Genomic DNA, 110850 nt, shown 5'->3' with positions numbered 1-110850 from the left:
GATTCAGCTGCTCCTTGGCTCTTGTCCAAACCACAAGGTCGGTCTCAGCTGGTTTTTGAGACAGGTTCCCCATTTTTGTCAGGAAACATCTTCTGTGAGGTGCCCCGAGACTCCTTGTTTCGGTTAATTTGCACAGTAGTAAGCAAAGACACTCAGCAATATCTATTTTAAAGCGATTAAGCAAGCCCCCATTCTGACTTGCGGAAAACGGACTCCACAATCAGTAAGATTGTGAAGTAGGTATGTTTATTCAGTGCTGAGCAGTACGGGGGGTAGTCCCGCCAAAGTCGTGCACACCTGATGCGGCAATTTGCCTTGGTTATATGCAGTAAAGAGTTACATATGCATCAAGTTTCACAATACACCTATACATATTCATAACATGTCCCCGCTTTGTATTAAAATTAGTTCCAAGGAGTCATTTCCATAAACTCCTCCCATCTGCGCTTGCGCAGTGTGTTCTGGTGGTGGTCGTTGGGGGTCGTGGGGATGAAGGTTGATGACTCTTCCTCGTCACCGCTAGTTGACCTCTTGTCTTTGCGCAGATTCAGTTGCTCCTTGGCTCTTGTCCATCCACAGGACCAGTTTCTGCCAGTTTCTAAAGATAGGCTCACACTCTTATTAGGAGACTGACCTCGGTAAGGGGCCCAAGGCTTCTTGCTTTAGTTAATTTGCACAATGCACCATAGCTAGCAAAGACACTAAGTAGCATCCTAGTTTAATGCCATCAGCGCTCTCTCTCTACTTGATAAGATTCTCCTAACTCCCTCTCTCAATTCTTTCATTGCTGGCTTTAATAATAACAATTGCTTTATTTAGAAATCATTAATAGGATTATGCAAGCCCCCATTCTTCTATCCCTTGTGAGAAACATCTCAAATAATTTTCTTCAGACAGGATCTTCTGTGAAGGTATTTTATTTGTAATTGCAATGGCGGGCGTCCTGTCAATCAGGAGCGCATTTTAGTAAACAAATCATAACCTTTTATTCCCTATTACCCGACACCTGATCACCTCCCCTGTTTCCTCATTGGCTGAGTACTACAGGTTCACAAGCTACTCGACACTCCTCTATACCATATATGTACAATTTTTCTTTTTTTCAACCCTTTAATTTCTCCTTTCTTATGTTTTGAGAACTTGTGATCTTTGTTTTACTGTTCTCACACTGCTCATCCTGTTTTTCTCAAGCTTCCACCTTATTTTGGAGCAGTGAGGCCTTCTACTGTCCACTTATTTACTTAGCATTTCTCCTTATTATGACTACACAACTACCTTGGAATACAGAAAATTAGTTCTCTACTGCAAAAACACAACTTAGTTTCTCACAATTCCCCCCTCTTCTTTTCTTACTCCTGTTGTTGTTTTTGCACCTCTTCACATACCGCACTCTTGAGTTTTTCCAACATTAAGGTGCAATATTCTTCTTCGGATGTCACGGGATGATAGATATGCCATTATTATTACAATACCAACAAATAGTTGTTTGAGCCAATTCTATTCCGGTAACCACGAAGTTAGTTTCTCCCAAGTGTTTCTAAATCCCCAGGAAGTGTCATCTTGAGCTACTCTATGTAGGATATTGTTTGTTGTTTTTTTTCTCAAATATTTTTGAGATCAGTCAAATTCGTCCCATTTGATCTACATATATACAGCAACTAGTATTAATTACAGTGCACGCTCCTCCTTATGAGGTTATTAATAAATCTAATATTATTTGATTCTAGAGTACTATTTTTGCAAACTTATCTAACTTATTTTCTAGTTCTTCAATTATAGCTGAGATATTTACAATAGCGTTTTCTAATTCACTCACCCTTAACCAAGGTAAAAACCACCTTGCAAAACTGTGAAATGCTAGAGAATTTTACTAGAGGATTATCTGGAGTCCGCTTAATTCTGCGTGTGGTCTCAAGGGGGCTTCAATAATAGTCTTCAATAATAGTTACATTTGGAATTATTGCCTCCAGGGTGCAAGCTCCCTTCCATCCTAGGGGCAACACCTTCCTGGCTTTATTGCCACATAGCCAGTACCACCCCTCGCCATTCTGGACAGGCCATCCGGTTACAGGATTCTCATGTTGTATCTGGTGTGCATTATGTATATTAGCATTCCCTTGGCTACCATATTCAGTACAGTATGGATTATTCCCTACTTCATGGATATTTCCACACCCAGGGTCAGTACTATTGCCCCCTGAGTTTTCTATCAATGTTGTTTAAAAGGCACCTTTGGTAACACAGTATGTTGTAGCCAGGACTATGTGTAGGGAGCTCAACTTCAAAATCTATTCCTTCCCGGGACTGTGTATGATCTGTCATTTTTAGAAATCTAGAGAATCCAGACACAGTTGCTGCTGGAAATAGTAATCAGGGACAAGGCCTTTTCAATCTTTCTAGGCATCTGGGTGCAAATCCAACAATTATTGAGATAGAACTCCAGGGATGTTCTGGATTAATTGGAAATGCTGTTTTTTCCCTCCATCCTATCGCTAATCCATTGAGAATAGGTATTACTAAGATAAACCTAACATACATCATTTATATATATATATATATATATATATATATATATATATACACCCCTATAATAATTAAGAAATAAATAAGAAAAACAATAAAAATCACAAACTAATAAGGATTCTTCTGGTGGGGATTAAATACCCCCCTTTCTCCCACTTCCAGGGAGCGTTCCCTGGAAACACTCCAATTCTGTGTAATTCAATCCCTTTTACTCATTAATTCATTAAGAATTCTTCTAAGGAGAAGTTAAAGGTTTACAATAGATAGTTTTAACAGTTTTAACCTTAAAAGTCTTTGTTAATGCAGTCTCTCAGGTATCAAGGTTAACTGATGCTTCTACCCAGGTATGAGTCCACCCTTTCTCAGCAGTTCTTCCTGTCATCTCGGTAGTCAGGAGCACTTGGAACAGTCCGTCCCACTCAGGTTGCAGTTTCAATTCTCTCCATGTTCGCATCAGATCCCAATCTCCTGCTCAGAATGGATGGATCAGGGCTTCCAAGGGTGGGGTTTGAGCTAACAGTCCACGGGTCCTGAGAGATGACAAAGAGGACGACAGCCCGAGTATATAGTTCTTAAGAAAAGCATCTTTTGTCTTATTTTGAGGTAATTCATTCCCTTTGTCCATGTACAGCAATCTAAATAATATTTCATATGGTGAAACTCCCACATCTTTTCTTGGTGCAGCTTGAATTCGGAGAAGTGCCAAAGGTAAGCACTTTGTTTGGGGAAGCCGAGTTTCCAGAACGTAGTCAATTGCTTCTTTACTGTCTGATCCTCTCCACCCTTCCAGAAGAGGAAGGGTGCCAAGGAGCGTGAAATTTCCACTTAATTCCTAGAGTCGACATTAGCCCTTGCAATATTTCTGACATAAAGTGATTTCCTTGATCAGAGTCAATATTTTCAACAATTCCATACCTGGGAGTTACTTGTTCTAGAATTACTTTTGCTACTATGTTCGCATTAGCAGATACTGAAGGGAAAGCTTCCACCCACCCTGACAAATGACCGACCAAGACTAATAAGTATTTAAATCTACCTACTCCTGTGTACTTGTTCAGCCAGAGTATATATTTTCCTACACATACATATTTCCATAGCACAGCGTCACACGTTGCTTGAATTCCCCAATGACCCTCTTGATGTAAAACAGTTAATATTTGCCTCATTAGTACTTTATTGAGCAGTTCTCTCCCTTCAGGGAGTACCTATTTTCCTTTGGACTTTGTGACTCCTAATTCCTTAAAAACCTCTTTCTCTTAAAACTTTTTAGTTCTTTTTAGCTTTGGGTAGGGGTAGCTCAAAAATTCCCTGAATCCTCTCTGGATTTATTCTTCATTCCCCCTCAGACACTAGATGCCCTAAATATTTGACTTCTCTTTCTACGAATTTTAATTTATTTTCCAATACTTTCAATCCCTGTTTTCCCAGAAAGTTGAATAGCTTGTTAGTGGCTTCCTTCACAACTGTTTTCTCAGCCCTGTAAACCCCTTAGGTAAAATTGTCTATCTGTATTGCTGCTTCTGCCCCATTTCAGAGTCTTTCCACTCAAAGGCAAATATATCTTTGCTCTCAGGGTCTGAGAGCACCCCATTAATAACACCATTGTTCTAGCCTAAAAATTTACTATTTGAATACCCAATTTCATTATCAAATCCTTTCCCAACAAGTTAGTCTCTGCCTCGGGTGCATACAATAATTGCCCAGTGATCATTCTATCCCTAGTCTCAGCTTGGTGTCCCCAAAAAGCAGCACTGTTATCCCAGTCCCTTCTACCCCCATCACATTTAGGGTTTCATTAGTTAATTTAAGCCTTGATACTTTACAGGCCAGCAATGACTGAGCTCCCTCAGTGTATTGGGTTCACATGGCAAGGTTCTGGTAGCAGGGGGGGGCTGCAGTGGTAGCCCCTGTGAGAAGAATCCAGCAGCTGCCCCATGTTAGATAAGGGCCAGTTTCAGCTGGCTCCAAAGGGGCCCACCACTGCCCAGAGCCAAGCCATGAGCAATGCAGTTTAAATCTCTATGAGAGCACATCCAAGAAAAGGAAAAAAAACTGCTGCACAACAGCAGCTGGGAGAGTGAGGAGCGAGAAACCTCCTTGCAGACACCAAGGTCAGTGCAGAGGAGGGGGAGTGCAGTGCAGAGGTGCTCCAGGTGCTGGAGCCGAAGCCCCCCTGCGGCCCATAGAGAGGCCCCTGTTGGGGAAGGCAGACCCCCGCAGCCCATGGTGTACCACAGCGGAGCAGATCTCCGTGCTGCAGCCCATTCAGGAGCAGCCCAGGGAGGTTGGCACCCCACACCAGAGCAGGAGGGAGAGTGACCGTGAAGGAGCAGTGGAAACGAAGCACCATGGACTGACTGCAGCCCCCACTCCCGGCCCTCCCCCGTGCCACTCAGGGCAGGGAAGAGGTGGAAGAGAGTGGATGGGGGAAGGTGCCCCCAGCTTCTTTCTCTGTTTCTCACTGCTCCAGCCCGTCACCAATAGGTAATAAATTTCATTAATCTTCCTATGCTAAGTCTGTTTTGCCCCTAACGATAATCGTAGAGTGATCCCCATTGAGGTACACTTTTTCCTTTATCAGGGAACTAGCTTTCTGAGAAGCCCTGACTCCCCTATTCTGAGTCAATACTGAAGGGAAAGCTTCCACCCACCCTGACAAATGACCGACCAAGACTAATAAGTATTTAAATCTACCTACTCCTGTGTACTTGTTCAGCCAGAGTATATATATTCCTACACATACATATTTCCATAGCACAGCGTCACACGTTGCTTGAATTCCCCAATGACCCTCTTGATGTAAAACAGTTAATATTTGCCTCATTAGTACTTTATTGAGCAGTTCTCTCTTATAAGGGAGTACCTATTTTCCTTTGGACTTTGTGACTCCTAATTCCTTAAAACCTCTTTCTCTTAAAACTTTTTAGTTCTTTTTAGCTTTGGGTAGGGGTAGCTCAAAAATTCCCTGAACCCTCTCTGGATTTATTCTTCATTCCCCCTCGGACACTAGATGCCCTAAATATTTGACTTCTCTTTCTATGAAATTTATTTTCCAATACTTTCAATCCCTGCTTTCCCAGAAAGTCAAATAGCTCGTTAGTGGCTTCCTTCACAACTGTTTTCTCCTGTCCTGACAATAAACGATCATCCACATATTTGTAACAGTAACACCTCCTCGGGAGGTTGGAATTGCTCCAAAATCTGCTCTAGAACTTGCCCAAATAAATTGGTGGCCCTGTAAACCCCTGAGGTAAAACTGTCCATCTGTATTGTTGCTTCTGCTCCCATTTCAGGGTCTTTCCAGTCAGAGGTGAATATATCTTTGCTCTCAGGGCCTGAGAGCACCCCATTAATAATACTGTTATTCCAGCCTAACAATTTATTATTTGAATGCCCAATTTCATCATCAAATCCTTTCCCAACAAGTTAGTCTCTGCCTCGGGTGCATACAATAATTGCCCAGTGATCATTCTATCCCTAGTCTCAGCTTGGTGTCCCTGTTATAAATGACTGAGTCCCAAATAGGATTATAATCAAAGTTTACAATTTGTTAAACGAATAGAGGCAAGCAAACAGCGCTGGGAGTCTCTGCTCCACTGGGACACACACCCGTTACATAAGGCGGCTAATTTTTTATACTCCTGGGCTAATACATATTCATTACTACTTCTAAAAGAGGCAAGGTTATTATAATTGGTTTCCCGAATCCGAAGCCCTCCCAGGTGCACCTGCTTATCAGTCTCTGTTAGTCTCTCGGAGGCCGCTCGGATAGGGAGGCTCATATTCTTCCTCCTTATCTGGTGGTCTCTTGGCCAGGTGTCAGAAGTTACTGCACGTCTGTGCAGAGTCAGCAGTTTTTCTCTGAAGAAATCCCTTTGTTCTCTTATCACCTAAACCCAGGCCTCAATGTTAACCCTTCAAATCCCTTAGTGACACAAATTGCTGGACCATTCCTTACATCCCCAAAAAGTGGCACTGTTATCCCAGTCCCTTCTACCCCCATCACATTTAGGGTTTCATTAGTTAATTTAAGCCTTGATACTTTACAGGCCAGCAATGACTGAGCTCCCTCAGTGTATTGGGTTCACATGGCAAGGTTCTGGTAGCAGGGGGGGGCTGCAGTGGTAGCCCCTGTGAGAAGAATCCAGCAGCTGCCCCATGTTAGATAAGGGCCAGTTTCAGCTGGCTCCAAAGGGGCCCACCACTGCCCAGAGCCAAGCCATGAGCAATGCAGTTTAAATCTCTATGAGAGCACATCCAAGAAAAGGAAAAAAAACTGCTGCACAACAGCAGCTGGGAGAGTGAGGAGCGAGAAACCTCCTTGCAGACACCAAGGTCAGTGCAGAGGAGGGGGAGTGCAGTGCAGAGGTGCTCCAGGTGCTGGAGCCGAAGCCCCCCTGCGGCCCATAGAGAGGCCCCTGTTGGGGAAGGCAGACCCCCGCAGCCCATGGTGTACCACAGCGGAGCAGATCTCCATGCTGCAGCCCATTCAGGAGCAGCCCAGGAAGGTCGACACCCCACGAGAGGGACCCCACACCAGAGCAGGAGGGAGAGTGACTGTGAAGGAGCAGTGGAAATGAAGCACCACGGACTGACTGCAGCCCCCACTCCTGCCCCCCTCCCCCGTGCCACTCATTTTGGAACAGTGAGGCCTTCTACTGTCCACTTATCTACTTAGCATTTCTCCTTATTATGACTACACAACTACCTTGGAATACAGAAAATTAGTTCTCTACTGAAAAAATACAACTTTGTTTCTCACACCCTGGCTTCACAGTGACATTTTTGCTTCATTTTTTAGTAATAAAACGTGTCACATTATCACTGTAACACAAATGATGTGTTTTCGATTAGATGGGCAAAACTAGGAAAGCTATAAAATTACTGCTGGAGTCTGATGTTTTCATTTAATGCACTTGAACCACGAGTCTATGTGAGCTTTTGGTGAATAATTCTGCTTAAGTCGTGTGTGAGGCCTTGTAGAATGCGTGTATATTTGCCTGTAGGATGGTGATGATTGAAATGCGGGACCTAGATGTTACCTAAAAGGCATATTTGCGTGCTTAAACTTAATTTTGGAAGAAGCGGCGCCCTTAATTGGAGGAGAAAAAGCAGTGCCCGGGGTTGCGGAATGGCGCTGGGCGCCCTCATAACGACGCCCCCCAGAGGCCCTAGCCCTGAGATGGGGCAGGCCCGCAGCTGCTCGGCGGGCCGCCTACTCCCTGCCTCCCCGAGGTCGGGGGGCGGCCGGAGGCCTTTAATTTTTATTTGCCTGTTTTCCCCCCTCCTCCCCTCCCCCGCCGGAGCCGCCCTCTCTAGTTACGTGGCGGGTGCGCGCACTGGGTTCACGATGGTGGTGGCGGCGACGGGGCCCGGCGGCGGCGCGAGAAGGCGCGGGTAGAAAATGGCGGATTTCGAGGAGTTGCGGGTGAGGAGGGAGAGGCGTGGCGGGGTCGATATGCTGCCTGGCCGTGTGGGGGGTGCGTGGGCTTTACCTCGGCCTTTTCCCCCGGGAGGAGAGGTCCCGGACTGGGGCTGCCTTCGCCCTCCCCGTGAAGAAGCGGGGCCGCTTTTTTTCCTTTATTTTTTTTTTTTCCTTCTTTCTTCTTTCCCCTCTCGGCATCTTAGAAAGTTGGGGTGGCTGCCCGTGGCTCGAACCGGGGTGGAAGCCGGCACGGGGCTCGTCTCTGTCGTGAAGCACAAATTGCTGTATTTCCTCGCAACCATGTTGGCTTTAACCTTTTACTTTCCAGCTCTTGTGTGGCAGGCTTTGGTGGGGGGTGTCCTTTCGGGGTTTAGGTGTGTCCACAAAGAGCTGGCTGTGGTGCTTATTTCATTTTTTCCTGCTTTCCCTCACGTTTCTTGGCTGATACATTGGCACCTTTGATGAGAAGGGAAGCATTGCCCTTGCCCGGCATTCCCACCTGCAGAAGCGCTGCCGACTGAGTATCTCAGGGACGCCGAAGCCCTCCCTGCCCCAGCCTAACTCTGCTGTGGGAAGAATAAAAGCCAGTGAAATGTGGGCTGCGGAGTTAGGCTTCTGTGTAGAGAAAGGTCTGATGGCTGTGCTGCCTCATAATCTGACCAATGGTGGGAAATGTGCTGCAATCACTAGAGAATTTCCTGTGCTAGGGCTTCTTCAGCACTAACACTGCTCTGATGTAGGTGAGGAGCTCAGTCGTGAACACCTCAGGGAAAGAATTATGTTTCCCTACTGGAGAAAGCAGTGCTCTATCTCAGTCTTAGGTTTAAGAAGCATTGCCTTATTTTTTCCTCAGTTGTTCAAAGGTTATTTTTAACTTGTGCTTGTATGTTTTCTTGCTTAGTGTTCTGACTCACTTGCAGCCTACTTTTTAAGAGCTCTCAGAGGGTGTAGCTCTGGAGGTGGCTAAACCCCTGCTGTTAACTAGCAGAGATTGCTCTCCTTTTTGTAGCTCCTCTTGAGGTTTGAGCCAGGGCCATGATTTGCATTTTCTGAAGCACCGTGCTCCTTTATCTAGATATGTGTAAGCATTGATAGTTTGGGAATTGGGTACCTACATGCCTTTGAGATTGTGTGCATCTGAGGTGCTTTCCAAAAGTAACACAGGAAATATGGAGGGGGGAAAAGGGAACGGGATTTCAGGCCAACTGCAGAACTCTCCTTTCTTCACTGGAAATAAAGTATCAGTGCTTTTTTTTTTTTTTTTAAAGTGCTAGTCTGGACAGATGCCTCCTGACGTTTCCATTCATCTTAGTTTGTAACCTGGAGTACCTTGGAAATGAGTGTGCTAGCCTCTAAATGTCTGATCAACGTGCAGATGATGGTCCATTTTGGGAAAGCTCTAATATTTTCTGGAAGAGAATATGGTAGATTGCTCCATGTCTTTAAGGCCTTTACTGAGGTTAAGTCCGTCCACCCCCCCCCCTTTTTTTTTTTCTTTGGAAAGAGGATATGTTTGGTTGTGTTTTCTTGAACACCATGCACTTGGTTTGTAGGTTTGTTTCACTTCAGACAACCACTTCTTCCTGCTTCTGATCAAAGAGGAAATATTACCAGACATTAAGATCACTGCCAAAGATCAAGTAAACTACTGCTTCATAGAATAACATATGGGATATTTTTATGGCAGTATTGTTTGCTGTCATGTTCACTGCAGTTTTCTGTAGTATGTGATCTCTGCATGCCTTATAAAAGGTTACTGGGACAATTTGAAGAGTTAATTTTATTAAGTTGTTCAGGACTTAATAAAGGAAGGAGGTCAGAGTTCTCTTAATTTTTTTTTTTTTTTTACACTGAGGGGAGCATATGGGGTAGCTTTTCTCTATTGTCAAGGTGGAGGATTGTTTTGATATTTGTTAGTATCATTCCTGCCATCCTCTGGATCTTTGAAATAAAAATTCTGGGGGCTGTGATCCAAAGGGACATGGCTGTAGTGGAAGAAAACAGATTCAGAGGAACCTGCTGTTACATTGAGCCTTCTGAAAATCTTTAGATTTGTTTAAGGATTCAGGAATAGCTAACCATGGTCCCATTTTTACCAAGATATTGGTAAAATCTTCCACAAGATATTGGCGAATCTTGCACTTCAAAGCCTTAGATCTAGAAATTGCTTCATATAACCCCCAATTAATTAGTAGTGTTTATTGCATTCTGTAGGTTCCAGTTTCAGAAATATTAAGAAGTTGCAGAGAAGACATAGTGAGCACAACTTTTCTCGTGTTTAGAGATGCAACTTCTAGACCTGCTGGTCACAGATTTATTTTTTTTTAAACATGGCTCATGTCTTTATTCATAATCTTCACTCATGGGCAGCATAACAAATGTCAAAGGGGTTACGTGGACAAAGGTGGATGTGGCACAGACATCTGCAGCCTGTAGTGTGGAGGCCCAAGGTGGCATGTGGATGCTTTTTGTTTTCTTGAACAGAATATGCCCAGGAGCGGGATCTACAGCTCCTTCTGAGAGCCATCTGTGAGAACACGATTCCAGCTTCCACCAAATTCTGAATTCACTGAGATTTGGCTTGAAGATATGGTTTGTGTCCCAGAAAATACCGTGGATAAGAGGATTGGTCTCATGTTATTCCTTGGAGGGAGAGCATCTCTTGGGTCCCAAGTTCCTACTGACATCCTGACTAATTTGGTAACCAATACAGTGTGCTTGTTCTCCTTGAACTGTTGTTGATTCTGGGTTTAGAAGATAACAGCTTCAGTCTGATACTTGATATTTAATCAGATTTTCAAGTAATGATAGTTTCATATTTATGGAAAATAAAACCTCTTTAGGCAAATGCCTCTGCCAGAACTATTTTGTGTGACACTAGTGATTGGTTTCGTGGCTGTTTAGAAGAGACGCTTTAGCAAGAAGAGATGAAAGCGTGCTCATACAACCTGTGGAGAGGAAAGTCCACAAAATTTACAAACTTACTAGTTCAGGGTTTATAAATGCTGAAAGTCACACTTATAATTGTTGCTCTTACACTTCCAGTATTTAAGTGATTCCATATGTGGAGAACTATATGGCTCAATATTTGAGTACAGAAATTGAACTCTTGCTCTTATACCTCTTGTTCACAGCATGCTTGGTGTCTTGTCACTCCTCTGACTTCTCCGCTGGTCTGAGGGGACAGCGTTTTGCCTGTTTGCCAGGAGAAGTCGTGCTTAGCACTGTCCTTCGTGCCAGGAACGCAGCGAAGTGCTGTGTTGCTCCCGAGGAATGGGAGAGATGGGGAGCATGCAGCAATGAGGGCCCTTGTAGGTGCGCAGCCTATTTAAGTCTTGTCAACAGTAGCGTTCAAACTGGTGACTATACTATGTTGCAGATGTAAGCCTATATTTTCAAACTTAGATCCTGTATTGTTAGCCAGGAACAAAATACTTATTTTCATGTGCCCTTTAGAAGTTCATTGCCAAGCCCACTTTGTACTAGTTTGTTTTGGCTGAGTCCATACCATTGTGTTATATGCCTACCAGTCTGGGATTTTGATGTGGAAATCAAGCTCTACGTGTTAATCTGGGGGGTAAACATCAAATGATGGAAAAATAGACAGAATAGATACTGAGAAGTTTCTGTTGGTGATGCAGTGGTCCTTAGGCTACAATTAGCATTCAGCGTGTTAAGTAACAGTATATTGTGATAAGCTATTAATGGTATTTTATCAGAGGTTATCTTGCACTTGTATTTCACTTTTTCTGTGCTTTCTAGATGTGTAGTTACTTATACTAGTGAGGATTATTGTGGTAATTTGAAAGGCTTTCGTGTGCAGGTTAATTACTTATAATGGTTGTGTTGAGATACAGATGGGGAAAGAAAGAGGCAATGTAGTTTATGGGGCTTTAAAAATGGGATTGTAATGAAATGAGTCAAGCTTTGTTTTGAGGGACTTGTGTGGATTGAAAATCTTAAGTCAAATACTGATGTTCATTGTGGTATTGGGTACATGCAGCTTCTCTGGACTTTTAATGTCTAATTTAAGAATCAAACTAGAGTTGGTTCAAAGTAAAAAGTTCTTTTAGTTCTGAGGACCTGATGGTCATGTTGCTTGAACCAACTGTTAGCACAGACCAGATCTGAGGACTATGCTGCTTGCTGATACAAATTTAACTGGGGATGTCTTCATCCTTTCTCTGGACTTCCAGTTTTTTCATCTATAGCTACATCAGCTTCCTGAATACATTTATATCTTTATCTAGAGTCATCACAGAGATCTTTATCTGAAGAAATGAGTTGCTTTTCTTACCGGTGTTACTAATTTCTAGCCCACTCTAAATCAGTATGCATGCAAACTTATTGCAAAAGATGTAACAGATGTGCTGCTTTGCTGTAATGAGTAGTCAAAAAGGGCTCAAAGTCAGGAGTGAGGCCTTGTGAGGATTGATCCTTGATGCCTTCCTTCCCTTTGTAGCCTCCAGACATGTCCAGAAGGCAGTGGGGCTGAAGCAGACTTCAGCAGGAACTGACGAGAACTTCTGAGTAAGCTTGTGTTGCTTTTCTGGGTTCAAATGTAGGGTTTGCTACGTGAGCAGCTACAGTTGCCCTAGAAACTAGTTATCAGTGGTTATTGTAGACATCTGTCAGGAATGTTATGTTTGTTCATATAAGTACGCTGTCTGTTAAATCGTAGGTAGCTTTGGCAAGGGGAACATGGAGACCACAGGCTTCATTCTAGAGATGCTTTTCATCCTCATCCCTTACTTTGCTGTGAAACTTGCCTGCCATTAATTTCAGTGGTGTCAGCATTTCCTGGGGTCCTTAAAATCATGATCCCTCTGAAATCCCAACTTTAAACTGGAGTTGAAGGGGGAAGGGGATAAAACCAGGCACGCCGGTGATGAGCTAAGGGATGGCGCGCTAGAATCAGAGGGATTGTGTGCCAGTGAGGTCCTTCGGTCGGCTCCACAAGGTGCTGTGTGTAGGGAGGCGCATTTGAAGTGCTTCTACACAAATGCACGCAGTATGAGGAATAAAATGGATGAACTAGAAGTCTTGGCCCAGTCCCACAGCTACGACATCATCGGCATAAGCGAAACCTGGTGGGATGAGTCCTGTGGCTGGTGTGCTGCAATAGATGGTTACAGGCTCTTCAGGAGGGACAGGCAGGGTGGCCGTGTATGTGAAGCATGGGCTGGACTGTGTGGAACTTCAAGTTGGCCATGGCAAGGTTGAGAGCCTCTGGGTAAGGATTAAGGGACAAACAAATAAAGGAGATGTCATTGTGGGAGTCTATTACAGACCACCTGGCCAGGACGACAATGAGATTGACTCCCCTTGTCCTAATGGGGGACTTCAACTTGCCAGACGTCAACTGGGATCACCACACGGCTGACACAAGCAAGTCCAGGAGGTTCATAAAGCACCCAGATGATAACTTCTTGGTGTAGGTGCTAAGGGAGCCAACTAGGAAAGGTGCCCTCCTAGATCTGTTGCTGGAGAACAGAGAGGGTCTTGTGGGAGACGTGGCAATTGGCGGCCGTCTCGGTCATAGTGACCATGAAGTGGTTGAGTTTAGAATTTATGGTGACAGAAGGAAAACTGCCACCGAAACTTCAGCCCTGGATATGGGGAAAGCAGACTTCAGGCTGCTCAGGGAATTAGTCAGCAAGGTCCCCTGGGAAACTGCTTTTGAAGGCATTGGTGTCCATCTTTAAGCACTGCCTCCTAAAAGCTCAAGATCAGGCGATTCCAAAATATCGGAAGTCAGGCAAGCGGGGCAGAAGGCCGGCCTGGCTGACCAGGGATCTTCTTCTGGAGCTTAGGCAAAAAAAAAGAAAGTGTACAGCTGCTGGAAGGAGGGTCAGGCGACGAGGAAGGAATATAGGGATGCTGTTCGTGTTTGTAGGGAGAAAATTTGTGTGGCCAAAGCCCAACTAGAGTTGAAGCTGGCCATGTCTGTGGGAGACAATAAAAAAGGTTTTTTTAGATATGTGAACAGAAAAAGGAGAACCAAAGAAAACATAGGTCCGCTACTAGATGGGGAAGGTCTCCTCACAGACGATGACATAGGCAAAGCAGAGACGTTTAATGCCTTCTTCACCTCTGTCTTCAACACTGATGATGGGCTTTGGGACCCAGGGTGCCCTGAGCTGGAGGACTATGATGGTGGGAATGACAAACTCCCAACCGACCCTGAACGTGTGCGGGATTTGCTGCTCCACCTGGATCCATACAAGTCCATGGGTCCGGATGGGCTTCATCCCAGGGTGCTTAAAGAGCTGGCTGACGTCATTGTGGGACCTCTCTCAGTTATTTTTCAACGATCTTGGGAATCTGGAGAGGTCCCATTGGACTGGAAGCTGGCAAATGTTGTGCCAATTTTCAAGAAGGGTAAGAAAGAAGACCCTAGCAATTACAGGCCTGTCAGTCTCACGTCAGTGCCTGGTAAAATCATGGAGAACATAATCCTTGAAGTTATTGAAGCGCACCTGGGGGACAATGCAGTCATTGGTCCCAGCCAACATGGGTTCACGAGGGGTAGGTCCTGCCTAACAAATTGGATTTCCTTTTATGATAAGATCACCCATCTAGTCAATCAAGGGATACCAGCTGATGTGATCTTTTTGGACTTCAGCAAAGCTTTTGACACGGTTTCCCATAGGATCCTACTGGACAAAATGTCCAGCATACAGCTAAACAAAACCATCATATGATGGGTGAGCAATTGGCTGACGGGCAGGGCTCAAAGGGTTGTGGTAAATGGGGGCCACATCTGGCTGGCAGATGGTCACCAGTGGGGTCCCTCAAGGCTCCATTTTAGGGCCAGTCCTCTTCAATGTTTTTATAAATGATTTGGATGTAGGATTAGAAGGTCTTTTGAGAAAATTTGCTGACGACACTAAACTTGGAGGAGTTGTGGACTCGGATGAGGGTGGAAAGGCCTTGCAGAGAGATCTGGACAGATTGGAGAGCTGGGCGAACACCAACCGCATGAAGTTTAACAAAAGCAAGTGCCAGGTCCTGCACCTGGGACGGGGCAACCCTGGCTATACATACAGACTGGGTGACGAGACGCTGGAGAGCAGCCCCGCAGAGAGGGATCTGGGGGTTGTGGTTGACAGCAAGTTGAATATGAGCCAGCAGTGTGTCCTGGCAGCCAGGAGGGCCAACCGTATCCCGGGATGCATCAAGCACGGCATTGCTAGTCGGTCGAGGGAGGTGATTGTCCCGCTCTACTCTGCGCTGGTGCGGCCTCACCTCGAGTACTGTGTGCAGTTCTGGGCACCACAGTACAAGAAGGACATTAAACTGTTGGAGAGTGTCCAGAGGAGGGCGACGAAGATGGTGAAGGGCCTAGAGGGGAAGACATATGAGGAGCGGCTGAGGTCACTGGGCCTGTTCAGCCTGGAGAAGAGGAGGCTGAGGGGGGACCTCATCGCAGTCTACAACTTCCTCGCGAGAGGGAGTGGAGAGGCAGATTACCTATTCTCTGTTATCACCAGTGACAGGACCCGTGGGAATGGTGTCAAGCTGAGGCAGGGGAAGTTTAGGCTAGACATCAGGAAGAGGTTCTTCACCGAGAGGGTGGTCGCACACTGGAACAGGCTCCCCAGTGAAGTAGTCACTGCACCAAGCCTGTCTGAATTTAAGAAGCGATTGGACTGTGCACTTAGTCACATGGTCTAAACTTTTGGGCAGACCTGTGCGGTGCCAGGAGTTGGACTAGATGATCCTTATGGGTCCCTTCCAACTCAGGATATTCTATGATTCTATGAAATGAATGCCATTCCACATACACCTACAGCCTAATGCTTCAGAACAATATTTCTGCCCATGAATCGTGGTTGCTGAACCTTGAAAATAAGAAACAGAATCCCATGAAACATATGACCTTCACGTATGAATCTTGGGGGGTGGGAGGGAGGGAATGTTTCCAAAGCATAAAAGTAAAGTGCTAGAATTATCCGGTCTTATTTCTTAAAGTTCTGTCAAACTACTTTGTGCTCATGGAGAGACAGTAAAAATAAAATGGCTTTGGTCTTCTGTGTTGAAGAAGCTTTTTATTGGGCTGTGCAGCTGTAAAGAATTTCTCTTCAGAGAAAAGTGATGGCATTTACATGACACAACTTGAATGTCTCATCTTAATTCAGTGATGTGAAAAGCATGTTAATAGCTAGGCTGCAGTCTTTTGCGATATTGCTGGAACCCCAAAAGTAAATAACTTGGTAAGCTTTGTTGGAAATAGTCTGTCTTGCACCATGATTATAAATGCATATATAAAAGCATATGTTATGCCTCCATAAATCCTTGTTGATTATAACAAGCGCTCACTTTGATATGTCTGTAAATGGAATAATAAGCTAAACTACGTGGGTGAGACTACCTTTATGCTCATGGTTGCTGTTGCCTTAGAGGGATTATAGCATCAGTTTTACAGGGAAAAATGTTGCAGAAGACATTGTTAAATTATTTCCAGTAAAACTCACTTCTGTAAGACTCTTCTTTCAAAAAGACTCTTCTTTCAAAAGCACGTGTAAGATTTTTGTGTTGATGGACAAAAACAAGTATTTTTATGGTCCCAAGCACTTTAATGTAGGAGGTGTCAATATAAAATCTTGCTGACTATGGTACTAAAGCCAGGCTGTGTCTTCTACTAAAATGAAATGCATCTTGTAACAAGATGCTAGTTTGTGGAATTCCCGCATAAAATGCTGGCTGTTTCAAGGCATGGTTGACTGCACATTTCACCTTGATTAACTTGCAGGAATGCATAGAAGGCAGCAGTCAGGGTAATAGAAAGTCTCTTGCAAGAAAGACGTGCTGTTTCCTTAATCTCAATTCAATGTAAGGGGTTATTTCATTCATTTGCATTCTGATTATGGAATCCAGAATCATGCTTACTGTTTCCATCTGAATTAAGGGCGTTGATGTGGCTGTGAAGCTTGTACCACTATTTATGGAAGCACGCAATATGAAGCTCTCAGTAAATTCTTCAATATCAGTGTTATCTTTGACAATTACCACACTTTCTCTTATGTGGCATTACTATAAAGCTGTTCTAGTCCTTCAAGTTATTTCTAAAAATACCAAGAAACATTTTTCACCCTGCTTGCCTGTGAGACTAAGGACAAGTAGCAAGGGAAGGGCAGGCAGAAACATCCTTGCAAGCTTCACATTTTTTTTTGTCTCCCTCTCCTTTTCCTATATTGTTTCTCTATTTAGAGAAGTTGCTGGGATGAAATTAAGGTATCTGCTGTTGGCTTCTTCAAAAGTTTGGGTGAGCCACTCAACACCTCATGTGATGCTGCTTTTGCCAGCAGCTTTATCTGTGGTGCATTTATAGATGGGGCATTGTGGGGAATACCAGCCTGAAGATTGCTCAGCTCACCTTCTGATAGCAGCATCACTGTACCCAAATTGGCTGCCTGGAAACATTGAAATTTTGCTATCTGAAATGCATCCCCCTCAAAAATGAGGAAATAGTGTACCTGGTGGGAATAATACCATGGTATTTTAGATGTTGTTTTAGAATGTGTGAATTGATGTGACCTTTGAAAAGGCAGGTCCTGGTTGCTTGCACCTGCTTGCCTGTAGTGGCCCAAGCTGGCTTGGTTCCCTGATCTGTCTCCCTGGAGAAGTGATCCCCTTGATGCTCAGGAGAGAGCAGGGAGCAAGCAGCTGGGCCTGTGGGGGAGTTTCTGCATCCTTTGGGGGCTGACAGTGGCTCTAACACAGCTGTGTTGAATGTGCAGTTTAAGGTGGAAGCTGTGTTAGAATATATCCATGTAAACTCTGCATTGGAGAGATGAGGGAAGATAAACCCAAAGTGCTCTATTTTGAGAGTTGTATCCCTCCTGAAATCAGTACCCAAAGCTTTAAGTATTGTATGCTGGTTACCAGTCAACAACACAACTTTTAAAAATCCATGTTATGCTTGCAGACTCTACTACTTCATGCCTTCTGGTTGAGTCCTTCGTCTGTTACTCCTTGAGTCTGGAGTTGGTGCAGTGCAGATTAAAGTCAGATCTTCATTCTTCTTTAAAACTTAACCTTCTCCTTACAAGGGGGAGTGTCACACAAATAGGAAGGAAATTGCCTAGGAGAATCTGGATGATTTTATGTCTCTCTGAATAGAGAGCTCCTTCAGAAGTGCCAGGGATGCACCTATGCCAGTGCACTTGGTTGTTCTGATCAGGGGAGAGGACCACTTCCTCTTGGGTAGTCTCTCTTGTTTTAATGAGGATCTTTCTGTGTATAAACTTCATGGTTCAATCCTCTCTTCCACAATGAACTTTGATAACCAAGTAAATAGCATTATTTCCTTTGAAGTGATATTTTGGATGGTACCAGAACGTGATATGAAAGGACAGGAAGCTTTCTGTCACGGTCTGGTAGAATCAGTTAAATTGGTTAAACAGTGAGTTACTTTGAAATGGTGTACCTTTAAAGCAGTTTCTGTCTTGCTGTGCAATTCTTTCAAGAGTGAAACCTGATGTGCCTGACTCTGATCAGTCATGCATTTAACATGCTGCCTGAAATCAAGGATGTCTGTAGTGAGTTTACGTGACAAGGTTTTGGTAGCAGGGGGCCATAGGGGTGGCTTCTGTGAGAAGCTAGAAGCTGCCCCATGTTTGGTAAGGGCCCCGCTGCTGACCAGAGCTGAGCCAATAAGCGATGTTGTTTGAACCTATATGAGAGCATATTTAAGACAGGGGAAAAAAAAAAAAGCTGTGCCACACAGCAGCTGGGAGAGTGAGAGGAGTGAGGAACAGCCTTGCAGGTGCCAAGGTCAGTGAAGAAGGAGGGGGAGAGGTGCTCCAGGCACCGGAGCAGAAGTCCCCTGCGGCCTGTGGTGAGGACCATGGTGAAGCAGGCTGTCCCCCTGCACCCCATGGAGTACCACGGTGGAGCAGGGTGCCACGCTGCAGCCCGTGGAGGAGACCATGGTGGAGCAGGTGGACCTGCACCGATGGAGGCTGCGGCCTGTGGAGGGCACCCGCTGGAGCAGATTCCGGGACGGACCTGTAGCCTGTGGAGAGGAGACCACGCAGGAGCAGGTGACCTGGCAGGAGCTGCTGCCCGTGGGGGACCCAGGTTGGAGCAGTGTGCTCCTGAGGGATGGACCCTGTGGTACAGACCCATATCTGGAGCAGTTCTCGAAGAGCTGCTGCCTGTGGGAAGCCCATGCAGGATCAGTTCAGCAAGGACTGCATCCCGTGGGAGGGACCCCACAGCACAGGGGACGAGAGTGACTGAGAAGGAGCGGTGGAGATGAAGCGCTGTAGACTGACCATAACCCCTGTTCCCCTGCGCTGCTCGGGGGGAGGAGGTGGAAGAGGGTGGATGGGGGGAAGGCGTTTTTGGTTTCTTTCCTTTGTTTCTCACTTCTCTAGCTTGTTAGTAATAGGCAATAAATCTTACTGTCTCCCTACTCTGAGTCTGTTTTGCCCGTCACGATAATTGTTGAGCAATCTCCCCATCCTTATCTCAACCCTTGAGCTTGTTGCATCGTATTTTCTCTCCCTTTCCCTTTGAGGAGGGGGAGTAAGAGAGTGGTCATGGTGGAGCTTGGCCACCCGCCTGAGTAAAACTGCCATAGTGTCTCAGAATAAACTATGCAGAACTTAGAACACTTATTTCTTAAAATGTGCTGGAGAACAGATAACACTGATTCATTTTTTTTTTCATGAAGTGAGATATTTTGTATCAGGTGATGCTTCTAGTTTCCTGTGGAGTTAGGATAGCATTGCATTGTTTTTTTGGTGTTGAGAGTGGAAACAACTACAAGTCCTTATAACCAATAACACAACCAAGCTCAACCTTCCTGGACATGTTACTACTTTGCTTTAAGTTAACTGTACTCTTGTTCTGGGTAAGGGTATGGGTAGTATCTAAGATGACTGGGGAGGAACTGGAATGATGGAAGTTCATATCTTCACCATGCCCTTCAGAACAGATGACTTACTGTACTGTTGGTTCACTTATGCTTCTCTTGATTTATCTTTCCAGAGTATGGTATCAAGTTTTCGTGTGTCTGAACTGCAAGTGTTGTTGGGTTTTGCTGGACGTAATAAAAGTGGACGGAAACATGACCTCCTGATGAGGGCACTGCATTTACTGAAGAGTGGCTGCAGCCCAGCAGTTCAGATAAAAATCCGAGAACTCTATAGGCATCGGTACCCAAGGACAATTGAAGGACTCTCAGACTTATCAGCTATAAAACCCATCATTTTCAATTTGGACAGTAGTTCCTCTCCTGTGGAGCCTGACCTGGCTGTTGCTGGGATTCACACGCTCTCTTCTACTTCAGTCTCGCCTCAGTCTCATTCCTCCCCTGTCAGCTCTGTGCTTCTCCAAGACACTAAGGCTCGCTTTGAGATGCAGCAGCCGTCCTCTCCGATTCCACCTGTTCATCCTGACGTTCAGCTGAAAAGTCTGCCTTTTTATGATGTGCTAGATGTGCTCATAAAACCTACAAGTCTAGGTAAGTGTTTGATAGTATTGCAGGTTGTTTAATTTGGAGGATAGGTATTGCTTATGACAGTACAAAGTCCAGACTTAATTTTTTTTTTTTCCAGCTGGGGAAAAGTGGAAATTCCCTTCCCTTCTTAGTGCTGGCCCTGCCCTTTCTCTACCTCTTGCCCCCCAAAGTGCCAAGCCCCACTTTAGTAATAATAAAAAGTATTCTGTTCTGCCGATACTCTAGATTTAAAGATAAACATGACTCTCTTTTCAATATTAAGTTACTTCTGTCTGAATGATTTGGACCTAAAGTATCTGTTTGATACAAGGGAGGAACACCTCTGTCAGGGCCAGCAGGAGAAAGATTTCAGGGTCAGTAGTTAAGTCCTTGCAGTGTAAGGAGAACAAGTTCACTGTTCTGTTCGCTTGTATTTATCTCATTGCAACAGAGGCAACAGTTCTGCAGGTTCTGGCATCTTGCACTGAGATGCTTTCTTTGGGCATCAAATGGTGAATTTTGTGCTTGGTTTAGTGGTGGCTTCTCAGTCTGCTGGTTGTTGCCATACTGGATGTTAAAATGCAGAGATCTTTGTCTTCCAAACAACCCAAAGTCTGAGTTAGCTTACTCAAATGCCTTATTCTTGAGCCTATTTATTTGGAAATAGGCTTGAAATTCAACCTGTTTTACCTTATAGGGTAGAAAATGTTCTGTAATGATTTAGTAATACCGTTTAGAAACGCTGTTAGCATTTTGCAAGCTGTTTGCATCCTGCTAAACTCTTTAGTTTCTTAAGTGATAAGCGTCTTAGGTTGTGACTTGTACCCAAGTGAGGCATATGCTAGTCATCCTCCAGTATCTAAAGCAGCAAGCATTACTAGCAAGTGTTCCTTATGCTACTTGTAGTCACTTGTGCTTGTGTCATGACACCCTGTTAGGGAGAGGGTCCCTCTCCCTATTATTGTCCTAATGCATGGATGGGCTTGATATTAATGTGTGCTTTGGTATCGGCTGACTCTACAGCTCATCCTGGCTTCTTCCTCCTCCTTACGTTCGCTCTATACAGTAGCAGAATATATTAATTATATTCCTTAATTATCTTGTATTACAGGACAATTGTTGGCTCATAGTTAACCAGGCTTGTTGCCAGCCGTGTGGTCACCTTCTCCCATCTAATGTGGTGTGTCCTCTGCATTGTATTTCTGTTATGCAGTTACTGGTTCTGGTCAATAATATCTGGAGGTGGCAGTAATATGCTGGAAAACTATCTGTAACAGCTGTCTTCAGTTTTGGAAATGCTTGCTTCTTAAAATGAATGCTTCATCAGGGTGTCACTGTGTTATAGTTAAAGTTGCATGAAAATCCTCTTTTCCTTGAAAACCGTAGGCTCTCTTGGTGTTGCACAGCTGTCATAGAAGTAGGGTTATCTGATTGTGCAATGTCTGTATGTGGGTGTGTTGTGGTTTAACCCGGGTGGCAGCTAAACACCACACAGCTGTTTGCTCACCCTCCCTCTCTGGGATGGGGGAGAGAAGTGGGAAGTGAAGCCTGTGAGTTGAGATAAAGACGGTTTATTAAGACAGGGAAAAGAATAACAACAACAATAATAATAATAATAGTATTAATAGTAATAATGTGTACGAAATAAGTGATGCACAATGCAATTGCTCACCACCTGCTGACCGATGCCCAGCCTATCCCTGATATCCCTTGGTGTAAGCACTGCTCTGCAACAATTAAAACATCAGCATGTTATCAGCGCTCTTCTCATCCTAATCCAAAACATAGCACCCTACCAGCTACTAGGAGGAAAATTAACTCTGTCCTAACTGAAACCAGGACAGATATCCACCCCTTATTCCATACCATTTATGTCATGCTCAGGTTACACTCTTTCCAATACCTTCTAATTAATCACCATTTTTATCTATGGTATATAGCAACCATGGTAGTGATGACATACAGTATTATATGATAATTAACATACTACAATTCAACTCATGGGCTATTCTCACCCAGTATTAAATCCCCTTGAGGTACACACCGGACCTCCCCATTCTTTTGCATTACCCACCAAGTGCATCCAGGTCCCTGAGCAAAAGCAATCCCACGAATGGGTTTGCCTTTTCCTGAGGCAGGAGTAGCCCAGACTGTCTTACCCAGCATGTTTCTTACGTGCACTACAGGAACTTTATCCCCTTCTACAGTGCGTAACAGGTTTGATTGGGCAGGTCCAGCTCGGTTGGCAGATCCCCTAGTATTGACTAACCAGGTGGCCTTTGCCAAATGTGTTTCCCAATTTTTGAATGTCCCAGCACCCATTGCTTTCAGTGTAGTCTTTAACAGTCCATTGTATCGTTCAACTTTCCCGGAGGCTGGTGCATGATAGGGGATGTGATACACCCACTCAATACCATGTTCTTTGGCCCAAGTGTCTATAAGGTTGTTTCGGAAATGAGTCCCATTGTCTGACTCAATTCTTTCTGGGGTGCCGTGTCGCCATAGGACTTGCTTTTCAAGGCCCAGGATAGTGTTCCGGGCGGTGGCATGGGGCACAGGATATGTTTCCAGCCATCCGGTGGTCGCTTCCACCATTGTAAGTACGTGGCGCTTGCCGTTGCGGGTTTGAGGGAGTGTGATGTAATCAATCTGCCAGGCCTCTCCATATTTGTATTTCAGCCATCGTCCTCCATACCAAAGAGGCTTTGACCGTTTGGCTTGCTTGATTGCAGCACATGTTTCACAATCATGAATAACCTGTGCTATAGTGTCCATGGTCAGGTCCACCCCTCGGTCACGAGCCCATCTGTATGTTGCATCTCTACCTTGATGGCCTGAGGTGTCATGGGCCCATCGGGCTATAAATAATTCACCTTTATGTTGCCAGTCCAGGTCCACCTGAGCCACTTCAATCTTAGCAGCCTGATCCACCTGCTGGTTGTTTTGATGTTCTTCAGTAGCCCGATTCTTGGGCACATGAGCATGTACATGGCGTACCTTTACAACCAGGTTCTCTACCCGGGCAGCAATATCTTGCCACAATGCAGCAGCCCAGATGGGTTTGCCCCTGCGTTCCCAGTTGTTCTGCTTCCATTGCTGTAACCACCCCCACAGGGCATTTGCTACCCTCCATGAATCAGTATAGAGATAGAGAACTGGCCACTTTTCTCGTTCAGCAATATCTAAGGCCAGCTGAATGGCTTTCACTTCTGCAAACTGACTCGATTCACCTTCTCCCTCAGCAGCTTCTGCAACTCGTCGTGTAGGACTCCATACAGCAGCTTTCCATCTCCGATGCTTTCCCACAATACGACAGGACCCATCAGTGAACAGGGCATATTTCTTCTCATTTTCTGGTAGCTTGTTGTACAGTGGGGCTTCTTCAGCACGGACCACCTCCTCCTCTGATGATATCCCAAAGTACTTGCCTTCTGGCCAATACCTGAGGATGGCAGCAGCTGGAGCTGCAGCTCTGTGTGAGGAGTGGGTAAATGAGAAGTGAGGAATGGCTTGCTGCGTAAATAATGAATTAGTGACTTTAGCATGGGTTCATGAGCAAATTTGAAAGAAACCCTTATTAAATATTTTCAGATTGATATGGGTAGGTCATAGTCCAAGTTAATAGATATGAGTGGCTGAGGCATGGAATAAATGTGTGTTTAAGAATTCAGAAATCAAATGGGCACATAGGTCAGTGCTAGGAGTATAGTCTGCTTCACTGCAGCTCTTTGAAAGGCATCTGTGTATGTATTCTTTTATGAGGCCATAAGAGCAGGTGTGGATGTGGGGTTTAGCTTTAATCCACCACTTGGTACAGTAACAGTTTCAATTTTAAATGTGTCCCAATATTTTGAAATATAAAATGCTGTCTAACATGTGCATGATACCATGTATTTGAATTGCTTGAGGAACGTGCATGTGTTTTTATTCCACCTGGATTTGTCCTTTGTGTTTTCCAGGCAGATTTTTCTTCTCTTAATGTTATAGTGTATGTGACAGCCTAGCTCTTCCGTTTGGCTGGTTTAATGGTGTTGTTTTTAGGCTTGTTCTCCTTGCTGGATACTTTAAACTGTTGGACAAGTCCAGTCTACCTTTATTTCAGGTCAAGTTTTCTAACTATTCAAGTGAAAAGAACTATGTACATACTATAAATCCTTAATACAAAAATACTATTGCCTGCCATCACTGACAGACAAGTAGGATTCTGATATGCAAGTTATCTTTATTTCTGGCACCATCCCTCCCCAAAGTTTAGTGCTGAGTATTCCCAGATGTAGAGTGCAGCTGGCTTCTTTAGCATTAGGAGTTGTTCCCTACCTTCCTCCCCAACAACCTAGCTACATTTAGCTGTTTCTGCACCGAGTAATTTTCCAGCTGTCCATTAATAGCTTCTGGTGTGCACTTTCCTATTATAGTACCTTAAAATAGTTGTAAACATCTCTCTGGTGGTACTTTCTCCAGGTATCCAGTGTTATATTTTGTTGTTTGTACCTTTCTTCCCCTGAGTATTACAGTGCAGGTTGCCAAGCTTCTTTAGTACTGAAACGTAATGTGCTATTAGCCATCTGAATATAGCTGAATGAATGATTTGTTCCATTGCTTTCCTGTTGACAGTGGCTTGCAGTTCAACAACAATTTGTTTGTGTTTTTAAATGACTTGTGCCTTGTTTCAGGAAAAAACTCACTTGCAGGTTCTGTTCTAATCAATGATTTTAATCATCATGGCTAAACCTCCTCTTGTCTCTCTTTTTCTAGTACAGAGCAGTATTCAGAGGTTCCAAGAGAAGTTTTTTATCTTTGCTTTAACACCTCAGCAGGTCAGAGAAATCTGTATTTCCAGGTAAGAAGTGTTTGGCATAGTGTGGTAACCACTTTTACAAAAGTTCAGGACAAGGGGATTCTTTTCTCTTTATTTTTTTGATGCGTCCCATAAGCTTGCAGGTGGGGAATGATAATCCTCACGATAGTTATGCTGAATTAATCTGTTCTGGCTTCTTCTGGAATTAGCACAGAATTTTTATGTAGTTGGGGTAAATCTGATGCCATTGAGGAGTTGACAATTATTTGAAATGGTAATTGTTACTATTTAGAGAGGTGGTAGGCTTTTATTCCCTGCATGTTTCCTGGCTGCAGGAATGGAAGGCTGCTTTTATCTCTTGTCCCGGGATTCATGTTCTTACAGGACCTGTGATGTGAACAGTGTCTTTTTGGATAGCAAAAAAACTGTCGTCGTCCCCCCCCCGCAGCATCATACTTTTGTTACTATAAGCTGTTGACGGAACTTGGTGATCCTAAAGTCCTGCTTAACTTGCAGTACTTAATCGGGGCGTCACTCATAAGACTTGTTCATAACTTAATAAAATAAGAGCAAAACTTAGTGATGGGATAGGTGTACTAGTTCTTTCTGCATATGACTGGATTATGAGACCTGCTGTCTAAATAGGTGCTTCTCTTTTCCTTTCTCTCTGTCATAGGGACTTCTTGCCAGGGGGCAGGAGAGATTACACAGTCCAAGTTCAGCTAAGGTACCTTTTTCATGATATTCCCTTTATGTTATATTAGCTAATCAAGAAGTTATGTCTTGATGTTTGTGGAGACACATGAATGTAGTGACACTCGAAAATTATGCTTTCTCTTTTTTGGGATATAGGTTATGCCTGGCAGAGACAAGCTGTCCTCAAGAAGATAATTACCCTAATAGTTTGTGCATTAAAGTAAATGGGAAGCTGTTTCCATTGCCGGTAAGCTTGTGCTTGCACGTATTTGTGGTTTCTTTGACTTGGGGTGTTTGTCTTTCTGTAATGCTAGCTTGCTAAAACAATCCAGCACTTTATTATCACTCAAATTTCTCCAGTTATTAATGTTAACAAATGCACAGATTGTGTGCCTCTGTGAGGTAGCCATTACTGCTATCAGCCGTGATACAGCCATCGCATGGCTTAATTACATTTTAGCCAATTGTAGTAAGCCTCATCTGTGCAGGTAATACAACAAGAACACGAGAAATCTTCTTTATGGGTCTTAAAATTGAGTTTGACTTGATTGGCAGTAGCCCTCACTGGTTAGTATATCTACTTGTGTACTGGTGTGAGTTCCTACTCGTTGTGAGGAAACATCTTGTGGCTGTTTGTATACTGTTCTGCACCTCTCTGGTTAGAGCAGTGTTCATTGCAGAGATGAAGAGCAGGCATGTTGTAGGGCTCCTAGCAGTTGCTGGAACAGAACAATGTTAGCAGTCAGGCACTTTGGTTTCTACTGTAAAAATTACTGGGTGGGCAGGGCCACCTTGAGTCTTGAATATATACGAAAAGGGAGAAGCATTCTTATTTTTTGAACAAATCTCTGAAACAGGTATTTCTGTACAACAGAAGGGGGGAAACTCTTACCCAATTCATTCTGAAATGCTTCTGGAAGATGGAAAAAGAGTTTTTTTCAGCAGTATATGTAAAATGCTTGATGGAGCATGAAATGGAGGTGTGAAATGTTATCCACCTTCTTGGCATGTCAGATATGTTTATCATGTCCTGTTCTTCCCTTGTGCTGCCTCCCCTTCACGTGCAACCATGACTTTCTTGCATCTCAACCTAAATGACTCCACCTAGCTTCTGTTCTACCTGCTTCTATAACGATTGCACCACTCTTCTGTCTTCAGCATCTAAAAGTGTTTCTTTGAGACATTTCCTGGTCAGTACTTCCTGCAGACACAAGCTGTTCTGTGATAAACTTGGAGGTTTCCCTTTCTTCAAGCAACCCAAAAGAATTGGGTCTGATGTTATCCTGTGGATATCAATGACTGATTCTTCTCAGTCCTGTTAATATATCTTATACCCGTTACACTGTGTTATGCTATCCATTTTATGTGTAACATGCTACAGTTGTAGCAAAAATTGTCTGTGATTTTTGGATTTAAATCTGAAGCAAAGTGAAAGTCCTGTAGGTTCTTTCTGCACGCTGTAAGGGCTTGTTGTTCTGTTCAATAGAAACTTTAAGTGAGGAAGTAAATAAATGACTCTTGTCTTGGCAACTTTTCTGCCTCAGAGACAGCAATTGTCCAATTCAGTAATGTTAAGTAACTAATCGGTGATACCAGGCTCTGTTGTCAACTCGTACAATTCTTAAATGAGTACTGTTCTGCCTTTTCCTTGTTCATGCCTCTGCAGATGTCTGAATTATTCTAGGTTATCTCCTTGGCTGCGATTCTTATCAGAAACTTGAGAGAAGTGCTGCCAGTGTGCCAATACTGCTTTAGGTTGTGCCAGCTCGTGCTACCACAGTGTTTTCTTGTGTTCCTGCAATTGTCTGTGTCCACCTCTTACAGTGTGTCTTCTGACTTGAAAAGAATAAACATGGAGCATTGCATGCTGGTGTCTTGGCAAGTAACAAGGGTTTTATACATAATGTCTACAGCAGGTGATTCTCCTGTTGCCTTTTCATGTGAGTGTAGGCAAGACAAAACCAAAAAGTCCAAAGAAGTAACTTGCTTTTCTTCCAAGGAAACCTCTCTAGACCACTACAGGTCTCTTTCAAAGGACAAAAATGAAATCTGTCGAGGCAGGCCGGAAATGACCACATGGAAGAGCAATCAGACTTTCTTTTGATACTTTTTTTGGTTACAGCAGAGTCCACATGTTTTGACTGTTATGGTTCTTGGAAGAAGTATGGAAGACTTAAACCCAAATAACTCTGGCACATGCTAGCTGCTAGAATTGGCAGCCTAACTGAGCAGTATTAGGCCGTGCTGGTTGTGATAGGCAAGCAGAGCATTCTCTCTTTAAGTCCCAGAAGGCTAGAAACAGAGACCTTAATGTGTTTTAGGAGCACAAGATTGAGTCTGACCCCTGAGGGTCTTTGCTTTGTGGGAGAAAACATCAAAAGCTTGACTGAAATAAAGCATGTGAGCAGCGGTCAGCCTTCAAAAAGGGAAAAATGGGAGATGTCAAGAAAAACCCAAACAGTTGCATTCTTTGCTTTTTTACGCATCTGCTGCTTCCATATTGTGTGATAAAGCACACATGGGAAGATTCGTAGCTACTGTTGTTTATCTGGGATGAGAACCAGTTTTGGAAGACTTCTTTCAGCTATTGCTGTCCTCTGCTCTGTCCTGGCAGACCTGGGTCCCTGTTCTGTTGCTGCAGGCAGTAGTCCTGTGCAAATAATTAATAGAGGGCAGTACTGAAGTACAGTCATGGGTGGGCTTTCCAGGGAAGAGTATAGACTAGTGGTAGAACTGCTCTGGAAACCTGGTAAATGACATGACAACTACTGAGTCCTCCCTGGATTAAGGGCAGTAGTTATCCAGTGGTTATCCTATGGTATGCTCTTCCAGTAAGCAGAAGAGGCCTCCAGTTCTAAGTTGCATGAGATGACTTATGTGGCAAGACAAAAGATACAGCAGAATTTCTGCTGGTCTTGCTTACGTGCTAGCTATGAAGGCAAATACTTGAAAAAAAGGAAAGTGTCTGGAAACTTCAGAAATACTGCCTAAATGCTATGTGAAGATATTCCTAAAATTCCTCCTTGGAGCTAAGAATTAAATGAAACATCAAGGCTATCATTTCTGATCCTTGAAACAAATTAAAAATGGCAAGACAGTGTTTTATACTGGGTTGCCTTATCCACTGTTTGAAGAGGTGGCCTGGGAATGTTGGCTGTGCTGCGCTTCTGGTGCAATAAAACTCTGTAGAGACACTCCTGCTCAGGTTTCCATCAAAGGCTGGAAGTTGTGTTGACTATACTAGTACAGGAGCTTTTCAGATTGCTTTCCCGTATCGTTAGGTGAACACAGAACATGCGCTGTGTGCTCTGTGGGAGAGTTTCTGATGAAGTAGCATACATCAGCAATTGTTGCTTATTTCTAGTTTTTGTTTTCCGAACTCTTCTTTCACAGTAAATCTGTTTTTAAGCATTACACCATGAATATGTGTGTTGTGAGAAACATCTCAAATAATTTTCTTCAGACAGGATCTTCTGTGAAGGTATTTTATTCGCGATTGCAATGGCGGACGTCCTGTCAATCAGGAGCGCATTTTAGTAAACAAATCATAACCTTTTATTCCCTATTACCTGACACCTGATCACCTCCCCTGTTTCCTCATTGGCTGAGTACTACAGGTTCACAAGCTACTCGATGCTCCTCTATACCATATATGTACAATTTTTCTTTTTTATTCAACCCTTTAATTTCTCCCTTTTCCCTTTTTTTTCCCCTTTCTTATGTTTTGAGAACTTGTGATCTTTGTTTTACTGTTCTCACACTGCTCATCCTGTTTTTCTCAAGCTTCCACCTTATTTTGGGAGCAGTGAGGCCTTCTACTGTCCACTTATCTACTTAGCATTTCTCCTTATTATGACTACACAACTACCTTGGAATACAGAAAATTAGTTCTCTACTGCAAAAACACAACTTAGTTTCTCACAATTCCCCCCTCTTCTTTTCTTACTCCTGTTGTTGTTTTTGCACCTCTTCACATACCGCACTCTTGAGTTTTTCCAACATTAAGGTGCAATATTCTTCTTCGGATGTCACGGGATGATAGATATGCCATTATTATTACAATACCAACAAATAGTTGTTTGAGCCAATTCTATTCCGGTAACCACGAAGTTAGTTTCTCCCAAGTGTTTCTAAATCCCCAGGAAGTGTCATCTTGAGCTACTCTATGTAGGATATTGTTTGTTGTTTTTTTTCTCAAATATTTTTGAGATCAGTCAAATTCGTCCCATTTGATCTACATATATACAGCAACTAGTATTAATTACAGTGCACGCTCCTCCTTATGAGGTTATTAATAAATCTAATATTATTTGATTCTAGAGTACTATTTTTGCAAACTTATCTAACTTATTTTCTAGTTCTTCAATTATAGCTGAGATATTTACAATAGCGTTTTCTAATTCACTCACCCTTAACCAAGGTAAAAACCACCTTGCAAAACTGTGAAATGCTAGAGAATTTTACTAGAGGATTATCTGGAGTCCGCTTAATTCTGCGTGTGGTCTCAAGGGGGCTTCAATAATAGTCTTCAATAATAGTTACATTTGGAATTATTGCCTCCAGGGTGCGAGCTCCCTTCCATCCTAGGGGCATCACCTTCCTGGCTTTATTGCCACATAGCCAGTACCACCCCTCGCCATTCTGGACAGGCCATCCGGTTACAGGATTCTCATGTTGTATCTGGTGTGCATTATGTATATTAGCATTCCCTTGGCTACCATATTCAGTACAGTATGGATTATTCCCTACTTCATGGATATTTCCACACCCAGGGTCAGTACTATTGCCCCCTGAGTTTTCTATCAATGTTGTTTAAAAGGCACCTTTGGTAACACAGTATATTGTAGCCAGGACTATGTGTAGGGAGCTCAACTTCAAAATCTATTCCTTCCCGGGACTGTGTATGATCTGTCATTTTTAGAAATCTAGAGAATCCAGACACAGTTGCTGCTGGAAATAGTAATCAGGGACAAGGCCTTTTCAATCTTTCTAGGCATCTGGGTGCAAATCCAACAATTATTGAGATAGAACTCCAGGGATGTTCTGGATTAATTGGAAATGCTGTTTTTTTCCCTCCATCCTATCGCTAATCCATTGAGAATAGGTATTACTAAGATAAACCTAACATACATCATTTATATATATATATATATATATATATATATACACCCCTATAATAATTAAGAAATAAATAAGAAAAACAATAAAAATCACAAACTAATAAGGATTCTTCTGGTGGGGATTAAATACCCCCCTTTCTCCCACTTCCAGGGAGCGTTCCCTGGAAACACTCCAATTCTGTGTAATTCAATCCCTTTTACTCATTAATTCATTAAGAATTCTTCTAAGGAGAAGTTAAAGGTTTACAATAGATAGTTTTAACAGTTTTAACCTTAAAAGTCTTTGTTAATGCAGTCTCTCAGGTATCAAGGTTAACTGATGCTTCTACCCAGGTATGAGTCCACCCTTTCTCAGCAGTTCTTCCTGTCATCTCGGTAGTCAGGAGCACTTGGAACAGTCCGTCCCACTCAGGTTGCAGTTTCAATTCTCTCCATGTTCGCATCAGATCCCAATCTCCTGCTCAGAATGGATGGATCAGGGCTTCCAAGGGTGGGGTTTGAGCTAACAGTCCACGGGTCCTGAGAGATGACAAAGAGGACGACAGCCCGAGTATATAGTTCTTAAGAAAAGCATCTTTTGTCTTATTTTGAGGTAATTCATTCCCTTTGTCCATGTACAGCAATCTAAATAATATTTCATATGGTGAAACTCCCACATCTTTTCTTGGTGCAGCTTGAATTCGGAGAAGTGCCAAAGGTAAGCACTTTGTTTGGGGAAGCCGAGTTTCCAGAACGTAGTCAATTGCTTCTTTACTGTCTGATCCTCTCCACCCTTCCAGAAGAGGAAGGGTGCCAAGGAGCGTGAAATTTCCACTTAATTCCTAGAGTCGACATTAGCCCTTGCAATATTTCTGACATAAAGTGATTTCCTTGATCAGAGTCAATATTTTCAACAATTCCATACCTGGGAGTTACTTGTTCTAGAATTACTTTTGCTACTATGTTCGCATTAGCAGATACTGAAGGGAAAGCTTCCACCCACCCTGACAAATGACCGACCAAGACTAATAAGTATTTAAATCTACCTACTCCTGTGTACTTGTTCAGCCAGAGTATATATTTTCCTACACATACATATTTCCATAGCACAGCGTCACACGTTGCTTGAATTCCCCAATGACCCTCTTGATGTAAAACAGTTAATATTTGCCTCATTAGTACTTTATTGAGCAGTTCTCTCCCTTCAGGGAGTACCTATTTTCCTTTGGACTTTGTGACTCCTAATTCCTTAAAAACCTCTTTCTCTTAAAACTTTTTAGTTCTTTTTAGCTTTGGGTAGGGGTAGCTCAAAAATTCCCTGAATCCTCTCTGGATTTATTCTTCATTCCCCCTCAGACACTAGATGCCCTAAATATTTGACTTCTCTTTCTACGAATTTTAATTTATTTTCCAATACTTTCAATCCCTGTTTTCCCAGAAAGTTGAATAGCTTGTTAGTGGCTTCCTTCACAACTGTTTTCTCAGCCCTGTAAACCCCTTAGGTAAAATTGTCTATCTGTATTGCTGCTTCTGCCCCATTTCAGAGTCTTTCCACTCAAAGGCAAATATATCTTTGCTCTCAGGGTCTGAGAGCACCCCATTAATAACACCATTGTTCTAGCCTAAAAATTTACTATTTGAATACCCAATTTCATTATCAAATCCTTTCCCAACAAGTTAGTCTCTGCCTCGGGTGCATACAATAATTGCCCAGTGATCATTCTATCCCTAGTCTCAGCTTGGTGTCCCCAAAAAGCAGCACTGTTATCCCAGTCCCTTCTACCCCCATCACATTTAGGGTTTCATTAGTTAATTTAAGCCTTGATACTTTACAGGCCAGCAATGACTGAGCTCCCTCAGTGTATTGGGTTCACATGGCAAGGTTCTGGTAGCAGGGGGGGGGCTGCAGTGGTAGCCCCTGTGAGAAGAATCCAGCAGCTGCCCCATGTTAGATAAGGGCCAGTTTCAGCTGGCTCCAAAGGGGCCCACCACTGCCCAGAGCCAAGCCATGAGCAATGCAGTTTAAATCTCTATGAGAGCACATCCAAGAAAAGGAAAAAAACTGCTGCACAACAGCAGCTGGGAGAGTGAGGAGTGAGAAACCTCCTTGCAGACACCAAGGTCAGTGCAGAGGAGGGGGAGTGCAGTGCAGAGGTGCTCCAGGTGCTGGAGCCGAAGCCCCCCTGCGGCCCATAGAGAGGCCCCTGTTGGGGAAGGCAGACCCCCGCAGCCCATGGTGTACCACAGCGGAGCAGATCTCCGTGCTGCAGCCCATTCAGGAGCAGCCCAGGGAGGTTGGCACCCCACACCAGAGCAGGAGGGAGAGTGACCGTGAAGGAGCAGTGGAAACGAAGCACCATGGACTGACTGCAGCCCCCACTCCCGGCCCTCCCCCGTGCCACTCAGGGCAGGGAAGAGGTGGAAGAGAGTGGATGGGGGAAGGTGCCCCCAGCTTCTTTCTCTGTTTCTCACTGCTCCAGCCCGTCACCAATAGGTAATAAATTTCATTAATCTTCCTATGCTAAGTCTGTTTTGCCCCTAACGATAATCGTAGAGTGATCCCCATTGAGGTACACTTTTTCCTTTATCAGGGAACTAGCTTTCTGAGAAGCCCTGACTCCCCTATTCTGAGTTTGTAACAGCAATCTCTCCTTCTCCTCCCACTCTGGATATTCCTATTTGAAGTGGCCGGCCTGGCCACACTTAAAACATCTTCTCAAAGCCTGTCCCTGCTAGGCTTTAGGCTGCAACACAGGTAGCTTTCCTTGTCTGTTCTTCCATTATCTCTCTTCCTCTCCTTTCCATCCTGGACCCTCTGTCTCCCCCTCTGCCTCACTACCCAGTATGCTGTCAATGCCATTAGTTTCACTCTCTGCTTTTCCTTCTCATCTCCCCTCCTGGCGTACACCTTCATACTACCTACACTGTTCACTCCATCCTCCCACCTTCTGGAGCTTTTTCTGTATATCTGGCCAGGCTTTAATCACAAAATGAATTTAAAGAGCCCTTGGGCTACTGGGTCCTCAGGATTCATCCCCGAGTACTTTCTAATTCTGGCCCTGAGTCTCTCATAGGATTTCTGTGTTGTGGGTTGTTATTATCTCAGTTAGATAAGCAGAAATATCCGCTTATCAGAATTACTCTCGGTCTGGGGGGGGGGGGGGATGTGTGTTAGTTCTTTCCCATTCTTGCATAGCTGCCTGCCGAATCATTCCCCTCCTAAACATTCTTCTCCAGTGAATAACATACTCAAGATTGACATTTCCCCCCCAGGAATACAAATTAGGCCTTGGAAACGGGTTTGACTGTTCTGCTAGGCCCTCAATTAAAGACTTCATTTCCTTCTTAAAACTCCTAACCTTTCTTCTGCTGGTAAGGGGGAAGTGGCATTGGCCCTGCATGGCCCAGCTGTCCCCCCCCCGCTCCTGCCACTCCATGCTCCCAGGTGCAGCTTCTCCAGGGACAGCATCAATTGCAGTCCTTGTCCCCCCTCCTGGAGCAGCTGCTGCTGCCTCCGGTGCAATATTAGGATTATAGGGAGCATAACTTGATTTCTCCTCTGAAAAAGGAGTCTTAATGTTTACATGTAAACTTAAAGCCTGAATTTTCATCAGACCCATATTTTAGCCAAAATACTGAAGTTCCTTTTATTGGCTTTTTAGGCCAGACAATTACACAATATCTAACCATTTTTTTAATATATTTTTTTAAATTGTTTTCCCTAGTTTTAGGGTTGTTTTTCCAAATCCCTGTCATTGTCCCAAAAGGACTATCTTTAGGCACAGTCCCGGGGTCTCCAACCCCACACTGCTGACTCTTGGAACCCTTAATCCCCAGCTCTTCCTGACGTGCTGCTGTGGACTTTACCACCCACAGGGTACCACACGCCTTCGCCTAGGATTAGGACAGAGGTGGGGTGTACTGCCGAGCACCTCACTTCACCGTGCTCGGGGTACCGTACACCTAAGGGCCCAAATCCCCGAGACTCTCTTTCGCTTGTCTCTCTTTCGCTCCGTCCCTCTCCAGCCGAGGGGACTTCGTTCATCCCCTCGCGGGACTACAGAACCTCGTGGATCGGGACTCCAGACTTGCTTCACACTATAAGTGCGTCTCATTCACACTCCACACAAGAGTCTCCCCAAACCCAACCCGAGGCAAGATACGGTAAAGTTTCCCTTACCTCGGTCCGGGTTATCAGCAGTAATCCCCGTGCCTGTTCCCGATCCGGGCTGGACTATGCCTGGGCTGTGTCTGTGTATGTCTGTGCTGGCCTCCCTTCTCCCCAGAGCTTCGCAGAGCCTGTCTTCAGATTAACAGTCTCGGTCCTTTGCCGGCCGTACCGAGACAACCTACCACCCCTGACGGGACCGCTGAACTCAGCGGGATGCACCTTCCTGTCTGTGGTGGCAAGAAATCTTCGGCAGGCGACGAGATCCTGGACGAGCCCCCAAATTGTGAGAAACATCTCAAATAATTTTCTTCAGACAGGATCTTCTGTGAAGGTATTTTATTTGTAATTGCAATGGCAGGCGTCCTGTCAATCAGGAGCGCATTTTAGTAAACAAATCATAACCTTTTATTCCCTATTACCTGACACCTGATCACCTCCCCTGTTTCCTCTTTGGCTGAGTACTACAGGTTCACAAGCTACTCGATGCTCCTCTATACCATATATGTACAATTTTTCTTTTTTATTCAACCCTTTAATTTCTCCCTTTTCCCTTTTTTTTCCCCTTTCTTATGTTTTGAGAACTTGTGATCTTTGTTTTACTGTTCTCACACTGCTCATCCTGTTTTTCTCAAGCTTCCACCTTATTTTGGGAGCAGTGAGGCCTTCTACTGTCCACTTATCTACTTAGCATTTCTCCTTATTATGACTACACAACTACCTTGGAATACAGAAAATTAGTTCTCTACTGCAAAAACACAACTTAGTTTCTCACAGTGTTAACTCTGCTTTTAAAAATGTATTTTTTCAGTGTATTGTTTCTGGAGAGTTTCTAGTGTAGAACAACAGTGTCTTGAACAGGATGAAATCTGGCAGTCAATTCTTTTGTGCAAGATGCAGGCTCCAGTCTCTTATTGGCATCCTGATGCAAGATGAGATCGAGATGAGTGGACTGCAGGATGTCTGCTTGATCTCCAGATTCTGCGTTCTTGTTACAGACTGGCTGCTTTCACAGTGATAGTTGCAGGATGAGATGAATAAGCTGCAGTTGGGCCACATGCTTCACGTAGCACAAGTATCCTCTGCTTGAAGTGTGCTTGCCTAGAAGCAAAAGGGAGCTGGGTGGCTTCTAATTCAGTTTGCAAGCATTATGTGTCGTAAAACTACAGAAAGTGGTCCAGATTATTTACGCGGTTTTGAAGAATTTCTTAGTACCTAGTAGATTTTTTCTTCTGCTGACAACAACAAAGCCTCTTAGCTCTTAAATACTCCTGGTATTCTATGCATAGCTCATCTTCAGGGCCCTCACTGGAGTGTACAAATAACAACCTGTTGCTTATGAAGCTAGGTGTAGCTAATGCAAAGCAGACATCAAGGGGTTGTCGATCTCTTGGGACAAGAATTGAATGTACTGTTTCTTAAATAAGATCAGTGAACCATTCTTTGGACATGAAGGACTGAATTAACAGTTTGTGACTTGCTGCCTTTTAAACTAATTTGCTGTTGGTTTTAAACTAATAAATTGTTTAAGCAGGTTTCAGAGTACAGAGGGGAGACTTGGTAATGCTTTTTGTTTTGTCTCTTCTTCCCGTAGGGATATGCTCCACCACCAAAAAATGGAATTGAACAGAAGCGACCTGGGCGTCCCTTGAATATAACATCTCTAGTTAGGTTATCATCAGCAGTGCCAAACCAGATTTCCATTTCCTGGGCATCTGAAATTGGAAAGGTAAGATGTATGTTTTGTAGGATGTGGGCAGTAGTCTGAATAACCTTGTCTAGTGTTCCTTCTAACCCACTGCTGGCAAGGCACGCGGTGTTACAAAGTGGCTGTGTTTATTTTTGATGCCGGGAAACAAAGCTAGCTCTAGAAGTACAGTAGCTTACAGTAACACACAAAACTTGCATACAGGTTGCAAAGACTTCCATATAGAGTTCACATAGATGGGGAGTATGGCTTTCTTTGAGAGCTTTTTTGGGCAAGTTTGCCATTAGGGGATGCCTGAAATATATCAGAAATAGTCTTTTTGTGGTGTAAACACAGAACGGTTCAGACATAAAAGGAGAATCTACTTTGTAGCCAGATGGTGTAATCATATGAACATGAGGTTACGTAGCCATGTCTTAAAGGTTTTTTCTCAGTTTTTTTGTGGCAATCTATTGAAGGAAGGCTTTTTAAAGTGACCAGATGTGCTAAGGCCCTGTGAGTGGGAGAGGAGACGTGCATTTGCTCTTGATGCTTTTGTATTTTCTAACCAAACGATACCAAATAGTTCTACAAAAGGAATTTTTATTTTATAGGGAGAACTAGTTCATGGATATTTCCATCTTTTCTTTTGAGATTCCTTATTTTTACATGAAAATGTCTTTTCTCCGTTAAAACTGCACTTGTAAATAAGGTAAAACAGGTGGAATTTTCAGCTTGGAAAGCTCCTTGGTGGCAAGTTCCTGGGAAGTGTATAGGGAAGGTGTCAGGCTGCTAGTGCCAACTGCTGCAGGGTGATACATCTTGGTGATGCTGTGCTTGGGCCATAGTGGTGTGTGTTCGTAAGGCAGGGTACCTAAGCCATGTGCCCATTGTTAAAAAGGAAGAGTATTCCTGGAAGTTGGGGTAACTTGAGGGGGAGCTGACTTCTTGAGTGCAGATATAGGGAGTAATGGAGACCTGGGGGGGGGGGGGAGAGAGAAAAGCATCTTCATAATGCAGTTCTTCATGGAGAGCTGCGCTGAGGGGGGGGGGGGAATTGCTGGGCTTCAGTGGCAGATGAAGCAGGTGGTGACAGGTGTGATACCTTTGGCTCTCCGGTCCCTGTAGGTAAATTTCTGGTTTTGGGGAAATGAGAAGTTATTAGTTTAAAAGGAATTGGCCCTTCAAATGGCCAGGTGACCGCTTAGGCCCTAGCTTTTCTAAGTAGAAGAACTTGCATAGCAGGCCTTTGCTATTCATCTTCTAAATGACACTCCATGCTGTCCCCAAGGGTTTCAGCAGGCTGATACAGTAAGGGCTTATTGGCATCTACTTCTCTGATAGAGGAGGGCTTCTGAGAAGAGGAGGTATTCATCCCAGTCATCCCAGAGAGCTTGGCTTAAAAGCAGCAAGCTCAAGGTACAAAGAAATTGATGCTGTTGTGTGCCATTTGGAGGTGGTGTTTGCACCCAAAACAACATCAATCATTTCTTTATAGCAAGTTTGTCTTTGAGCTCTGCTTTAAGAGAGTGACAGTGGAAAAAGGGAAATGTGTAGGAGACAAACACAAGAAGCTCTTACAGACTGCATGTTTTAAGAAATTGTATTGCTAGTCTAAGTCATCTTTTCAAGAAAAAGCCCAGATTGTCTCTTGGTTGTGGAGAATATTTTTTTGTAGTCAAGTCACAATTGGAGTGAGATAATTTGACTTGGATAGCAGAAGAATTCTGGCAGACTGCTGACTTTCATAGTAATGAAGTCATCTGTCAGTACTTCACAAAGTATTTCCATAACTACCAAGCAAAAAATTCAGCATGATTTTTGTTTTTACTGTACGTTACAACCAGTGTAATAGTAACTTGTTGCTGTAATGGAAGTACAGTGTTAAATCAATACTTCATCTTTAATTACTCTTTTTGTAGAATTACTCCATGTCTGTGTATCTTGTTCGTCAGCTCACTTCAGCTATGCTTTTGCAGAGGTTAAAAATGAAAGGTATCAGAAACCCCGATCATTCCAGAGCACTAAGTAAGTCAAATTAACCTTCCTGTTTCACCTTACTGAGGGTGGTTGACAGCTCTTTAAAACTAGAACTGGTAGTACTCAGGAGATTTGCAGCATTTTGAAAAGAAAGTCCATGCCCAGAGTATCAAAGGTTCTTTTTGCTGTTGCTGAGGTATCGTGCATTGATTCAGTGTAGGTCCCTAGCTAGGAGGGAGGAGTACTTAGGGATTTCATCTGAAATGTTCTCAAGAGAATTCTGAGAGCACTGTTTAGTGTAGTGGGCAGTGAGGTGCAGATAGATGGCCTAAATATGTTTTGTTCACCTGTATGTGCTGCTAATTGTCTTGTCTTTACACCTCACTCCCTGATGATTTTATCTCCTTGCATATTGGGTAGAGTTCGTTCTACTAAACATTGCAGCCAGAACTGCATCTGCTGCATGTCAAAACAGTCTCATGATGCAGTTTGCCAGTTGCCTGTGAAGCTATTCTTATGTGGTATTTGCTCTGAACTAGCTTCCTTAAATGCTCAGGGCTTCTTAGATAGCTGGAAACAAAGTATATGTACTAGAGAATCAAGATTAGCATTTTAAATAGTTGTGCCCATCTCTAACTTCTTAATTTATTTTGGTAGTTAAAGAAAAATTAACGGCAGATCCTGATAGTGAGATTGCCACAACCAGTCTGCGGGTTTCTCTGATGTGTCCTGTAAGTAAGGCTGGAAATTACCATATACAGATTTGTGTTTTCATCTTTAGTGCGGAGTTGGTCTGCTTTTAAAACACCCTGCTTCAGAAACTTAACTGACTTTTGTTATACTGATTCATTAATGCAAATGAGGAGAAGAACCAACTATGGTTTAGACCTGTGAATACTTCAGCTGTAATGCAGTCAGAGTCAAGTTGCTACTTGTGTGTGTATTGAGGCCTTTAAAAGTAAAAGGAGTGATTTTGTGCATGGAGGCATTGAGCCTACCTGGGAAGGGTAATAGAATAATTAAAGGGCACAATGAGAAACAGAACTTCAGACCTCCTGGTCTTGGTGGTATTGCTTTTACTGCCAACTACTATAAAGGAAAAACAAACAGATCACCTAGTAACAAGGTGGTGCTGCCTTGGGTTTTCTCTTTCCAGGTAGAAACTGACCTTGTGTTTGTGACTGGTCTGTTTAAGTCTTACGCTGAAATGGGTATAATGTCATTCTCAGTTTAACATAACTATAGCTCACAAAATAATCAAACCTTGAGGTATTTGGCAAAAAATGACAAAGTGGGTGCTTCAGTAGGTCTTCCTATTAAAAATAAAATCCTAGAAATAATGTTGATGCAGGTCCATTTGAAATGTTTGACAGTTCTTAACTTAGTAATAAGACTTTGAGGACTGCTGTATTGTTCATTCAGGTACCTTGTATGTGCTTTGGAGTGGATTTGCATGCAGTGACCTAGTGTTGGGCACTCTGTAATAAGTGACTGTTACCTTGCTGGTTGCATCTGATTTCATTGTCAGCTATCCAGGTCTACTTTACTTTCTTTTCTTCTGACATTCTTTAAATGCACCTCCTGCAGCTGGGAAAAATGAGACTGACAATCCCATGCCGGGCTGTTACTTGCACACACCTGCAATGTTTTGATGCTGCTCTTTATCTTCAAATGAATGAGAAGAAGCCTACCTGGATCTGTCCTGTCTGTGACAAGAAGGCAGCTTATGAGAGCCTAATACTAGATGGGTAAGAGACTGGGCTTGCAGAGTACAAAATTACTTCAGATTTTTCACATTGTACTAATTGTTTTTGTGACCTGAGGTTTAGCCATTTCTATTCTTGTTCTCAAAAGTACATTAGACTAGGAGGAACCATTAGAATCCTTTTGTTTCTATTCCCATGTAACAAACTGCAAGAAATCATCTTGTAACTGCATCATCAAACTCCTGAGCCTCAGCATATCCTCTCTGGAGAAAATCAAATGTGACACCTACGGATGTCTCCCTTTTACATGAACTATCTGCGAGGCTATTAACTCTTAAAATTTAGCTTATAAACTGTGTAAAACTTGATTGAAAGGGTGATTGCTTCTACTGCTGTATGGGAATCTCTAAACTGCGATAATGTTGGAGTAGAACATGGGTAGGTTGGGATAATTCTTTGATTTTGATGTATGGATGTCTGCAAAGGCTGTAACTGCAGGTCTTCAGGGAAGACGAATTAGGGGGAGAGTATGTACTGTAGGTCAGTGTTGATTGTAATCAACTTCTTAACTGTCTCCTTTTTGCTTAGGAAAAGCCTGGAATCAAAATCACTTAATTTTATTTTTCAGGCTCTTTATGGAAATCCTTAATGAATGTTCAGATGTGGATGAGATTAAATTCCAAGAAGATGGTTCCTGGTGCCCCATGAGGCCTAAAAAAGATGCTGTGAAAGTTTCAAGTCCACAGTGCACCAAAATAGAAAGTGAGTATGTCTTGGATATTGGTTGCAAACCACCAAAAAAGCTTGATGCCTTGAGACTTAATTGTAGCTGGGATAATGGGTATGGATGTTGATGTTTTTTGTGGGATGTGTGCGAAGTAACTTATTTAAACTAAAAAGAAAGGATTGTATCTCTAAAAATGTGCATTTGTGAGTTTTGTCTCTGTTCTTTATAATAGCACTTAAAAAAAAGTTGCTCTTGTTGTAGGTCCCTAAACTTAAGTGAAGATTAAAGCTTGTGCTCAATAATTCTCACACAGAATACTACTACTAATACTACTAATAAAACTGTTCCTGGGCCATGATGGCCTCTGCAGTGATCAGGAAGATGAGCTAAAACAGTATTTTGAGATGCTGGTTCTGCTTCAAATTGAAACTGCTGATGTCAATGGCCTTTTAAAAAAAAAAAAAAAGGTATTTTATTTTCTGGTTTAGGTTCCAGTGTTGTTAGCAAACCATGTTCTGTGACAGTGGCCAACGAGGTAAACAAGAAGAAAGTTGATGTGATTGACTTGACAATTGAAAGCTCTTCTGACGAAGATGATGATCCTCCTGCCAAAAGGAAGTGCATATTTACGTCTGAAGCACAAGGAAGCCCAACCAAAGGGTTTGTCAATTTTAAAGTTAGTTATTCTGTAATGTCTCAGATAAACTGACGTGTAGACATATGGGATCTTTTTGGGATGCAGCTCTACTTCCCCTTCTTTACAGGGGGGATTTTGGGCCCTTGCTTTGCCAGGGGAGGCCCGGGACAGCAGTGCGACCAGGCAACACCTGCCAGCTCTTGTGAGAGAGGCTGACAGGGAGTGGGCATTGCCAGGGCAACAGCCCCATGCCCTCTGCCTAGAAACTGCCTCTGGGAGGGCAGTGATGCTTGCTGCCCACTGCAAGCAGGGAGGGGCAACCAGTGTGCGAGAACCACCTACGGTGTGCTGCAGCAGTGGGTGAGAGCTCATGCGGCGGGGCACAGGGATTCTGTCCCTCCTCCCTTTTGAGTTCATCCTATCTACTGGCAGTCTCTGTGACCACAGTTTTTACCATGGTCTCCACCAGGCAGAGAGCTTGCCCCAAAAAGACTGTGGTGACCCAAACGGAGGGGCTGTCCAAAGCTGTGGCTATACAGGTCTCTGGCTGCAGGGAGTGCCAGAGCCTGCTGCTGATGGGGGAGGGCGGCAGGTATTCCACCTGTGTGAGGTGCGAGCAGGTGGAAGATCTGGTCAGCATGGTGGCAGAGCTGAAAGAGTAGGTTGAGAGACTGAGGGCCATCAGGGACTTTGAGTGGGAGATCGACTGGTAGAGTAGCTCCCTGGTGTGCCAGAGGGAGAGGTGCCAGGGAGATACCTCACAACTGGTGCTGGACCCCCTGCCCTGCCCCTGTTGGGCAGAGGAGAGGGGGACCTGAGGGATGGGGAGGGTTGGTAGAGGGTCCCTGCTCAGCATCGTGGGTGAACCCCCCCCACTTCCCTCGTGTCCCCAGGTCCCCCTAAGCAATAGGTTTGTAGCATTGGACATTGAAGGGGAGGTAAGTGGGGAGGCGTGGGAAGGTTCCTCAAAGAGGTTACTAAGGACGAGGCAGTAGACTCCATGTATTCAGGTTGCCTCTGCCAGGAAAGAAAGAAGGGTGGTTGTGGTAAGTGACTCCCTTCTCAGAGGAACGGAGGGCCCCATTTACAGATCAGACCCGGACCTGAGCCATAGGGAAGTGTGCTGCCTACCTGGGGCCTGGGTCAGGGACATAACTAGAAAACTCCCGGAGCTGGTTCACCCCACTGATTATTACCTATTACTCATAGTTCAAGTGGGCAGTGATGAAATCGCTCAGAGAAGCCTGTGAACTATGAAGAGAGATTTCAGAGGTTTAGGGTGAATAGTTCGAGGAGCAGGAGCGCAAGTCGTGTTTTGTTCTATTTCTTCTGGGGAGGTGAAGGACATGGAGAGGGCTAGGAAAACACAGGTAATGAATAATTGGCTGAACGGCTGGTGTTGAGACAGGAACTTTGGGTTCTTTGACCATGGGGCAGTTTACTTGACCCCTGGCTTGTTGTCGATGAATGGAACTCACCTGTCTCAAAGGGGGAAATGAATCCTAGTGTGGGAGCTAGCAGGACTTGTGGAGAGAGCTTTAAACTAGCTGTGACAGGGGAAGGGGGTAAAAACAGGGCTCACCAGAGCAGTGCATAGGGGAACAATGCTGAAGCTGGTAGTGAGGCAGATGTCTCATCTGAAGTGCATCTACACCAATGCATGCAGCATGGACAACAAACAGGAGGAGCTAGAAGCGATTGTGCGACAGGCTAACTATGACCTAGTTGCAATAACTGAAACATGGTGGGATCACTCCTACGACTGGAGTACTGTGATGGATGGCTACAAGCTCTTCAGAAGGGATAGACAAGGTAGGAAGGGTGGTGGTGTGGCTCTTTAATATAAAGTGTTTTGATGTTGAAGAGCTTGCGGTTGGGAATGATAAAGTTGAACGTCTATGGATAAGAATCAGGGGGGAGGCCTGTAGGGGTGACATCTTGGTGGGGGTCTGTTATAAACTGCCTAATCAGGATGAAGAGATGGATGAGGCATTCTATGAGCAGCTTGCAATAGTTACAGGATCGCCAGCACTCATTCTCATGGGAGACTTCAACTTCCCTGATATATGCTGGAAGTATAACACTGCGCGGAGGAAGCAGTCCAGGAGGTTTTTAGAGTGTGTGGAAGGTAGCTTCCTGACACAGCTGGCTCAAGAGCCTACCAGGGGAGGTGCCCCACTAGACCTGCTCTTCACTAACAGAGAAGGACTGGTGGGAGATGTGAAAGTTGGGGACTGTCTTGGGCGGAGTGACCATGAAACTGTAGAGTTTTCTATCCTTAGTGATGTCAGAACTAGCAAAACTGCTGTCTTGAACTTCTGGAGGGCAGACTTTGACCTACTCAGGACACTTGTTGCAGGGGTTCCTTGGGAGTCACTCCTGAAGGGCAAAGGGGTACAGGAAGCCTGGATGCTCCTCAAGAAGGAAATTTTAAAGGCACAGGAGCAGGCCGTTCCTGAGTCCCATAAGGCCAGCCGGAGGGGAAGAAGACCAGCATGGATGAACCAGGAACTTTTATTGAGACTCTGTGAGAAAGAGTCTGTCTGTTGGAAGAAAGGACAGGTTACTTGGGGCGACTACAAGGAAGTTGCTAAGATATGCAGAGAGGAAGTTAGAAAGACAAAAGCCCGGCTTGAACTCAGATTGGCCACTGTAGTAAAAGAGAACAATAAATCTTTTTACGAATATATTAACAGCAAGAGAAGAACCAAGGAAAATTTCCATCCTAGTAAAGGAATGCAGCAGGAAATGTGATCACTGAGGATAAGGCTGAGGTTCTCAATGCCTTCTTTACATCTGTCTTTAATAGATCAGTTATCCTCAGGGTACTTTACTCCATTACCTGGGTGTCCCCTGTGATTCAGGTAGAGAATCCCCCCCCCCCCGTGGTCCAGGAAGAGACAGAGACCTGCTCCTCCATCTGGAATGTCACAAGTCCATGGGACCAGACAAGCTCCACCCTAGGGTGCTGAGGGAGCTGGCGGAGGTAATTGCCAAGCCGCTTTCCACCATCTATCAGTGTTCCTGTTTATCTGGGAGAGGTCCTAGAGGATTGGGAGTTACATTGGTAAGCCTCCATCTACAAGAAGGGCTGTAAGGAGGACCTGGGGAACTACAGGCCTGTCAGCCTGACCTCGGTTCCAGGGAAAGTTATGGAGCAAATCATCTTGGGTGAGATCACACGGCACTTGCGTGGCATTCAGGGGATCAGGCCCAGCCAGCATGGGTTCATGAAAGGCAGGTCGTGCTTGTCCAACCTCATCTCCTTCTATGATCATGTGACCAGGCTGGTAGATGAGGGAAAGGCTGTTGATGTAGTCTACTTAGACTTCAGCAAAGCCTTTGACACAGTCTCCCACAGTATTCTCCTGGGGAAACTGTCTGCCCGTGGCCTGGACAGGTATACTCTCCTCTGGGTAAAGAACTGGTTGGAGGGCTGTGCCCAGCAGGTTGTGGTTAATGGAGTTAAGTCCAGCTGGTGTCCCATTACAAGTGGCGTCCCCCAGGGGTCAGTACTGGGGCCTATCTTGTTTAATATCTTTATTGATGACCTGGATGAGGGGATTGAGTGGTACCCTCAATAAGTTTCCCGACGACACCAAGTTGGGAGGTAGTGTTGATCTGCCTGAGGGCAGGGTGTCCCTTCAGAGGGATCAGGATAGGCTGGACTGCTGGGCTGAAGTGAATGGGATGAGGTTTAACAAGGCCAAGTGCCGGGTCCTGCACTTTGGCCACAATAACCCCGTGCAGCACTATAGGCTTGGGGCAGAGTGGCTGGAAGACTTGTGAAGAGGAAAGGGACCTGGGAGTGTTGATTGATGCTCGGCTGAACATGAGCCGGCAGCGTGCCCAGGTGGCCAAGAAGGCCAACAGCATCCTGGCTTGTATCAGGAATAGTGTAGCCAGCAGGACCAGGGAGGTGATTGTTCCCCTGTACTCAGCTCTAGTGAAGCCGCACCTCGAGTACTGTGTTCAGTTTTGGGCCCCTCACTACAAGAAGGGCATTGAGGCCCTGGAGCATGCCCAGAGAAGGGCAACAAAACTGGTGAGGGGTCTGGAGAACAAGTCTTACGAGGAGCGGCTGAGGGAGCTGGAGTTGTTTAGTCTGGAGAAGAGGAGGCTCAGGGGAGACCTCATTGCACTCTACAACTTCCTGAAGGGGAGGTTGCGATGAGGAGGGGGGTCAGATTCTTCTCCCAGATAACTAATGATAGGACTCGAGAAAATGGCCACAAGTTGCGCCTGGGGAGATTTAGATCAGATATCAGGAAAAACTTTTTTTCTCAGAGTGGTCAGGTGCTGGAACAGCCTGCCCAGGGAGGTGGTGGAGTCACCGTCCCTCGCGGTGTTCAAGAAGCGCCTGGACAAGGTGCTACGAGATGATTTAGTAGCTTAGTGGGTAGTATTGGTGATAGGAGGATGGTTGGACTAGATGATCTTGTAGGTCCTCTCCAACCTTGTGTTTCTATGTTCTATGTTTCCAGAGGAGAATTTCTAGAATTTCTAGGCCTCTCTTTGCAGAAGGTTGTATTGATACAGCTACAGTACCTCTGTACAGGCAAAACTCTGTTAAATGATTTTGTGTCTCACAAAAGACTTACACTGTTGCTGTGTTTGCAGGGATGTTTTTCCATGGAAAAGGAAACTGATGAAGGTAATTGTCCTGGTTTCAGTTAGGACAGAGTTAATTTTCCTCCTAGTAGCTGGCAGGGTGCTATGTTTTGGATTAGGATGAGAAGAGCGCTGATAACATGCTGATGTTTTAATTGTTGTAGAGCAGTGCTTACACCAAGCCAAGGACTCTTCAGCCTCTCTCTGTCCTGCTAGCGAGCAGGTTAGGGATGCAGCAGGAGCTGGGAGGGGACAGACCCAGGACAGCTGACCCAAACTGGCCAAAGGGGTATTCCATACCATCTGACGTCATGCTGAACAATATATAGGGGTGGCTAGCCGGGGTGGAGGGGGGGCCGGCTGCTCGGGGATAGGCTGGGCATCGGTCAACGGGTGGTGAGCAATTGCATTGTGCATCACTTATTTCGTACACATTATTACTATTAATACTATTATTATTATTATTGTTGTTGTTATTCTTTTCCCTGTCTTAATAAACTGTCTTTATCTCAACTCACAGGCTTCACTTTCCTGTTTCTCTCCCCCATCCCGGAGAGGGAGGGGGGAGGGTGAGCGAACGGCTGTGTGGTGTTTGACTGCCAGCCGGGCTAAACCACAACAGTAATGGACAGGATTCCCCTTAGCTTATCCCAAGTACAGGAGCATCATGCGTTCTTGCAAAGTTAGTGCCATCTTACAGGCTGTTCTCACTGGTTTACCCCTCTTATCTGCTCTGGTGCCTAGGAAGAAGGCTATGTCACACGTTTCATCCATTCTGTTAGTCCTGGAAGGGAGGCGCTTTGTTTTCAATCAAAGCAATAAGCTTTTCTTCAGTCTCCATGTTAAAATCTGGAATGTCTTGGAATGGTGCTTGGCCCTGGTTTTCAGTCACTGCTGTGCCTCGGTTGGCACAACCAACAGCTCCCCAAGTCCCCTGTCAACTCCATCTTTGTAGTTGTGTCCAACTTTAGCACCACGACTGGCAAGGAGAGCAGCTTCTTCACTGTTGTGCCTTCTCCCCTCTGTCCCGGTCTGTGCAACTTGACTGCAGTCACGGTCTGTGGCTTCCATAAAGTTCTTGCTCTTAAACTGTAGGGTCCAGGAGAGCTGCAGGGTGCACAGGGAGAAAAGGGCATTCAGTCAGTGCTCTGCAAGGTGATTTCAAGTGTCAGCTTTCTGGTTAGTCATGCTGCATGCATGAGGTGTGTGTCTGTCTCTCAGCATAATGGCTTCTTTTATTATAGTAGTAGTAATAAAACCAAAACCCTTCTGTTCTGTCACTTCTTGAAGTTGTGAGCAGGTGTGCTGTCTGTAGTCTACAGGAATGTGCTCTTCGGTAAGCAAATAGTTGATCGTCAACTACTTTCAGCAGTGATACTGAAGTGCTGTTGCTTGTTGTGAGTACTCTGAAGGCGTACTTTGGCAAGAGACACTCTTCTTAATTTTTATAAGAAAAATAGCTACAAATACATCTTTTAATGAAGTTTCAGAAGGCACCAGGACTTGCTTCCATGCTCCTGTGTTTGCCCAAGATGTCAGCCTGCAGCCATAACCATAGAAGGACTGAGTTTTCTTGTTTCTGTGACTGTTTTCCTTACTGCTTGAGTATGGAAACAGCATGTTTCATTCTTCAAATCAAAGCCTAAGCTTTTGGAGAAGAGCTCATCTCCTGTAAACAATGTTGCCTGAAATGCTAATTTTGGTAAAACTGTGGGGTGGCCTCCTGTTGGTAGGAACTGAATATAATGAGATTTAGGAGGGGCTTGAGAAAGGAGGGTCTGAAATCCAAGCTTCTGAAATCAGCAGTAGTATAAATGCACAGTGGAGCAGTCTGGGGAGGAAAACGTGAGGCGATAACTTGTGGTTGGTGGGCTGAAGGGGGGATATGGGACATGTGGGAGTGGGACTGTTGGTGTTTTCACCTAACTGGAAGTTTATGAAACACTTTATGCATGTGGCTGACTACCTGTGATGTCTTCAACGGTGCTGCAAAGAATCGGTGTCCTGGTTTCAGTTAGGACAGAGTTAATTTTCCTCCTAGTAGCTGGTAGGGTGCTATGTTTTGGATTAGGCTGAGAAGAGTGCTGATAACATGCTGATGTTTTAATTGTTGCCAAGGACTTTTCAGCTTCTCACTCTGTCCTGCCAGCGAGCAGGCTAGGGGTGCAGCAGGAGCTGCACATAAACTGTCTTTATCTCAACTCACAGGCTTCACTTTCCCATTTCTCTCCCCCATCCCAGAGAGGGAGGGGGGAGGGTGAGCGAACAGCTGTGTGGTGTTTAGCTGCCGGCTGGGTTAAACCACAACGGTCCTTTTTACTATCCTGCCTCAGGACAATCGGGCAGAAGGTGGGAATGCAGAAAGACTTTAACTGGCTGCGTGTTCCTAGGGAGCTGAGCTTAGCTTGGGTTCAGCTGCGAGCAAAGATGGGTTTGATGCTTAACTCTTGCGTTGGTATTCTGTGCTCCAGGGGTTGAATAATGTCAGTTGCATCCTTGGCAAGACAGGTTATCCCTGAGGAACAGTGATGTGGAGAAACTTAGTGCCCTTCTCTTGGCTCAGACTACATGTGCATCCCTCCCAGGGTGCTCTGCAGATACAGAGAGCCACTTCTGATCCCAAATGGACTGTTGTCAATGACTCCAGCACTGTACTTTGTTTTAATACCAACTTGCTCTTATGTCACAGCTGCTGTTGAGAGCCAAGATGCGATCATGTTATTATGAAGACTGTTATGAAAGAGGAAATTAGAGTGGAGTACTGTGTAGTGAGTAGCCACACTGTAGTTGTGTTGTAACACAGTGACTGTGTGAATGAGTGCACAGCTGTGCATAATTTCTCTTCTGTAACTAATGGCCAGGCTGTTTGTAACATCCCATGCTGTTTAAAACAGGGTTCTCATGTATCAGCCATCTACTGTCAGAGTGCCCAGCGTGACAACAGTTGATACTGCTGCTATTCCTCCTTCGTTAACAGACTACTCAGTGCCATTCCATCACCCACCAATATCTAGTATTTCCTCGGACTTGCCAGGTAGGTGGTGGCTATTTTTCATGTGCATTCTGACAGCCTTATTAAATCTGTGGGGTGGGTAAAAAAAAAAAGAAATGGAGATCAAGTTTTTTTAAATGGGACAAGACTGTATGTAGCATTGCACTGATGTGATGTCTAGACAAGTTTAGTACAAGCTGTCTTCCCAGTGTGAAACTATGCTTCAACGGTGATGTGAAAAACCTTGCTTCTGGGGTATGCCCTGACACTGGCGCTCTGGAACGACAGCCAGAAACACTTCTTGCTGTATTCAGTTAGACTTTATGTAAACGTCCAATTGTTACGTGTGGTAGATGTGAGGGAGAGTAGCTGCTTATTTAAGTTCTAGAAATATAATGGCACTGACTCATCCCAGCCCTTAATGTAGAGATTTCTGCTAGCTGATTCTAGTGGTGCTCTGTCTAGACTGTATGAAAAAGGTTAAGGTGAGCTACAATATGTAAGCTGACCTCTATTGACTTTCTTTACCTAGACATGCCCTAAATGCCTATGATGTATTCTTCAACACTGCTGCTAAATATCAGACAAAAGGTGGGGATACTGATTGTTTTCTATCCTGGCTCCTTGAAAAGAATTGTGTAGGGGGACTCTGGGGGTTCTCTTTGGCCGTAGTGAACACAGAGCCCAGGAAACAGTGACTTGTGACAAGAGGTGTCACATGGGCCTCCTGTACTTCCCTCACCCACTCTGTTGCCTGTCTCCATTTTTCCCCTGCAACATCTCTGGGTTTTTTCCTCTTTTTTCAGTACCAGTTTGGCAAGGGGATGGATATCCTTCCCCTTGTTTCTCTGTTGCCTTACTGCTCCCTCCCTCCACTTCTCCCTTGGTAAGAAATCCATTGTATTTCCAAATTGGATAGGAGACTAAGCTGAGAGAACAGAAGCTTAGAACTGTTTTGTTTATCTTGTTCATCTCTATCAATTGAAGTTCGAGAGTATGCGTGACCAAAAGCTGTGAATTCTATAAAAGCAGCTGGGCTTAAATCTCCTTCAAAACTTTTCTGTGACTTTCTCTGATGGAGGAAAGGAGAGATGCCACTGGCCAGAACAGACCTGGAGGGTAATGGGAGGGGGAGGGAGGGAGGAAGCTTACCATTTCTTTCCATTGACATAGCGAACACAAGGCCAAGATTTCAAAACAAAAAAAAAAGGCTGTGATTTCTCATTGGTTTCATATTTTTTAAACATCTTGCCTTAAATGCTTATACACTAATGGTGTATAAGATGGACACTAGTTCTCGCTGCTCGTAGAGGATATACCTTGAACTACTTGTAGTTTCCTCTTCATTCCTTTTATCTGTCTAGACACAAAGCGGGGATGATATTAGAAAAGTTTCCTTATTGGCTGCCCATGGGTGGAGGAAGAGACCTGCTGCTTGTTTTTGGACTTGTGCATGTTGTGACTTTACTTCATTCCAGCATCTTTAATGTGATGACACTCTTCATGTCCCAGTTTGGCCAAGTCAGGTACAATATGCAGTGAAACTTGCATTATGAACCAACAGCTCCAAATGGCAACCTCCATCTAAGCAACCACATTGAACCACCCTGCAATATCCAGTGAATAATAATACATTGTCATTCTCATTCTTAAAAAGAGCCACTTGTACTAGAAAACATGTTTTGCTGCTGCCTGAAGTCATTAAGAGTTGGTGTTACAGTGATATACTTCATTTAGAAACTGTATAGCAATTGCAAAATCTGTTCTACAACAACAACAAAGTTCCTTAAACAACTTCTTTATGAAGAGAAGAAAGATGCATCAGTTTATTATCCTTCTTCTTTCTAGGTCTGGATTTTCTTTCAATAATCCCAGTTGATTCACAGGTATGTTTTTGAACTGCTGTGGGCTTAACTTCTAAGCCTGTTTTTTGTGACATACTGATCAAGTAACTGTCAGGATGTTGTCATCCATATTGTGCTTGCAATCCACTTGCTTAGACCTAACCACAGACCAGGAAAACGCATTTGCCCAACAAGAGGTGGTAAGAAGAAAAGAGGCGTTAAGGGAGGATTCAGTTTGACTTCACTATGATAAATTCAAGCACAGGAAACTAATGATAGTTTATCTTTGTCTTACAGAAGCAGATACTTGCACGCATGCTGCTGCCATGAATACAACCATGCATTCATGCTCTTAATTCACACTGTATCTGCAGGCCAGATTGACTTTTGTAAACATACTTCACTGCTGTTTCTGTTGGTTTTGATATTAGTTGTGGATTGAGTTCTAATGATGGGATCTTCGTTAGTTTGGGCACGTTACCTAACACTTTCACAAGTCCCTCAGTGTGATTACTGATGCCTCACTTATAATCCAAAGCCAATGGAGTTTATGGAAATTTTGTAGGTCAAAAGTAACCAGTTAGTGCTTTTCCTTCCATGGAAACAAACTTTACACAGTTAAGAATGTAAGAATCTAGTTACAGTAAGTATCACAGATGGACTACAGCCTTCAAGGGGGGAATGCTGTCTCCCTAACTAAGATAGTATTCAACCTGGGGCCTTGTAAGAGCAGAGCTGAGGGAGAGAATCACCTCCCTTGATCTGCTGGCCACCTCGAGTTGCAGCCTGGGATATGATTGGCTTTCCGGGCTGCAAGTACACTGCTAGCTCGTATCTAGCTATTAATTCACCAGCACTCCCAAGTCCTTCTCAGCAGGGCTGCTCTCAACCCATTCATCCCCTAGTCCGTACTGATATTGGGGATCACCCTGACCCATGTGCAGGACCTTGGTCTGCTCCTCAAGCCTGTCAAGGTACCTCTGGATGGCATCCCATCTTTCTAGTGCATCAAATGCACCTTTGAGCTTGGTGTTACCTGTGATTTGCTGAGGGTGCACTCCATTAATGACAGTGGGATGAAGATACTAAATAGTACTGGTTCCAGTATGGACTCTTAGGGGATGCCATTCATTACAGGTTTCCAGTTGGATGCAATGGTGGGGGCTGTGGTCATGGTAGTGTTTCCTAATGTGCCAGTAAATGCTTGAGCTAGCCTGTTCACAGGAGATATAACAGGGAGGAAGAGGAAGGAAGGGTTTGTGCTACCACCTCTGCTTGCTTGCTTGCTGTTTTGCAGAACTCTGGTCTTGCTGTGCATGTGTTAATGAAGTTCTGCTAATAACCTGCTTTGCGCTTGTTGTAGGGAAGATGTATCTTCAGAGCATACATTTCCCTTGTGCAGTTAGTCTCTTCATTCTTCATTGTTTGTTTCAAACAGTACTGTCCTCCTATGTTTTTGGATAGTCTCACCTCAACCTTAACAAGCAGCACGTCTGGCAGCATCATCACATCAACCAGTCACCACGAAAGCAGCATGCACGTTAGCTCCTCCAGCAGGAGCAAGACAGGAGTTATAACCAGCAGTGGAGGCAGTGCTCCTGACATCATCTCACTGGACTGAAACAAGAGGCAGCCTTGGAACTCCAGGAGAAATTGCACAGAGCTGCTTGTTGTATCTCTGGAACTTCAGCATCTCGGAAGTTACGCTGATATTTATTGAAAGGATTTGTCTTCTAGAAATGGAGTAAACTCATCTACACTAGGAACAGAAGTGATAGACTTTTTTTTCTTGCTTGTTAAATAGCTGGTAGAGAAAAGGCCCCTTCAGAACATGCTTTTATGCTTCTGGCTTGTTCTGGGGAAACTGACTTTTTGTTGTTAGATTCCACAAATGGTTTTTAATTTTGTTGTAAAACACAGCAATAATGTAAAAAACTTTTTTAAATAAAAAGGCACTTAACCACTCTAGAACAACAACCTGGACAACGGTGCAGAAGTGTATGCATTGGTGAATTTTTAATATTTTCACTGGGGCCTGTAATAAACTTAATTTAAGACAATGAAGCTTTGTGAAATAGCCATGACTTGTGTTTTATGTTTTCTGCTCCCCACTTTTCCCTTACTGGGGAAAGTAGGGAAAGCCTCTGTAAATGTGTGGTTTTTTTCCTTGATTTCATGTTGTTCACAACTGTAGCACACTCCAAACTGTGACTTCTTCCTCTTTAATGTGTTTTGAGCTGGGGGAGGGAACAAACTGTCTATGCAAACCTTGCATCATACACATTATACAATCTCTGTGTGCTGCCATGTCAGAAGTGGGACACCTTCCCATTACCACCAAAACCTCCAAACTATGTATGGTTGAACCATAGTTGAGTTTCTGGTTTGGTAACCTTAAGAGGTGATAGAAAGAAAACCTTTCAACTTCTTAAAGTCCTTGGTGCCCTTCTGTGCCATTACCAGTGAGGTGCATGCTTTCTATGGTACCTGTACAGAGTCTGTAGTGATTACTTTCTCCAGAGTGGAAGTGTTTTCTAGGATGGCTTTGCCACTTCAGTAACTGCTGTGTTCTGCTTGGGCATGCTGCAGTCTGACTTGCCACAGTGGAATCATGGCTTTTGGGAAGAAAAAAAGCTGTAGCTGCACACTGCTCCCACCAAACTGGAACTGTTTAGGGTTTAATGATGCTTTGTCTTACAGTAGAAAAGCCATGATTAAAAAGCCATGTAATCAGCTAGGAATAACTTCCTCCTCCTTTTTTACTCTGAATCGGCTGCTTTGTTCAGTATATGCGGTGTCTCCCTGCATATTTCTAAGGGTAATGTTGGCAGTACTGTATTGGAAGAGATTACAGACCAGGAAAATCAAGTAATTTCCATAGAGCTGGAATAATGATAGTCTATATATGTTGCGATAGCAACTTTTCCATGCATTGTTTCTGAGTAAGTGAGAGATTACTCTTCTCCCTAGTTATCAGCATTCATTTTGCCCTGATTTTGTTCTGTATTTTTGTATTTCTTTAGTCAGATGTCTGGTGCTTTTTGCCTTCTATTACTGTTACAGTATTTGAACTAAGTATATGGATAAGAAATATTGAAGCAGGATGTATTGTATCTCTTGTTTGTCCTGTAATTCCATCTGTAATGCTGCATTGCTATTCTTCATTGCCTTTTTTGTATTACCTTTCACATCAATCTTCAATTCACCTGTTGGTCTCATTGCATCCATTTTATTCTCCTTTCCTTATCTGTTAAATTTTTGTACCTGTTAAGGATCAGTTTTTAGCATGATTTATTTCCAATAAAGCCATGTGACTCATGACTTTTTTTTTTTACTAATGCCCTGCAGCTGATCAGTGCTCTCTGCATCACAACTGCACAGTAACTTGAACTAGAAATAGAGGGGGGGAGAGGTTTGAAAGCTGTTGTGAATAAACTGTTTAAAACTTACCTGTTACCGAAGATGCTGTTTGTACTATTAATTTGCAAACTGACTGGCTGAAGTGAGATAAGCATCTGTGGTGGTTTTACTCGGGTGGGCAGCCGAGTTCCACCACGGCTGCTCTCTCACTCCCCCTCCTCAAAGAAGAAGGGGGGAGAAAATACGACACAAAGAGCTCAAGGGTTGAGGAGATATGGATGACTTAATTAAAGGGAAAAGGGAGAGGGGAGAAAAAACAAACAAACAAAAAAAAAAAACAAAGGCTGTGCAGAAGCACAGAGAGAGAGGGGAAAGAAAAAAAGTTACTCTGTTTCCTTGGTTGTGTTGTTTGTTTAAACAGAAATATGCACCTAAAATAATTTTCTATCAATTTTAACATCTGTAAACATATGTCTTCATAGCGGATGCTTCAGACAACATTAAAATAGTTTGGCACTGCTCCCTTATCTAAGCCAGCATTATTTCGATAACGGTCACGTAGGGGCTTTGTAAATTTTATATATCGTTTTCTGCTCCATAATTTTACACCATTATTATGGTAATTCAAAGGGGCGGGCAGGTCCAGCCTATCCAGATCTTCCTGCAGAGCCTTCCTACCCTCAAGCAGATCAACACACGCACCTAACTTGGTGTTGTCTGCAAACTTACTGAGGGTGCACTCGATCCCCTCATCCAGGTCATCGATAAAGATATTGAAGAGAACCGGCCCTAATACTAAGCCCTGGGGGACTCCACTAGTGACCGGCCTCCAACTGGATTTGACTCCATTCACCACGACTCTTTGGGCCCGGCCACCCAGCCAGTTTTTAACCCAACAAAGCGTACGCCAGTCCAAGCCATGAGCAGCCAGTTTCTTGAGGAGAATGCTGTGGGAAACTGTGTCAAAAGCCTTACTGAAGTCAAGGTAGACCACATCCACAGCCTTCCCCTCATCCACCAAGCGCGTCACTTGGTCATAGAAGGAGATCAGGTTCGTCAAGCAGGACCTACCTTTCATAAACCCATGCTGACTGGGCCTGATCTCCTGCTTGCCCTGCAAGTGCCGCGTGATGACACTCAAGATAATCTGCTCCATGAGCTTCCCTGGCACTGAAGTCAAACTAACAGGCCTATAGTTTCCTGGGTCTACCCTCCGGCCCTTCTTGTAGATGGGCATCACATTTGCTAGCCGCCAGTCGACTGGGACCTCCCCTGATAGCCAGGACTGCTGATAAATGGTGGCTTGGTCAGCTCTTCTGCCAGTTCTCTCAGTACCCTCGGGTGGATCCCATCTGGCCCCATCGACTTGCGTACATCCAAGTGCTGTAGCAGGTTGCCAAACATTTCCATGTGGATTATGAGGGCCACATTCTGTTCCCCATCCCCTTCCACCAGCTCAGGGTACTGGGTATCCAGAGAACAAATCACTATAAACCATCTCCAGCACAGCTAATTCCCTCAGTTGCTGGAGACCTTTCTCCATGGTGGTCCACTTGCCTACTTGATATACATCTTCCTTATGGGGATACCTGTCTTTCACAGCTGCCAGGAGTCTCCTCCAGAGGCTGAGAACCTGTGCCTCTCTCCCAATTACTCTGTCAATGATCCTTTCTCTAGAGAGGGATCCCAGCTGCTTGGCTTCATTGCCTTCTAGTTGTTGGCTATTGGCCCCAGTGTCCCAGCATCAAAGCAGCCAGGTGAGGCTGTGCTCACCTGGGTGTCGACCATAATCCTTTCGTATTTCTCACAACTCACTCAAGGATAGGGAGCAGGTGGTTTCTGATTCATTTATGATTTCCATTTCTTCTCCCTGATGTTGTTGTGATGACGCTGCTTTAGAGGTGCCTGCCTTTTCCTCTTCTCCCTCCTCCTTAGGAGGAGCTTTTTCCCTTACTAAACGAGCTGACTTCTGTTTCTATTGTTTTGTCTTGACTATGGGGATGACTGATACCATGGATGGTTGGTCCTCTGGGATGGTCACAGTGTGTGTTATCTGGTCATCAAATTCAAAGATGTCCCCATCCCCTTGAGGGTGCTGGGCAGTGTTAATTACCATTTGATAGGCGTGAGCCAGACCCCAGCAGAGTGCAGCAAGCTGGTGGAGTTCTCTGGTATTGCCAGGGTCAGGGCATATGTCTTTCAAACATTCTACCATTTTTTTTGGATTTCACACTTGTTCAGGGGTGAAGTGAAAAACCATTGGAGGAGACAACCGTGACAGGTACCTGCCCATATCCTCCCACACACCTTGCCACCCACAACTACTTTGTCTCGGGGCAGGTTCTAGGATGATATTCTTAATGAACTGTTTGACCTTAGGGAGGAAAAGAAGCACATTTTGCAGGACTGTGGGAAAGGAATTCGCAGGCGGCTTTGCGCTGTTTCACATGTCCCTGAATTAGAGATAATGAGGAAAACAATGGTAGAACCAAAAACTTGAGCAAGGTCGAGATAAAGTAAATTGGCTACAGTGTTAAAGATGAGCTTTGGGCAGTGGCCAATTGCTGGCTGGCTCGAGGCGTGTGTCTGAGGGTCTCTAACCAATTCTATGACAGATTCGGGTGTGTGGACAGCACGTGGGGCTACAGGGAAAGTATATGTAGTAGTGAAAAAGGGCAATAAAGGTCTCCTGTTCAATAGCCGTCACGAGTCTGTGTCTTGCATCCCTTCAAATGGTGACCCCGACGTGATAGGAGCAGCACTGCACGAGCGTCCGAAGGGAACCCAGCTGAATGAGTCAAGCTCGCAGCTGGACTGCAGCTTCAACCCTGGGACATCACCTGAAGGACAGGTGAGCAGCTGGGCATTAATCATGGGAGCTAGCCTTCCGGCAGAGGAAGAGGCTATAGTGAAACTACTAACGCAACTCCTAATAGACAGGGGAGTAAAATATGATCTGTTTAAGATAAAGCTATTATTGAAATTTTTGCGAAAACAAGGGTTCCCCTCAATGGCTTCTACAGTATTTGATGTAAAAACCTGGGACCAAGCGGGGGAAAAAATATGGGAAGCAGCGTCCAGTGGGGATACTAATGCTGCTGAGGTGATGACTGCGTGGCAGCTGGTGACTGAGACTTTAAGATTGTGGCAGGCAGAAAAGGAAGTACAGAATGCCGCTGCCCAGGCAATAACAGCAGCCGAACCGAGATCAGAGCCTGCAAGGTCACCAGAGCAGTGCAATTTGATAGACCTGGGGGATGATAAGGAAGAGGGCTGCGGACCGCTGCCACAGAGCCCCTCCCCGCTGACCCCCTCGGCTCCCGCCTTGCCTACCCCCGATAATGCCTCCCTGGGGGCCCGAGCTTTCGACCCGCGGGAACGATGGGAGCTGGTGCGCCGGGAAGCGCTAAAGGACGGGGACCCGGTGGGAATGGCTTTCACCGTGCAGGTGCGACCCAACGGTCCAAATGAATATAATGCCTTCCAATGGGACCTAATTAAAGAGTTGAGAAAGACTGTGACTACATATGGATTACATGCACCATTTACTCAGTCATTGTTAGAAAATGTTATGACTGGTCAGTTGTTGGTGCCGTACGATTGCCGTCAGATAGCCGCGATGATTTTAACGACAACACAAAAATTACTGTGGGAGCAAAAATGGAAAGAAGGGTGCGAATTAGCCGCCCTGGGTAACATAGAACGGCAGCCTGGCGACCCCCTCTTGGGAGCCGGGATCCCACAGTTGATGGGGACTGAGCCGTTACTTGATCCGAGATTGCAGGCTAGGCTCAACGATGCCATCTTGCGGCAGTCCGCGTCTCTGGCCCTCCAGGCTATGCTGAAGTTGCCTGAAGTTGGAAAAGTCCAGCCATCATTTACCAGCATTAAGCAACAAATTACCGAGCCTTATATGCAATTCATTGATAGATTGCGAGACGCTTTGGACAAACAAATTGACAACCGCGAGGCCAAAGAGGCCCTTATACTAAAACTGGCAGTGGAAAATGCAAACACAGACTGTAAGAAAATACTCCAAGCCCTGCCTGCTAATACTACACTGGTACAAATGCTAGAGGCTTGCAATCGAGTCGGATCCATAGAACATCACACTGCCGCTTTGGCCGGAGCTTTTGCTGCTGCGCTTCAAATCGGAGGTAAACGGTGTTTCCGCTGCGAAGCCACGGGACATTTTGCTGCTGAATGCCCACAGCGAGGACGTGGTAACCCTGCCCCTCCCGCTGCTTGCCCACGGTGCGGCACGGGATGGCACTGGGCTAGCCAGTGCCGTTCGAAGTATAATGCAGAGGGACAACCTTTACGACCGCGGCAGGGAAACGGGAAGCGGAGCGCGAAAAGGCAATAGGTGTAATTGTTAATAGTTTCCGAGATATGGTTTCCAAAGTATAGAGTCGAAATGCAATGCTAACGCAGGGTCCAGCGCCACCTGCACCCCCGCTGTCACCTCCGAGCACCCGCCCACCCGTCCCGCCGCCGGCTGCTGCGTTTCTCAGGTTTAAGCGCCCGCCCGCCCGCACCGGGCGCTGCCATGTTCCGCCTGCTGCTGCGCCCGGGCCCGCCGCTCTGCGGGCCCCCGCCCGCCGCCGCCGCTGCTGCCCCCCCCGCCATCCCCCCCACTACCCGGGCCGGCTCCCCCTCAGCCCGCCGGCCCCTCTGCTGGCGCTGCGGGCCGCCGCCGGAAGCTCGGCCAAGGATGTGGGTGGATCCCCTGAAAAGGCAGCCACACATCTCAGCAGTGAACACAAACTCAATAAATCCCAGCAGCTGAAAAAAGTTTTCAAAGAATGTGGTGCTGTAGGGGTTTCATTGCATGTTGGAATTTCATTAGTATCTCTAGGAATCTTCTACCTGGCTGTGTCAAGTGGTGTGCATATGACTGCAGTTCTCTTCAAACTTGGCTTCAGTGAATCATCGCTGCAATCTAAAAGGGCTGCTGGTACAGGCACATTTGTGTTGGCATATGCTATTCACAAATTGTTTGCTCCAGTACGAATAATTTGTGTGCCAGCGATAGGGATGGCAATGTTTAACAACAGGAAAGCATTACATTGTTCCTTATCCAGCTAAATTAGACGGCTAAGTACCTAAACATGCTTTCTCACAAACCACCTTGTCCCCTGCTCACCACCTGTAAGGAATGGTCCAGTAATTTGTGCCACTAAGGGATTTGAAAGGTTAACATTGAGGCCTGGGTTTAGGTGATAAGAGAACAAAGGGATTTCCTTAGAGAAAAACTGCTGACTCTGCATGGGACCTGCAGTAGCTTCTGACACCTGGCCAAGAGACCACCAGATAAGGAGGAAGACCATGAGCCTCCCCGTCCGAGTGGCCCCCGAGAGACTACCAGAGACTGATAAGCAGGCTCCCCTGGAGGACTTCGGATTCGGGAAACCAATTATAATAACCCTGCCTCTTTCAGAAGTAGTAATAAATATGTATTAGCCTAGGGGCATAAAAATCAGCCGTCTTATGTAACGGGTGTGCGTCCTGGTGGAGCAGAGACTCCCGGCGCACCCAGCGCTGTTTGCTTGCCTCTATTCGTTTAATAAATTGTAAACTTTGATTGCCGTCCTATTTGGGACTCAGTCATTTATAACAATTGGGGGCTCGTCCGGGATGGTCTTGGTTCCTGAATTCTGACTTGATCTAGGAGGGGCGCCCCCACCATTTGGTGGCTCCTCTTCGAGTCGGGTCGGGACTAACGCCATCTTGAACCTGAATAAGGGCAAGCAAAGATTTAGATTTTTTATGAGCTCCCTTTGCCGGCTGCAGCACTATATTTTGCCCGTAATTCTGCGTGCGAAGATCCGAACGAAGACGACGGAGTCGTAAGTATTTAAGGCGTATACCGTTCGGTTGGGTGGGATTCGGTTGCCTGTGTGTGTGTGAGAGTGTGACTGAGACGGAACGTAGTTCCGAAGCGATTGTGGAGGTCTTCTAACCGCGGTTCCAATCTCCCGCGAGGGACTTGGCCGGTGAAGGACCGAAGCGATTCCTATAGGATTCGTGGGTGGGTGATAGGTCCTAAACCCCCTGCAAGACACTCTCACTAAGGCAACCAAGGGCTGTAGGAATTGCCACAGTAAAATTCCTAGATGGGTCAGACAACATCGAAGACCTGGGACCAGAGAAAAGGGAGCAAATTACCAGACATACCACCAGAAAGTCCATTAGGGATAATGATTAGAAATTGGAACGATAGGGGCCCCAGAAAAGGAAAAAAGTAAATTAAAAATGGTGCAGTATTGTTTGATAGAATGGCCGAAGGAGCCTTTAAGACCACATGTCTTTTGGCCCGTTTTCGGATCCTTTGAAGACTGGGTTTGCCAGGCCTTAAATATACATGTTAATTCAAAGGAACCTTTTTAGCCAGGAGGAAAGTGATTATGCAGGATTATGGATCAGGACTTCATGTCCTTTTCCAGCCTCAATATTTACACTAAAAGCAGACGAGAAGTTTGAAGAAGAAGAAAAAAAAAAGAAAAAAAAAAGGAAAAAGAAAAAGATGATGAATGGGAGTCATTGGATAACCTACCACCTCTATATCCTAACAATCCACCCCCGGTGGTGCATTTTGTAATCCTATTTTGTTCTTAAATGTTTTGACTGTGTCAAAGAGGAAGGTGGGAGCATTATCTAAGTAACAGTTAAGAAGTTTCGGTATATTTGAGGTGGTGTTTGGTCAGTTTCCCAAGTATCGGGGGAGGGGGGCTGACTGATTATCAAAGCGGTAGAACGGAGAGTCACTTCTTTGGTGGTTCGGGCCTGAGCCCTGGGAATTTGGTAAGAAAGGGGAGAGCGAATTTATTTAGGCCTCAATATCTTTTTAAACCCCCATCTTGACGGATACACAGGAGTGATTCCTTGTTTTGTGGGGGCTTACTAACAAAGTGCATGAGAAAAATTAGCATTCGGCTTGAAATTCGGTCTTGTTGAAATGTAAATTTTGTGAAAATGTTGGTATTGTTTGTCTAGAAGACGGAAGGCTGAGTGCTTCAGGTGTTTTTCCGAAGTCCTGTGGATTTATGATTGGAACGGGGCTCATTAATAATCTGAAATAGTGAAGTTTGTATGTGGAAAGAAGAGTTTAATCCCAGAGAATTGGGACATTTGGGAAGAAGATTAGGGAAAGATAGTAAAAACCTGCAATAAAAAGGTTTGCGTGGAAATTGAAACAAGGGACAGTAACTAATATAAATAAATAAAAGGGAATGGGAAATCAAGGAAATGGGTAAAATCCAAACCAAAGACGTCCTAAAAAAAAAAAAAAAGCCTCCTTGGGTGCATATTGGCACATTGGAAGGATATTGTTAGAACTGGGGGCACAGAAAGCAAGAGGACTTTCACTAAGTATTGCACTCAATGGTGGCCACTATATAAGCTAAATGGCCACTTTATGGATCAATCGACTATAACAGTGTCTTGCAATTAATGTTGTTTTTGAGGAGAGAAGGAAAATAGGATGAAATGTTGTATACTGATACGTTGTTTCAGCATCCTGGACGGAAAAGGTATGGAATTAAGTTGGCCCCTGACTGAGCCTTTGGTGTTGGCATTAGAAAAGTACAGGCTGGAGAAAGATAAAGCAAGTGTTAAAAGGGTTGTTGAAGGTGTTAAAGGTTGTGTGGCATGTAGTATTTGACAGAGCTGTTTGAAGTTGAATGAGCAGGGAAGGAGGATGTAGAAATGTTAATAGTTCTGCCTCAACCCGAGGCTGAGATCTCTAAATCACGGGTGTGAGCCCTCTGGGGCAGAAGGATCATGATGGGTCCGAGAGAGTTGTCATGGAAACAGGAAAAGGCGTTTTTATTTGCAATGCTTGAAATTTAAATAGGGAAAAATGATTGGAATTCATCAATTTTTATACTTACCCAGTTTTCCAAGGTCCTTCTTCGGAAGGGACTTGCTGGAAAAATCGGATGCAAAAATTTCTTTTGAACAAGGAAGAATGGAAATAACCTTTTGGCAAAATTAGAAACCAGTTTGGTTCACGGTACTAGATTGAAAGGATGCCTTTTTCTGCCTGCCCGTGGCAACTGAAAGCCAGAAACTCTTTGCCTTTGAATGGGAAAATCCTAATAGAGGATGAAAACCTCAGCTTACTTGGACTATGTTACCACAGGGGTTCAAGAATAGCCTCATCATATTCAGGAAACAACTAGCCTGTGATCTTGAAGCTTGAAAGACCCCTTTGGGAGAAGTGGACACTGTGGCAATAAGCAAATGATAGCTACTGAAGAAGAAAAGGAATGGGTATAATGGACTTACTAAAGTTTTTTAGCAGTAATTCTGTGAACCCAGCCTCTTTCCTTAGTCATGTTTGCATCAAGACCGTGGACACGGTATGCTCCAGCTGACCAGACTTAAAGGATACATCCCTAGAAGATGCAGAGGATTGGTATATAGATGGCAGCAGCTTCGTCCGCCAGGGATTTCGCCTCACAGGCTATGCGGTAACAAACCTCAGCCCAAAAGGTGTGGAAATCATCGCCTTGATAAGAGCTTTTGAGCTGGCAAACATTTGGACAGATTTGAAATATGTCTTTGGTGTGGTGCATGCACATGGGGCTATTTGGAAGGAGAGAGGACTTTTATCTTCCTCAATTAAACATGCAGAAGAGGCTGATAGCAGTTATTAGGGAAGAAGGAAAAAGGAGGCCTAGACAGGAACAGCCCCGGCTAGGCAAGGATCAATGTGCCCTATGTAAGAAATTTGGGCATTGGAAAAACGAATGCCCGGAACAGAAAAGAAATGGAAAAGGGAACCGGGGAAGGGAGGTGGTGTTTGCGTGTGCAAAAGATGACTGAGGAAGACCGGGGGAGTCTACCCCAGCAGATCCGCTGGTTATAAAAATGAAGCTGGGGAAGGAGGGAAAAGAGGTGGAAGTTATGGTGGATACGGGGGCAACATATTCAGTTTTAAATAAAGCACTAGTACCTGTAGGAAATGATTATGTCATAGTAAAAGGAGCAACTGGCCAATCAGAAATGGCATACTTTTGTAAACCTTTAAAGTACAAACTTGGGAAACAGTGGGGCATTCATAAAATTTTTATATATGCCCAAATCTCCGGAATCACTCCTGGGAAGGGACCTATTGGAAAAATTACAAGGCACCATATCATTTTAAAACGGGGAGATTGTTCTGGAGGTAGATGACCAGAGGTATGTGGAGGTACTAAGCCTAATGATATCAACAAACCCCAAAACGAAGGAAGAGGTTAATGAAGATATTAGTCAGGTAGGAAGATATTAAGTCAGGTATTTCTGGGAATATAGGCCACTGAAGTACCAGGGAAGGCAAAAATGCTCCTCCAATACAAATTAAACTTAAGGAGGGGAGACAGCCACTCAGAATCAAACAATACCCCCTGAGAAGAGAAGATAGGAAAGGAATTAGCTCTATAATTGAAAATTCTCTGCAATTAGGAATATTAAAAGAGTGCCAGTCTGACTGCAACACTCCTATTTTGCCCGTTCAAAAACCTGATGGATCATACTGGGTCATACAGGATCTACGAGCTGTTAACAAGATAACTGAGGACCTTTACCCTGTGTGGTGGCGAACCCATATGCTTTACTAACGTGCTTAACACCAGATCTAACCTGGTTTATCGTTTTAGATCTGAAAGATGCCTTCTTTTGCCTCCCTCTCCATGAAGCCAGCCAGAAAATCTTTGCATTTGAGTGGGAAAGCCTTAAGAGTGGAGTGGGTACAAAACACAGCTCACATGGACAAGGTTGCCTCAGGGCTTTGAGAACTCACCCACCTTGTTGGGAGAACAACTTGCAAAGGACTTGGAGACCTGGGAAGCCCCACCAGGAGAAGGAAGGCTGTTGCAGTAGGTAGATGACCTCCTAATAGCCACCCAGACAGAAGAAGCACATGTGGCCTGGACACACCTGGACCTACCTGGGTTATGAGGTTAGTGCCGGAAAAGGAACCTTGGGGCAAGATCGTAAAGAAGCGATATGTCAAACCCTGAAATCTGAGACAATAAAAGAACTGTGAACCTTTTTGGGAAAGACGGGGTGGTGCAGATTGTGGATCTATAAGTACGGATTGCTTGTAAAACTGCTGTATGCGCTCATTGCAAATGGGAACAGGGGCCTCCAATGGACAAAGGAGGCCACGTGAGCCTTTGACCAACTAAAGGCGGCTCTCATGTCAGCTCCAGCTCTGTGACTTCCAGATGTGAATAAACCATTCTTCCTCTTCTCCCATGAGAAACAGGGGATTGCCCTGGGAATACTAGCACAGGACCTGGGCCCATATCGAAGGGCAGTTGCTTATTTTTCTAAGCAGCTGGATGCCGCCACCAAGGGATGGCCGGGATGCCTCAGAGCCATTGCAGCAGTGGTGCTAAATATCCAGGAAGCACGCCGTGGTGGTTTTACTCAGGTGGGCAGCTGAGCTCCACCACAACCGCTCTCTCACTCCCCCTCCTGAAAGAGGAACGGGGAGAAAATACGATGAAAAGGGCTCAAGGGTTGAGATAAGGACGAGTTCGCACAGTAATTATCGTGACAGGCAAAACAGACTCAGCATAGGGAGATAGTAAGATTTATTGCCTATTACTAACAAGCTAGAGAAGCGAGAAACAAAGGAAAGAAACCAAAAGCACCTTCCCCCCCATCCACCCTCTTCCACCTCCTCCCCCCGAGCAGCGCAGGGGAACAGGGGTTATGGTCAGTCTACAGCGCTTCTTCTCTGCCGCTCCTTCTCAGTCACTCTTGTCCCCTGTGCTGTGGGGTCCCTCCCAGGGGATGCAGTCCTTGCTGAACTGATCCGGCGTGGGCTGCCCACAGGCAGCAGCTCTTCAAGAACTGCTCCAGATATGGGTCCGTACCACAGGGTCCATCCCTCAGGAGTGAACTGCTCCAACCTGGATCCCCCACGGGCAGCAGCTCCTGCCAGGTCACCTGCTCCTGCGTGGTCTCCTCTCCACAGGCTACAGGTCCGGCCCGGAATCTGCTCCGGCAGGGGTCTTCCACAGGCCGCAGTCTCCGTATGTGCAGGTCCACCTGCTCCACCATGGTCTCCTCCACGGCCTGCAGGGTGGAACCCTGCTCCACCGTGGTACTCCATGGGGTGCAGGGGGACAGCCTGCTTCACCATGGTCCTCACCACAGGCCGCAGGGGACTTCTGCTCCGGCGCCTGGAGCACCTCTCCCCCTTCTTCTTCACTGACCTTGGCACCTGCAAGGCTGTTCCTCACTCCTCTCACTCTCCCAGCTGCTGTGTGGCGCAGTGTGGTTTTTTTTTTCCCCTGTCTTAAATATTGTTGTGGTTTAACCCGGCCGGCAGCTAAACAACACACAGCCGTTCCCTCACCCTCCCCCCTCCCTCTCTGGGATGGGGGAGAGAATTGGGAAGTGAAGCCTGTGAGTTGAGATAAAGACAATTTATTAAGACAGGAAAATAATAATAACAATAATAATAATAATGATAATAGTATTACTAATAATAATGTGTACGAAACAAGTGATGCACAGTGCAATTGCTCACCACCCGCTGACCGATGCCCAGCCTATCCCCGAGCAGCCGGCCCCCCCCACCCCAGCTAGACACCCCTATATATTGTTTAGCATGACGTCAGATGGTATGGAATACCCCTTTGGCCAGTTTGGGTCAGCTGTCCTGGGTCTGTCCCCTCCCAGCTCCTGCTGCACCCCTAGCCTGCCCGCTGGCAGGACAGAGCGAGAAGCTGAAAAGTCCTTGGCTTGGTGTAAGCACTGCTCTGCAACAATTAAAACATCAGCATGTTATCAGCGCTCTTCTCATCCTAATCCAAAACATAGCACCCTACCAGCTACTAGGAGGAAAATTAACTCTGTCCTAACTGAAACCAGGACAAATATGCTCTCTCAGGGGCGCAAACAACATCGCTTATTGGCTCAGCTCTAGTCAGCAGTGGGGCCCTTACCTAACATGGGACAGCTTCTAGATTCTTCTCACAGAAGCCACCCCTATGGCCCCCTGCTACCAAAACCTTGCCACATAAACCCACTACACCCAAGTTCACCTTGGGCCAGAAAATAACTGTGCTAGTGTCTCACACAGTGTTCGCAGTGCTGGAAGTGAAAGGTGGTCACTGGCTTTCCACAAAGGTTCCTGAAATACCAAGCTATCACGGTAGATGATGTAGAAATAGTGGTAGCTAACATTGTCAACCCAGCTTCTTTCCTCAGCCGAAACCAAAGGGGAGCCAGTACACCACGACTGCCTGGAGACCATCGAAGTTACCTACTCCAGCTGTAAACTCCTTTTGATGATGTGGAAACCCGGTTCACTGATGGGAGCAGCTACGTCATCAGTGGAAAAGGACATGCTGGGTATGCAGTTACCACTTGCAAAGAGGTAATAGAATCTGGACCTTTGCCAACAGATACCTCTGCACAAAAGGCCGAGATAATTGCTCTGACCCGTGCCTTAGAAGTAGCAAAAGGAAAGAAAATAAACATCTATACAGACTCAAGATATGCATTTGGGGTTGTACATGCACATGGAGCCATCTGGAGAGAAAGAGGACTGTTGAACTCGCAAGGGAAAAACATCAAACATGCAAAAGAAATAATGCGATTATTGGAAGCAGTTCAGCTGCCTGAAAAGGTAGCAATCATGCACATTAAGGCACACCAGAAGGTGAGCTCAGAATTGGAGGAAGGAAACGATCTGGCGGACAGAGAGGCAAAAGAAGCAGCAAAAGGTGAGGTAGCAACTGAGGGAGCCCTGATTCCAGATGGGCAGATCCCCCTTGAAGGTAAGCCCGTATATAACAAAAAGGACAGAAAATTAATCGAAAGTCAAAAGGGAGAGTATAACCAAGAGGGATGGGCTATTACCGAAGAAGGGAAAGGGAAATTAGTCATCCCCTCTAATTTGCTATGGTCGCTAGAAAACTTAGGAACAGACACTTCCATCACCGCAGGGTTGGAATCTTGGTTTGGTAAATGGAAAGGGATGGTAATGTCCATATTTACATCCTTGATCGTGGTAGCAGGAGTTTTGACAGCCATTGGTTGTTGCACTATCCCCTGTGTAAAAGGACTAGTACAGTGGTTAATTGAAACTGCACTATTGAAACAAATGACCATGGAGCCCCCACCTTACTCAGATAAGGTGATGATATTAGAGATGGAAAGCAAAGAAAGTGAAGAAGAGGAAGATATCTACCAAATTACACCTTAGAGAAAAGTTTTGCAAAAATCAACAATTTATAAAGAAGAAAAGGGGTAATTCGCGATTGCAATGGCGGGCGTCCCACAAGCAGGAGAGCGCACCTACTGGTTCCAAAACACAGTTTATATACTTTTTGATGACAGGACCCTCCCCTGTTTCCCCACTGGAGTGGGTAATCCAGGTTCACAATCTATCTGATGCTTCACAGACAATGCCTGGCCTTCAGTTGCCGGCCTGTTTTTGAGGTGGTAATGTTTTCTCCCCTTATCTGGCTTGACTTAACATAGTGATTTTTACCTGGTTGCTCTAAGGAGTCTGGTTGTCTGCATTTACGAGGTCACCTGCTGAGCTTTCTTATCACTGTAAGCATATCTCAATACCACATTCCTTCCTTCTAAACAATGTAACACTGCAAAAACAACATTTCTATTCCCACACAAATAAGGGTAATTCTCTGCTTTATACTGAAGCCAGGGACAGAAGAATGGGGGCTTGCTTAATCGTATTAATGATTTCTAAATAAAACAATCATTATTATAAAGCCAGGAATGAAAGAATGGGGGCTTGCTTAATCGCTTTAAAATAGATATTGCTGAGTATCTTTGCTTACTACTGTGCAAATTAACCGAAACAAGGAGTCTCGGGGCCCCTCACAGAAGAGGTTTCCTGACAAAAATGGGGAACCTGTCTCAAGAACCAGCTGAGACCGACCTTGTGGTTTGGACAAGAGCCAAGGAGCAGCTGAGTCTGTACAAAGGCAGGGGGTCAACTAGTGGTGATGAAGAGGAGTTATCGGCCTTCATCCCCACAACCCCCCCGACGACCACCACCAGAAGGCACTGCGCAGGCGCAGATGGGAGGAGTTTATGGAAATGACTTCTTGGAGCTAATTTTAATACAAAGCGGGGATAGGTTATGAATATGTATAGATGTATTGGGAAACTTTATGCATATGTAACTTTTTACTGCATATAACCAAAGCAAGTTGCCACGTTAAGGTGCGCATGCCTTTGGGAGCTATCCCGCGTGCGCCCGGCGCCAAAATAAACCACATACCTACTTTATAACTTATTTGCTTTGAGTTATAGAGTTATTCCATGAATCAATATGCTGGCTTGTTCCCAGGCTATATGAAAGTTGGCACCCGGCTTAGGTTCCTTTGAAGTGTACTGTATATCTAGCAGGTGGAAAGCAGATTGCCCTAAGTGTTTTCTACAAAGCTTACAGTTTTATGGCTGGGAAAGAGTTCATCAAGAACCTGAAATCTTGAAGTTAGTGTGTGGGAAGAAAAATTTAATCCCAGAAATTTGGGATGTGTGGGAGGAAGACTGGGGGAGAACCATAGGGATTTGTAGGAAATGATTTGCACGTGGAAACTTAAGAACAAGGTAGCAAAAGCCAAAATAAAAGATTAATAGAAGAAGTTGTATAGAAGAAGTTGTAAAATGGGAAATACTCAAGGAGGCATTTTGAAAGAGTCCCTTAGGCTGTGTAATTGCTCATTGGAAAGACATTGTCGGGACTAGAGGTACAGAAAGTAAGAAGACCCTTATCAAATATTGTAATCAATGATGGCCACTGTATAAATTAGAAAATGAAGCTGCTAAGTGGCCACTCAATGGGTCAGTAGATTATAATACTCTTTTACAACTAATGCTGCTTTTAAGGAGAGAAGGAGAATGGGATGAAATGTATACTGATATGTTGTTTCAGCATCCTGGAGGGAAAAAGGTATGGAATTAAGTTGGCCCATGACTGAGCCTTTCTTGAAAATACAGGCTGGAGAAAGATAAAAAGAAGTGTTAAAAGGGTTATTGAAGGTAATAAAGGTGTGGCATGTAGTATTTGACAAAGCTGTATGAAGTTGAATGAGCAGGGAAAGAGGATGTAGGAATGTTAGTAGTTCCAGGGTTGAGGCAGAGACCTCAAAATCAGGGGTGTGAGCCCTCTGGGGCAGAGGGATCATGATGAGCTTGAGAGAGTTGTTATGGAAACAGAAAAGCAGCTAACTCTTAAAACAACCTGAGTTCATGTGTAAACTCAGATTGCCAATGGGACTGCTCAGGGAGCTGTCAACGATTGCATTCCCCTGACTGACCCCCACTGAGACCCTAATCACCCCAGAAATTATGAACAGTTACAAACAGAGGCAATTGGCTAGCCACTTTCTAGGGCAATCCGGCCCCCATTATCAGAAAGAAATTGTCTTAGGTTGCAGGATAAACTTGCAACAGTCAGAGCAGGAATGACGGGTACCTGGGGCATCTACCCTAGCAGGTACACTGGTTGAAATAAAGCCAGGGAATGAAGAGAGAGGCTTGAATTTTTGTTGGTTATGGGAGCTTCTTTCTCTGTGTTAATTCAAAAATTGATTTTGGAAAAGCGCTGAGTCTGTAAATGTAATAGGAGCAACTGGCCAACAGGAAAAGGTGTTTTTATTTGCAATGCTTGAAATTTAAATAGGGAAAAATGATTGGAATTCATCAATTTTTATACTTACCCAGTTTTCCAAGGTCCTTCTTCGGAAGGGACTTGCTGGAAAAATCGGATGCAAAAATTTCTTTTGAACAAGGAAGAATGGAAATAACCTTTTGGCAAAATTAGAAACCAGTTTGGTTCACGGTACTAGATTGAAAGGATGCCTTTTTCTGCCTGCCCGTGGCAACTGAAAGCCAGAAACTCTTTGCCTTTGAATGGGAAAATCCTAATAGAGGATGAAAACCTCAGCTTACTTGGACTATGTTACCACAGGGGTTCAAGAATAGCCTCATCATATTCAGGAAACAACTAGCCTGTGATCTTGAAGCTTGAAAGACCCCTTTGGGAGAAGTGGACACTGTGGCAATAAGCAAATGATAGCTACTGAAGAAGAAAAGGAATGAGTATAATGGACTTACTAAAGTTTTTTAGCAGTAATTCTGTGAACCCAGCCTCTTTCCTTAGTCATGTTTGCATCAAGACCGTGGACACGGTATGCTCCAGCTGACCAGACTTAAAGGATACATCCCTAGAAGATGCAGAGGATTGGTATATAGATGGCAGCAGCTTCGTCCGCCAGGGATTTCGCCTCACAGGCTATGCGGTAACAAACCTCAGCCCAAAAGGTGTGGAAATCATCGCCTTGATAAGAGCTTTTGAGCTGGCAAACATTTGGACAGATTTGAAATATGTCTTTGGTGTGGTGCATGCACATGGGGCTATTTGGAAGGAGAGAGGACTTTTATCTTCCTCAATTAAACATGCAGAAGAGGCTGATAGCAGTTATTAGGGAAGAAGGAAAAAGGAGGCCTAGACAGGAACAGCCCCGGCTAGGCAAGGATCAATGTGCCCTATGTAAGAAATTTGGGCATTGGAAAAACGAATGCCCGGAACAGAAAAGAAATGGAAAAGGGAACCGGGGAAGGGAGGTGGTGTTTGCGTGTGCAAAAGATGACTGAGGAAGACCGGGGGAGTCTACCCCAGCAGATCCGCTGGTTATAAAAATGAAGCTGGGGAAGGAGGGAAAAGAGGTGGAAGTTATGGTGGATACGGGGGCAACATATTCAGTTTTAAATAAAGCATTAGTACCAGTGGGGAATGACTACATTGTAATGAAGGGGGCAACTGGCCAATCTGAAACAGCATATTTCTGTAAGCCGTTGAATTATAAATACAGAAAACAGTGGGGCATTCACAAATTCCTATACATGCCCAACTCCCCAGAGTCACTCCTAGGGAGAGACTTACTGGAAAAATTACAAGCAACCATTTCATTTAAAAATGGGGAGATTACTCTGGAGGTAAATGATCAAAGATATGTGGAAGTGTTGAGTTTGATGATGACGGCTACTGAAACTAAAAAGGAAATTAGTGAAGAAATCTTAAGTCAAGTATTTCCTGGAGTATGGGCTTCTAATGTACCAGGGAAGGCGAAAAATGCACCTCCAATACAAATTAAACTTAAGGAATGAAAACAGCTAGTCAGAATTAAACAGTCCCCTTGAAAAAGGAAGAGAGAGAAGGAATTAGCCTGATAATTGAAAAATTCTTACAATTAGGGTTTCTAAAAGAGTGCCAGTCTGACTGCAACACTCCTATTTTGCCCGTTCAAAAACCTGATGGATCATACTGGGTCGTACAGGATCTACGAGCTGTTAACAAGATAACTGAGGACCTTTACCCTGTGTGGTGGCGAACCCATATGCTTTACTAACGTGCTTAACACCAGATCTAACTTGGTTTACCATTTTAGATCTGAAAGATGCCTTCTTTTGCCTCCCTCTCCATGAAGCCAGCCAGAAAATCTTTGCATTTGAGTGGGAAAGCCTTAAGAGTGGAGTGGGTACAAAACACAGCTCACATGGACAAGGTTGCCTCAGGGCTTTGAGAACTCACCCACCTTGTTGGGAGAACAACTTGCAAAGGACTTGGAGACCTGGGAAGCCCCACCAGGAGAAGGAAGGCTGTTGCAGTAGGTAGATGACCTCCTAATAGCCACCCAGACAGAAGAAGCACGTGTGGCCTGGACGATAAGCCTCCTAAACTTTCTGGGACTCCAGGGGTACAGGGTATCGAAGAAGAAAGCTCAGGTGGTAAAGCAGAAGGTGACCTACCTGGGTTATGAGGTTAGTGCCGGAAAAGGAACCTTGGGGCAAGATCGTAAAGAAGCAATATGTCAAACCCCGAAACCTGAGACAATAAAAGAACTGTGAACCTTTTTGGGAAAGACGGGGTGGTGCAGATTGTGGATCTATAAGTACGGATTGCTTGTAAAACTGCTGTATGCGCTCATTGCAAATGGGAACAGGGGCCTCCAATGGACAAAGGAGGCCACGCGAGCCTTTGACCAACTAAAGGCGGCTCTCATGTCAGCTCCAGCTCTGTGACTTCCAGATGTGAATAAACCATTCTTCCTCTTCTCCCATGAGAAACAGGGGATTGCCCTGGGAATACTAGCACAGGACCTGGGCCCATATCGAAGGGCAGTTGCTTATTTTTCTAAGCAGCTGGATGCCACCACCAAGGGATGGCCGGGATGCCTCAGAGCCATTGCAGCAGTGGTGCTAAATATCCAGGAAGCACGCAAGTTCACCTTGGGCCAGAAAATAACTGTGCTAGTGTCTCACACAGTGTCCACAGTGCTGGAAGTGAAAGGCGGTCACTGGCTTTCCCCACAAAGGTTCCTGAAATACCAAGCTATCATGGTAGAGCAAGATGATGTAGAAATAGTGGTAACTAACATTGTCAACCCAGCTTCTTTCCTCAGCCGAAACCAAGGGGAGCCAGTACACCACGACTGCCTGGAGACCATCGAAGCTACCTACTCCAGCCGTCCAGATCTGAAGGACACTCCTTTTGATGATGTGGAAACCCGGTTCACTGATGGGAGCAGCTACGTCATCACCGGAAAACGACATGCTGGGCACATGGAGCCATCTGGAAAGAAAGAGGACTGTTGAACTCGCAAGGGAAAAACATCAAACATGCAAAAGAAATAATGCGATTATTGGAAGCAGTTCAGCTGCCTGAAAAGGTAGCAATCATGCACATTAAGGCACACCAGAAGGTGAGCTCAGAATTGGAGGAAGGAAACGATCTGGCGGACAGAGAGGCAAAAGAAGCAGCAAAAGGTGAGGTAGCAACTGAGGGAGCCCTGTTTCTCTCTACTCTGCCCTGGTCAGGCCTCACCTGGAGTACTGTGTCCAGTTCTGGGCTTCCCGGTACAAAAAAGACAGGGATCTCCTGGAAAGAGTCCAGCGGAGGGCCCCAAAGATGATATGGGGCCTGGAGCATCTTCCCTATGAGGAAAGGCTGAGAGACCTGGGTCTGTTCAGCCTGGAGAAAAGAAGACTGAGAGGGGATCTCATCAATGTGTATAAATACCTGAGGTGTGGGAGACAGAGGGATTTGGCCAACCTCTTTTCAGTGGTTTGTGGGGACAGGACAAGGGGTAATGGCCACAAGATGGAGCACAGGAAGTTCTGCACCAACATGCGAAAGAACTTCTTCACAGTGAGGGTGACAGAGCACTGGAACAGGCTGCCCAGGGAGGTTGTGGAGTCTCCTTCTCTGGAGATATTCAAGGCCCGTCTGGACGCCTACCTGGGCAGCCTGCTCTAAGGAACCTGCTTTGGCAGGGGATTGGACCCGATGATCTCTTGAGGTCCCTTCCAACCCCTACTATTCCGTGATTCTGTGTGATTCTGTGATTCCAGACAGGCAGATCCCCCTTGAAGGTAAGCCCGTATATAACAAAAAGGACAGAAAATTAATCAGAACTCAAAAGGGAAAATATAACCAAGAGGGATGGGCTATTACCAAAGAAGGGAAGGGGAAGCTAGTCATCCCCTCCAATTTATTGTGGTCACTGGTAAGGGAAGAACACCAAAAAAACACATTGGGGAATAGACGCCTTGTATAACTAGCTAATTGGAAAAATTACTGCCAGGAACTTATATGCTACCATCACTCAAATAACTCGACAATGTGATCTTTGTCTCCAGACTAACCCCAAAAATACCCCCAAACGAAAAACTGGGTCAAATTGGAAAAGGCCATGGGCGCGGGCAAGAGTGGCAAATTGACTTTTCTGAACTTCCAAGAAAAGGGTGGTATGGATATTTACTGGTGTTAACAGATACCTTTTCAGGATGCCCAGAGGCTTTCCCCACTAGGACCGCCAAAGCCCAAGAGGTAACCAAGGTATTGTTACAGGAAATAATACCACGTTTCAGAGTTCCAGCCACTATGTTCTCAGACAGGGGGCCACACTTTTTCTCCAAAATAGTACAGCAACAAGTGATTTGACAAAACTAAAACAGCCCCTACAATCATCCTTATTGGCATTGGGAACTAACCAATGGCAAGTTTCAAAGGTATTACCAAGGTGGGAAAAGGCTGAAGACCAAGACCACGAACTAATAATAGATGCACTTAGTATGGTTCAAGATAATGTATCTTTAGCTTTTAGTTATATACAAGCACAGTTATGGATGCAGGCAACAGCTGCCTTGATCATTAGGGAAGGAAGTGAAGGCGTTTTCCTGAAGTCTGAAAGGCTGTTTGGGACAATGCCAATGATTTTGAGAGGAAGTTCCAATCTTGGTGGACTCTGGTAAATTTTACCTACGGTCCCATTGTTAACATGGCTACTGCCTTTGTGCTTACTATACGTAATGCCACAGTTTATGTTATCCACCCCATCATTGCACTAGGATTAAACCATGAGGAGACAGTGCTCTGTCCTTCGGAGCATAGAACATGGGCACGGATGGAGAGTGGGAAATGGCAGACTGTAAATCTGGAATCATGTGTTACCCAGGAACAACAAGGATTTATCTGTGAAAGCAACACAATTGACGCTCAGGACGTATGACGCTGAGCAAGGTGTTTGCCACTTTGAAATTCATCCAAATACTAGTCAAAAGACTGTGCTTGTATATATTGGTCAAGGCTGTGTGTATTTAAGAACTGCTTGTGCTTTTGCAGAAGTAGATAAGGAAAATATAACTCTCCCTAGCAAAAATCATTCTAACTTTTGTATTTGTAACTTTGTTAGAATTGTCGGGTGTGATTTTTCTATATTTGGCACCAGTGGTATCCCACCAGTTGATCAAGTCTAACAACATAATGTATCACAAGTTATTACCTACACCTATTGGGATGAACCTCACCTTAGTGATGCAATTAGTTAAACACCAAGACCTGATCAAAATTTTAAAAGGCATTCAGGAAAATGGGGAGAAGACTCTAACCACTGTCCATCGTGATATGAAGGAAATAAACAGAGTTTTGCAAAGAGTGAAACAAGATGCAAATCACAACTGGTGGGATGCACTCTTTGGGTGGTCGCCAACTGCAACTGGGATTTTGAACACATTGTGTCACCCAGTTATTGTTTTATTGATATTAGTTGGTATAAGTTTAGTATTGTCTTTTGTAATACTTGTTTGGAATTGGAAAATGTTACAACGAATGGCGATATTAGCTTCCTTGTCGAAAGTACATGGCAAGGCATTGAGGGATACATATCGTAGAGATTAGGAAGAAGAATTTTTGTATTAAGTAAAAGAATTTACTAGATTTTCTAGAAAAGGGGGGACTGAGACATGGGGTTAGAAATTAGAGGGCGATTGCTTAAGAATGAATATGCAGACAACACTCATTGCTTAATATGTGCTATGTTTGCGATGTACTGTGCTTGTGCTGCGCTTGGAGAAGACAAGATGTACGTGCAAAGACAGCATGAAAGAATGCACAGATGCATGATGTGAGAAACTAAGTTGTGTTTTTGCAGTAGAGAATTACTTTTCTGTATTCCAAGATAGTTGTGTAGTCATAATAAGGAGAAATGCTAAGTAGATAAGTGGACAGTAGAAGGCCTCACTGCTCCAAAATAAGGTGGAAGCTTGAGAAAAACAGGATGAGCAGTGTGAGAACAGTAAAACAAAGATCACAAGTTCTCAAAACATAAGAAAGGGGAAAAAAAAGGGAAAAGGGAGAAATTAAAGGGTTGAATAAAAAAGAAAAATTGTACATATATGGTATAGAGGAGCATCGAGTAGCTTGTGAACCTGTAGTACTCAGCCAATGAGGAAACAGGGGAGGTGATCAGGTGTCGGGTAATAGGGAATAAAAGGTTATGATTTGTTTACTAAAATGCGCTCCTGATTGACAGGACGCCCGCCATTGCAATCGCGAATAAAATACCTTCACAGAAGACCCTGTCTGAAGAAAATTATTTGAGATGTTTCTCACAATTTGAGGGCTCGTCCAGGATCTTGCCTGCCGAAGATTTCTTGCCACCAGAGACAGGAAGGTACACCCTGCTGATTTCAGCGGTCCCGTCAGTGGTGGTGGGTTGTCTCGGTACGGCCGGCAAAGGACCGAGACTGTTAATCTGAAGACAGGCTCTGCGAAGCTCTGGGGAGAAGGGAGGCCAGCACAAACTTACACAGACACAGCCCAGGCATAGTCCAGCCCAGATCGGGAACAGGCACGGGGATTACTGTTGATAACCTGGACTGGGAAGCCATGCACGGACCGAGGTAAGGGAAACTTTACCGTACCTTGCCTCGGGTTGGGTTTGGGGACACTCTTGTGTGGAGTGTGAATGAGACGCACTTATAGTGTGAAAAAAGTCTGGAGTCCCGATCCGCGAGGTTCTGTAGTCCCGCGAGGGGATGAACGAAGTCCCCTCGGCTGGAGAGGGACGGAGCGAAAGAGAGACGAGTGAAAGAGAGTCTCGGGGGTTTGGGCCCTTAGGTGTACGGTACCCCGAGCACGGTGAAGTGAGGTGCTCGGCAGTACACCCCACCTCTGTCCTAACCCTAGGCGAAGGCGTGTGGTACCCTGTGGGTGGTAAAGTCCACAGCAGCACATCAGGAAAAGATGGGTATTAAGGGTTCCAAGAGTCAGCAGTGTGGGGTTGGAGACCCCGGGACTGTGCCTAAAGATAGCCCTTTGGAGAGAATGATAAGGATTTGGAAAAACAACCCAAAAACTAGGGAAAAAGATTTAAAATGTATATATAATTAAAAAATGGTTTGATATTGTGTAATTGTCTGGCCTAAAAAGTCAATAAAAGGAACTTCAGTATTTTGGCTAAAATATGGGTCTGATGAAAATTCAGGCTTTAAATTTATATGTAAACAATAAGGTTTTCAGAGGAGGAATCAAGTTATACTCCCTGTAATCCTAATATTGCACCGGAGGCAGCGGCAGGTGCTCCAGGTGGGGAGACAGGGACTGCAATTGATGCTGTCCCTGGAGAAGTCGTGCCAGGGAGCGTGGAGCAGCAGGAGCGGAGGTGGGGGGGTCCCAGTGGGACCTCGGGGCCGTGCAGGGCCGACGCGGGGCCGGTGCCACTCCCCCCTTACCAGCAGAGAGGTTAGGAGTTTTAAGGAGGAAATGGAAGTCTTTAATTGAGGGCCTAGCAGAACAGTCAAATCTGTTTCTAAGGCCTAATTTGTATTCCTGGGGGGGAAATGTCAATCTTGAGTATGTTATTCACTGGATTTACTAGATTTTCTAGAAAAGGGGGGACTGAGACATGGGGTTAGAAATTAGAGGGCGATTGCTTAAGAATGAATATGTAGGCAACGCTCATTGCTTAATATGTGCTACGTTTGCGATGTACTGTGGTTGTGCTGCGCTTAGGCCTCGAGATAACAGGAGCCCCTGGGACCCCGAGAACCGGATCAAACCAACCTTATGGTTTGGACTGTGACCAAGGGCTCAGAGAGCATGCGCAAGAAGACAAGGTGAAAAGTTCAGCTCTGATGAAGACATCTTACTTCATCCCGACGACCACCCGGACGACCACCAGAGAGTACTACGCAAGTGCAGAAGGACTGATAAGATAATTAGCATATGAAGCGGGGCTAGGCGGAGCTAGGAAATGAATATGCATAGATGTGTTGCAAAACTTAATGCATATGTAATATTTTAGGGGATAAAAGAGAATGCGAGTGAACGAATTCTATGATTCTATGAATTGTTGCGTATGCCTTTGAGAGCTATCCCACATGCGCCCGGCGCTGAAATAAACCACATACCTACTTTATAACTCATTTGCTTTTGAGTTGTAGAGGTCTTCCGCGAATCAAGGCAGGCCCTCTCATGGCCCTGGGCATTAAGATGGAGGTGGCCGGCACTGAGGGAGCGCTGGGCTCTGAGGGGGGCCCTCCTCGGAGCGGTTATATATAAAACTGTGTTAAATGCTGCTGCCCTGTGCTGCGGCCCCCAGGGCTTAGGGTGTGAATGATGGGTTTTGTGCCTGCTGGGACCCGCTCAGCTTTGGTCCGGTAGGGAGAACATTAGAAAATATTCCATGGGAATGTGTGGTGGGGAAGTTAGTGTGTGCAAAAAGCATGCTGAGTGACAGGCTGAGGTATGACAGGGCAGGCAGCAGAACTCAGAATGGGGAAAAAACATCTTCCAGGAATGCCCTGCATGCCAGTGCTTCCCCCTGCGATGCTGCAGGTGCACCTTCTCTCCCTGAAACTTGCTGTCCCTTGGAGGCCAACAGCTCAACATGCTGCTGTTGGACAGTGAAACTACTAATTTCTTCACATGCCACCCTATGCTTGCTCTGCACTTCATTCTTGACATCCAAACACTATTTCATCAGTGTTATCATCAATTCCCCCACAGGCCTCATCTTTTTGTTGCAACCCTGTTTCTACTCAGGAAAGTTTACCTTTTCTTACAGCTTTCAGATTTGGTGTATGCCAACACAAGTGTCCTGGTTTCAGCTAGGATAGAATTAATTTTCCTCCTAGTAGCTGGTAGGGTGCTGTGCTTTGCGTGAGAAACACTCTGTAGCCAATAACATAGGCTCAGGCGAGGATCTCTGTGAAGTAGCATTTGTATTCGCGATTGCAATGGCAGGCATCCCACAAGCAGGAGCGTGCCTACTAGTTACATAGCACAGTTTATATACTTTCTTTCTCGACAACCGGGACCCTCTCCTGTTTCCCCATTGACTGGCCAGGATGGGGGGATTGGCTGCTCGGGGATAGGCTGAGCATCGGTCAGCAGGTGGTGAGCAATTGCATTGTGCATCACTTATTTCGTACACATTATTACTATTAATACTATTATTATTATTATTGTTGTTGTTATTCTTTTCCCTGTCTTAATAAACTGTCTTTATCTCAACTCACAGGCTTCACTTTCCCGTTTCTCTCCCCATCCCAGAGAGGGAGGGGGGAGGGTGAGCAAACGGCTGTGTGGTGCTTAGCTGCCGGCCGGGTTAAACCACAACAAGCTTTCTGTTCTCTCAGGCTTGCTTCATTAACTATCTCCAAGTCCACATACCTCTTATTAAGACTCTTCTTTCAATACATCCTGCTCTCAGAGATGTCTAAGCAAAAACATGACTTCATCAGATGTTAACTTCTCAGCCAGTTGAGCTACCCACATGTGGCACTTTAATACCGTTAAGAATGTAATTTAATACTTATCTTTTTAAATTAAATTTGTCCCATAAAACATGGGCTTTTCAAAGTGCATCAGATTAATATCACAGTATCCAACTTAGGTCCTCTCTTACTAGACTTTGTTTAGTTTTGTGGCATTAATGCTGCAGTAGAATAGGCAATGGATTTGTTTTCCATTATTGGGTGCTTTTGTTTTATGGCTCTGAAAGAAAAGTTCCTGTAAGTGACGTTAGTATTCAAGTCACCCCAATTAGGTTTCCAAGATCATATCATTACTGTTGAGAGGATAGCCTGGGTTCTTGGCTTTGCTTGACTGGAAAGAGTTTTCTACATCTCTTTCAAAAGGATAGATGCATCTTAATGTGAAGTTTGCTGCTGTTTTGATGGTAAAAGGGAGTCTTCTATCCTTAGAACACAGACGTGAGTATAGTTTTCGCCATATGTTTGTGAATCTTCCAAACTGTCTTTAGAGACAAATGCACACCTGCAGTCAGGGAGGCTTCGCTCAGGATTGTGAAACACCCATGAAAGCTTAAGTAGCTGACTAGCACTATCAGGATCAAGGTGTTCACAAGCAATTCAACAGCCTACAAAGAAACCTTGCTAGGGCACTCATCTAGGACTTAAATTCAATAGACAAATAATAAAAATAACAATGATCTGGTAAACACCTTTATAGTCAACATTTAAATATTTAACTTCTGCGCTAATAACCAAAACATAGCTGTATCTCCTCAGTATAGTAGGGTAGACAAGTAAAATTAAGTAACATACATTTCATCATCAAAAATTATTAGAATACAAAGAATAGAGAAGAGTAAATTAAATTTCTAATTTACATTTTGGTCTGGTGAATATTAACCTACTGAGGCTGCCATCTCTTTAGTTACACATATAACTTCACTGTATGTTTTGACATAACAGATTGTTGTGGTTTAGCCCGGCTGGCAGTCAAACACCACACAGCCGTTTGCTCACCCTCCCCCCTCCCTCTCCGGGATGGGGGAGAGAAACGGGAAAGTGAAGTCTGTGAGTTGAGATAAAGACAGTTTATTAAGACAGGGAAAAGAATAACAACAATAATAATAATAATAATAATAATAGTATTAATAGTAATAATGTGTACGAAATAAGTGATGCACAATGCAATTGCTCACCACCCGTTGACCGATGCCCAGCCTATCCCCGAGCAGCCGGCCCCCCCCTCCACCCCGGCTAGCCACCCCTATATATTGTTCAGCATGACGTCAGATGGTATGGAATACCCCTTTGGCCAGTTTGGGTCAGCTGTCCTGGGTCTGTCCCCTCCCAGCTCCTGCTGCATCCCTAGCCTGCTCGCTAGCAGGACAGAGAGAGGCTGAAAAGTCCTTGGCTTGGTGTAAGCACTGCTCTACAACAATTAAAACATCAGCATGTTATCAGCGCTCTTCTCATCCTAATCCAAAACATAGCACCCTACCAGCTACTAGGAGGAAAATTAACTCTGTCCTAACTGAAACAAGGACAGATATCCACCCCTTATTCCATACCATTTATGTCATGCTCAGGTTACACTCTTTCCAATACCTTCTAATTAATCACCCTTTTCATCTATGATATATAGCAACCATGGTAGCGATGACATACAGTGTTATATGATAATTAACATACTACAATTCAACTCATGGGCTATTCTCACCCAGTATTAGGTCCCCTTGAGGTACACACCGGACCTCCCCATTCTTTTGCATTACCCACCAAGTGCATCTAGGTCCCTGAGCAAAAGCAATCCCATGAATGGGCTTGCCTTTTCCTGAGGCAGGAGTAGCCCAGACTGTCTTACCCAGCATGTTTTTTACGTGCACTACAGGAACTTTATCCCCTTCTACAGTGCGTAACAGGTTTGATTGGGCAGGTCCAGCTCGGTTGGCAGATCCTCTAGTATTGACTAACCAGGTGGCCTTTGCCAAATGTGTTTCCCAATTTTTGAATGTCCCAGCACCCATTGCTTTCAGTGTAGTCTTTAACAGTCCATTGTATCGTTCAACTTTCCCGGAGGCTGGTGCATGATAAGGGATGTGATACACCCACTCAATACCATGTTCTTTGGCCCAAGTGTCTATAAGGTTGTTTTGGAAATGAGTCCCATTGTCTGACTCAATTCTTTCTGGGGTGCCATGTCGCCATAGGACTTGCTTTTCAAGGCCCAGGATAGTGTTCCGGGCGGTGGCATGGGGCACAGGATATGTTTCCAGCCATCCGGTGGTTGCTTCCACCATTGTAAGTACGTGGCGCTTGCCGTTGCGGGTTTGAGGGAGTGTGATGTAATCAATCTGCCAGGCCTCTCCATATTTGTATTTCAGCCATCGTCCTCCATACCAAAGAGGCTTTGACTGTTTGGCTTGCTTGATTGCAGCACATGTTTCACAGTCATGAATAACCTGTGCTATAGTGTCCATGGTCAGGTCCACCCCTCGGTCACGAGCCCATCTGTATGTTGCATCTCTACCTTGATGGCCTGAGGTGTCATGGGCCCATCGGGCTATAAATAATTCACCTTTATGTTGCCAGTCCAGGTCCACCTGAGCCACTTCAATCTTAGCAGCCTGATCCACCTGCTGGTTGTTTTGATGTTCTTCAGTAGCCCGATTCTTGGGCACATGAGCATCTACATGGCGTACCTTTACAACCAGGTTCTCTACCCGGGCAGCAATATCTTGCCACAACGCAGCAGCCCAGATAGGGTTGCCCCGGCGTTCCCAGTTGTTCTGCTTCCATTGCTGTAGCCACCCCCACAGGGCATTTGCTACCATCCATGAATCAGTATAGAGATAGAGAACCGGCCACTTTTCTCGTTCAGCAATATCTAAGGCCAGCTGAATGGCTTTCACTTCTGCAAACTGACTCGATTCACCTTCTCCCTCAGCAGCTTCTGCAACTCGTCGTGTAGGACTCCATACAGCAGCTTTCCATCTCCGATGCTTTCCCACAATACGACAGGACCCATCAGTGAACAGGGCATATTTCTTCTCATTTTCTGGTAGCTTGTTGTACAGTGGGGCTTCTTCAGCACGGACCACCTCCTCCTCTGATGATATCCCAAAGTACTTGCCTTCTGGCCAGTCCATAATCACTTCCAGGATTCCTGGGTGACTGAGGCTTCCTATTCGAGCCCGCTGAGTAATCAGTGCAACCCACTTGCTCCATGTAGCATCAGTTGCATGATGTGTAGAGGGGACCCTTCCTTTGAACATCCAACCCAGTACCGGCAGTCGGGGTGCCAGGAGGAGCTGCGCTTCAGTACCGACCACTTCCGAAGCAGATCGAACTCCTTCATATGCTGCCAACATCTCCTTTTCGGTTGGAGTATAGCGGGCCTCAGATCCTCTGTATCCCCGACTCCAAAACCCCAGGGGTCGACCTCGAGTTTCCCCAGGTTCTTTCTGCCAGAGGCTCCAGATGGGACCATTCTCCCCGGCTGCGGTGTAGAGCACATTCTTTACATCTGGTCCTGTTCAGACTGGCCAAAGGGCTACTGCATGAACTATTTCCTGCTTAATTTGTTCAAAGGCTTGTCGTTGCTCAGGGCCCCATTCAAAAGCATTCTTCTTACGGGTTACTTGGTAGAGCGGGTTTACAATCAGACTGTAATTTGGAATATGCATTCTCCAAAACCCCACGACACCTAGGAAAGTTTGTGTTTCCTTTTTGCTAGTTGGTGGAGACATAGCTGTTATTTTGTTGATCACATCCATTGGGATTTGACGACGTCCATCTTGCCATTTTATTCCTAAAAACTGGATCTCTCGTGCAGGTTCTTTGACTTTATTTTGTTTTATGGCAAAACCAGCCTTCAGAAGGATTTGGACTATTTTCTTCCCTTTCTCGAAAACTTCCTCTGCAGTGTCACCCCACACAATGATGTCATCGATGTACTGCAGGTGTTCAGGAGCTTCCCCCCGCTCCAGCGCAGACTGGATCAGTCCATGGCAAATGGTAGGGCTGTGTTTCCACCCCTGGGGCAGCCGATTCCAAGTATATTGGACTCCCCTCCAAGTGAAAGCAAACTGTGGCCTGCACTCTGCTGCTAGATGGATGGAGAAAAATGCATTAGCAATATCAATTGTGGCATACCACTTGGCTGCCTTTGATTCCAGTTCGTACTGGAGTTCTAGCATGTCCGGCACTGCAGCACTCAGTGGTGGCGTGACTTCGTTCAGGCCACGATAGTCCACTGTTAGTCTCCACTCACCATTAGACTTTCGCACTGGCCATATGGGACTATTAAAACGTGAATGAGTCTTGCTGATCACTCCTTGGCTCTCCAGTTGACGAAGTAGCTTATGGATGGGAATCAGGGAGTCTCGGTTGGTGCGATATTGCCGCCAGTGCACCGTTGTGGTAGCGATTGGCACTTGCTGTTCTTCAACCCTCAGCAACCCCACAACAGAAGGGTCCTCTGAGAGACCGAGCAAAGTAGACAACTGTTTAATGTCCTCTGTCTCTAAGGCAGCTATGCCAAAAGCCCAGCGGAACCCTTTTGGGTCCTTGAAATATCCTCTTCTAAGATAGTCTATGCCAAGGATGCACGGAGCATCCGGGCCAGTCACAATACGGTGCTTTTGCCACTCATTCCCGGTTAGACTCACTTCAGCCTCCAATACAGTTAACTGCTGGGATCCCCCTGTCACGCCATAAATACAGATGGGCTCTGGCCCTTTACAGCTTGATGGCATTAGAGTACACTGTGCACCGGTGTCTACTAAAGCCTTATACTTCTGTGCGTCAGACGTGCCAGGCCATCGAATCCACACAGTCCAATAAACTCGATTATCCCTTTCCTCCCCCTGGCTGGAGGCAGGGCCCCTCTAGTCCTGGTCAGAATCTTCGTTTCTGTGTTTAAAGGACTGCCTGCTAGAAGTTGGAGCAGCAAACTTTTCAGAGAACCCCTTTCTCCCGATTGTTTTCTTTTGCAACTCACATACCCGTGCCTCTAGGGTCTCAGTAGATTTTCCATCCCATTTTCTCATGTCCTCTCCATGGTCACGTAGGGAAAACCACAGGGTGGCGCGGGGTGTGTACCCACCATATTGTCTTCTTTGCACGGATGCATGTTTACCCCTAATAGCCGAGACGCTGGTTTGTACAGGTGGGGAAGAAAATACACTCTCTTTAAGTTGGTGGACCTCTTCAAAAAGTTTCTCCAAAGTATTCTCTTTTAGTTGGTGGCCACTGGTTCGTTCAGATGGGGGGGGAAGATAAATTCTCTTTAAGTTGGTGGAACTCTTCAGAGAGTTTCTCCACAGCCGAGACGCAGGCCTGTAGGGAAGAGGAGAGACTTTCTTCTCACTGCCGGAGTTGTTTAGCCATGTCACCCACTGTGGGATCTTCACCATCTTTCCAGGTTATTATTGTCAATGAGCTGGCCCATGATGATGGTGCACTCCGTACAAACTTCCGCCATATGGGTCGAGTACACTGGACTTCATCTGGATCTGTGGATGTTTGTGCATCTTCTAAGTCCTTATAAATTACTTCCCGTACGGCTAATTCCCTCAGGTACTGAATTCCCTTCTCCATGGTAGTCCACTTGACTGGTACACATACAAGTTCTTCCTTGTAGGGATACCTTCCCTTCACAGCTAACGGGAGACGCCTCCAGAGGCTGTGAGATCGTGCTCCATCTCCAATTGCTTTGTCAATGCCTGCATCTCTAGCAAGGGATCCCAACTGCCTGGCTTCCCTGCCCTCTAATTCCACACAATTGGCTCCAGTGTCCCAGCACCGGAGCAGTCAGGTGACAAGCTGTTCACCTATACAGCGACCAAAATCTTTTCACACATCTCGTAGCTCACGCTGGTATAGGGTTCAGGTAGTTACTGTTGATTTTTTGACATTTGATGGCCCAGCCCCGTCTTCTCCACATCCAGACTTAGCAAAAGACTTTCTGCGTTCTAAACGACCTGAGTTTCTATACCATTTTTTCACCTTGTTTACAGGGGCAACTTGCACTGCTACAGCTCGCTTCTCTGACCCAGCTACAGGGTCTGCCACAGGGGTTGGAATACCCTCTGCAGGGACAACTTGCACTGCTACAGTTCGTTTCTGACCCAGCCACAGGAGTGGGAGCGGCTGCAGGGGCTGGAACGGCTGCGGGAGCTGTCACTAGGTTGATAGTAGCATCAATTGCAGCTCGATAGGCACAAGCCAGACCCCAGCACGCCACAGTGATTTGTGTCACTTTGGAACTGCCAGAGTCATGACACCTTTTTTTCAAGCATTCTACCAGTTTTTTAGGATTTTGCAGTTGTTCAGGGGTCAATGTCCAAAACACTGGAGGTGCCCACTGCTCTAGAAACCTGCCCATATCCTCCCACACTCCCTGCCACTCGCAAATATCCCGCCTCAAGACAGATCTCCAGATGAGATTCCTAAGTAGTTGTTTAACCTTAAACAAAACCTGAAGCGCATTCAGGAGACATAACAACAGGAACATGCTGGTCTGAGTATCCCAAGGATATTCAACATCTTGGAGAGCTACCGTAACTAGCTCGGGGAATAAGAGGGTGGTGAAGGAGGAAGGGAGAGTGAACAGGTAGGAAAAAATATCTTCCCCTGTCCCCTCCACAGATTGGCTCCCTGACGAAAAAAGGCAATAGGTGTCATTGCTAATAGTTTCTGAGATATGGTTTCCAAAGTATAGAGTCGACGACAGTGCTGATGTATATATGCTGATGTATATAACGATCTTAAAAGTATAGAGTCGACGACAGTGCTGAGTACAAATACCAGGTTAGAGTCATGACCAGATATCTCATCATTTCATAAGCCATCGTTACACCACACAGTACCATAACAATCTTAAACCAGGGCCCGGAAAGGATAAACAGCACGACAGGGAGCACATACAGAAAGTAACGTGCTATAAAACGTGCTATAAAACTCAATTTGGGAAACAGGCACAGCAGACTTGAGATTAAGGCAATCAACATTGTGACTAGCAACTATTAAGCAGGTCAAATACTTATACCAATTTTAGTTTAACACACTCTGGTCAAATCTGTCGATATCTCAACCCTTCGAGCCCCACGTTGGGCGCCAAATGGACTGTTGTGGTTTAGCCCAGCTGGCAGTCAAACACCACACAGCCGTTTGCTCACCCTCCCCCCTCCCTCTCCGGGATGGGGGAGAGAAACGGGAAAGTGAAGTCTGTGAGTTGAGATAAAGACAGTTTATTAAGACAGGGAAAAGAATAACAACAACAATAATAATAATAATAGTATTAATAGTAATAATGTGTACGAAATAAGTGATGCACAATGCAATTGCTCACCACCCGTTGACCGATGCCCAGCCTATCCCCGAGCAGCCAGCCACCCCTCCACCCCGGCTAGCCACCCCTATATATTGTTCAGCATGACGTCAGATGGTATGGAATACCCCTTTGGCCAGTTTGGGTCAGCTGTCCTGGGTCTGTCCCCTCCCAGCTCCTGCTGCATCCCTAGCCTGCTCGCTAGCAGGACAGAGAGAGGCTGAAAAGTCCTTGGCTTGGTGTAAGCACTGCTCTACAACAATTAAAACATCAGCATGTTATCAGCGCTCTTCTCATCCTAATCCAAAACATAGCACCCTGCCAGCTACTAGGAGGAAAATTAACTCTGTCCTAACTGAAACCAGGACAGATATCCACCCCTTATTCCATACCATTTATGTCATGCTCAGGTTACACTCTTTCCAATACCTTCTAATTAATCACCCTTTTCATCTATGATATATAGCAACCATGGTAGCGATGACATACAGTGTTATATGATAATTAACATACTACAATTCAACTCATGGGCTATTCTCACCCAGTATTAGGTCCCCTTGAGGTACACACCGGACCTCCCCATTCTTTTGCATTACCCACCAAGTGCATCTAGGTCCCTGAGCAAAAGCAATCCCATGAATGGGCTTGCCTTTTCCTGAGGCAGGAGTAGCCCAGACTGTCTTACCCAGCATGTTTTTTACGTGCACTACAGGAACTTTATCCCCTTCTACAGTGCGTAACAGGTTTGATTGGGCAGGTCCAGCTCGGTTGGCAGATCCTCTAGTATTGACTAACCAGGTGGCCTTTGCCAAATGTGTTTCCCAATTTTTGAATGTCCCAGCACCCATTGCTTTCAGTGTAGTCTTTAACAGTCCATTGTATCGTTCAACTTTCCCGGAGGCTGGTGCATGATAAGGGATGTGATACACCCACTCAATACCATGTTCTTTGGCCCAAGTGTCTATAAGGTTGTTTTGGAAATGAGTCCCATTGTCTGACTCAATTCTTTCTGGGGTGCCATGTCGCCATAGGACTTGCTTTTCAAGGCCCAGGATAGTGTTCCGGGCGGTGGCATGGGGCACAGGATATGTTTCCAGCCATCCGGTGGTTGCTTCCACCATTGTAAGTACGTGGCGCTTGCCGTTGCGGGTTTGAGGGAGTGTGATGTAATCAATCTGCCAGGCCTCTCCATATTTGTATTTCAGCCATCGTCCTCCATACCAAAGAGGCTTTGACTGTTTGTCTTGCTTGATTGCAGCACATGTTTCACAGTCATGAATAACCTGTGCTATAGTGTCCATGGTCAGGTCCACCCCTCGGTCACGAGCCCATCTGTATGTTGCATCTCTACCTTGATGGCCTGAGGTGTCATGGGCCCATCGGGCTATAAATAATTCACCTTTATGTTGTCAGTCCAGGTCCACCTGAGCCACTTCAATCTTAGCAGCCTGATCCACCTGCTGGTTGTTTTGATGTTCTTCAGTAGCCCGATTCTTGGGCACATGAGCATCTACATGGCGTACCTTTACAACCAGGTTCTCTACCCGGGCAGCAATATCTTGCCACAACGCAGCAGCCCAGATAGGGTTGCCCCGGCGTTCCCAGTTGTTCTGCTTCCATTGCTGTAGCCACCCCCACAGGGCATTTGCTACCATCCATGAATCAGTATAGAGATAGAGAACCGGCCACTTTTCTCGTTCAGCAATATCTAAGGCCAGCTGAATGGCTTTCACTTCTGCAAACTGACTCGATTCACCTTCTCCCTCAGCAGCTTCTGCAACTCGTCGTGTAGGACTCCATACAGCAGCTTTCCATCTCCGATGCTTTCCCACAATACGACAGGACCCATCAGTGAACAGGGCATATTTCTTCTCATTTTCTGGTAGCTTGTTGTACAGTGGGGCTTCTTCAGCACGGACCACCTCCTCCTCTGATGATATCCCAAAGTACTTGCCTTCTGGCCAGTCCATAATCACTTCCAGGATTCCTGGGTGACTGAGGCTTCCTATTCGAGCCCGCTGAGTAATCAGTGCAACCCACTTGCTCCATGTAGCATCAGTTGCATGATGTGTAGAGGGGACCCTTCCTTTGAACATCCAACCCAGTACCGGCAGTCGGGGTGCCAGGAGGAGCTGCGCTTCAGTACCGACCACTTCCGAAGCAGATCGAACTCCTTCATATGCTGCCAACATCTCCTTTTCGGTTGGAGTATAGCGGGCCTCAGATCCTCTGTATCCCCGACTCCAAAACCCCAGGGGTCGACCTCGAGTTTCCCCAGGTTCTTTCTGCCAGAGGCTCCAGATGGGACCATTCTCCCCGGCTGCGGTGTAGAGCACATTCTTTACATCTGGTCCTGTTCAGACTGGCCAAAGGGCTACTGCATGAACTATTTCCTGCTTAATTTGTTCAAAGGCTTGTCGTTGCTCAGGGCCCCATTCAAAAGCATTCTTCTTACGGGTTACTTGGTAGAGCGGGTTTACAATCAGACTGTAATTTGGAATATGCATTCTCCAAAACCCCACGACACCTAGGAAAGTTTGTGTTTCCTTTTTGCTAGTTGGTGGAGACATAGCTGTTATTTTGTTGATCACATCCATTGGGATTTGACGACGTCCATCTTGCCATTTTATTCCTAAAAACTGGATCTCTCGTGCAGGTCCTTTGACTTTATTTTGTTTTATGGCAAAACCAGCCTTCAGAAGGATTTGGACTATTTTCTTCCCTTTCTCGAAAACTTCCTCTGCAGTGTCACCCCACACAATGATGTCATCGATGTACTGCAGGTGTTCAGGAGCTTCCCCCCGCTCCAGCGCAGACTGGATCAGTCCATGGCAAATGGTAGGGCTGTGTTTCCACCCCTGGGGCAGCCGATTCCAAGTATATTGGACTCCCCTCCAAGTGAAAGCAAACTGTGGCCTGCACTCTGCTGCTAGATGGATGGAGAAAAATGCATTAGCGATATCAATTGTGGCATACCACTTGGCTGCCTTTGATTCCAGTTCGTACTGGAGTTCTAGCATGTCCGGCACTGCAGCACTCAGTGGTGGCGTGACTTCGTTCAGGCCACGATAGTCCACTGTTAGTCTCCACTCACCATTAGACTTTCGCACTGGCCATATGGGACTATTAAAAGGTGAATGAGTCTTGCTGATCACTCCTTGGCTCTCCAGTTGACGAAGTAGCTTATGGATGGGAATCAGGGAGTCTCGGTTGGTGCGATATTGCCGCCAGTGCACCGTTGTGGTAGCGATTGGCACTTGCTGTTCTTCAACCCTCAGCAACCCCACAACAGAAGGGTCCTCTGAGAGACCGAGCAAGGTAGACAACTGTTTAATGTCCTCTGTCTCTAAGGCAGCTATGCCAAAAGCCCAGCGGAACCCTTTTGGGTCCTTGAAATATCCTCTTCTAAGATAGTCTATGCCAAGGATGCACGGAGCATCCGGGCCAGTCACAATACGGTGCTTTTGCCACTCATTCCCGGTTAGACTCACTTCAGCCTCCAATACAGTTAACTGCTGGGATCCCCCTGTCACGCCATAAATACAGATGGGCTCTGGCCCTTTACAGCTTGATGGCATTAGAGTACACTGTGCACCGGTGTCTACTAAAGCCTTATACTTCTGTGCGTCAGACGTGCCAGGCCATCGAATCCACACAGTCCAATAAACTCGATTATCCCTTTCCTCCCCCTGGCTGGAGGCAGGGCCCCTCTAGTCCTGGTCAGAATCTTCGTTTCTGTGTTTAAAGGACTGCCTGCTAGAAGTTGGAGCAGCAAACTTTTCAGAGAACCCCTTTCTCCCGATTGTTTTCTTTTGCAACTCACATACCCGTGCCTCTAGGGTCTCAGTAGATTTTCCATCCCATTTTCTCATGTCCTCTCCATGGTCACGTAGGGAAAACCACAGGGTGGCGCGGGGTGTGTACCCACCATATTGTCTTCTTTGCACGGATGCATGTTTACCCCTAATAGCCGAGACGCTGGTTTGTACAGGTGGGGAAGAAAATACACTCTCTTTAAGTTGGTGGACCTCTTCAAAAAGTTTCTCCAAAGTATTCTCTTTTAGTTGGTGGCCACTGGTTCGTTCAGATGGGGGGGGAAGATAAATTCTCTTTAAGTTGGTGGAACTCTTCAGAGAGTTTCTCCACAGCCGAGACGCAGGCCTGTAGGGAAGAGGAGAGACTTTCTTCTCACTGCCGGAGTTGTTTAGCCATGTCACCCACTGTGGGATCTTCACCATCTTTCCAGGTTATTATTGTCAATGAGCTGGCCCATGATGATGGTGCACTCCGTACAAACTTCCGCCATATGGGTCGAGTACACTGGACTTCATCTGGATCTGTGGATGTTTGTGCATCTTCTAAGTCCTTATAAATTACTTCCCGTACGGCTAATTCCCTCAGGTACTGAATTCCCTTCTCCATGGTAGTCCACTTGACTGGTACACATACAAGTTCTTCCTTGTAGGGATACCTTCCCTTCACAGCTAACGGGAGACGCCTCCAGAGGCTGTGAGATCGTGCTCCATCTCCAATTGCTTTGTCAATGCCTGCATCTCTAGCAAGGGATCCCAACTGCCTGGCTTCCCTGCCCTCTAATTCCACACAATTGGCTCCAGTGTCCCAGCACCGGAGCAGTCAGGTGACAAGCTGTTCACCTATACAGCGACCAAAATCTTTTCACACATCTCGTAGCTCACGCTGGTATAGGGTTCAGGTAGTTACTGTTGATTTTTTGACATTTGATGGCCCAGCCCCGTCTTCTCCACATCCAGACTTAGCAAAAGACTTTCTGCGTTCTAAACGACCTGAGTTTCTATACCATTTTTTCACCTTGTCTACAGGGGCAACTTGCACTGCTACAGCTCGCTTCTCTGACCCAGCTACAGGGTCTGCCACAGGGGTTGGAATACCCTCTGCAGGGACAACTTGCACTGCTACAGTTCGTTTCTGACCCAGCCACAGGAGTGGGAGCGGCTGCAGGGGCTGGAACGGCTGCGGGAGCTGTCACTAGGTTGATAGTAGCATCAATTGCAGCTCGATAGGCACAAGCCAGACCCCAGCACGCCACAGTGATTTGTGTCACTTTGGAACTGCCAGAGTCATGACACCTTTTTTTCAAGCATTCTACCAGTTTTTTAGGATTTTGCAGTTGTTCAGGGGTCAATGTCCAAAACACTGGAGGTGCCCACTGCTCTAGAAACCTGCCCATATCCTCCCACACTCCCTGCCACTCGCAAATATCCCGCCTCAAGACAGATCTCCAGATGAGATTCCTAAGTAGTTGTTTAACCTTAAACAAAACCTGAAGCGCATTCAGGAGACATAACAACAGGAACATGCTGGTCTGAGTATCCCAAGGATATTCAACATCTTGGAGAGCTACCGTAACTAGCTCGGGGAATAAGAGGGTGGTGAAGGAGGAAGGGAGAGTGAACAGGTAGGAAAAAATATCTTCCCCTGTCCCCTCCACAGATTGGCTCCCTGACGAAAAAAGGCAATAGGTGTCATTGCTAATAGTTTCTGAGATATGGTTTCCAAAGTATAGAGTCGACGACAGTGCTGATGTATATATGCTGATGTATATAACGATCTTAAAAGTATAGAGTCGACGACAGTGCTGAGTACAAATACCAGGTTAGAGTCATGACCAGATATCTCATCATTTCATAAGCCATCGTTACACCACACAGTACCATAACAATCTTAAACCAGGGCCCGGAAAGGATAAACAGCACGACAGGGAGCACATACAGAAAGTAACGTGCTATAAAACGTGCTATAAAACTCAATTTGGGAAACAGGCACAGCAGACTTGAGATTAAGGCAATCAACATTGTGACTAGCAACTATTAAGCAGGTCAAATACTTATACCAATTTTAGTTTAACACACTCTGGTCAAATCTGTCGATATCTCAACCCTTCGAGCCCCACGTTGGGCGCCAAATGGACTGTTGTGGTTTAGCCCAGCTGGCAGTCAAACACCACACAGCCGTTTGCTCACCCTCCCCCCTCCCTCTCCGGGATGGGGGAGAGAAACGGGAAAGTGAAGTCTGTGAGTTGAGATAAAGACAGTTTATTAAGACAGGGAAAAGAATAACAACAACAATAATAATAATAATAGTATTAATAGTAATAATGTGTACGAAATAAGTGATGCACAATGCAATTGCTCACCACCCGTTGACCGATGCCCAGCCTATCCCCGAGCAGCCAGCCACCCCTCCACCCCGGCTAGCCACCCCTATATATTGTTCAGCATGACGTCAGATGGTATGGAATACCCCTTTGGCCAGTTTGGGTCAGCTGTCCTGGGTCTGTCCCCTCCCAGCTCCTGCTGCATCCCTAGCCTGCTCGCTAGCAGGACAGAGAGAGGCTGAAAAGTCCTTGGCTTGGTGTAAGCACTGCTCTACAACAATTAAAACATCAGCATGTTATCAGCGCTCTTCTCATTCTAATCCAAAACATAGCACCCTGCCAGCTACTAGGAGGAAAATTAACTCTGTCCTCACTGAAACCAGGACACAGATACAATATTATGTCCTATCTAAGCTCTGTTTTTGTCAGCAGGACAACATAAAGTGCAGATAAAAAGCACCCACATGAAGATTTCTTTCCAATAACAAGTGTACAATTCAGAATATCTCATTTTATAGTCAAAGCCCATATTTTTACAGGCAGCAGAGCAAACAAGGGCCCCTGTAAACCTCTATATACTCCTTTAGAGCTAACAGAAGAGGGGTATAGGTGTTCAGCATCACTTGATTACAATTTCCCATCTATTTTCCCTAGTGTTAATTTAAAAAGTAAATGGCTATAGGATAGAAAAAACAATTAATTAAGAAGCCTAAGGCTACCATCATGAAGTTTTTTTCTTTAAATACAGCACACACAAAACCTATTTTCAAACTTTCTCCCTCCCTATCCTATCACTGCTTGTAATTCATAATCAGTTGCCTATTAGCAGTTGCTTAAGTGGCATAGGAGGAGTTTGTTGAGGTATAATGCTGATGAGTGTAATTTATGCAATGTTGGGAGTGATGTGAGGAAAGAGACTCCACAATCAGTAAGACTGTAAAGTAGGTATGTTTATTCAGCGCTGGGCAGCACAGGGGATAGTCCCACCAAAGTTGTGCACACCCCAACGCAGCAACTTGCCTTGGTTCTATGCAGTAAAGAGTTACATATGCATGAAGTTTCCCAATATGCCTATACATATGCATAACCTATCCCTGCTTTGTATTAAAATTAGCTCCAAGAAGTCATTTCCATAAACTCCTCCTGTCTGCGCTTGCGCAGTGTCTCCTGGTGGTGGTCGCCAGGGGTTGTGAGGATGAAGGCCGATAACTCTTCTTCATCACCACTAGTTGACCTCCTGTCTTTGTGCAGACTCAGCTGCTCCTTGGCTCTTGTCCAAACCACAGGGTCAGTCTCAGCTGGTTTTTGAGACAGGTTCCCCATTTTTGTCAGGAAACCTCTTCTGTGAGGGGCCCCGAGACTCCTTGTTTCGGTTAATTTGCACAGTAGTAAGCAAAGACATTAAGCAGCATCTATTTTTAATACAATAAGCTAGGTATTCATTAGTCAGCATCCTGTCTACTAAGATTCTCTTAACTCCCTCTCTTAGGAGCAGCTGTAGGATGGTAGTTTGTTTTTGTTTTTCTTCTTCTCACTGTCTGCAATGTTTTTGTGGGAAGCAGGAAGGAATAAGTTAGATGATCAGATGTCAGTATTTCAGTAGGTAATGTAGCTGTGGGAGTCAGTGCTTGTATGCATAGTCCTGGAATATGGCTGCATAGTCCTAGAAAGATTACTAGAGGAGGTTGAAGCCCAGCTGTGTTTTTGTGCTAACAAGCCTAACTACTTAGAGGGCAGATGCTTAGCTCCTCTAGGTCCCTATCTTACCCTAATTAGAGCTTATTAGAAAAACAAACCAACTGCTGCTATGCTATCCTATTGGATGGGGCTACAAAGTGGCTGCCTTGGAAAAGGGCAGTTTGCTGCTCTTTTGATGGCTAGTGCCACACCTAGTTTCAAAGCTTGTTTTGCAAATCATACAAATGCAGAAAAAATAAAGGGGGAGAGTGGGGGAAATGTTTTAGGGGCTTGGGGAGGAAGTTAGGAGGAAAAACAAGGTGTATTAGAAGAAGAGGTATAAGAAAGAGTACCAGGAGAGGCATCAAAAGCTGGAAGGATATCTGGTGTTTGAGGTAGGTTACTTTAAAGTTTAGTAGAAAGAGAGTTGTTAGAAAGGCTGAAACCTTGGTAAGCTGCTAAGGTGGCTTACTGTCTGAGGTGATTGGTTAAATGTGTAAATCTTAAAAAGTCTACAGTGAAGAGTTAGAACAAGAAGAGAGGTGGATTCCAGTTCTTGGAAAATTCAGAAGAGAGAGATCTGAGAGAAATGTTAGTCTGGAGACAGGATAACGGAGGGGAAGAAGGCAGGCCTGTGTCCTTTGCTTTTGTGGAGTAGGGACCTAGCAAAAAGCTTAAGGAGTATAGAGTAATTGTTTTTTCAGGGGTATGGTCCCAATAAAAAATAGCAGAAAGACTGTAAAGGGAAATGGGGGTGAAAAAAAGTGATGAGCTCTTTTCTTTAATTGAAAAATTATGGATAGGCTGTCAAGTAAGGTTATCCTGTGAATGTGTGGCATTAAAACACAAACTATAATTTTTCTGCTGTTATCTCAGTGAATTTAGGAGTGAGATGAATAGGGAGGTTCAAAGATTTGGTTATGAAGTAAGAGGTGAGTATAAGTGAGAAAATACTAAGCTCTGGTGTGAGTTTAAACGCTGTTGTTTCCATATGCATTTGAAGGAAGAAAGATGTGAGGGTATTCTGAAAGAAGAGAGAAGGCTTTGGTCTGGCCTGTGCTGCTAGGTGCTTTAATGATCTAAGAGCCCCTAACCTGTGGATTGCTTCTTTAGTCTGGTATTGAAATGCAGGGAAAAAGAAATGTCTGATGGACTTGCTTAGTTCACCAAGTTGAACTTGTGGAATGGTGTGGCAGAGAGCATGCGTTATTAGACTAAAAGCTGCAAATTCCTTCTTTTGACTAACAAAAGCGGTCTGGAATCACTGAAGTCCTTATGTTTAAATCTTCAAATAAATGACTATTGCAAGACCAAGTATAGGACCAGTTTATGTAGTCAAGGACTAGCTGTATGTGGTTATGGTTTAAAGCTTTAGCGCTTTAGAACTAAGGGGTTTGTCTTGGACTAACTGATAAATAAAAAGGAAAGCCTGCCTCAAATGGCTATTGCAAAATTACCCTTAGTAATGTTAACTACTGAGTTCCCATGTGACTGGATCTTGTAGGGATATTGAGTGACTGTAGCTAGCATGTATGGTGGGCATCAATACCTGCTATAAAAGCTGAGAAGCTTATTGACAGCTGTGCTGAGTGGGGATACGTATTGGAGTCCTGTGATATCCTTTCCTTTTTCTGCTGCCCCAGGGTGCCAGAATTGTCTCTGCTATCAGTTTCCAAAACTGTCTGCCAGAATACCTCCTAGCGAAGCTGGACTTGGCCCGTTAAGAGGCTTCTGGCTTGGTGTACTCAATTTGTTCCGAGGTATTTTCTGGCTTACTCACCACTCTGAGCCTGTCAGTCTCACAAAAAAATGCTGCCTTTTGGTTCATACAGGAAATCGTATTTTGTGTTTCAGACCTTGTTTCCAATGTTCCTACAACTTCTCGTTTCAGTCGGTTTGGCTGCTTGCCTGCTTGTTGGCTCAGTCTTTGCTTCTTATTGGAATAAATGAGTAGTTTGGTTTAATGACTCAGTTGCCAGTGAAACTGATTATTGTGACTAGATAATGATCTCTGGCTGCTTTTGAAAATAGTATTCTCAGCTGCATCTCAACGTTTATTTTTCTGTAAATGTCTCTGTGTTTCCCTTAAAGCAGGAAACCCATTATCCAGTTTTGAAGTTCACTGCCAGTTGATTCGTGGAAGAACTCTATAACTCAAAGCAAATAAGTTATAAAGTAGGTATGTGGTTTATTTTGGCGCCGGGCGCACGCGGGATAGCTCCCAAAGGCATGCGCACCTTAACGTGGCAACTTGCTTTGGTTATATGCAGTAAAAAGTTACATATGCATAAAGTTTCCCAATACGCCTATACATATTCATAACCTATCCCCGCTTTGTATTAAAATTAGCTCCAAGAAGTCATTTCCATAAACTCCTCCCATCTGCGCCTGCGCAGTGCCTTCTGGTGGTGGTCGTCGGGGGGGTTGTGGGGATGAAGGCCGATAACTCCTCTTCATCACCACTAGTTGACCCCCTGCCTTTGTACAGACTCAGCTGCTCCTTGGCTCTTGTCCAAACCACAAGGTCGGTCTCAGCTGGTTCTTGAGACAGGTTCCCCATTTTTGTCAGGAAACCTCTTCTGTGAGGGGCCCCGAGACTCCTTGTTTCGGTTAATTTGCACAGTAGTAAGCAAAGATACTCAGCAATATCTATTTTAAAGCGATTAAGCAAGCCCCCATTCTTTCATTCCTGGCTTTATAATAATGATTGTTTTATTTAGAAATCATTAATACGATTAAGCAAGCCCCCATTCTTCTGTCCCTGGCTTCAGTATAAAGCAGAGAATTACCCTTATTTGTGTGGGAATAGAAATGTTGTTTTTGCAGTGTTACATTGTTTAGAAGGAAGGAATGTGGTATTGAGATATGCTTACAGTGATAAGAAAGCTCAGCAGGTGACCTCGTAAATGCAGACAACCAGACTCCTTAGAGCAACCAGGTAAAAATCACTATGTTAAGTCAAGCCAGATAAGGGGAGAAAACATTACCACCTCAAAAACAGGCCGGCAACTGAAGGCCAGGCATTGTCTGTGAAGCATCAGATAGATTGTGAACCTGGATTACCCACTCCAGTGGGGAAACAGGGGAGGGTCCTGTCATCAAAAAGTATATAAACTGTGTTTTGGAACCAGTAGGTGCGCTCTCCTGCTTGTGGGACGCCCGCCATTGCAATCGCGAATAAATTACTACTTCACTGAGATCCTCGCCTGAGCCTAAGTTATTGGCTACGGAGTGTTTCTCACAATTTGGGGGCTCGTCCGGGATCCAGTCACCTACTGGGGAGCCCCACCGCCGCAGTAGCAGGAAGGCATGCCCCGCTGATTTCAGCAGTCCTGTGCATCTACGGTGGTGGTTCTGCGGAGAGCTGACAGAGGGCCCGAGACTGATTAAAGAGGCAGGATCCATGAAGTATTGGGGAAGGGAAGAAGGTAGGCACTCCGGGTTTAAGAATTGATCCGGTAACTCTGTGCACAGACCAAGGTAAGAAATATTAAGTATTGCCTTGGGGGTCGGGTGAGACTCTGTGTGATGTGTGACTGAGAAGTACTTTTGTACGAAGCGAGTGTGGAGTCCTGATCCGCGGTTCCGTAGCTCCGCGAGGGGCACGGCCAGAGACGGACGAAGCATGAGATAAGGGAGAGAAAGGAAGAGTCTCGGGAAATTTGGTGTACAGTAAGCCCTTGCACAGGGAAGTGCTTGGCAGTACACCAGGGAAATTTGGTGTTCGGTACCCCTTGCACGGGGAAGTGCTTGGCAGTACACCTCCATTTTCCAGAATCGGAACGTTAGTGTGTGGTACCCTGCAGGAGGGAAATTTCTGTAGCAACACACTGAAAAGGGCTAGGAAAAATGGGAAATATGAGTTCCAGGGGACAGGGAAATATCCCTGGGGGAGTGCCTACTGAAAGTTCTTCCTGAAGAATGATAAGAAATTGGAAAAATAATCCCAAAATTAGAGGAGATGATAAAAGAAAAAAAGAAAAAAAAGAAAGAGAAGGTTAGATATTGTGTATTAGTCTGGACAAAAGAACCAATTAAGGAAACAGCAGTATTTTGGCCAAAATACGGGTCTGATGAAAATTCAGGCTTTAAATTTATATGTAAACAATAAGATTCCTTTTTCGGAGAAGGAGCCAAGTTATGCTCCCTATAATCCTAATATTGCACCGGTGGCAGCAGCAGTCGCTCCAGGAAGGGAGACAGGGACTGCAATTAACACTGTCCCTAGAGAAGAGTGTACTCTAGGCTCTGGCAAGAATTAGAACAAGGTAGAAGAGATATTGAGAATTTTGCCTTCCCAGATACTAACAGTACTAACACTAACTGTGTATCCTCTTAGGTGAACTACCCCCTCTCCTTAACAGCAGAGGTTCTGGAGTTTTAAGGGGAGATGAAGTCTTTAACTGAGGACCCCATCAGGCTAGCTGAACTATTAGACCAGTTCCTAGGACCTAATTTATACTCTTGAAATGATGTCTATACTAAGTATGTTGTTTACAGGGAAAGAAATGGGAATGATCAGGAGGAGAGCTGCTATACAAGAATGGGAGAGAGCTCATCCTCCAGGACCAGGGGTAATACCGGCAGGGCAGAAATACCCACTTGCCGATCCTGGCTGGAATAATAATAATGCGCAACACAGAAATCATGTGAGAGACTTGGGGTCAGAATGAGAAAGTACTCGTGGATGAATCCCGAGGACCCGGTAGCCCAAGGGCTCTTGAATGTTCATTTTGTGATTAAAGCCTGGCAAGATACACAGAAAATGCTCCAGAAGGTGGGGGGATGTAGTGAACAGTCACTGTGGGGGGCCCTCCTGAGGGAGGCCCTGAAGGTGTGTGTCAGGAGGGGAGATGAGAAGGAAAAGCAGAGAGCGAAACTAATGGTATTGACAGTGTAGCAGGTAGTGAGGCAGAGGGTTGGAGAAAGAGGAAGAAAATCTTCAGGGGGAGTCAGGGCCAGGATGGAAAGGAGAGGAAGAGAGATGAAGGAATGGCAGGCAAGGAAAGCTCAGGGACAGGCTTTGAAGTGTGGCCAGGCTGGCCACTTCAAATAGGAATAGGAGGAGAGAAGGAAAATGGGAAAATACAGGCTGGAGAAAGATGAAAAGAAGTGTTAAAAAGGGTTATTGAAGGTGTTAAAGGTGTGGTATGTAATGTTTGACAGCTGTTTTTTGAATGAGTTGGGAAAGTTGAATGAGCAGGGAAAGAGGATGTAGGCATTATCTAAGTAACAGTCTAGAAGTTTTGGTATATTTGCTGTGGTGTTTGGTCAGTTTCCCAAGTATCGGGGAGAAGGGGGGGGCGAGGGGGCAGCCTACTCCACCAGGGGTCTCTCCACAGGCCGCAGGGGGGCTTCGGCTCCAGTGCCTGGAGCACCTCCTCCCTCTCTTGCTGCGCTGACTTTGGTGTCTGCGGGGAGGTTTCTCCCTCCTCGCTCTCCTAGCTGCTGTTGAGCAGCAGGTTTTTGTTTGTTTTCGTTTTCTTGGGTGTGCTCTCACAGAGGCACGGACTGTGTTGCTCATGGCTTGGCTCTGGGCAGCGGTGGGCCCCTTTTGGGGCCAGCTGAAATTGTCCCTTATCTGCCAGGGGGAGGCTTCTGGATTCTTCTCGCAGGGGCTGCCACTGAAGCCCCCCCCCCCCCCCCCCCCCCCCGAACCTTGCCATCAAACCCAATACAGTGGGGCAGCTAGGTCATTACTGGCCTGTAAAGTATCAGGGATTAAATTAACTAATGAAACCCAAAAAGTGATGGAGGTAGAAGGGGCTGGGATAACAGTGCCACCTTTGGGGGATACCAAGCTGAGACTAGGGGATAAAATGATCTCTGGGCAATTATTGTATGTACCCAAGGCAGGGACTAACTTGTTGGGAAGGGATTTGATGATGAAATTGGGCATTCAAATAATAAATTGTTAGACTGGAATAACAGTGTTATTAATGGAGTGCTCTCAGGCCCTGAGAGCAAAGATATATTCACCTCTGACTGGAAAGACCCTGAAATGGGAGCAGAAGCAACAATACAGATGGACAGTTTTACCTCAGGGGTTTACAGGGCCACCAATTTATTTGGGCAAGTTCTAGAGCAGATTTTGGAGCAATTCCAACCTCCCGAGGAGGTGTTACTGTTACAAATATGTGGATGATCGTTTATTGTCAGGACAGGAGAAAACAGTTGTGAAGGAAGCTACTAACAAGCTATTCGACTTTCTGGGAAAGCAGGGCTTGGGAGTATTGAAAAATAAATTACAATATGTAGAAAGAGAAGTCAGGTATTTAAGGCATCTAATCTCTGAGGGAAAACGGAGAATAAATCCAGAGAGGATTCAGGGAATTGTTGAAAACTAAGAAAGAACTAAAAAGTTTTAAGAGTTTTTTTTTTTTTTTAAGGAATCAGGAGCCACGAAGTCTGAAGGAAAATGGATACTCCCTGATGGGAGAGAAATGCTGAATAAAGCACCAATGAGGCAAATATTATCTGTTTTACATCAAGAGAGTCATTGGGAGGTGCAAGCAATGTGTGATGTTGTGCTAAGAAAGTATGTCTGTGTAGGAATATACACTTCAGTGAAGCAAAATATGCAGAGGATGTACCATATGTCAAAAGGCAAATAAAAAGGTCATCCGTAACTCACCTAGAGGGGGACGGGAGCCAGGGATTCGACCTTTCCGAAGTATACAGGTAGACTTTACTGAGTTACCTAAAGCAGGGAGACTTAAGTACTTGTTTGTCCTAATTGACCACGTGACTGGATGGGTGTAAGCTTTCCCCTCCGTATCTGCCACTGCAAACACGGTGGCTAAGGTATTATTGGAGCAAATAGTCCCTAGATATGGGATAGCTGAAAACATTGATTCAGATCAAGGAAGTCATTTCACTTCACAAGTACTGCAAGGGTTAATGCAGGCCTTAGAGATTGAGTGGGATTTTTACACCCCCTGGCACCCCTCCTCTTCTGGGAAGGTAAAGCGAATGAACCAGACATTAAAGAAGCAATTAACTAAATTAGTGTTAGAAACCCAACTTCCTTGGGTAAAACGCTTACCTTTAGCACTCCTACAGGTTCAAACAGCACCAAGAAACGATATAGGAATTTCATTGTATGAGATGCTGTTCGGATTGCCCTGTCTGGGCAGAAGGGATGAGGTACCACAATTCGAAACAAGAGTTTTCTTAAGAACTGTATTCTGGGGTTGTCCTCTTCTTTGTCATCTCTCAGGACCTGTGGGTTCTTGGCTCAAACCCCACCTTTGGAATTCCCCATTCACCACCATCACCCAGGAAATTGGGTCCTGATTCGGACCTGGAAAGAATCAAAACTCCAGCCTGAATGGGAAGGACATGTTCAAGTACTACTAACCACTGAAACAGCCATAGGAACTGCGGAAAAAGGTTGGACTCACTATACTCGAGTGAAAGCACCTGTCGACCCTAGTACCTGGGAAGTTCTTCCTACAGAAGACTTGCTAAAAGTTAAAATCAAAAAGAAAAATCTCATAATAGACTCTGAGCAGGATAAAAGCTTACAATTGTAAACTAACCTTTTATTTTCACAGGTAACTAATGAGTGTGACTTGTGATTGAGAGAAAGGACTGGCCTATAGCAAATTGAAGCGTTCCCAAGGGGTTTTTGTTCTAGTAGTATTGTACATATATCTTTGTATTGATAATTATTTGGAAACCTAAGGTTTAAAAATAATGACAGGGAAAAATCAACTATTAATTTTGTTTTTAGTGATTGTAGGCCTCAGAGAAGGCCTTGGTCAATTGGCAGCTTGGAAAAGGCATGACCAGATAATAGTAAGACGGGATACCCCGTCAAAATATGGGTGAATGTGACAGAGGGTTATGTACCACAATCCGTCACGTTTGATGCTTGTGAGGTGTTAGCTTGTGGAGATGTAAATGCCCAACGACAATCGAGCAGAGAGAACAAATAACTGGGAGAGACCCAACAGCCAGACTGAGAATTGCTGTATGGAAATGATCCTCTATTGCCATCAGAGAAAGGGAGAAACTCAAGGAGAAAACAGGAGAGAAAACAGGAGGCCGTCTTTGAAATGCGGCAGTTCAAACATTTGAGATTGAAACAGTGTATGGGAATGTGAATGCCTGGATAGAATGGGTCAAATATACTGTCCAGAGTCTCAACCATAGCAATTGCTATGCTTGTGCCTCGGGATGACCGATTGCCCAGATAGTGCCCTGCCCATTGGGGTGGACCAAGGATTCCCAGGGGATGCGATGTACGATTGCATTGTACCAAGAAAAGACTGCCTGGGGAAATGAGGCCTGTAAGTCTCTCTCTTTGCTGTTCCCTTCCTTGCGTGATAGCAATATCAGGGTTCCCCTGCATTCTCTACAGCTATAGGTAACCATACAGCTTGCCTCTCACGGCAGGGTGTGAGTGCTACCCGTCATCTGGGAGAATTTGCCTTGTGCACGAGGACCTTGAATGCTACCAAGGACTTGATGGGAAACTGCTCAAGACTTGAGATCCCCGGGGTAGATCTCTGGTGGTACTGTGGAGGGAAGATCTTACGGTCCACCCTGCCATCTAATTGGGGAGGCACTTGTGCACTTGTTCAATTAGCTATACCCTTCACCCTGGCATTTGAAAGAGAAACATCACAAATACCCAGAAGAAGTAAAAGAAGCTTAGGAGTATCATTCGATGACAGAGCGTACATAGGTTCTATTAGGGTGCCTAGAGGAGTTCCCGATGAACATAAAGCAGGAATCAAATTGCTGCAGGGTTTGAGTCACTGTTCTGGTGGGTAACAATCAATAAGAATGTGGATTGGATTAATTATATTTATTGTATAATTTATGAATCTTTGATGATTATAAGGGATGCAATAAGAGTGTGAGAAACACTCTGTAGCCAATAACATAGGCTCAGGTGAGGATCTCTGTGAAGTAGCCATTTTATTCATGATTGCAATGGCGGGTGTCCCACAAGGAGGAGCACATCTACTAGTCACATAGTAGTTTATATAGTAGTAGTAGTTTATATACTTTCTTTCTTGACGATCAGGACCCTCCCCTGTTTCCCCATTGACTGGGTAATCCAGGTTCACAACCTATCCGATGCTTCACAGACAATACATGGCCTTCAGTTGCCAGCCTGTTAAATTTCAAATTTCTTTTGACTTTTTTTTACTGTTTGAAGTGGTAATGTTTCTTCACTTATCTGACTTGACTTGACACCGTGATTTTCACCTAATTGTTCTAAGGAGTCTGGATGTCTGCATTTTACATGGACATCTGCTAAGCTTTATCACCGCAAGCATATTTCAATACCACATTCCTTCTCTCTAAACAATGTAACTCTGTGCACAAAAAAAAAATTTTATTCCCACAGTTTGTGGCGACCGGTGGCTGATGGAAGCTGGCTGTGGCGCTCCCCGCCGCTCGTCCCCACCCCGCTGCCCGCCCCGATGGAGCTGCCGTGCGGGGCGCTGCGAGTCGCCCTCCAGGCGAGGGAGGCGGTGAGGTCCGGGGGCCAGCGGTCCGTGCGCCCCCGTTGCTATGGGAACAGGAGGGGCGGTTCTTCGTATGTGCGGGGAGCGGCGCGCAGGCGCCGGGGGCTGAGGGAGGGGCCGCCGTCATTATGACGGCTTAGGGGAGATTGGAAAGGGTCTTTATGGGGCCGGCGGGTGTCTTATGGGGCTTGAGGGAGCCTGGAGGGGGGGGGGTGTCTGTAAGAGCCTGAGGGGTACCTTATAGGGCCTGGGGGGGGGGGCCTGGAGCGGCCCTTATGGGGTCTGGAGGTGGTCTGGAGTGGGTCTGAGGAGGGGCCTTAGGGGTGTCCTTATGGGGCCTGGGGTGGCCTGAGGGGGCCGTTGGGGGTCCTTATAGGGCCTAAGAGGTCCTTATGGAGCTTGGGGAGGGCCGAGGTGGCCCTTATGAGGTTTGGGGGGGTGGGTGGCAGGGAATCGGGTCTGTCGCCGTGGGGGTCTTAGCAACAACCATGGGCCCGGCTCTCTGTAGGGGTGATAGATCCCCACTACCCTTGCCCGTTTCTCCTCCATTCGCAGGGGGGGAGCATTCCTGATGCTGCCCTTTTTTCAGAGTACCGCAGGCTCCTTTGTCCCCTCTCCAAGGCGCAGTCGTGGTGGGAGATGGTACCGCGAAGGGTACCAAGCTCACATGCCTTTCTCCCTCTTCCTCCCTCCCTTTTTGCAAAAAGGATGTGCTGCCCTGCTTTCCTCTCTCCTTTTTCCAAAAAAATCGGGCTGCCCTGCTGTGCCTTCATCCTGTGGGTCGGTCAAGGCTCCAGGAAGCTCAGCAGCGTTAGTTTGCTGTATTTCTTAACCTGTTCTTTTGTCTCCACCTGCTGGCTAGATTCAATTGATAAGGGGCAGGGCTGTGCTGCAGGGGTGCCAAAAACCTTTCCCCCAAAATCATAGAATGGGTTGGGTTGGAAGGGACCTCAAGGATCATCTAACTCCACCCCTCCCCCACGCCATAGGCAGGGATGCCACCCACAAGATCAGGTTGCCCAGGGCCTCATCTAACCTGGTCTTGAATACCTCCAGGGATGGGGCATCCACAACCTCTCTGGGCAACCTGTTCCAGTGCCACACCGCCCTTACAGTGAAGAATTTCCTCCTAATGTCTAATCTAAATGTACCATTTTTTAGTTTAAGATCATTCCCCCTTGTCCTATCATTACCCAAGTAGAGTCCTCATCCATCTTTCTTATAAGACCCCGTTAAGTATTGAAAGGTCGCAATGAGGTCACCTTGGAGCCTTTTCTTCTCCAGGCTGAACAGCCCCAGCTCTCAGCCTTCCTTCCTAGGAGAGGAGCTCCAGCCATCTGATCATCTTTGTAGCCCTCCTCTGGACTTGATCTAACAACCACACATCTTTCTTGTGCTGGCACCCTGTGTGTGCGCAAGTCCCTGCTGCCACTGTGCACAAATCTGACAAAAGGTGGTTGCTGGGAGGGGTTTGGGGACTGAGGTGTAGGTTATGTCAACCTCTTCGGTTAGCAGATGATATACTTACCTGCGAATGGGAGTCCCCACGTCAGTCTCTTTCTGAGCCTGGATGCCAACCACCAAGGAAGGTGCCCTGAGGTGGGTACTGCAATGGTGTTAACACGCAGAAGGATGGCAGGACTTGGACTGGGCAGGCAGGGGAAAAGGGGGATGGTTTGCAACCTCACCGGCAGGGATTTGATGAGCCCTGGTGCCAGGGCTGGTTTTGACTACTAAATGCAGAAACGTTTGTATGAATGGGACCTGGAATTCGAGAATTCTTCCTCAGCTGGATCACTGAGTTCGGGTTGGTCTGATTTATAGCTGATTTCTCCATTCTGCTAAAAGGCAGAATGGATCGGGAAGATTGGATTTCGTAGTTTGTATACAGAAGTGGAGAGAGGCATTTGTATTCTGCAGAGGGGCAGAAGTTTGGAGCCTGCTTTGTTTAAGCCCATCAGTAACTGAGGAACAACCTGGAGATGCCGAGAGAAGTGGATTTTTATATTCTTGTTTTAAGATTCCTGACTTATTTTTTGTGGAGAGAACCTAGATACATAATTTCTGGTTTCTGAATTCCAGTATTGCAATTCTGTATCTAAAAATTAGGCAGCTACATCTTTAATTTGTATCACTAAATGACTGGAATTTCTGGTTCCCCAGTCCTGTACCTACCTATAGGGCATTTTTTTTCCATTAATGTGTGTTGTAGAATGGAGATTGTTTCCTACCAATTTTGGGAAAAGTGTTTCAAAAAATAAACTCCTATTATGAACATAGTCCAGCAAAATAATTTCAGTCCAACCCCAGTTATTTAATGATAATGAGTATATTGTATGAACATTTGCTTAGTTAAATATTTTATTCACTTGAGCCAGATTCAGTTGTTGCACTGATACAAACCAGCCTTTCCCTCGCCTCAGTCTGTTGCTTTTCTCTCAGGTTGGTTCTGACGTACCCTTTAGCAGCAGGATTTTCTGGTCTGGCCAAAATGGGCAGCTGGGGGCAAAGAAGAGAGGCAGAGGAATAGGCACATCCCTCGCAGGTACACGCAGCCTATACCTTGAGCTTCACCTTCCAACTAGAAACAAGAGCCGTACCTGAGATGCTGCCCCTCAAAGTGGGAGGGTGGTGGTGGGGAGGAGCGCATTGGAGGTGCAGACATGTGGAAGCAGTGCTTTGGCTTTGCCAGAGTTGTGCTTCTTGCTCATTTCACGTCTTGTCTGTACTGGTAAATGCTCGACTCTGGATTTGGGAGAGAGAAGGAGCAACATGCATGGCTGGGAAGGGAGAGGGATACTGGCTTGCTGGGAAAAAAGCAGGAATGCTGATCTAAGGCCCCAAATGGAAGAAGGATGTGCTATTCATTTCACACAGACGTGAGATTTCACCAGAGAAGTTTTGTAATGATGATGTGTTTATGCCGTACGAGTCTGTGGCTATTCACAGGCACTCGGTGTAGTCGTAAAATCACAGAAATTTGTTTTGTGAGGTGTCTCACTGGTTTTAATTGCCACGTTTTTTCTATGTTCGTCCTGTAAATCACTTTCAAAAAGCAATATTATTGCAAACTGTAGTGTAATTTAGCGAATTCCTACAAATGAGTAGGAGAGTTAATGCTTATTAATTAATTTGTAAACTCAACATACTAATTTTGTGTTGTTTAATAACTCACTATACCACATGCCATTCGTTTTAATGTATTTTTCATAAATACATTTTGCTTCAAATTAGTGAGGTCTTGGCAATGTAAAACCTGGCTTCAGCAGTGGTTTTTGTAGAGAAGGGAGGTAATAGTGCTCCATGAGTGGCATTTGCGCAAAGTCTTTAACACTGGAGCATGAATTTGTGAACAACAGCATGTAACTACTGCAAAAGGAAGAGGAATTGGAAGATTTTCAGTGCACCAGACTCAAATTTTAACATCTTTAGATTTTAAATGTAATACCTCTCAAATGCATCTTAGTGTTATTACTAGGACAGCTATAACTTCCATGTGAGCTTGCTGTATGTTTTTAATTATGAAAGCTATTTGTAATCCCTGTTGAGAAACTTTGCCAGCTCAATTGTTTGCAGCAGCCTTGTATAATTTGGAAGAGAGAACAGCCTAAAGAAGCATCTTTTCTTTGTGCTGGGAAATTCTATTCAATGGCAGCCAACTTATACATTGTTTAAAACTCACCATTTCCCTTCTCTGCTTGTGTTTCCAAAAATATTGTCACCACACCAAGCAACAATTGAACACCATCCTTCTTAAAAAGGCTGGCAAGGCTTCAGATATAATGTGCAAAGGGCTAGGGGAGAGGGAAAACTGAGGGTAGGGAGTGATGGAGTCCGTGATGCCTCAGCTACGCTCGCTCTCCTGGCTTGTGGGGCCAGTTTGCTGGCAGTTGTCAGGGTCCCAAAGGAACAGGAGGGGAGGGACACCGCATGCATATGACAATAAGGTCTTCCCTGATGCAATTACAGAGCTAACTGTTTGCCTCTTTGTTGGATCCCTGATCACAGACCCATCTGAACTCATCTTAGTGAGTTGTGGCCCCAGCTGGATGTCCAAGGGTAGAACATTGTAGTGTTGTAACTTCCGAGCTTCTCAACCGTGAGTTACTCTTCAACTTTATTTTCACGCAATCATACATATTCATGCAGAAATACGGCGTCAGATACTAATGAAACATTGTGGGGTTAAATTGGTCTTTTAGTAGCTCCATTAATTTGATGGAATTGCACCAGAGACTAGGTTGATTTACAATGTAAATACATTTTGGTAAAAGGTATGGAAATAACTAAACAAACAATTGCAGTTAAAGATGCATGACTCTATTAGAGTTTAATTTTAAATGGCTGCAAAGAAAGGAGAACGTACCACTCTTTTGTTAAGATAGAAATAAATAAAATACACTATAAGTGTTGGAGATAATTAGTTAAGTGCTCAACTATTTAGTTTTTAAAACAGGATCACGCTTAAGTGCCTTAAGCTTTTATTAATTGCATGGACCCAAAAATCCCCTGTAGTAATTGAAAATTTAATTACATACATTTTTTGTTCTTTTAAGAATAGAAGCTTGTTAAACTTTAAACACTTAAACATCTATTGAAATAACCAGTGGCTATAAACAATGTGCAGTTCCAAATACTAATTAAACAGGAAGGCTAAATCACTATAAAGCTAAACTGAATTTTAAGTAACTTTACACTCGTAAGTACTCTGATTTTTTTTTCACGCAGTATAAGATTCACCATTCCCTCTCCACACGCAGCTGAAGTCCTGGCAGTGTTATTGTTTGTCTGCACTGTCAGGCAGGTTTTGTGGATATATTTGAAGTGAGGGCCAGTCTCTAGGGGCGAAACTGGGTTTCAGAATGGAGATGGGCATGGGCAGAGAGCTGGTCATGTGGGCAGTTGCTGGTGATGCTGGTACGTGCGGAGGTTCATGTGCCTGTAGGAAAGGGGACATGGTAGCAAATGGCTGGGAGAGGTGGCTTGGTGGGATTGGTTAAGGAAGCAGTGGTCTGTTCACAACCAACTGATAAGATTTCTGATTTGGTAAGAGGTACATGTGGAAAGGTCCTTCATTTCTCTTTGTTCATGGAACTGGGACCAGAGATTTTGATATTTGTGTTCTGTTTTATGATCCAATCTAATGCAAGTCTCTGTCAGTTAATCAACTGATGTAATGCTTAGTTAATTTTGTTTGGACAGATGGCTAACTTCCTAAAATTAGCCATTGCTATTTACATTCTTATTAACAAAAGATAAACATAGAATTAACCTCTGTCTAAACTATCTTCTGATTTTTAGATGAGGCTCTTTTTGGGTATAAAGGTTTGCTTTTGCTTCTGCTCAGCCAACCCAAGAAGAACATTACTATGGTGAGGTTGGAGTGGGTTGTAAGTACGTAGACACGATGCTCTCCCAAACCACTCGAGGCAAGTCTCTGCCTAGAAGAGTATTTGAGCTGCTGTCCATCACTGTCTAAACTAGCATTTAAAATACCTCTAGAGACAGCAGAAGTAACCTGATGGAATTAACAGCAGAAGACAGACAAGAATACAGACTATTTTCAAGCACTGATTGTGAGTGCTGTCAGTTCATCAGATGCAATTCCTCTCTCAGCACTACTGTAAATACAGAATCACAGAATCGTCTAGGTTGGAAGAGACCTCCAAGATCATCTAGTCCAACCTCTGCCCTAACACTAACAAGTCCTCCACTAAACCATAGCACTAAGGGCAACATCTAAACGTCTTTTAAAGACCTCCAGGGATGGCGACTCAACCACCTCCCTGGGCAGCCCATTCCAATGCCTAACAACCCTTTCAGTAAAGAAGTTCTTCCTAATATCCAACCTAAACCTCCCCTGGCGCAACTTTAGCCCGTTCCCCCTCGTCCTGTCACCAGGCACATGGGAGAATAGACCAACCCCCACCTCTCTACAGCCTCCTTTAAGGTACCTATAGAGAGCGATGAGGTCTCCCCTGAGCCTCCTCTTCTCCAGGCTAAACAACCCCAGCTCCCTCAGCCGCTCCTCGTAAGACTTGTTCTCCAGACCCCTCACCAGCTTCGTTGCTCTTCTCTGGACTCTCTTGAGCACGTCCATATCCTTCCTGTAGCGAGGGGCCCAAAACTGAACACAGTACTCAAGGTGCGGCCTCACCAGAGCCGAGTACAGGGGGACAATCACTTCCCTAGACCTGCTGGCCACACTGCTTCTTATGCAAGCCAGGATGCTGTTGGCCTTCTTGGCCACCTGAGCACACTGCTGGCTCATATTCAGCCGACTATCAACCAGTACTCCCAGGTCCTTCTCGGCCAGGCAGCTTTCCAGCCACTCATCTCCCAGCCTGTAGCGCTGCTTGGGGTTGTTGCGCCCCAGGTGCAGGACCCGGCACTTGGCCTTGTTGAACTTCATGCAGTTGACCTTAGCCCATC

General features: G+C 45.2%; 1 protein-coding gene and 3 long non-coding RNA genes across 11 annotated transcripts; 2 read left to right on the top strand and 2 right to left on the bottom strand.

Moving 5' to 3' along the window:
- Positions 1–6104: 6104 nt before the first annotated feature.
- Positions 6105–13331, bottom strand: LOC121062945. Its single transcript, XR_005815752.1, has 3 exons — positions 13321–13331; positions 8333–8338; positions 6105–6286 (listed from the first exon to the last, which is right to left on the bottom strand). It is a non-coding gene; the product is annotated as an uncharacterized LOC121062945 (long non-coding RNA).
- LOC121062934 (E3 SUMO-protein ligase PIAS2-like) lies at positions 7702–53310 on the top strand. 8 transcript variants are annotated; one of them, XR_005815744.1, is made up of 15 exons: positions 7708–7951; positions 19949–20423; positions 25155–25239; positions 25874–25924; positions 26050–26140; positions 36755–36889; positions 38770–38875; positions 39485–39558; positions 40415–40575; positions 41162–41295; positions 41749–41920; positions 49403–49542; positions 50033–50091; positions 51349–51386; positions 52783–52887. XR_005815744.1 is itself a non-coding variant. In XM_040543239.1 (14 exons), the coding sequence occupies exons 1-14, from the start codon at positions 7928–7930 to the stop codon at positions 52887–52889; spliced, it is 1767 nt and encodes a 588-aa protein (XP_040399173.1). In that variant the 5' UTR covers positions 7702–7927; the 3' UTR covers positions 52890–53310. The 8 variants fall into 8 exon arrangements, 5 of the variants coding, with proteins under 5 accessions (XP_040399173.1, XP_040399172.1, XP_040399175.1 ...); XR_005815745.1 differs by having other exon boundaries at positions 52809–52872; XR_005815743.1 differs by lacking the exon at positions 50033–50091 and adding an exon at positions 50865–51026 and having other exon boundaries at positions 52783–52871.
- On the bottom strand, positions 48942–60005 carry LOC121062946. The gene is made up of 4 exons (XR_005815753.1): positions 59854–60005; positions 57024–57025; positions 55031–55048; positions 48942–48952 (listed from the first exon to the last, which is right to left on the bottom strand). It is a non-coding gene; the product is annotated as an uncharacterized LOC121062946 (long non-coding RNA).
- A 45711-nt stretch (positions 60006–105716) lies between these two features.
- Positions 105717–110073, top strand: LOC121062943. The gene is made up of 3 exons (XR_005815750.1): positions 105717–106017; positions 106861–106963; positions 108427–110073. It is a non-coding gene; the product is annotated as an uncharacterized LOC121062943 (long non-coding RNA).
- Positions 110074–110850: the final 777 nt, after the last annotated feature.

The sequence above is a fragment of the Cygnus olor genome (genome assembly GCF_009769625.2).
Source record: "Cygnus olor isolate bCygOlo1 chromosome W unlocalized genomic scaffold, bCygOlo1.pri.v2 SUPER_W3, whole genome shotgun sequence".
Lineage (NCBI taxonomy): Eukaryota > Metazoa > Chordata > Aves > Anseriformes > Anatidae > Cygnus > Cygnus olor.
The sequence above is the reverse complement of the archived record's forward strand: the minus strand, read 5'-3'. Positions and strand labels throughout refer to the sequence as shown.

Bases quoted from the DNA above. Each gene is read 5' to 3' on its own strand.
- LOC121062934 (XM_040543238.1), top strand. From the start codon at position 7,928: ATGGCGGATTTCGAGGAGTTGCGG. The intron at 25,925-26,049 runs GTACCTTTTTCA...TTTGGGATATAG, and splicing joins ACAGTCCAAGTTCAGCTAAG to GTTATGCCTGGCAGAGACAA. The intron at 49,543-51,348 runs GTAGGTGGTGGC...TCTTCTTTCTAG, and splicing joins TATTTCCTCGGACTTGCCAG to GTCTGGATTTTCTTTCAATA.